The sequence below is a fragment of the Macrobrachium rosenbergii genome, chromosome 6, assembly GCF_040412425.1.
Source record: "Macrobrachium rosenbergii isolate ZJJX-2024 chromosome 6, ASM4041242v1, whole genome shotgun sequence".
Lineage (NCBI taxonomy): Eukaryota > Metazoa > Arthropoda > Malacostraca > Decapoda > Palaemonidae > Macrobrachium > Macrobrachium rosenbergii.
In genome coordinates, this window is record NC_089746.1 from 19,389,427 (window position 1) to 19,533,605 (window position 144,179).

The 144,179-nt window shown below is 36.8% G+C and overlaps 4 protein-coding genes, 1 long non-coding RNA gene and 1 pseudogene across 23 annotated transcripts in view; 4 read left to right on the forward strand and 2 right to left on the reverse strand.

The window, feature by feature from the left end:
* The first annotated feature begins 2,383 nt into the window (after nt 1–2,383).
* Nucleotides 2,384–28,187, forward strand: LOC136839270 (uncharacterized). Of its 3 annotated transcripts, none has more exons than XM_067105069.1 (12): nt 2,399–2,575; nt 5,816–5,983; nt 7,658–7,895; nt 8,711–8,825; nt 9,573–9,656; nt 11,159–11,247; nt 11,443–11,496; nt 12,570–12,749; nt 20,447–20,640; nt 21,088–21,224; nt 23,772–23,896; nt 27,917–28,187. In XM_067105069.1, exons 1-12 carry the CDS (start codon nt 2,457–2,459, stop codon nt 28,109–28,111), a joined length of 1,698 nt encoding a protein of 565 aa, XP_066961170.1. In that variant the 5' UTR covers nt 2,399–2,456; the 3' UTR covers nt 28,112–28,187. The 3 variants fall into 3 exon arrangements, with proteins under 3 accessions (XP_066961171.1, XP_066961170.1, XP_066961172.1); XM_067105071.1 differs by lacking the exon at nt 2,399–2,575 and adding an exon at nt 2,788–2,910; XM_067105070.1 differs by lacking the exon at nt 11,443–11,496 and having other exon boundaries at nt 2,384–2,575.
* LOC136839875 (5S ribosomal RNA) lies at nt 15,249–15,364 on the forward strand (annotated as a pseudogene).
* LOC136839269 (uncharacterized) lies at nt 27,839–69,841 on the reverse strand. The gene is made up of 9 exons (XM_067105068.1): nt 69,492–69,841; nt 40,959–41,166; nt 39,258–39,457; nt 38,404–38,545; nt 36,560–36,714; nt 36,055–36,229; nt 32,842–33,014; nt 32,370–32,525; nt 27,839–30,675 (listed from the first exon to the last, which is right to left on the reverse strand). Exons 1-9 carry the CDS (start codon nt 69,711–69,713, stop codon nt 30,388–30,390), a joined length of 1,719 nt encoding a protein of 572 aa, XP_066961169.1. The 5' UTR covers nt 69,714–69,841; the 3' UTR covers nt 27,839–30,387.
* Nucleotides 69,842–88,730: 18,889 nt separating this feature from the next.
* LOC136839271 (vesicle-trafficking protein SEC22b-like) lies at nt 88,731–115,341 on the forward strand. The gene is made up of 5 exons (XM_067105072.1): nt 88,731–88,919; nt 93,780–93,889; nt 97,426–97,586; nt 110,487–110,633; nt 112,557–115,341. Exons 1-5 carry the CDS (start codon nt 88,845–88,847, stop codon nt 112,703–112,705), a joined length of 642 nt encoding a protein of 213 aa, XP_066961173.1. The 5' UTR covers nt 88,731–88,844; the 3' UTR covers nt 112,706–115,341.
* On the reverse strand, nt 115,228–123,017 carry LOC136839272 (uncharacterized). Its single transcript, XR_010853279.1, has 3 exons — nt 122,880–123,017; nt 115,808–115,901; nt 115,228–115,607 (listed from the first exon to the last, which is right to left on the reverse strand). It is a non-coding gene; the product is annotated as an uncharacterized lncRNA (long non-coding RNA).
* A 2,883-nt stretch (nt 123,018–125,900) lies between these two features.
* LOC136839275 (popeye domain-containing protein 3-like) overlaps nt 125,901–144,179 on the forward strand; it is a 465,954-nt gene continuing 447,675 nt past the window's right edge. For 14 of the 17 annotated variants that reach the window (XR_010853282.1, XR_010853283.1, XR_010853281.1 and 11 more), the window contains exon 1: nt 133,803–134,281. The gene's annotated coding sequence lies outside the window, so the exon portion shown is untranslated. Of the gene's footprint in view, nt 126,176–133,802; nt 134,282–144,179 lie in introns of those variants that run through there. The other 3 variants (XM_067105086.1, XM_067105088.1, XM_067105090.1) reach the window with 2 other exon arrangements.

Here is a 144,179-nt window from a genome sequence, read left to right on the forward strand (position 1 = left end):
TATAGTTACTAATATGGGTCTTTATTTACACCTTTAACTTAACTGTTGAAGATTATGTTTCTGATGACTACAAATTTACAGTGACCGGTAGCACAGTTATTAATGGCGATTTCATTGACCGTAAACCTAGTAAGTGAAGTATGAAAATGATGCAATATTTTTTGCAGTTATTGAATTCTCTGTCTGTGCTAAACGTTACACTTAGCTCTTGTTAAGAGATCTGGAGCAAAGCGGTACATGTCCAGGTCTGAATTCTGGCAGTACCAAAATCGTTATTGCATCGTCGTTTTAAAGACAATAGTACTAAATGATATTTCCGACTTCAATTCTTCTCTTTTTTTAGTACTTGCCAGAAAGCTAGGCATATTTCACATATTTTACTTTGCTATATATGGAATTTGTTCCTCTGTCTGAATGTCACAAAAATCATTCAACAGTTAGTTCCAAATTGTAGTTTTCTCTTCGCTAACTACCTGACATGCCATCGCCAAAGATATTCCGCCTAGCCATCTTACAGCTGATTTTAATTGTTAGTTGCCGGAAAGCTTTGTCTCTGTTGCGGATGTTCATTCTCCCAAGTTGAAGCGAGGCTAGAGGCTATAGCCTAATGTTACCTTGAAGCGGCGCGTTTCTTTGCCTTAACTAACAGAGGCACTATTAATGTTTCTTTTGTTATGTTCAACCATCTTTTACGAGGGTAGACTCTAGAAAAGATTCAAGGTCCGGGATAGTTCTTGATTAAGTGGATTGCCTCGCATTTCATTCTGTCAGGAAGGATAATGCACCCTGAATTATAAATGAATGTACATACCTGTCACATCGAAAAAGACGACAAAGATTAGGAAATGTTACAGTCGCATTGTACTTTTAATACGTCAAGTATTTATGTAACAAACAGTTCCCAGTTTCCGTTTTTGTGATAGTTGTGTATGGAGTTCATTATCCAAAAACTGTTACACACAAACAAAAACTATGGCTACACAAAGCTTTAGCCCGGCATTCTTATCTTCTATGCCCTTTTCGTTTTAGAGGGGATAGCTTTCCAGTTTTCGGCAAGTATTTTGAAATGAGGCTGCTACCATAGATGTCCTTCTAACAGTAACTATGGGCCGCAGCCAGCTATCTAACAGGTACATTATTTGACGATTAGGTCAACAAATGCACAAAGCGATTTAACGGAGCATGTCAAAAGCAGGATTAATAGAGTTCTCTATTAATCCTGGTCAAAAGTCCTCAAATCTCGTCAGAAATACAACTCTAGTCCTCTCGCTGGTGGAATGTACATACATACATACATACATACATACATACATACATACATACATACATACATACACACACACACACACATATATATATATATATATATATATATATATATATATATATATATATATACATATATTATATATATATATATATATTTATATATATATATATATATATATATATATATATATATATATATATATATATATATATATATATATATATATATATTATCGTTTAATATCCAGTTCGCTCTACCTCGGGAATTATACCTAAGGGAAATAATAACTGATAAGTGGTTCGTCAGCTGGCGGACAGCGAGTACCAACGACTTCAGTGACGTTTTAGCTCAAGGTCTAGAAAATGTATTCTCTAGTCTAGAGTCTAGACCTTGCTTTAGATCACTTGACGCAAGGTGACAAGCTACCTATCAATTATAATTCCCCTTCGTTATTATTTCCGAATTAGACCGAATGGGATATTAAGCGACATTAGTAGCTTAATGTTTGTGTATATCAAGTGCCATAGTGATGTGATAAAAATTCATATAATATATATATATATATATATATATATATATATATATATATATATATATATATATATATATATAATTCTAATAGCCACAATGCCCTCTTAACTTCTCGAAAGAGGGCATTGTTAACATATCTCTGGTAAAGAGGGACATTGTTCTATTAGAATTATATATATGTCTATAAAAGTGACCAGTAGATTCTACATATATATATATATATATACGTTAAAAGAAGAAGAAGAAGATATATATATATATATTATATATATATATATATATATATATATATATATATATATATATATATATATATATATATATATATATATATATATATACTGTATATTTGTGCGTGTGCGTGTGTAAATTTATGCTTGTTAATGCATAGCATACAGATGCAGAAACAAAGTGATTTTGTTTGTAAGATCACGGATCTTAAATAGCTTAACGTTTATTTGTTTTTTGCCCCAAACAGTCAGTAATAGTTGGCTTTCTAAAAAATTAGTCCTAAAGGTGAAAACCAGAAGTTAACGATATTTGGCAACCACACGCATATAAAATTTTTGACAGCTAAGAATTTGATGAAGTCACTTGCTAGAATGGTATTTGAATCCGGGGGAAAACCCGGAATGTTTTGGGGAATTTTACCAGCATGGATCGCCCCTCGTCCTCAACAACTGTCAAAACTGAAACCAAGATGCCTATTGTGGTGACAAGTATGAAATCGGGTTATGTTGGCCAGCCAGTTGGTGTAACACACCATTTTACAGCGTAAGTCCATTACAGGATAGTTTAGGATTCAGTTGAGTATCGCAAACTCTTATGACAATCAAGTCTTATGTTATCGTAGCCTGCCTGAAAACAGGGATGAATGCTTACACTTTATCGTTCCTTCTAGCGTACTCACTAAACCCCCAATATGTGACTAATAAGCCGCCTCCGAGTGGAGTGGGAAACCGGGATTTCATAATATGCAGAATGATTTGAGTATAAACGTGTATACCTTCAGTAGGCTAACCAAACCTTCTTAACTTAAGCTTACTTAGGTTGTCGGGCTTTACTTAATTCCTCCCTTGCCTGACTTAACCTGGAACCTGATCCTAAAGGTATGGTAGTAGAATTTTACTCTTAACCACTATAACATTTTGGACTTGAAAATGTAATTTTCTTAAGTTTTAATATGTGCTTTGAACGAAAATATAATTTTCCTATGTTTTAATGTGTGCTTTGAACGTTTCTGGCCTTCGTTTAGTTCAAAAATGAAGAAACCAACTACACCTAACTAAACCTAACCCTAACTTAAGGTACGAGTTCCTTACCATATTAAATGATAGTAGTTTGAAAAAATTCCATAAACTTACCTTAATCTCAATGAGAACTTGACCTATCAGTGGGATCTCAATGAGAACTTGGCCTATCAGTGGGATGAAAGTCCTTGTTGTTCACTTGTTCTGTGTTTTCCCCCACCATTCATGTTTAACCCCACCCAAAAGCCATACTTTCCCACTGTGGTCCCCTGAATTGTAGGATATAAGGGTGGCATTCATTATCTATATAAAAGTAAATATTTGCTAACAAAACCAATTTCAAAACATTCAAAGCACATATTAAAATTCAGGAAAATTATACTTTCAAGCTCAAAATGCAGTAATAGTTTGAAAGTAATACCAGTATTATGGCATCTCACTGGGGTTTGCCTGTTTCCTAGACATATTGGTATTACATTAATTAGTTTAAACAAGCAGTTATGGTTTCAGTAAAAATAAGATTAGAGTTACACATAAAATATCAGTTTTAAAGTGATTGCCATTATAGAAAACCATCAGAGAACTCAATGAAAATAGGTAGAGTGCAGTGTTTCCTAGCTCTTTGGATGAAGAAATGGTACCAGCTGTTCATAAACTTGATTATAGAACAACCACATATGAAAGTGAAATGGAAGTGCCATGAAATAACTACATAACACCACAAACTATGTACAGTATTAAACAAAAAGAATGTTCCAGAATAAATTGTGCAGTGCTCCAGGATAAACTATGCAGTGTTGCACATGTGTAATTAAGCTTTGATGATGTTGGTTGCACAAAGCAGCATAGACAGTAGAGCAGTTAATATAGGCAAATAATAGAGCAACCACTGAATATGATATCACAGCATAAAAAAGTAAGAATGAGTATAAGGGTTTAGCATAGAATAAAAATAACTTAAAGTTTACTGAAACTCTTTAAGATATAATCCATTTCCATAATTAATGACAGAAATGTAAAATGTAGGGCCTAAATATATGCCAAAGCAGGCATGACATAGCACAGTGCAGGCTATAGTCTAGGGTTTTTATTATCATCTTTGCTGATATTTTAGATTATTTTCATAGTGAACTGGTTATAGCAAAGATTGAGGTTAACAGGACTAGATTAAGTAGACTAAAACTTGGGGTAATACTTTGATACTTAAATTTCTTGCCAAGTTCAAGAACTTATTTTTTCCTCTGGTTATCCAGTGTTTTATGCATTTTTAACCATTACTGTAGATGCAAGCTGTTTTGTATATAAACTGTTTCTATATATAATATAATGTGATATTCCAGTGGGAACTGGAGTTTTCAGGCTGAGGAAAAGCCAAATGAGAGTGCATTGAATTAAGCAAGAATAGTTGAAAATGCATAAACCATTAGATATCAGATGGTGCATGTCTAGAATTAGTGTCAGTCTCTATAGTGGCTACAGAAATGTAATCTTTTGTCTTTTGTGTCCCCCAGGGTAGTGTTCATGGTCCATTACTGTTTATTATATGTGCAATATGTGGTTTGACCTTGAAAACAAGCTTTTTGCTTATGCAAATTATTATTCATTTGGCATCAGTCTTGTATCTTGAATACTAAATTTATATAGTGCTGAAATCTCACCAGAGATTTGGCTGAAATTAGTGCGCAGTGCAAGATATGGGGAATAAAAAAACTCAAAGTATGAGTTAAAGTATGAGTTAGCAGGTCTAGGGAATTGAACCCCCCATCCGGATCTTTTCATTAACATTGTTGCCCCAGCTGTTGCTCTAACAGTGTTGCATTCATTCAACTGTCTAGGCATCATTCTTGCTTGCAAATTCACTTTGGAGAATCATATGTGACCTCAACAGACCACTTTCACCTCTTTCTAATTTACATAAATTCCCCACAAGGTGTAGAAGTTCATTCTGCATCTTATTGCAGTTCTATCGTTACTTGTATATCCCATACACATTTAGGAGGGTTTCTAAGCTTACTAAACACCATATATCTGGCACATGATCAGCCTCTACTCCAGATTGCAAGACTGTGTATAGGGTTACAGGAGTAATTTTTTCCCCTGCTCATGTACATTACTGGGCAGATCACACTTCTGGATTGTAATGGAAACACCTCCAGTCAGGTTCCATAAGATAGTCTTCTACATATGGTTCAAGTATCCCACATAAAAAACAAAGTCTTCATACATATGGTGTACAGTAAGTATCTTACATAAAAGACAAAGTTTTATATTCTCGTCAGAACAAATAGCAAAATTTTAAGGTACTGTAGTTTCCATTCTTGTACATACACGAAGTCTTTTATTGTAATTGCACCTCAGCCAACCATGCATAGGCCCTGGTGTTGAAGGAACGTGAGGGATTGTAACTATTGTAATACAGTATAGTATAGTACTTTGCTACAGTTCCAACTATCCTTTCCAGCTGGCGCTGTGAATGCTTGATTTGTTTACACTGAAATAATTAATTATCAACCCTTGGGATTTGCTTTATGAATTTCTTTTGTAGTAAGATTATGAAGCATTCGCTTAGCTTGTTAAGTTCACTTCTTGCACACTAGCTGTGACCTTTACCTCCAGCTAAGAACCAGTTAGCTTTCAGCTATATAGTATTCTCAAACAACTATGGTTTGTATACCATTTAGTTTTTATGATTACATGTATATAATATTCAGTCAAGTAAGCTTTACTTTTCTGTTATGTAATTTTCTCTTTTATTTTTATACAGTGCTGGAATGGAAGTGCAAGGATTGAGTATATCAATAGACGAAGCTGCCAGCGTTTCAACAGACATGGTTGTTTCAGTAGAAGAACAAGCTGAACTTGAAGACACAGATATAAAGGATGTGAAACATGTACCTGACAGAAAGAAAAAATCACGTGTTTATTCACAAAAGTATGTTATCTTTTATCATGTATTAATAGATAGTAAATTATTTGCCTCTTTACTTAATTGTTAAAGCCATGCAAAAATTATGAATTTTAGGTACAGTGTGTATTTCATGTATGATTTTTGTGTTATTGTTTTCACATCTTGGTTTTTCATGGGGTTGACATTTGACTTTTGGTTAGATATAGTTTTGGCTTTAAGTCAGCAGCCGATCATCTTCTAACTTATGTTGTAAATGTCTTGAGGTGATACTTTATTTCTGATATTTTTTGTTGTGGTTTCAATTTCTTTCCAGCTCTGGAATGAATTGATATCCTGCTGGTCCATTAGCAAATTTTCTTTATTACTTCTGCGTGAGATTGATAACCTTGCAGGGTGGATTTGGTCTTTGGAACAAAAATAGTTTGTAGGGATCAAATTCAGAGTATTGCAGTTGGTGAATAATATTTGTCATCTACTTAGCCAAAAAGAGATAGATGAGTGACAGGTGAGCAAGCTGATTTTATTCCTGAACTGCCCTACTTCCTAGATTTGGCTCTGGAAAATACTGTACTGGGAACAATTTATTTACTGTGACAGTACAGGCAGTCGCCGGTTAACGGCAGGGGTTCCATTCCCGGCCGAGCACTGCTAACCAAAAATCAGCGATAATTATGGTAGTTAATGGTGCCAATAAACCGCTTATCGGCACTGATAAACTGCTTACCAACGCTGATTAACCGCTTACCGACGCCGATAAACCACTTACCGACACCAAAAATTGCTTACCGTTGCCGAAAATCTGGTTAACAACATTGTTAGTCAAGCACTGTAAAACTGGATCGTCGTTAACCAATGCCGCCAATAAGCGAGGACTACTTGTTGTACTGTACATGTATTTTGAAGGAGATGAGTCAGATTCATTTTTAACTAAATTAATAACATTTTGTTAAAAGTTGGGTTCATTTTAGACAGACCTTCTAAAGTTTGGATGTGTTCATTTCCATAAAGCATCATCGTAAGTTGTGTATAATTTGAACTCTTAGTCACTTATGAATGGCATTGCATACATTGTACTAGGCATGTACTTTCAGCAGGTGTAAGCAGTGGATCTTTAATTAGTGTACACAGTACTTTTAAAGCCCTTAGGGAAATTTTTACCCATTTACCACTAACAGTTTCAGTTGTTCTATCTTATTATTTTTAGAAATTTTTAAATATTACTAAAAGCTTGTCCATGTGAAGCTGATATTTATCACAAGGGTGAGGCAACTTAACTTGTGTCTATGAAGTATCATGGTCAATGGCATTTAATGGTAGTAATCATACTGTTTTCACTTTAGTCCATGTTGGGTATCATTATATGATATTTATCACAAGGGAGAGGCAACTTAACTTGTGTCTATGAAGTATCATGGTCAATGGCATTTAATGGTAGTAATCATACTGTTTTCACTTTAGTCCATGTTGGGTATCTTCAATAATGATAGGGTCAAGCCTCACTGATAGTAGCTTAATTGCCATACACCATTGTTCTGAAGTGCTGGGCATTTACCAATTCATATCTTATTTAATTTCTCCACTGGTAGTTCGATTTTTACACATCAGATAGATTTTAGAGTTATTCACCACTGGATACTAGATGTGGATATATGTAGAATCTAGGCTCATTTTGTGCTCATTTATTTTTAAATGTTTCAGGTTCCGAAAAAGTTGGAAGGAGCTACCAGAGTTTGAGGGCTGGTTAAGTGAAGGAAATGCCCATGATAAAGCATATTGTGTTGCATGTAACAAGGAATTGGTGGCTGGGAAATCAGAATTGTTGAAACATGCTGGTTCAAAAAGACATAAAAGAAGATATTCTGATATGCAGTCAAACATATCCGATCCAATAGAACTATCTAATACAATTGATGAACCGGGACTATCGCACACACTGGTGAGTATAGAGTGTTGTTTAGTACTTCATGTTTCGTATTTTATCTGTGAAGTGGTTTTTGAAAATTGTGTATTTTACAAGCCCTTATTTCACTCAATGTTGTTTAGGACCAGGGAATGTGAGTCTATCCAGTGGATCCTGCAATTTGTAGATCTGTGTAGGGATATTTTTACTGTTGGAAGATAGTTTTGGCTTGTATTAACATTTGGCTTGTATTGCCGGTTTTTATGTAGATCAAGTGTTTTTATGGTTATTGCTGGGACTCGGATTTCTTGAGTTCATTAAGCTTGGGTATGGTAAGTACAAGTAAGAGGGGTATACTTCTGGTTATAGCCTCATTGTGCTTGGCCACTTTTTGATGTCTTGATTTTACTCTAGTTATTATATTAATATTTAGACATCCTCTGTATTTGAAGTCATTGCTTAGTTTTTGATAACCAGATTTTAGCCATTCTTCTGAGAGACTATCTCATCGAAGCTTGGTGTCTTCAGAAACAGATTAAGGCAGTATTGCACAGCTGAAGTTGTTACAAGAAAAGGGTGACCGTAGGTTGATAGATTATTCCCTCAGCTAAGCTAGGAGCTTGCATACTTCTTTTCTAGACAGTTATTTAAGAATTGCATTACAGCAACCAGAGGAGATTTCATTGTTGACGGTGACCTATTTATGGATGTGATTGCTCCTCCTTTTCAGGGAATAACATTATTTGAAAGTCTAAGGAATCAGAATATCTGTGTAACATTATTACTAATAAAATAGAGAAATTTAATGAGATAGATCAATTGCTTTTATAAATTCTAATCTCCTTTTTCAGAGAATTATTGATTTACGAAGTGACACTGTGACCCGTCCAAGTAAAGCCATGAAAGATGTTATGTATGATGCCTTAGTAGGTGATGATGTGTTTCAGGAAGACCCTACTGTCACTGGTAAGAATGTGTTTGTGTAATGGCATACAAAGTAAAAACCTTAGCTGATAATAATACTATTAACAGTAATAATAATGACAATTATATACTAATATTTGAATCTTCTTGCTGTCTCTATTGTTATGAGGTGTTACATCACAAATGTAGATCATTCATGTCATTTTCAGTACCGCAAATACCATTTTTATCCAATATGCTGGAAAGTGATACGTATAAGCTTCCAAATCAGTTCTCTCATGAGAAATCTTGAGTTTAATCCCCTACTGTGTCAAGTCTTGGGTGTTTTCTACTGATCTGTTTTTGATGTAATCATTCATAAAGAGGACATCAGTGCTTGGATGGTTTATGCCTGTCAGACATTAAGGCATGAGTTTGAAATGAGATGCCTGTATTTTTAAGATGTAAATATAATTTTAAATATTGAAAAAATAAGTGCCCTATTTTTAATGTAAACATTTAAAGTAAAATTAAACATTTTTCAAAATGAAAAAGTAGATTTTAAACATAAATTCTGAAAACCTTTAAAATGTTAGTCATATCTTTTTCATATTCTGGATATGTACAGTACTGTCATTTTTGCATTAGATTGCTGTGATTAAATTACTTTTAATTTACTTACTACTGTTCCCCAGTTTATTAAGATTGAGCAAGGATATTTTTTGTTTGCATATATTAGGTATGTGACAGAGAATATTATCATTTTCTCCATTAGTGTTCTCTAGAAGTAATATTTTCTTCATTTCACAGCTCTTGAAAGGAAAGTTGCAGCTCTGTTAGAAAAGGAAGCAGCTTTGTATGTTCCATCAGGAACTATGGCCAATCTTATCTGTGGTAAGTAAAATAGTTTTACTAAGACAAAGTTTTATATATATGTAAAGGCTTTTTGTAGGCTGATATAGTGGAAGAATAGAATAGCCATTTTAGTTTTACTTTGCAGGACCTGTCTTGATTTACAAGAACCTTTATCTTGTCTGTGAATTTTGAGTTACTGGAGAATTTTCACCAGCTTTCATCAATAAGCACAAAACAATGTAAACAAGCTTTTAACTAACTAGTCTCTATGAACTAAGCCATCCTTTCCTTTTTTCAAAAAGGTTTATCCAGAAAGTTAGGCTTTCTCTTTTCTCTGTGCTGTTCAACAACTGTACCCACCATTAATGAAATGCAATAACACTAATTCACATTCAGTTGACTATAAGGATCCCCCCCATCGTGTATTAATTATTTTTCAGATTTTTGAAATGGACTTTAAAGATAGTATTAAAGTACTGTACATAGGCATGGATAAAATATATACAGTGTCATTTATGGTACTGTTTACCAAAGTATTAATTAAATGTAGGTAAAGCAGAAAGAATATACTGTATTCAGAAATTAAAGTAAATTAATTGAATGAATAAATAATCAGCAACGGTATATTTATATATTCATACTATGTATGTATTTGCAGCCACCCTGGGATACTTTCTACAATCTCCATAATCATGTAGTAGAGTAGCTGCATATGAAAGCTATGCTTTAGATCAAAAGTATTTCATTATACAAACTACTTACATTAGTGTCAAAAATGTAATATTCACAATAAATGACATGTAGTAACAGAAGAATTAATTAAAATCTAAAGTTAAAGCTCATTATCAAAGTACTGTAGGTGGATAATGTAACTCTTTATATTAGTTTAGTCAACTTGTAAAATGTACTATAAATTTACTTGATCTTAGTTAAAAAAATTATATGCTAAACACAGTACTTGTTTTTCTTTTTACTCTAGTCCCTGTATCTAATATTTATGGGGGACTGGAGACCCCAGTGAGAAACTGGTGTTTGGGTATGGGGAAAATCAAAATTGCATGAATTTCACCTGAAAGAATTTTCATTTTTTTGTAGCACAGTATCAACACTTATGGAAAATGAATGATTAAGGAAATGTATTCCATTAATAGTTGAAAATTTGTCCAATAATAAGGGATCTCTTTTCTTTAGTCCCCTTAGGGGGTTAGTGCCACCAGTGCAACTCACGTGGTGCACTTAGGCATTATTTAAAGTTTTTTGAGGTATCTCTTCAGCCCCTAGCTGCAACCCTTTTCATTCCTTTTACTGTACTTCTGTTCATATTTCCATTCTTTCATCTTAGTTTCCACCCTCTCCTAACAAGAGTTTCATAGTGCAACTGCAAATTTTTCTTCCTGTTACACCTTTAAAACCTTTGTATGCTCAATTTCCCTTAAGTTTCAGCGCTTGGCCCTTGGCCTAAATTTCATATTCCTTTTTCATTTCCTCTTTTGTTTAATATTCTAGGTTATGCTATAAATATTTTTCTTATACATTTTCAGTATTAGCTCACTGCTGGGACCGAGGTTCAGAGGTGATAGTTGGGGATGAGAGTCATTTACATCAGTGGGCTCAAGGGGGTATTGCACAGGTGAGCTATTCTTCAAGTGAAAATCTGAGAAAGAGAAAGAAATGAGTCTTTTTCCTCTCTCTTGTTTTTCTGTTCAACATCTGGTAAATTGAGATTGTAATAGATGAACAGCAATAGATTACTAAAAATATATTAATTCACTTGTTAAAATTGATTTATAATAGAAGTACTTTTCAGGAATCCTAACCTTTTCAGCTGACCCGCACAATGAGAACTTCCTTTATCACTCCAGTGCTCGCTTTACCAAATGTGAGGAATACATTGTACATGTGAAAAACAGCTTTTTGACGGCTTGCTTTGCCAGATATTTGAGAAATACATTATATATATGAAACAAAATAGATTTTTATGGGAAAAATAACCAGTTCCTAGTTGCTCACAGCTGACATGGGATTGCTTTTGTTGATACCTTATAATGCTTTAAAAAATATCATATTTATTGCTTTATTAAAAGATATTTTCACATAATCTCCAGAAGTTACCATACAGTTGTAAGTGTACTACTTAATATTACCAGAATTTATACGGGTATAATATAGTGTGTACTTACAGGCTAGGTGGGATACATAGTTTTGCCATCTGCTTTGGCATTGAAAGATTGTAAGTGTTATTTCCTTGTCAATGTCTATTTACCAAAGGACTCCTGTCAACTCTGGCCCCTTGAGTATTAGCGCTTCATTCCTATGCCTCAACCTCTGATATCTCTTTCACAACCTCTGGGACCTTTCATCATCTTGCCTGTGCTCTATGTCCAAGGGGGCAGCTAGTACCTTAGAACTGTGCCCCCTCAAACTTTCATCACATCAGTTGTCAAATGTGTCATAGAGCTTGCTGGCTAGTATATAAAAGGCAACTGTAATGATATTGTACATTATGCTGAGAACTTCTTTAATGTGATTTATCCACTTTTTGCTAGGTACATTATCAGCCAGGAGTGAGGGTTTTGCTGTGTAACAACAGGAAAATGGGACACAGTCCTTTCACTGTTCATTTATTGCTTTTGTTAAACCAGGTTTTTAATTTGTCTGCAAACATATAAAACTTTTGAAGCTCTGGGATTTTTCAGCAATCTACTTCCTATTCTTTGTAATTTAATGTAAGCAAAAGAAGATTCGTAGTTGCCCATGAATTATGTTTAGGAGGAAATCCTGTCTAGTTACACTGTCTACTGAGTAAAAATGCAATTGTATAATATAAAATACAGTACTGAAATTCAGCTAAATATATCTGGTATTTTTTGTAGTAACTCTGTGAACACTAGGATAAAGATAGTTTTGTTATACTATTTTCCTTACCAATATGTCCATAATTTATTCCTTTAGGTTGGGGGCGTTCATCACCGCACAATTAAGAATTTGCCAGATGGAACTTTCTCACTGTCTGAATTGCGAACATTAATTCGAGATAATAACCCATATTTTCCTGTTACTACTCTAGTCTGCATTGAAAATACACATAATATGAAAGGAGGAAAGGCCTTACCTTTAGAATGGCTAGATGAGGTAAGTTTCTTGTAGTAAGCTGATCTGTTTATACTGTATTTCACTTTTTGAGAGTTAATTTAAAGAATTTATATTTTGTTCATGCAACTTACCTGTCAGATATATATATAGCTGTATTCTCCAAGTCCGACAGAATTCCAAAACTTCGCGGCACACGCAGTGGGGGCCAGGTGGTTAATACCCATTCCCGCCGCTGGGAGGCGGGTATCAGGAACCATTCCTATTTTCTATTCAGATTTTCTCTGTCGCCGGTACTGTCAACAACTGTTTTCAGTACCTCCGTCTTTGGATTTCATAAACTCGTTATTTTCCACTTAAGTATTCTATTTGACTTTTGGTTTTTGTCTTTGGATTGTGGATTGGCATACGCTTTTTGTGGAATTTGCTTTTGATTGCTCTTTGGATGATGTCTGGATCTAGTTATGCTAGCTTCAGAGTATGTTGTGTGAATGAGTTTAAGGTGAGGCTACCGAAAGTTTCGGTAGATCCTCACTTTATATGCATGAGGTGTAGGGACAGGTTTGCTTGATAAATGATCTCTTACTTTGCCTCCCACCCTGCTAATTTATTAGTTCAGGATTTCATTCTCGCACTAATAGTGCTCCTTTGCATCTGGAAGATGGCTAACAAAATATTATCTATTGCGAAGGTGGATAGATTGAGCGAGTCAAGCGATAATAAAGAAGAAACAATAGTAACGCTGGGTCAGTCAAAGTGCACGCCGTGAAAACGGACTCGTAAATGCGGACGCTGAAGAGGATATGTCCAATAAAGTTTTCGTAACTATGTTGTTACAACAAAATCAAACACTTATGGAGTTATTAAAGGAAATGTAAGGTTTGTTTTTGGAGATAGTCTACAGAGCAGCGGGACTCGAGTGACGCCGCGTGGGCAATGGCTGCCTCCTAGTAAAAGTAAACAAACGCTTTCGAAGTTCAAAGTAGCACGGTAAACGTTAAAGATGCCATAATTTACTCAGGTCGGTATCAAACATTAGTTTTAGTCAGGGATAACCTACCATAATTTTAGTTAAAACGACGAGAATAGGTTTTATCTCGCCGAGACTGATTTAAATCTACCGGCCTAACGTAGGCGAGCCAAATTCTAGTACTCGTAGGCTAAGCGGGAGTTGAGACTTCCCAAGTAGGTAGCCTGTTTCACAATATATTGACTGGGGGGCCTTTCTGTCAAGCATGCTTCGTCTCCCAGTCGTGCTCACCGCTCGCTGGATCGCCATCGTGACGCTCTGCTGCAGCGTGACGCTCCGCAAGCAGCTATCCTGGACGCTTCTGTAGCTGCTCGTCAGACGCTCCTCGCTGCCGTGCAGGACGCTCGGCTGACCACCAGCGTGACGCTCCGCAAGCAGCTATCCTGGACTCTTCTGTAGCTGCTCGCCAGACGCCGGCTGGACCACTAGCGTGACGCCCGCAAGCAGCTATCCTGGACTCTTCTGTAGCTGCTCGTCAGGGCGCTTCTCTCGCTGCCGCAGGACGCCAGCTGGACCGCCATCGTGACGCCCGCAAGCAGCTATCCTGGGCGCTTCTGTAGCTGCTCGTCAGGACGCTCCTCTCGCTGCCGTGCAGGACGCCAGCTGGACCGCCATCGTGGCGCTCCGCAAGCAGCTATCCTGGACACTTCTGTAGCTGCTCATCAGGACGCTCCTCTGCGCTGCCGTGCAGGACGCCGGATGGACTCTCGGGAGGCGCCTCTTTGGTTGCTCGAAGTGAAGCTTCAGAGCAATCAAAGTCTGCGGGAAGCGTGATCCCATCTGCGTGTTGGACCGCTAGGCCTTCGTTTCTCCATTGAAGAGGGAGAAGTCTCTTGTGAGTCGGAGCCTGCAGTCCTTGAGCAGCCTCCCCCTTCCTCGTCTACGGACTACCAGGTGTTAGCCGGCCTTTCTTAAGGACTTGTTTGGCGACAAGTTTCAAACCCTCGCCACTCTCTCTCCTCCTTCGCAGTTTGCTTCGGCCCTGGACGAGGAGAGCGCCGGGTTTGTCAAGATGACTTCGTCTCTGGCGACGAAGAAGGCCTTCAAGAAGGTTAACACCTGGATGGAGGAAGGAAGACCCAAGGCAAGACTTCTTTTGCCCTGCCTCCGTCCAAGCTGAGCGGCAAGGCAGGTATGTGGTAAGAGACCGGGAGGACGTCGGCTCAAGAGTTCCTTTGTTGTCCCAGGAGACTTCGCTAGCTTGGTCGACGCGCCTAGAAGGTCCCTCCTGTCGGCTGCCAAAGTGTCCTGGACTATGTCGGAGACGGATCACCATTTGAAAGGACTGTTTCGAACCATGGAGGTCTTCATTTTCCTGGACTGGTGTTTGGGGGCTCTAGACGTCAGGATTAGGAGTCCCGACTCGATCTGCCTGGGGGAGCTGTCCAGCGTGTTGAACTGCATGGACAAGGCAGTCAGGGATGGCTCAGAGGAACTGGCTTCCTCTTTTTATGCGGGCCTCTTGAAGAAGAGGGCCTTGTACTGTAACTTTACAGCCTATGGCCCTACCAGCCAACGGCCATACCACGTTGAGCACCGCTTCTCGTGCGATCAGCAAGTTAAGCAACGTTGGGTCTGGTCAGTACTTGGATGGGTGACCGCCTGGGAACACCAGATGCCTTTGGCGTCATACTTTTGCAAAGTCAGTTTCTCCGTCGCAGAGGGCTTTGCTGTTCTCCCCTGTTTTCGAGCCATCTCTTCCCCAGTCCTTGTTCAAGGATCTCTCCTCCAGCTTGAAGGAGGCCACTCAAGACCTCTTGGCCCACTCGTCAAGACGCCCGCAGTCCCTTTGATGTCGTTGTCGGGTCAGACCTCCAGGAAGTAGAAGCCCTTTTGTGGAGGAGCTTCTTCCTCGAGATCTTCTCCCCAAGGTAGAGGTCTTTTCAGAGGCGGAGCCCCGCCTAAACCTTGGGGCAGGAAGTGATTTGCAGGGCCTCCAGACACCTGTAGGAGCCAGGCTTCTTTCGTTTGCGAGAGCCTGGAGAGCAAGAGGGGCAGACACCTGGTCCCTTGAAGTTATCGAGAGAGGATACAAGATCCCCTTTCTCGACTCTCCACTTCTGTGCACGTCGCCCAGGGATCTGTCGTCCTCATTCCATCAAGAGAAGCAACAGATCCTTTTCGAGCTATTAGAGCAAATGCTCAAGCCAGAGCTGTGGAGCAAGTCCTGGAGCTGGACTCCCAGGATTCTACAACCGACTGTTCCTAGTTCGAAGCAGTCGGGAGGATTGAGACCAGTCCTTGATGTCAGTAGACTGAACCGCTTCATGGTGAAGGAGAAGTTCACGATGGAGACGTCCCAGTCTGTTTTAGGAGCATTAAGACCAGGAGATTCGATGGTCGCTCTGGACTTACAGGACGCTTACTTTCACGTTCCCATACATCCCCAGTCGAGGAAGTATTTGAGGTTTGTACTAGGGGACGAGTGTTTCAATGCAGAGCTCTTTGCTTCGGGCTAAGCACAGCTCCCATGATCTTCACGATTATCATGAGAAATCTGGCGAGATGGCTTCACTTGGCGGGTATTCGTATCTCGCTTTACCTGGCCGATTGGCTCATCCGAGCCTCTTCACAGTCAAGGTGTCTGGAGGACCTGAATGCGAATTTAGAGTTGACAAAGTCCCTAGGACTTCTAGTGAACGAAGAAAAGTCCCATCTGATCCCGACGCAGTCCATCGTCTATCTGGGGATTCAGATGGATTCAGTGGCTTTTCAAGCTTTTCCATCCCAGGAACGTCAGTAGCAATGCTTAGAAAAGTCTCATCCTTCCTAGGGAAGGAAATATGCTCGGTGAGGGAATGGACGAGTTTGCTGGGGACCATTTCCTCTCTGGAGAAGTTTGTTTCCTGGGAAGACTTCATCTCAGGCCGCTCCAGTTTTCCTGGCGGAAAACTGAATAGACAAGGAGAATCTAGAGGAGACCCTGAAGATCTCTCCCGTTTTCAAAGATTCACCTGAGGTAGTGGCTCGACCCTCGAGGTTGGCAGAAGGGGTTTCTCTATGCCTTCTGAGCCCCGACCTGGTGTTGTTTTCCCTACGCTCCCAGGGAGGGATGGGGGAGCAACACTAGGAGGGGAGAAAGTGTCAGGCACCTGGAGAGGGTAACAGGTGTCCTGGCACATCAATCTCAAGGAATTAGGGGCGATCCTGCTGGCCCTTCAATCCTTCGAGAGCCAAGTGTCAGGCCGAGTCGTACAAGTAAATTCAGACAACTCCACAGCCCTGGCATACCTCAAGAAACAGGGAGGAACTCGTTCCCGGTCCCTGTTCGCCCTGGCGAAGGAGATCCTGCTTTGGGCCCATGCGCGGGGGATCACGATCCTTGCGAGGTTCGTTGCAGGAGTGGAGAATATCCGCGCGGACCTTCTCGGTCGACAGCGTCAGCTTCTACCGACCGAGTGGACCCTTCACGAGGAAGTATGTCAGGAGCTGTGGAGGTTATGGGGACGTCCCTTGGTAGATCTGCTCAGGCAGCCCCATTTCGAAAGGTACCTCAAAACTTCCCCGCTATGAGTCTAACTGCATTCAGACTATCAGCCAACAACAAGGATCTTCACGATCTCTTGAGATCCTTTGAGACTGTCAAGGTACCTCATTCCAGGACGCCTCCCTGGAACCTGGATGTCGTCCTAAATTTTTTATGTCAAATACCTTCGAGCCTCTTTCTTCGGCGTCTCAAGAATGTGACAAGGAAGGTTTTTTCCTAACTGCTCTGGCTACGGCGAAGAGAGTTAGTGAACTTCAGGCTATCAATAATCATGTAGGTTTTAGAGGCCATAATGCAGTATGTTCTCTAAGCCGTATGTTCTTGCTAAAACGAGAACCCGTCTACCCCTTGGCCCAGGACCTTCGAGATTAAGGGTATGACGGAAATTCTCGGACATGAACCAGAAAGAGTCATGTGTCCTGTCAGGGCTCTCAAATTTTATTTGCAGAAGACTCGGGAAAGTCGAGGTCCTTCGGACAGTCTGTGGTGCTCTGTCAAGAGGCCGGATTTGCCTCTTTCTAAGAATGCACTGGCGTTCTTTTTTAGAAGCACCATTTTAGACGCACTTTCCGACGTTCAAGACAGTGACTTGAGTTTTTTGAAGTTAAGGCTCACGAAGTTAGAGCCATTGCAACCTCGGTGGCTTTCCAGAAGAACATGTCCCTTTGCGATCTTCTGGGTACCACCTTCTGGCGAAGCAATTCGGTGTTCGCTTCACATTACTTGCGGGACGTGAAGACGACATACGAAGACTGCTATTCGCTAGGACCATACGTTTCCGCACTCCAGATCGGCCCCATAACACTTCTAGGCCTGGACCTCTGTCGGACTCCCAGGACCAGGAGAGGGCAAGTCGAAAGCCACAGGAGGGTTACGGGGCTTCCCACCGATCTGGCGTCCCTTTGGCAGGACCTGTTGTCGCTTCTGCAGACACAGTGTTGTGGGCAGGGGAGCGATTCTCATCCTATCCTTTAGAGGTTAGGAAGTATATTTTAATCTTGATTTTGTTTTTTTTACGTCAGATCGGTCCCATAACGCTTCTAGGCCTGGACCTCTGTCGGACTCCCAGGACCAGGGAGAGGGCATGTCGAAAGCCGCAAGAGGGTTACGGAGGCTTCCCCCGATCTGGCGTCCCTTCGGCAGGACCTGTTGACGCCTAGGTCAGGTGGTTGGTCGTTGCTCCTTTGCCCTCACAGTATGGCCTTATGATCTAGTCCCATTGTGGTCACGCCCCGTGGACAGATCATCTAGAACTCACCAGCTATATAGGTCACTACCTTGCTGGAGACTCTAGTAAAGCAGAAGCAGGCTTGGGTGACAGTAATCACGAAGTCAGCTATGCTAACATAGGCCTGGACCTCTGTCGGACTCCTAGGACCAGGGAGAGGGCATGTCGAAAGCTGTAAGTTGGTTACGGGGACTTCCCACCGATCTGGCGTCCCTTCGGCAGTTGATGCTCTCGGTCAGGTGGTTGGTCGTTGCTCCTTTTGCTCTCACAGTATGGTCTTATGATCTAGTCCCATTGTGGTCATGCCCCCGTGGACAGATCATCTAGAACTCACCAGCTATATAGGTCACTACCTTGCTGGAGACTGTAGTAAAGCAGAAGCAGGCTTCGTGACTGTAATCACGAAGTCAGCTATGCTAACAAGTAAGGAACCAAGGCGTCAATCGCCTACATATATTTGTTTCCTAAATCCTATTCTGTCTCTTCCCACCTCCAATGGTGGGATTCAGCTATATATATATCTGACAGGTAAGTTGCATGAACAAAATGATATTTTAATGATAAAATAAAGTTTGTTCATACTTACCTGGCAGATATATATAATCATAGTGCCCACCCTCCTCCCCTCAGGAGACAGTGGCACTAGAAAATCTGAATAGAAAATGGGAATGGTTCTGATACCACCTCCCAGCGGCGGGAATGGGTATTAACCACCTGGCCCCACTGCGTGTGCCGCGAGTTTTGGAATTCTGTCGGACTTCGGAGAATACAGCTATATATATATCTGCCAGGTAAGTATGAACAAACTTTATTTTATCATTAAAATATCATTTTGAGGAGACAATTTATAAATTTTTCAAATTATATAAGTAAGTACGTGTAGATGCAAGAAGGAAGAAAGGCACAAGTCAAGTGATACTCCTTAGTTAGAACTAATTGGATTAATTATTGTTAGATGCATATGCTCATGTTTATATGAGGAAACAACTTGTTACTTTCCAAATGACATATTCTTAGTCTAAGTGGAAAATCTGTTTCTTACATGTCAGTTGTAATTTAGAGGCAGTGGTTAAGAAATCAAATGAGGTTACATATGAAGGAAATTCCCCCATCTTATCTCTCACAGCTCTTTACTTCTTTGTTTTTTATGGGTCTTTTTGCCAGTTTTTCACCATTTCATTTTCGTCACTGTCACTTTGATTCGCCAATAATTTCATATGTTGCACATCCCTCTAATCATGCGTCCATATCTGCACTTCCCTCTTTAATGTGCCATGTTGTTAAGAGTTTCATTTTAAAAACCCTCAAAGAAGGTTAAATTACTAAGAGTATTCATTTTGTTCATATCAAGCTTATATTTCTATGCTGCTAAATGAGTAAGAGGAAATGAAGTGAGAGGGAGAGAGAGAGATTGGCTATTATACCTCCATCATTATAAAAATGTTTATGTTGACAAGGAAAATCAAAGAGATTTTGAAAAGGAGTGGCCATAAAATACTAGGTGTCATGGCCAGAGTATAATAGGAAAATTGTATCACAAATAAGGAGAGATATGGTGTACAGAGACTGAAAAAACAAGATCTCAAAGAGTGAGATGCGTTGGGCACATGATGAGAAAGGATGAGGAACAGTTGGTTAGAAAAGCAGTAGCTCTGAAGAAGAAGGAAAAAATCATGTAGGAAAACCCAGGAAATTATGAAGATAGGAGACTGAGGACTCTAGATTATTGTGTCATTGATATATGTTATGTAAAATATTAACTTATGTTAACTATAAAATGTTTTACTTAATATATGAAAAATTACATGAATTAGCAAATACATAAATAGTATAGCACAGTATATAGTTCTTGGATCTGAAGTTAGTAGTACTAATGAGAACTTTAGTAGAATTTTGATTAAAGGATATATTTTATCAGGGGTACAGTAGGAGGATCTTGTAGATATTATTTCTGATTGGTTGAATGTTAATTATCTCAGCACATTATTTTCCAGTTAGGAGAAATGTGCCATGAGCTAAATCTTCCATTACATGTGGATGGAGCCAGATTGATGAATGCATCGGTAGCTTTGGGAATGAATCCAAGTCGTCTAGTTGCATCATGTGACTCAGTTGCCTTATGCCTTAATAAAGGCCTTGGTGCACCAATGGGTTCCCTTGTAGTTGGAACAAAAGATTTTATTGCAAGGTTAGTCCATTTTCACAACAATGTACTGTATACAGAATTTAGTATGACCATACTTGATCAATTTTAAGTAGAGTGATCAAAGTATTATATTAGATGAGAACATAACTTAGGCTTTAAAACTTTGCATCATTTTGCATTAGAAAAAAGGTAAATTTTTCTCTTTTTTTTTTTTAAGAGAAAGAAATTTTATAAGGCACAAGATTGTAGACTTGAAGCAATAAAACCTTTAGTGAAGCTATTTTCTTCATAGTTTATGTTAATATAGTGGAATCTTGGCGTCATAATAGCTCTTCCGAGCACCTCATATGTATTTTAAATAATTCTACATATTGATTCATTTGAGGAGTATGTTGAGGAATTACTACTTCAAGAAACATGCTGATAAAATAATTATAAAGAAATGTATCATTTTTTTAATCCCACAAAGTTTTCTTTTTCCATCTTCAGGGCATTAAGAATACGGAAAGTATTAGGTGGGGGTTTGCACCAGTGTGGTATGATGGCTGCTGCTGGTATTTTTGCATTAGACCATGTGGTTCCAAGGTTAGCTTGGGACCATAGTCATGCAAGAGCAATTGCACAAAGTAAGTGTGAGTGCTGTATATGGCAGTCCCTGGGTTATAGCAGCTCTGACTTAAGGCATTCTGAACTTACAGCGCTTTTTCAAATATTCATAAAATAAATCAGTTCCGGGTTACGGCTGATGGTTTGAAGTTACGGTGCCATAAGCGAAGTAACTAGGATTCTGAGCAGCGTAGATGTAGGCACTAGTATAACGAGATAAGAAAACCAATTTACGGAGCTGTAGCAACCGGGAGGGTTCACTATAAGAAGGTCCCTCCAGTAAGAAGGGGAGAAAACCAGTTTATTACCAGGGCAAAGCTTAAAAACCTGTTTCTTTCCCCAGGCTTACATAAGACTATCTCTCTCTCTCTCTCATTACAGCGTTTTCCAACTTACGGCACACTGCTGGGAACGGAACCCCCACTGTAACCCGGGGACTGCTTACTGTAGTTTTTTTATATAGAAGGAAATTAAGAATTTTGAAAACAGATTTTATGCCTTGTGAATACAAACCATTGTTGTATAAGAGCCTACTATTTCAGTAGTTTTAGACCAGCAAAAAATCTTCACTAGACAAACCCACTTTCATTCCCTCCAGCTGGGCAAAGATATGTATATCAGTTCAAGAGCAAATTTTACTCACTACAGGAAATTAGAGATTTAGAGGTATATCTTTCCTGAGCATCTATCACTATCAGGAAAAACAAGATCTTTGTAAATTTCAAGTCCCATGTTCTTTAAAGCCAAAAGTAAAAGTGATTTGTATCTGCAAAATAAAATCTGTTTTGAGAACTGTTGATTTTCCCATTACTTGAGTGTAGATTAATTGTCATCAGTGGAAGTAATTTAAGATTGAATGTTTTGATAATTTTCTCTATACAATGGCACCTCAACTCATAGACGGTACAGGTAAAAATGACCCAGTGTTTCAGTCACTGGGTCAGTGGTATATGATAGCGTAAGCCTGACTAGCTTATGACATGTTTCAGAAAGTAAGGATTTTTAAAATTTTTATGTCAAACCAGATACTGTAAATAACAAAACTTAAGTAAGCCATACAAACAAAAATATGGCTGAAATGTTCACTAGATTTTTAATGTGGAAGATACCAATATGTGAGTGCAAAACTATAGCTACTCCCGCTGTTTAAAATCATGAGACAAATGCACACTCACATGCAATGCAATGAGGTGCTTTTGTTATTATTATTATTATTAATCATCATCATTATTATTTTGACTGCATGTATTGTTGAATTCATTACAGTTTGCAAGATCCTCCTCAGAAATTATCATTATTGATACAATCCTAAATAGAACAGAAATTATTGTAAGTTTTTAAAAAAAAGTTGCTACTGCCATAGAATTCAGAACTATTCAGCTTACTTCCCCCTTCCAATAATTGTAACACTCAAAAGATATTGTACATAAGTTTTATTCCACCCACTCCAAGTACGTCATTTCATGTCATTCCTCATTTAAGAAAGCCATAAAAATCTTTCATGAAAATATTTGCATATAGAGAAACATAGGTAGTTAGTAGGAAAGGAGAGATAATAGACAGAGCAACACGGTCCAAAATTGTCTGTAAGACGTTATTTGACACCTCTATCTGATTGTTTTATTATATATTATTGTAACACTGTACTTGAATATTTAACATTAAGTTATACTATATTTGAGTATTTAATATTAAGCTTAAGCCGCAGTCAGTCAGGGATCATGGGTTTAAAAAGAAGTCAATAATTTTTTTATCTTTTTATCTTTACTTTTGTTTTGTAGGTGCATTGTTTATTTTTATTAATACATTCCTATTTTATATGTATAGCAACATTTATATTGAAAATTATACTTTATAGTATATTTATATACATGTTACTCATTGGTAACTAAGAAGTACAGTACAGAACTGTAAATTGGAAATTCCTTCTTATAGAAAAGAATCAAAATGTTCATATGGTTATGTAATCAATGAATTTGTTCCAACACATCTGAAAATGAACTCACATTATAAGACCTACAGATGAAAAATTAATCTGCATGTGAGTGAGTTTGAGAGTCATTATTAAATAATAATTTGGCAAAAGTTTGATAACAGATTCATTCATACAAGAGAAAATGTATCCTAGAGGAAACACACCCAATGAGTAGTTGAACAAAAACACACAGGTACTAAACTAGCTCATCCAAGTCACAGTAGCAAATTACATTAGACGTAAAAGGCAGAAAAACATGCTAAATGTTCCAGGGAGTGGGTTTAGTTACAGAGCAGGGCATAATGGGCCAGTTACCCTGGAAACAAAGAAGCCACCGTACTGGTTTAGGCTGGCAAGCATTGGTCATATTTTTTTCAGCCTCAGTTATGTCTAGAGTGCTTATCAAATTATTCCTTTGAGTAAGAGATATGATTTTTTACAGTGGAAAACATTTTAAAAACTAATACTTCATGATTTTCACAACTACTTGGTTATTCTCTTGAGTAGATTTCCCTTCTGTTTTGACAATTTGTCATTTTTTCATTATTTACAGGTCTGTTTTGACAATTTGTCATTTTTTCATTATTTACAGGTGTGTCAGAGGAACATAGTAGTGCAGTCACTGTAGAGCTCAAAGGTGTCCAGACAAATGTGGTTTTGTTACAGTGTGATAATATTAGAGTTAATGCAAAAAAACTTTGTCAGAGATTGGAAGTAGTAAGTACAAATAAGTGTTTTTAGTTTTGCATCATGAGATTTGTACTTGTATGCATTTTTCTATGAAAATTGTGGCAACTTATGCTGTTCATATAATACACAAGTAATCTTAATAAAATTGGTAGCTTTGTGGAGACAGACATGACATGTAATTTTAATAACAACAATGTCCTACTAACTCTATTTCTTCACACTTTTTTGGATATGCCTGTCACTTCAAAGCTTAAAGATCCAAATAAGTAACGAAGAAAATCTTATGTCTGTAGCAGGATTCAAACCCACATTCAGTATATCAGAACGAAGGTCACATTAACCCACCTGACCAGATGGATAGGTGGGTTAACGTGTCCACGTTCTGATATACTGAATTTGGGTTTGTCAAGGGTGTCTTCATTTTGATCTTTAGGCTTTGTAGGGACAAGTGTATCTAACAAGTGAAGAAATTTAAAAGGTAGTAAGTATTGTGGCTATTACAATTACAATTTCATGTGCCTGGTGCAATAGTGACCAGTAGATTCTGTATATATGACCAATATATTATTATGAATCAGTTTTCTTCCAGACTTTAAGGCTTAAGACTGTTGAGGGGTGAAGCAATTCCTTCCCAGACTTTTATGCTGTTGTTGGACATTATGTCTTAAAACTACCTAAATCTGATTCTCATTAAGTCAAGCTATTTAATTGCTATACCAAATCTAGCTGGGGCTTTTTCATTGTTTTTTCCACTCTGTTTTCCTCTCATTGTCATCATGAATGGTCTTTTGTTGATGAAGTGAGTAAGACAGGGAACATGGTTATAATTATTCTTAGAACATGAAGAGGTTGAATTTGAATGACATGCCTCCTCACCTGTTGAATTAAAGTAGCTTGTGAGATCAGACTTAGTAGTGGAAGAATAAGCCTGTAGAATTATTTGCATGAGCCATAATATGATGGTGCTCTTGGCAGCTTCATATTCAACCAGTAATCACCCCCACAGGAAAAGAACTTTTTCCTCCTGTCATTTATTCGCATAAAATACCATATCTCCTCAACTTGCCGGTTTCTTATGAAGCAAGCATGATTGTTTCCTACAGAAAATACTAGAAATAGTTTGAGTAACTTTCGTATTCTACTTGAATGAAAACCCTGTGGAGATGATGTTTTAAAGTCAGTACAACTTAAAAGCAGTCACTCACAACCTATGGGTTACTCAGCCTACTGCATAAAAACAAACATTACCCTCCCCCTTTGTAAAAAGATTCAGATTTCTTAAGTCTATGCCTCACAGCTCAGACTTTAGGAGAAAGTTGTCTGTGTCTGTTAAAACCCTGGTACATGAGACAAGCCAATGTTCTGCCAGTTCTTAGTGTGTTTTAGCCTGAAAGGATCTGAAGTTCACTTATGTTGCAAGATGGAGTGAAAACCTAATTAGAAAGGTAACTTAAAACTACTAGTGGCAATTTCCAACCAGGAGGCTGTAGACTTTCTGGTGGGACTTCCTTTTGAAAATGTTGGCTTGTCAAATTTAACTCGTAAGTTCTTTGATAAGTACCCTGACTTAAAAAACTGAAGCTAGTCTGATATATATCCTTTAAATACAGACAACTTCCTAGATTTGTGGAGGAACAGTAAGAAACCTACTACTTGGGAACATTGGCTTTGAGCAGAATAACCTTTGCATTGCACAGACCACAGAACAGTTACCCCTTGGATTGATAGAATCCTTTTATGAATTTGCAATAACCTCTGCTGTATGGCCAGAATATCCCCCATGATGAGGCATGAGTTTCTCCCAGAAAGACAGTGATATGAGATGGTCCATGGTCAGGCCCAAGAGTTCTGGAAACCAAGCTATCAGGGTCAAAAAGCATGTATTCACAAGATGCTTGGTTCAGAAGCTCCTAACAAGTTTGGTAGACAGTTGATTAAACAGGCTGCGAAGTTTACAAGAGGGGTTCCCTACAATCTCAAGACCTTGCACACCACTGATTTCCTAGGATGTTTTGTTCTCCAGTCCACTGCTAAATGATACATGGCTGGTGACGATGTTCCTCCCATGTTGCATAAATATGCTGCCTTGGTTGAGTTATCTGACATTATACCCTGGACTTTGCATGTCAGATAGAAAAGGCTTAGACCCAGAAAAACTGCCTTCTCTGCATGTATAAGGACTCTCAGCAGTACCTCCGTATTTTTAGCAACAAGATGGTGTTCCAGTTAAAGGCCCTGTGCTTTGGACTGGCAACCATTCCCCAGGTGTTTTAATTTGGTATTCACTTGTCTCGACTTTGGCCCAGTCGAAGGGTATTCAAATTCTGTGGTATCTTCCTGATTGGTTAGTCCTGGCTTCCTCCAGGGAATGCCTTCTTTGGGACAGGAATCATCTGCAAGCTTATTATCTGAATCAGGGAATTGTTATCAACAGGCAGAAGTCCAAAATCATCCCCAAACATGAGGTAAAAGTGCTATCTAGATATGATTTTTGACATGGTAGCAGTACTAACCTTCCTTGTGGGCTGTCATCTGTGCAGCCTAACAGAGATAGTGTTGTAGTTCTTGTCGCAGCAGGAATAATCTGCTTGGCTGAGCAAGTAGTCCTAGGTCATCTGTCATCCTTGGAGAAGCTTGTACCCCATGAGCAGAATCATCTTCAATCACTTCAGTGGCAACTGAAGCAGCACTGGCCTGCCTTTCAGGATCCACCTTCCTAACTTGTGCCTGAATTGTGAAGAGGGGGAACTTTTTGTGGCCACACAAGAGACATCTCTTAAGGAGAGTTTTGTTGAGTGGTACACAGATCTGCAGACACTCACGGTTGAGGTGCTCCCATGCCCCACCCTTCTGTGTCAACTGCATGTTTGCAGGTACCATGAGGCAGTTCAGTCTTTCCACTTTCACTAGTGGAGATTATCCTGCAAGAGGGAGTTTTTCTTGCAGGCAGCAAGAGATATATTTGGGTACCGCCATTGTTTCTCCATACCTGTATACTGAGGAAAATGGGCCATCATCTGTGATTGGTATGATAGAAAGGGTTAATCTCTGGTCAGAGAATATGTTCATCAGGTCAACAGCCTTATCTCAGGTCTTCAAACTGAAAGGATTGGATCTCTCCACCTTGGTGGAGTTATCCATGTTTATGAGAAACTTCAAGCAGACTTGCCCTCCTTGGGAGCTTCAGCCCCCAGAGAGAAGTATCATTAATGTTGCAGAGCCTTATAATGCCTCCCTATGAGCCTCTGTGAAGTTCCTCAGAAAGAAACTCAGTTCTCTTGCTGAGGCCAAAACCAAGAGAAAGAGTTACATGGCCTGTGTTATCTTGTTTGGCAGGAGGGTAGGGTACCCTCTTCTCTTTTGCCCCAAAGGCCATAGCCAAGATTCAGAACCAATCAGTTCTGGGTGAGAGGTTTGCTAGTTCATCCATTACCTGCCTTTGAGACTGTTGGTGGAGACCCAGATGAAATGCTGTTGTGCCCTGTTCTGAGCCCTCAAGTACTAGAACCACCCACTCCTTTAGGCCTGAAAGTAGGAGACTTTTCATTAGTGCAGGTAGGCATAAGGTGAGGTCTTTAGGAACACTTCTTTCTGGGTATGTGAGGTTATCAGGCAGGCCTGTTATTTCTCTCCGAAGGAGTCTGGCCTCTCTCCTCACTCAAGAGGACACAAAGTCATGGGTGTGGGGCTGTCTCTCACCTTTCAGAAGAACTTGTGTATGTTTCAGGTAACAAGATGGAGGTCTGGTGTAACCAGACCACCTCCATCTCATTCCATCTGAGGGATTTGCCCACAAGTCTCACAATTCATTGACCATTTCAGCTTGCGCTGAATGCACTGAAGGATCCCCCTTTATGAAAGGATCTGGTTTGTATACCTAGGAAAAATACAAATTGCTTATAAAATTTGTAATACAGTATAACAAAAATTTAATTTCATCTGTTAAGAGGTGTCAGGCATATGCATGTATTTTTGGTAAAAATTTTTTATTAGTCATACAAACTAAAACTAATAGTTGAATTATCCTCCTTTGCACTTTTATTACAGGTACCAGAGAGAGAATATGAAGACCTGGGTGAGAAAATAGCTGTCTTAATGATGCCAATTTCAGATTCGGTAGTCCGATTTATGACTCACTGTGATATTAAAAAAGAAGATGTAAAAGCAGTTTGCAAAAAATTGAAGTATGTTATTCAAGAATATGATAATATGATGTATTTAGAATACAAGATTAATGTATGACATTAGTTGTTTTTATATAAAAAATATATAAACTGTTATCTGATTTGGAAGTTTAATTAATAAAAAATACTACACAGTCTTTTTTTCTATAACCATTACTATTATTAGACAGTATAATCAGATCAATGAATTAAAGGTTGCAACTAACAGTAATAGTTCTTAACAAATAAACATGAAAGGTTATTCTTCCTTAAGGTAACGTCACATTTACAAGAAATAACACTGAAAAGATATTTTCTGTACTAGCTGTGTCACATGAATGCTTCCATAGGTATGAAGAAAATAACCAATAAAGAACAATGACAACTGGTACAGTCTCTTGCAATAGGTCACAAGTAGAGCAATATATAATCAAAATACCTTGGTTTCTGTCTTCATATAAAAGGTAAATGACAAAAGATGAATACAAAAATTATGTAATATGCAAATCTCATACAAACGATGTTACCTGTTTTTTTTACTGTACAGTACAGTATGCAGAGTGTCAAGTTGATATTTCAGAGGCCAATTTATTATTTACTGTTACAGCTGTTGCAGTTTATACCCCTTTTCCACTTTGTACTGGAAACTTGCAGTACAAGGTAATTTGTAATATAAACATTACAGTCTGATTTATGTTTAATGTCCAAACTCTATCTCTTCAGTACAATTTACAGTATTGTGATTTTTCTCATCCAATACCTGACACCTTTGATTTCCAATTCTGATAAATGCTTTGAAAAAGATATTACATTACAGAGCAACTAGTTGTGATCTTTAAAACCCATCACTGATAAGCAGTCCTTCACATCAACATTATTCTCCATAGAGTCAATATCATTGGTCTGGATAATCACTTTTTATAACATACTACAGAATTCATAAAATACTTAAAACATAAACGTTGAACACAGTAAAATATTAATTGCATGAAGTTTGTTATAAGAAGATAGTTTAACCAGGCCAGAGCTAAAAGTCATAACTTACAGGGTTCCTCAAAGGGTCTGTTCTAATTAAACACATATATCCTACTGCTTTGGGTATACCGAGAATATAGACAGTGCATCACTGAAAAGGAAATTTAATATTGATTCTTTTCCACAATTCATATGGATAAATTTTATACTCTGTTAAGGTGCTCAATCATCCATCAAGGAATTTTAGTTTTATTGTAAGATGAAACTGTCACTGATTTCAGTTTCATAACAATCCACCTTTTACTCAGTGATGTAATTTGTTAAGATTTCATTTCACTTAATCACATTCTACTTATTGCCAGAAAAATTCTTCCCCTTACTTCAGGGGAAATCTCTCTGTTAGTAACACTTGTTTCAAAGTCAACTGATTTTATGTAATAACACTTGTTTCAAAATTAACTTTTAATGTCCTCTGTATTGTATTACAAAGGAAGATTAATTCCTGGAATGCAAACTGGGGTATAAGCACTGTTTCATGAAAAAGTTAAGTGAATGGTTCTGCCAGTTAAAATACGGCAAGCTGACACTACCCGTATGAAGCAATTGTTAATTATAAGCTACAGATTAATAATTATGAAATAAGAATGCATTGCAGAATGCTGTCAACCTTAACTGTTTTGTAGAACTCTAACTTCATTCTTTTCCACCACTTTCTCAGTCTGAATTGTGTGTTCTTTTCCAAGCATGAAAGGCAAGTGTAACCTATCTAATAACCATTATTTGAAGTAAATTTCAGGAAAATTTGGCAAATTTCCTGATGACTTACCAAGAATTAGTTTATACCTTCAATACTTGAACTGTATATTACAGTAACTTCACTCTAAAAAAGCATTACTGTATATGCAGATAAATAGTACAGTACTGCATAATATATTTTTAAAACAAAAAACCTTAAACTAATATTATACTATTATTTAGACAGCCTTTCAAGTTCCTAAGCCTGAATACATAAAAGATTAATTAAGTATGCCTCCATTTCATTGATCAGAGCTTTAGCTGCCCAAAGTAAAACAGTGTATTACTACTGAAAAAAATGTGTACAGTGTAGAATTATAACTTTCATCCTTGCAAATAATTTTATACCATTTCACATCTAAAAGCATTTATAAAATGCCAGCATACAGTACTGTACATTTAGCTTGAAAAAGAAAAATTTCTAATAATTTTACTTAAAATTCTACTGATTAGTTAGTTTCATCTAGAAACTGTCTTATACTAGCTGGTTTTGCCAATAAAGGCATTTAGTCACTAAAATAATTTGCATTGTAGTGATGCATTGCATGTAAAATAAAATAGCATTAATTAAAATGCTCCTTAAATCTAACCAGATTTCAGTGCTGCTGCTTTCAGTTCACGTCTGAGTATTTTCCCTGTGGCTGATTTTGGGATTTTATCTGTGAAACAAACACCACCTAAAAGCCTTTTGTGAGGAGCAACTTCCTTTGCAACATAGTCTGCAATTTCATCTTGAGTTACATCTGATTCTGGTGATAATACAACATATGCTCTGGGTACTTCCCCAGCTCTCTCATCTGGTAAACCAATGACTGCGACGTCCACTACTGCTGGGTGCCTTCTCAGCAAGTCCTCCAACTCTGCAGGAGCCACCTGTGCAGAGTACAAATAAAATAGAATACTGTATTAAAATTTTTACCAAGAAGTTCAAGGAACACTACAATTTTAATTATGTATGCTACAATTTCACCCATTCCCCATGTCATGCAATCTGTCTTTTTCTGCTTCTTTTTTTAGCTCACCTTAAAATTAAGCATTTTAAATTTAATATCATAATATGAACAAAGTTTGAGTCTTGCACCAACAATTTTCTATAATTTGAACAATTTTATCTCAACGATTCTAGTCAAAGAACCTTATTAAGATAGCCAATATGAAATGATTGGGCTTTTCATATCAAGTTTTTTATTTATTAAAGATAAATTTTGCATTTCTGAAATTTTCTAGATTAAGTGATTAAAAGATTGGGTCTTTTATACCAAGTTTTATATTTTACAGTATTTGTGGTATTAATCACGAAATACATTATTTTTTACTGTAGCTATTAACTAACTCTAGAATACAAAAGTATGTTCTTTTACATAGGACTAATCAATACGGTATTCGGAGACATTCCAAGGGGGAAGAGTATTTATACCTAGTAAGGAAATACCCCAAAATAGTCAATCCATAGATCACAAACTGATAGTCTGGTCCAGCATAAATGCATAGTGGTCCTAGCTAGGCAGGAGTATGAAACAAGAGCCAAGAACCAAAATACTGGTCTGTGGATGCTGTAGAATGTCTTCTTCACATCAACAAAAGCCACCAGAAGGGAATTGTTAAACAATATAAAAGGGATTTTAACAAAGGAAAAATCTATTTCTGGGCTCGACCTGTGTCACCCAGTGAAATGGTTCCATTTAGCACTCATTTCTAGGTATAAGAATTGCTACATATACCAGAGAAAAAGCTGTCTAGAATGCCGGGGTTACCACCCCCGGATCGAACACCTATAATCGGTGTCGGTATACACTAGGGGTGAGCGAATACCACTATCACAGGCCTTCGTCCAATAGATCTCTCTATTCTCAAAGTCCCAAATTGGATGTGCCGTTACAAGTTCTAGAATTCACTAAACACAAAGGTTTTGTGTTCTGTGGAAAATTAGGAATGCTCTACAAGCATGCATGACCAATGAAAAAAAGTTCAGTTAATAACTACAATTCTTTAAAAACATGTTTAGTGCTAGTATAAGAGTTAACATTATGAGAGTAGATTTTCATCTGAAAGATAAGAATGACCCATATAAATCCTCTTAGCAAGCATTTTGCTCTTTTATTTAATACAGGCAGTCCCCAAGTTACGACAGGTCCAGCTTATGACGTTCCGAGGTTATGATGCTTTTCAAATATATTCATGAGAAATTAATACCCGGTTTATGACGCATGTCTCAGGGTTACGACACTTACGACACTGATCCAACAGATGAAATATGGCTCCAAAACAGCAGAATAATAAAATTTGGAGTTTTTTTTTATGAAAAACTCAATAAAAATGCAGTTTACATTGTTTTCAATACACCCAAAGCATTAAAAGTAAGGTTTTCTTAGGAGTTTTGAAGATTTTTGACAATTTTTCGGCTTATGACGCAGCGTAGGAAAGGAACCCCCATCGTAAACCAGGGACTGCCTGTAATTACCAGTACCAGTAATGTGACTAAACATTAGCAGCATTTTCACAAAGAAAACAAAATTAAATAAACCTTTAATCCATTGATGCAAATAAAAGACAAAAAAGAAACCAACCTGCAATCCCTTGACTTTGATAAGTTCCTTCAGTCGATCAACTATATAGACATTCTCATTTTCATCCATCTTTGCTATGTCCCCAGTATGGAGCCAGCCATCCTTATCTATTGTTTCTTGTGTAGCTTTCTCATTTCTGTAGTATCCTTTCATTACCTGTAATATTTATTCATTACACTATCAAACAATTTTCTAAATACAATAAATGCCAATATCTATCAATAATTATTCAGTATTTGTGGATGCCTAAAGAGAAGCTTTTTCTTTTATAATAAAATCAGTGAAAAAAAAGGAAGTAATACAAACTCTCAAATCAATTTACAGAAGCTGATTACTATATACTGCAGTGCCAAATAACAATTACATAATTATACAGTATCATATAAAACTAACAGCATAAATATGAAAATTCTGGATGGAGAGACATCCAATGTTATATGCTAAAAAGTATATACACAAAACATTAACTTACCTGAGGCCCATGTATACAAAGTTCACCCTCAACACCAGGGCCAAGTGTTTCGCCAGTAGAAAGATCTACAATCTTGGCCATGGTATTGGGAATTACTACACCAGTAGATCCTGGCTTGTAAGCCTCCACTGGTGTCATGTGAGTGACAGGAGATGCTTCAGTCATACCATATCCTAAGGATAAAAATGTGAAAATATGAATAAGTTGAAATTTCACAATCACAACGCAATAACTGACATAAGAGTGATTCAATGAGATGGACTTTTTCTGTCTGAAAATATCAACCCTCTCACATCACATCTGTCTCAGAGTAAAGTGATTTCTTATGGACTACTTTTGCTTGATGCTTTTCTTTAACATGTGTAAGTTATTTTTCATGCAAATTGGTGCCTTCTAAAGCTGAATGGTTGTACTTTAACCTTGGGTGATAAAAATTGTAAAACATGAAAAATCCTGTCACCAAGATAAATTCAAGGTTTTCAGAAACTTCTCTCTGTACTATGCTGTTTCTGCCTGAACCCCCATTAGATCCAGATCTTCATCTATCCCCTTTCTCCATTATTTCTTGAGTCTTCTTACATGTCATTGTAGGTTTTTGGACTGATGGTTCCTAGTCCTTTCTCATCACCTGTCCAAACTATTACAATCTTTGAGATCTGTCTCTTTTCCAGCCTCTTCACTAATTCCTCATTCTTAGAGCAATCATCGCACCATAATGTAGCCCTGAATATTAACATGATATAGTTACAAATTTTCAAAATCTCCTTTTTCCTCTGTTAGTGTCCTTGCTTCTGCTGCATATACAGGCCTTATGTGCCCGCCCAATGAAAGTCTTTGCCCTCTATACTAAAGGTACATTTTTATGCATCATTAAGCTAGCTGTTTCCATTTCATCCATGTTGCAGTTAACTCATACTTTTACTGATGTCTCAACTCATGCTGCACAGTCCAGCATGTCCCAGAGGCAACAGAAATATTATACCTCTTTTAAGACTTGCCCATAATCTCACATGTTAAAAAGGAAAAATCATCTATGTATCTCATGAACTTTGCATAGTTGATAAAAAAACCCTATCCACCTAACATCACTGAACTGTACAGACTTTTTATTAAATATTATCCATTAATACTGTGTATTTTATTTCATTCAACCCCAAAACTCATATACATCACATTTGTGGTCTTCAAATGTCCCCAGACAGTGCAAACTTTTGTCTAACTGACTTTTCATCCAAGTCTTTTTCTCATAGTCCTAGTATTTCACTTTCTTTGCTTTTTGCACTGCATTTTTTTAAATTTATATTTTCCTATAGTTATTGCCTCTAAGCACATTGTTTTAGTAAAATTTTTATAATTTCAATTTATTTTAGGATTATGCCAGTGATAATGTTACAAGGTACTGTATTCTTTAATTATAAGGTACCCCAGCTTTAGTTTATTGGGTAACTGTAAGTAACTGGCTTCATGCCTGCCAAGTTAATCATCAAAGTCATCTCACCCAGGGTTTAAGAAAATGACAAGGACTGTGACCATGATCACTATTGCAGTAGGGACAAAAACCATGGTCTTTATCACTGAAGAGACTAAGGGAAGTGTAAATTTTTGTTCAATCCAACATTAGTTTGAAATCTAAGCTATCTACCTTAGGTGTTACCTGTACCAAGCCCTCTTCCTCCTCCAGTTCCAGGATACCGTGACCCTTTGGGTGCCCACCCAAAGGATTCTGGTAGTAGTGCACTTATTCTTCTTAAACAGAACAATAGATTTCTGCCTCTTGAGATGGTGACTGGGCGAGTATATCAGATCATTTTAGCCAAGGCAAAGTCTTCAGTAGAGTTGCCATAACAAGGGGGCAGGGCTCACTGCTTCTCTACAAACTTTTTGTTTCACCAACTGAATCAACTTCTGGTTGTATGTGGCCCACAACTAGCTCATTGCTTTGGTCATATTCTATTTTTCATGGGAAGACGTAATATTCTACTATCTTCTGTCTTCTTTCTCCACTGAGACATCTGTGTTGAGGTTTCCAAAGGACTATGCCATTCAGATCAAGAGATCTCTTGCTCTTTACCTAAGGTAGAATGGCTCCAGTGAATCAGGATAGGAGACTAATTCCAAGCCTGCGATTATTAAGACTCCAACCACTCTTGAAAGGAAGAAAGGGTTAGATTCTTTCAATGATCGAGAAGTTTTTACAACCTTATCTATTCAAGACAAAGCTTCCTTTGCCAGAGCGTTGGACTGGTTGTGTTGTATCTTTGACTTTAAATGACAACAGAAACCTAAGAAGGAAGTGCCTCCAACAGAGACCAGGAACAAACCAACAAAAGCTGGTTCAAACTTACCTTTGCCAACTGGTATTAGGATGAAACTGGAAGAGGAACCAGCAAGGGCTACAACAAGCCCATGACCATACCACATTTCTTCTCTTTACCAGATCACCATCTGGGAAAATCCTACCAGGTACATGGCTGCTCTTTGCAGGAAAATCATCCATTTTCTGCTGCTGAGTTCACAAGCTCATACAAGGTTCATCCCCTCTGCCCTTAGTTTTGATTACTCTCTCACCATCAAAGGCCAATATTTCCAAGGAACTTCGTGTTAGGCTAAGAGGATGATAGTTTCACCCAGTCATGCTTATCTGCAAGAAACTACAGTACGATGATTTTCTTGTCCATTAGCCACCATCTTATGAAGAAGCAGAATACTCACATTTAAAGACAGGAGGGTGTACAACATGCAATAAGTAAAGTCATCTTTAGTGCTGCTTCTTCCTCGAAGTGAGGAATGTACTATCCCAAGGGCAATTCTTCCTCTAGTTGGGATTTGTCTCCAGAAATTCTAGAAATTGTGGAAGACCTATTAGCTTTGTGTACAGCCAAGACTCCAAGAGGCTCCAGGGCCTGGACAGTGAGGGGAAGTTGCAGAAACTGGTTACAGGAAGGGGTGTAGAATGAGATGTCAGACTTCCAAAATCACCACCTCTTAGTTGTGAAGCTGAAAGGAGGGTGGTAATCATTCAACAAACTCAGCCTACTGAACAATCCTTGTGCAGTAGCTATTACTACTTCCTTTATTAGTTATACAAATGTCTGCAACATCTGGGAACATTTGAAAACCATGAATAGGAGCTATACGAGTGACAGGTTTGTATGAATAACTAATACTGTATGAAGAAGCTTATGATATCCAACTGCTTGAAATAACTGTTACCTTCTTGAAAATTCATCCCATCTCCAAACTTCTCGTTAAATTCCTTTACAAGGGCTGGTCCCAGTGGGGCTGCTCCACAGACCAAAGTGTGGACGGATTTTAATAATTCAGGTGTAACCATATCACTATGAATGAGGAAACTGACTATGGGTGGTACAGTATGCAGGATAGTAGTCTGAAATATAGTGTAATATAATTCAATTAGCTTAGAATTAACCATGTATTCATTATGAGGGAACTGTAAATCTATATGCTAAACCTATCTTTACTCTCCTTTGTAATAAACCATTCACTCTATTTCAGGTAAAAAGCACACAATTAACTAGAAAGTTTCAAAAACACCTTAATACCTATCATAAAGCATGATCCACCTTCCATCAGTTTTGTTACCATTTACCTTCCAATCTTGAAGACTACCAAATGAACAATATACAAATAAGTGAATGCAATCTCGTTTCATTTTTATCTTAATTTATCATCATACTAAGATAAAAAATATCCTTACCTTATATCTTTTTATTGTACCAACATAAAGATTTGGTTCAAATGTTGGTACTGTTACCATTTTAGCACCAACATAAAGCGAGAGTCCCATGCAAACAACCATCCCATATATATGAAAGAAAGGAAGAACACCTAATAATACCTCCTGTGTAGACCCTGTAAAAAGAAAAAGAAATTAGAACACTTTGCTCTGTTAAAGCAAAAAGGAAAGTTGATAACACAAATACAGTAACAATGACACATAGGTACTGTATACAGTACCAACACTGCTAGAATGCCAAATGAGGAATATATTGACACTCATTGGCCTCCCCAAAAATCTGAAGAAAACAAAAGCTCAGTCCAGACATTTGATGATGTATAAGTTATTAAATCTGTTGGAAGGTGACATGTACTAAATGGAAAAAGTTATCTTGCCCCAAAAGGAAGTTACTTTTGTTTGCTATTTCCTGAAGTACCAAGAAATTAAAGGTAGCCTGGTAGTGACACAAAACCACAAAAATAAAAAATTTGTCAACACCATAAAGATCTATGATGGGCAGTCCATTAGCTGATTATGCTATAATCAACTGATATCAGAAAACAAAAAAGAATGGCTATGCAATTAACAGAAATTGATTGAAATGTAAATGTAGCTCAAAAACAAGACAATATTCTACATGAGATCAGTGTATAATATTGTATACACTAATGAATGACTTTTGATACACATAAAAGATGTGCTATTACAAATGAATAGTGGGAAATACATAGTTCCATTTGCCGAGAACAGATGAGCATTACTGGTATTTCCTATGCTAGTGTATTTAATACTCAGCACTTGACACCTATGATAGTCATGCATAGAATTACAACTGGTAAAATGATGTATGAAGCTGTATGCTTTGTTCCAATGCATTAACACCAAGGTCATTCCTAAGTTGTATGGTAATAAATTTAGTTTAGTTCTATCAAAAATGGACTTCTGTTTTAGCTGGGTAATTAACTATAAAACTATGAATTTCAGTCAAAGATATGAACCGACTTACTATCAAAGCTATGTTGATACACGTACTATGAATGGTAAATACAATATACTTAATGCACTGTATTCATAAACTAGTACAGGGTAGTTATATAATATAGCTTAATCAGACCAATGAGCTAAAAATCTTGCTCCCATATGAGTTGGAATGAAGCGTATGTTCTTATAAAATTAATAGTTATATAAACTGAAGATGCTGAAGATTCTGAAAAATTGTCTTAACTGGCCTGTGCAGTTTAAGTTTACTTGACCTCATTCATTAACGTATCCTTAATAATAAATTTTGACTTGATGGTAGCCATAGCCAAACTCCTCAATTTTGTCAAAAAGCTAACATTGTACTGTATTTCTGTTTAGAATATAACTGGCATAATCAAGTCTCAAGGGTGCTGAATTCATACAATCAAAGGAGGAATGCACTTAATCTCATCATATGGTTCCTTTCAAATTCATGGTAAGGCCAGTCACAGGAATTTCCATGTACTGTATCTGCAAATTCTTTTCCTCACGACTTGCTATGATAAGTACACAGTAAAAACAATATTAGTTTCAGGGACTAAATCCAACATTTAATATAGAAAAGTAAATGCTTGAACAATGCTCAAGAATACTGTGTCAAATTTTCAAATGCCTTGTACATAAAATCTATAACATTTCCACAAGATAATGAATAACTTTATATAATGGAGTATAAAATACTGCATTAAATATACAGTGGATTTTATGAAATTTCTTTCGAAATTGCAAAAAGAAATTTTTTGCCCGATGGACTTTTAACAAATAAATTATCAACTTCATCAGTAGTAAGAGTACATTCTTACCTGGTCTTATCACATTATAGAATGGATGCAGAATCTGCTGCATATTAGATACCATGTTATGATGAGTGAGCATGACACCTTTTGGAAGTCCTGTGGTACCAGAAGAATAGGGTAAAACAACAATGTCTTCTTTAGGGTCAATCTAAAATAAACAACAAAAGGAAACATTAGTGGAGCACTGAATTGGATGGCTTAAATTTAGTGGACAAAGTCAATATAAATTTAATTACAATCTACTGTAACTAAACAGAAACCTGAGGGAAAGAAAAAATGATTTTGTAGGCTTCTTACAGCCATTTCACAGATCTTCAAATGAGTAAAGGATATTTAATTCCAAGCATGCCTTTAAGGATATACATTGTATTTTGTATACATGGTAAAATATGATTCATTAATAATTGCACATTAACAAATAACACATAAAATCAGTTATAAGTAACAGTATTACCTAAATTACTATTTAAAAATGTCCCTCAAAAAGAACATGCTGTTTATCATGACATTATACAATATATTCTAAATCATCTCATGATAAACATACGCTACTACACTCTGAGGCCCTGAAACCAAGAGCTTAATTGTGAGTCTTGGCAGTTCTATCTTATCTTATCAATAATGTTGGGATGTTAGAAATGACTAAATTATCTAGGAGAACATTTCGAACTAACTTGTATAACATAAGCTTTATTCAGTTTTACAGTAGCTACATTTCCCCAGCATGACTCTTTAAGAAAGGAGAAATGTAAGTGGGAGCATTATGCGCACACTGATACTAAATAAGGACAACACGTTGCTGCTTTGCTACACAGTCTCTTATTGACTAAATGACAAGAAAAACAAACAAAATCCCTTACCTTGACATTGTGTGGGAAGGCAGTGCCATCATCTTTCAACAATTCTTGCAGAGTGGGTAAATCTTCATTGTTTGGTCCATTTGTTATTATGTGTCTTACCCCATCATACTTTTTGCAAGCCTCCTTCACAATGGGTAGGAGCAGCGGGTGTGTTATAACTGCTGAAGCACCCGAGTTCCTCAGTTGCTGAGCAACTTCATCTATCAAGAAAAAAAATGTTTATACGGCTTCTACTTTTATTTTTTTACCTGCTAAATACAGTATACAGTCTAAAAGTAACGTTCATTACGTAATACTAATAGAGTATACAGTCTATAAATAACATTCACTACGTAATGCTGTAATGCATTTGTGTGTGTGCGTGTGTTCAGCTTTAATGTGATACAGAAGCATTTTCAAACTGTAAATAATAACCATGATTATTATAAGTGCAATACTGAAAACAGAACTGTCCTTTGTATCTTGGTCCTGGAATTTGGATGTCATTGTGTTTACTATGTTCTTCCACTTTATGTCTCAAGCGACATGAATTATTCAAGTCTTCATAATCAATCGGGTTCCTTACTGCAGATGAATAATATTAAATATTTTATATTTAACTTTAAAAGTACCTTTCCGCCATCATGATGCTCTGTTAATCCAATCACCTAAAGAGGAAATATTTTTCTTTAAAATAAAGATACATTTCTAGAATAAAAATTACCTGATCACAGAACAGCCACACATTAAGTATATCTTCCACGCTCCACGAGAAGTACTGAGTTTCAACTCAAAAGGCAAAAATTTTTATCCTGATTATAAATTAACTTCAAAAATGAAAAATGACCAAAAGATGACTCAAGTCTGTATGTCCATAATACCTCATATATATTTTTTATTTGTTCAAGCACTGACATCCTTCCACTGCGAATTTTATATGCAATTACCATGTTTTAAGTAATGCAGTACAAAATGGGTCCATTTAATTTTTTATTTGCTTGATAACTTTTATTCACCAAATGTTTTGACCAGAAAATCCACCTTCACAATATCCTACTTCAATTATTTTGATTTTGCCATTTCCTTAAAAATTTTATTAAACATACAGTATCTTATTGTAGTGCATCATACAAATTTATTCTTTGGAGTGCTTAAATAGAATTTCAGGTTATCGGCAGACACTATATCCCTAAGATCACCACCATGTGTTTGAAAAATATCTTACAAGGCTAATAAGTTTTGCTTTTGTACCCCAAACGATAAGCTAAAAGGTCTATCGTTTACATGAAAAATGAAATGACCCAAAGCATGATACTCTGTAAGGTGTGTTATAAATCCCATGCGGGTTTCACACTGAAAAATATATCCCAGAGATTAACTGAACATCAATCATCGCTAAGATGCACACATAAAAATTCTGCCAATTTTGATCATGCTAGCAGCGCCTCCAAAGGTATAAATTGGATTATGTATGAGCGTGTATGTAGTTAAACAAATCAGATGCCTGAAGAAGTTTCAATTAAAATGCCAAAACACACGAACTCATCCCGAGCATCATGAATGCATGCAATATCGGAATGCTAAAAAGAAGTTGGAACTTATTTTGACGAATATTCAAGATACCTTACAATTGAGGCTTAATTTTGAACCAAAACTGACCGCACATTCCATAATTAACTAAATGAGTTTCAAATTCTTGACCCACTGACAAGAGCATCTTACCAGCTGTATAAGTACAGTTGATGGTTGTGTTGACAGCTCCAATGGATGACACGGCGAAGAAGGAGATGGCAAATTCCGGGCAGTTTGGAGAGACGATGGCGACCACATCGCCCTTGGTCACGTCCAGACGCGTCAGGGCACTGCCCAGACGAGTGGCCAGCGCTCGGAACTCGCCGTGCGTGATGCTCTCGTGTGTGATGCCATTGACCTGCAGAAGTCAAAAGTAGCTAAATAAGCATTGTCATTTCAATACTAACAAGTAAAAAATGCGTCGAAGCTTCTTCGGCGCAATATTTTTCTGTACAGCATATAATGCTGTACGAGCCGCGTCCCATGAAACCTTCAGCCATGGCCTGGTGGTGGCCTGTCCTATACTGTTGCCAGACGCACGATCATGGCTAACTTTAACCTTACATAAAATAACTACTGAGGCTAGAGGGCTGCAATTTGGTATGTTTGATGATTGGAGGGTGGGTGATCAACATACAAATTTGCAGCCCTCTAGCCTCATTAGTTTTTAAGATCTGAGGGCGGACAGAAAAGGAGTGGAAAGAATAAGTGCGGACGGGAAAAAAGCACGTTAAAACGAAGAAGAAGAAGGTCAGAGTAAGCCATCTCAATAGTTTTCCTTTACAGAAAAATAAAATTGAGATATATCATAGTGTCAGTATAAAATATAAAATAACGGAGTACTACTATCCTCAATCAACGCCTGCAAATTTTCTCCACAAACATTACAGTGAATATCGTAACGACAGTACATAATGACACTATGATTAACAGCACCGATCACTTTTTGAACCTAATGAATATGAACACTAAAGTCCGTGCTAATTAGCCTATACCACTAAAATATCTCGTTTTCCTACCAATATACAAACTTGAAGAGTACACTTTGTTACATTATCACTCTTTGAGCGTACTGGGCATGCGCATATAGCCTACGCATGTATTAACTCTATCATTTTCCCTCAAGTATATCATGTCCACGACTAAACAATGACTTGCTGCTGCTATCACCTTTCTCCTGAAGTGATGAGCAACGAGTTAAGAAAAAAGTTGTTAATCTCTTCCACCTCATTTCTTTTCCCTTTCTTTTTCTTGAATAAAAGGGCATCTGCTACGGCACGATCAAGAGCCCGTACTGGCATAATGCCAGCTTAATCTACCTACAACCTAACCAAAAATGCGTGACTTAACATTATCAAGTATTATTATCAAGTTTATTTCGTAGTACACATTCTAATTCATAATCACACTCTATTCATGGTTTGAGATGAAAAAAATACATTTCATTCAACACTATCAGCACTAAAATAACCGTCGGTTATCTCACTGCGCACCAGGAGACCTGTTTTAGATAGACGGCCTTATTACTCGGACCAAAGTAGAGAGAACATTACAGAACTTTGCCCAGGCTAGTTGCCTAGTAGTTCTAAGCTTCAAGGTTGAAGGTTCTAAGAGGGCACAACATGAGTAATCTATTTACTTCGTTTTTAATCGCAAATGCATATCTGAACATCCGTTTCTTTCCTTTTCGGGAAAAGTTGTTCTCCTGATAATGGCAAAGTAATTCACAATACTGCATATACTTTATTTTGGACATCAGTAATATTGATCATATATATTACAACTTTATAAAGACTGAAATTTTTCATCCTATATTATTTGAAAGTAAAACTGTGAATAAGTGAGTAACTGTTACAGCAGTATTAGAAAAAAATACTCACACAAATATTAAGCCCTAAATATCAATTAATACCATATATACATACAGTACATATACTGTGCAGAACAGAAACACTAATCTACGCATAAGCATCCATTCACAACAATTCAAACCCCACCAAAAGCAGTGTACAGAGGAGAAAAATGCTTATAGATGAAAACAGTATCAAGAAAGACAAAAAGATATTTATGAAAAAATCATTCAAGAAGGAAAACTGTAAACGAAACTCTTAACAAATAAATTTTTTCTTGTCCAAATAACTTAAAAAGGAATGTCAGTGACAGATAAAGCCTTTCCACTTGACACCAGACGTTACAATCAGCCTCTTAACTGATTAAAATGAATCACTTTCCCAGGGTCATCTTCACTTGATAACACGTCATCTGTCCTGGCACTAAATCTTTGCCTATTTATCTACTCCCTACCGTATTTTTCCTCTGAGCTGTTTCACGAGAATATTAGATATCATCATACTGCCCATCAACAAGGTCCAAAGGATGAAAGCTAATGAACTTTTGACAGGGCTGGCTACTTATAGTGGCCACTTTTGACGTCACACACTAATCCCCAAGGCTCACATCCAACCTACAGTATATGTGTGTATACATCATATATAAATATATACATACACATTATATATATATATATATATATATATATATATATATATATATATATAAATATATATATATATATATATATATATATATATATATATATATACATTATATATATATATATATATATATATATATATATATATATATATATATATATATATATATATATATATATATATATATATATATATATATATATATATATATATATATATATATATATATATATATAAATATATATATATATATATATATATATATATATATATATATATATATATTATATAGCATCAGCCTAGCGTTGACGCTTAGAACAAGAGGATAATTTTGATCCTCGACCCCACGTGACTCATTCATCATTATCTTAAGGTACAAGTAGACCCAATATTTGACAACTTGTAGCTATACTATCTAAAGGAAGGGTAAATTTTCACCTAAGCTTCGTTAGGCATAACAAGCACAGAAAGGCACAATCGAGTAGCTAAAATAGCCAAGGTCTAAAGACCCTGAAAAGAGCTATCTACATTGGTATCTGTCAGAAGCTTGGCCCGAGTGCCAACAGGTATTTGCAGAAATAAACGGCCTTCGAATATCTTGAGGAAAAGGCTAGCAATACGTAACGCCTGCGACGCCTCTAAGAGTGACATTACTAGCCCCGATTATGCACGGTGATGGCAGAAGGGGTGGTTCCCAACGTCGTTAAGCCTTATTATGGATCTCCTGTCCTCTTATCCTGGGTGTGAACTACACTTCAACAGTCTCTGTTAGAGTCTGAAGGATAAAATGGCCTTCAGGGACTGCGAAACACTGGGTAAATGGACAGGTTCCTAACTGGGCTGTTGTGTTTGGCATAACATTCCTACGCCTAAATGCCTATACTATCTTAAATGACGCAATCGCAAACATCGGCCTGATCAAGGACACCAATCTTAGAACTGTCATGGGACAGCGATCCTCTGGTATATATCTCTCTCTCTGCTAGCGTGGGCTATCAAATTCATCCACCAAAATTTCTCTTGAAACCACTAGTGTACAGACGACTATATACATATACATACATACGCACACACAATATATATATATATATATATATGTGTGTGTGCGTGTGTGAGTTGTGTGTGGTTCTGTCTGCGTGCGTGTGTGTGTGTTCTCAGACTAAGTTTCTGCAGTGAGCTACGTAAGGAAAAACTCGTTGCAATGAACAAGCAGCAAGTGGAGCCTCAAAAGAGTATTTGAGGCCAACCTCGAATATCAAAACTGACAAATGTCAAGGAGGTTACCAGTAAATTTTTCCATGACTTCCTCTACACGTCAAAGACCATCATGTGGGACCACTTCAAGAGTATCCTGGGGAGTTGTTTGGTTGGTTGATCTTGATTACTCTGGTTTATGCAAGCACGGATGTGAAAGTGTTTGTATGCCTGCTGTGGACCTCCTGGCTTATCAACCAACAAGGACGACCTCTGGGGGTGTAACCCAGATCTTTGAGGCTGATTAAAATTCACAAAGCAGCCACGTGATCACTGATATGATGTATACTGTCCTATTATCTCCATTTCCTTTATTTAACTTCCCCTTTTCTGTAAAGTGTACCTTGAATTCACTTTGTATCATAACTATCAAGCTCTACTAGCCTTTATTTACGATCTAAAACAAAATTTTAATAAATATGCGTTTAATGACAGTAATTCATTATTCATATATTTTTAAGGAGAAAATTCAGGAAATAGGCCTTTGATACATAAAAAAAACTATCTACATGACCCCAGACACTTGTCCCAAACAAAGTAGGAAAAGTACAGGACGAACACATGAGCATAAGCGCGCACACGGAAAGATAAAATATATATCTACTTATCCCCTTACGTTCGTAGGAAAATAATGGACATGAAGAGAAATAAACTCAGTTTACTTATCCACCACGGGCATATTACAAAAGAAGAAGAAGAAGAAGAAGAGAGAGAGAGAGAGAATGTCAATTTACCTATCACCCGCGGTCGTAGGCAACGTACTAAATCATATGCCCATTGCCCAAGGTCATAGGAAAAGTACTAAACGCACCCACCCACCTAACCGTACAAGCAAGCACAGAGGCCGGGACAATGTCTACTTGTTCCCCACTATCATGTGGTGAGAGAGAGAGAGATAATCTACTTATCTCCCCAATCTGGAGAGAAGGAGAGAGATCTACTTATCTCCCTGGGCTAGAAAATGGGAAAAGTACTGCAGAGAGAGAGAGAGAGAGAGAGAGAGAGAGAGAGACTGCACCTCTACTTATCTCCCTGAGCCAAGGAGTAGGAAAAGTACTGTTGGCCCTATATGGCAGGAATGTGCCTGAGGTATCCCCTCCTTGGTGGTGGAACAAGTTCACTATCTATCGCCAGACATCTCCACGGCCAAGGGTCAATAGCCCTAATATGGGGAATGTCCCAAAAGTAACTCGACTTGATAAACGACTCTCTCTCTCTCTCTCTCTCTCTCTCTCTCTCTCTCTCTCTCTCTCTCTCTCTCTCTCTCTCTCTGAAAACAGACGTTTAGCTTCACATCCTTTCACGAGTTTTTCCAATAATATTCAGTTTCGATAAAAACTAATGACTTTGATTGAACATGGCAAAGACTTAAATTTTAATATGGAACATAACCTATGAAGTCTAAAGATGAGCTGTTTCTAACTATAACTAAAAAAGACAATCGTTCATTAATATCAAAATGACTGCATTTTCTTATACATGACAAGAGTTTGTAAGTCGTTGGAAGCGTGACTTTTTAAATGACAAAAACAAATGATTAACGTAGTATCCAAACCATATTCATTGTGTTTTATTTCACAGAACAATTTTGTAAACGGTTAACGAACTTTCATAAGTAAAAGGCTATTAAAGTGTGCAATATTTAATGAAAGGAAAATCAAAGTAACCAGATGACTCAACACTATTACTTTGATAGTTAAATTTTAAATAACACTCCACAATGGTGCGCCTTTCATTGTAACATTTTGTCGTTCTCACGCTTTCACAATAAAGGTGCATCTCTTAATGCTCTCCTATCCATTTCATTTAAGTTATTATCATTATTATTATTATTCGCGTAAAACAAAGACTACAAGCCATTACTATGAAAAGCACCTTCTACTGAACACTGTCACAATGTAAACAGAATATAAAATTCTCTCTCGAATGGAAGGATTGGACAAAGGACTCGGTTTGACAACAATCTTTCCTGCTCCTCAGGTTCTACCAGCATTTTCTGAAGTTTACAAACCGTTGTTAATTTTTAATCTGCACATATTCTACGGTTCAAAATAATGGAAAATGAAAGTTCTTTTCAGGACACGTGCAGCAGTTACTGCCTCTGATTCAGTTCGATGGGCTAGCGTCTGCTTATTTAAGGAATGAATAGGCCTTGGTTGTCAAAATCAAAAGGAATTCTAATTTAAAAAGGAGGACGAAGAAAATAAACTCAAAAAGAAAAAATAAGAAAAAAATATTACTTTAAGTATTTATCGTCCTTTAAGACAGATTCATATGATAGCAACCTAGAGACAACATGGAACATACACCTATCACATCCCTTCAATATTCTCTTTTGATACGGCGAAGCAATGAAACATGATGACGAAAGGATCCATAATTCATAATGCACACGAGAAGAGGAAAGTTGGGCATAACGACCTGCACTGGAACTATTTGGTTATTCAGCACAGCATAGGAAAATTTCTCACGCATTCCTACAGAAACACATGAAGTTGCCGTCTTTTAGACTGCGTAGACGTGGACTTCAGCTTTATAAAGGATATTCCCCTTCAAGAGACTAGCATCTTTGCTTCAAGACTTGAACTTCAAAAATCTCTAATAGGGGCTTTGTAAAATATTTTTATCTCACTAAGAGCAGTGTCTCACCCTAGGCGTAATCTCTTTCGTTAACAGTAACACATCGTCTTTAGGAAATGTGTTCTCTCTCATTAACAGCAGCACTTCGGCTTTAAGACTAGTGTTATTTCTCATTAAGTTTACCCTGGCACCTTTAGGAATGCGTACTCTTTCATGAAGTGCAGAACCACGGCTTTATGTTATGCGTTTCATTGCATAGGAACCAGAACCTAAGCTGTTTGTCATGGTTTCTCTCTTCTAACTATCATCTTAATAGATGTGGCTTCTCTCTCATTAGCATGAATACCTCAGCTTTGTACAATGTAACTTTAATACTGGGTTCTTCATTGGAAGGGTGGGTAGAGCTCTCGGCTAGCACGCTGTTGGCCCAGCGTTCGACTCTCCGACCGGCCAATGAAGAATTAGGGGAATTTATTTCTGGTGATAGAAATTCATTTCTCGTCATAATGTGGTTCGGATTCCACAATAAGCACTAGGTCCCGTTGCTAGGTAACCAGTTGGTTCTTACCCACGTAAAATAAATCTAATCCTTCGGGCCAGCCCTAGGAGAGCTGTTAAACAGCTCAGTGGTCTGGTTAAACTAAGGTATACAGTACTTAACTTTTTTTCAAACTAATAACGCCTTTGCTAATGGAATTAAAATGCTCTCATTTGCAATTTAATAAATGTGATTTTCCCTATCATTGGTGCTAACGTCTCTCCCTTCCTTATGAAATCTCTCTCTCTCATTAGGACTAGCATCCAGCCTTCATAAAATTTAGGCTCTCGGGAAGACTAATATCCGAGATTCATCAGATTTTACTATACTCTAATGCTACGAAAAAGTACCTAGCAGTAATAACACCCGTGCCACTAAAATGTGGCAAATATCTGAAGGAAGGATTTCAAATGACGTCCTCTTGCAAAGTGATAACGAATATATGCATCTTAAATATGCCACTGACTAATCTGTTTGCCTGGGGGCAATAAACTCTCACTATTGCCACGTTGAGCACACTGTTTTTTAACCACAGCGGCGTCGACCAACGTTGGTCCAGAGAGAGAGAGAGAGAGAGAGAGAGAGAGAGAGAGAGAGAGAGAGAATTTCTCTTACCCCTTAGTACAAACAGAAACGTACTGGTTTAAATATAAAGATCAATGAGCAGTACCCGTACATTGCGGGTTAACACAAACACAATATGATTGAATCTAAATAAAATTACAAACGAGTTTGTGTTGATTAAAGTTACACATGTTCTCAAAGTATAACCCAATTGGCAGACACACCCGCACACACACACCCAGACTGTGCGCAGACTTACATTACACAATCACCCACAAGAGTAAACTCAACTGTGGACTAAGAGCGCAAAAGCTTGTCAGACCTCGCTCGCTCGCGCATGCAGCCCAGTCCTTGATCTAATTTCGCCCACTGCATACCCTAATGCTCTCCGCCGATTAATCTACTACTACTACCACCCATGACCCACCTTTAAACAAAATAAAGATAAACAAACACGTTCTTCTCCTCGTTACCTTTCCCTTTTGCCTTTCATGTCTTTCGTAAACTACCTAAAGCTTGAGGAAAATACCAAATATCTTCGTTAGCATTAAAGAGCGGTACGTGACGGCAACACTTACACGGACGGGCTTACTGAGGCGCAGAGTAGAACTTTAGCACAGTTGGTGATGGTGGTGCATTCCTCCCTCGATAAAACCTTAAGGTTTAATATGCTAACGTTTTTGTCTGATTTATCCATTTATAGGTTTGGGCAAACTAGAGTCGCAAACTAAGTTTGGTTATCGAATCAAGAGATGAATAATCTGGGTTCAAAAAGGAAATATATCTTAATATGATTTTTTCAATGAAAATTCTCTCATTCATGCAAACTTTCTACCTACTTTCAAACTAAGTGTCCAAAAGGTTAATGAAAAAGTTACTATATATAATTATACATTCTTGATAGGGCACGACGTTGTACGAAGTGCATAAATAATTATGTGCAACTGTATCTTAGATGCATTACTGGTAACAATATACGGTAATTAGAAACATAATTATGACCTGGTTGTACCTTGCGTCACGAAAGGGAAGGACAACAAGGCAGCTAGTGACTACCGATAAATATCACCGTGATCATGAATAATCCCCATTGTTATGAACATAGTGAAGTGAAAGCTCTCTTATCCATTACGATTTCAATGAAAAAAAAAACAAATTAAGCCTAAAAAAGAAGAACTTTAAGAAAAATATTTATAGCTTGTAAATACCTTTCTATGCGTTTTGTGACTCATCCACATTTAGTTCCAGTAAAATAAAAAGGTAAAAAAACGAGACCAAAACCAGTAGCAAGACATACTAGATGTGGACAAATATGTGCTGTCTTATTCAAACGATCAGTTTGAATTTGTTCAGCCTCGATACAGATGAGCAGAGTAATTATAAAGCAGAGGACGCAGATACAAGAAATATAAATTCATTTCTGTTTAGCATAAGATACACTTATGCTGCACACAGATGAACACTTGCTCGTCTCCAGGTTATCATCAATAATATTAATAGGTGTGTTTATTCATGTATGGAAGTTAGCTTTAGAAAATGTTTCACTTTTTGATATCAAAAACGAAGTATCAGATTTTCTATGGCCAATGAAGAAGGATGAATAAAGGCACATTTGATTTCTGCACCTCATTCGTAACATGCTCATAAAATGTTGTTGTCAAGCAATAAGTACACGTCAATCATATTTTAACTTAATCTACAACCAGCTCACTCCCTCTCTCTCTCTCCTCACACACACACACATATATATATATATATATATATATATATATATATATATATATATATATATATATATATATATATATATATATATATATATATATATATATATATATATATATATATACATACATATATATATATATATATAATATACATACATACATACACAGTATATACATATATACTTTATTATATACTAAAAGACAGAGCCAATGAGCCTAATAAAACTTAATCAAATCCATTCACAGAACAAAATTCACAATCCTCTCAATCTAAAGATCAAGAGTAAAAATTTCACATAAGGAAAAAAATTAATATCTCAAAAAGATAACAAACAAACAAAAAACATGAGATGTAGACCACCCTCTCCAACATTTCATAAAAAATAAACAGTCTGACGCAATCATGATGATGGGGCACAATGGAACTTCACTTTTGTTATGCCTTTGTTAACTTGCAAGGAGCGTCAGTATTGCTGCACTGTCTCCATAAGCGTAATATATAAATATTTTGGGCTATAAACACACACACACACACATATATATATATATATATATATATATATATATATATATATATATATATATATATATATAGTGTATATATATATATATATATATATATGTATATATATATATATATATATATATATATATATATATATATATATATATATATGTATATATATATTATATATATATACGTATATATACATACATACATACATATATATAGTGTGTGTAAGCACAGGATTTATTAAGATATGTGTATTTATAAATGAATAAGCATAGTACTATGAGAGAGAGAGAGAGAGAGAGAGAGAGAGAGAGAGAGAGAGAGAGAGAGAGATGCGTTGAGAAGTCTGTTAAAAAAAATACCGCAACTCTGAAATATTACCTTATGTTATCAAAACGATTTTTTAGCAAATGTTTCATGTAAAAAAACAAAAAGTAAATATGCACGTATCTTCAGGAGTCCCTGGCTTGAACTGGGATTCCCAAGGCTGCAGTCCCACTACGTCCTGCAAAAAATTCCGTTCCCTAGATAGGACTTTTTCCTACATGCAAAATCAACATGGCGGTTAAGGTAAGTATTGAAAGGAAGCATTTAGGCAACATGTCATTTCTATTGATATTCAAAGCTATAAGGCAATTCAAGGCTAAAGGCAATACAAGCCATTACAACACATGACAACGAAACAGAGCTCATAATAAACATGTTTCACCTTGGTCTCATGCGACAACTCATGCAATCTAACGAATTTCCCTATTATTCCATGCAAAAGACAGACTACACTACTGGGTAACAAAGAGACACAGGAAGCCAAAAGTGTGCGTGCTTACGTGTGATCAAAGTTTGGCTAGAATGAAGATCGCCACCTCCACCGCGAGTTTGCGCACCTCATGTATCCAAATCATATACTCGCAATTGCAAAGTAATCAGACTATATTCTAATATTAGAAAACAATGACATATAAATATATCGATATTAAAAACAATGAAAACGCAAACAACACCAAATAATAAATTCCAAAAAAAAAAAAACATTCAAATGGTCCTGAAGTAGATGAGTTAGCCAGTACAATAAATCTCACAAACATCAATTTCTCGGGAAACGCTTCATTAAACAGTTTCTGATACGGCAAATAAGGAATCACATCACTGACTACTATATCTTCCAAAGAAATCACACACACACACACACACAGAATGCTACATTAAGCCGAGCTTATGCCTGTACGGTTCTTCCTCTTCAAAGCGACTTGACAATGCATTTTCTAGCAACATAACATACGATCGGGTTCAGTTGTTGTTTAACACCTCAGAAGTTAGTCTAGGTTCTTCTGGATTTTCTCTTTTACATCTTTTGACAAAATAGAAAAACACAGAGAGAGAGAGAGAGAGAGGAATATTCATGGCCCTTCCGTTTTAAGCCAGCGCAGAGAGTGGGACAGCTTCCACTGGCCGGCCCGTTAAGTTAGCATTTGTTCCCGCCAAGTTATAACCTCATGAGATACCAGAACTCGGCGTCACTTCTGAGGATCTACATAACACAGCATTTCCAGCACAAGGTTCTTCATCAGCAATGCGTGTGTGTGTGAAGTAGTGCCCAGCACAACAGCAAGTGTATAACCATATATTTCTTTCCTATTATGCAGAGTTGCCATGTTACCACACCCTCCAATCAATTAGCCTAGCTTTTCATAGTCTTTTGGTGGAAAATCACCATTTCGTGTAGCTAACTGTATGTAAATCTATATGCTCTATTTTAGAGACGGGAAATAGGGGCACTGAACAAAATTTAACAACGGTAGTACACATATACATACTATACATATAATGAAGTAGATGTTCATGCAGGTGGCACAAAAGAAAAATAACAGTTATATTACGAAAGGTCTGGGCTCTCCCGTAAAAGGAACACACACATATGGCTGGCATTCCTAAACAATACTTTATTCAATACCTTTATCATTCATTACATAAGTGTATGCGTAGGGTCGTCATGCCATCACTTTACCGATTATGTTTTATTCCTGAAGCGTTCTCTGGGCATTATGCCAACAAGTATTCCAAAACTAATTTAATGTTTCTGTGATTGTAAGACTTGACATCCTAGTGAAAAATAAATTCATGATAACTGCATAAAAATGCATCAATGTATACTATAAGAGCAGACAATGTCAAACTTGGTACTGTATATACAGTACATAGACGTCAGTTCATTGATGATATTCTTGCACGAATACGAATACGCACACACACACACACACATACACACACTGATAAACAATAAATTTTTAACTGTACATGGGTCTTAAAAGTTATTCCTGGTGAAAAGACCTGACACAGCTGTTGCGATCAAGGTGGTGCTACGTCATCAGACGTAAAGTGCAACGTGGAGATGTTGCCAACGCAGAGAGCGGACATTTAGTTTCAAAATTCAACACTCATAATCACTGGCAATTACGACTTGAAATAAAAATATTTAGGAATCTGTTGACACCACCTTCGTATTTAGGTTCTTCCTACTAATATTTAGGTTCTTCCTATATATATATATATATAGAGAGAGAGAGAGAGAGAGAGAGAGAGAGAGAGAGAGAGAGAGAGAGAGAGAGAGAGAGAGAGAGAGAGAGAGGAGAGAGAGAGAATGATGGGAAATAAAAAAATAATCAGGGACTCTCATGATGGAATACTAGCCACTAAGTATTTTTTTTTATTTCCTTACAGGCTGCTCGTACGAACAAGAGCCTGTACTGTCACAAAAGCAGCTTAAACTAACAACAACAATGATAAATTCCTTTCGCTATACTTCTTCATTACTCGTCTGGTCTTTTTTAATCTTGTATAGTCCAATGTAACTCAACAATCATACATAAGAAAACTGTAATGTGCAAATAATAAAAAAAAAAAGCCATTTGGCTCAATTCAAATACTTCAAATAAATACACCTGTTCGGTAATATCCACGACTCACAAATATTAAATAAATATAATTATAAATATATGGTGGTTCCTACATGCAGAAAAGGAAATAGCGAAAAAAAAAAAAAAAAAACTCATGGACTCTATGCAACCGATAGATATTTTCTGTTATGCTTCGATGGCAATTCGATAACGTGCTACACAATCTCACATCTCTTTTTATCCTTCTCTTTTCGTTCTTTTTACTTGTTCATTAGACCATCCTTAAGCCGCCAAGGTGACATTGAACAACCTTCAAGCAAAATTTAAATTCGCTGGTCCCTGTCTTTGGCTTCAAGCAAAATTTTATATTATAATTTATACAATTTTTATTTCTAGCATCAAGTTACTGATGCTTACTAACCCACTGCTTTATGCAAATAATAATAATAATAATAATAATAATAATAATAATAATAATAATAATAATAATAATAATAATAATAATAATAATAATTAATAAGCCGTCTTTTCAGGTATAATTCTTCTTTTCCCAATCCCTTACCTTTTGACATATTTCATAGCCAAATAACTGGTTCCTTTCAGTCTAAAATTCATATCAATGCATCATCAAAATTCCTGCTATTATTCTGTCTTTAAATCAGTTTTCAAATCATACATTCACGAATTCGATCTACTTTTAAACCTTCAGTAAACTTAATTTACCTCTAAAAGTGGCTGCTCAAATGTAAGAAATTTGGTTTATGTGTTTTTTACGAACTAATATAGCGAACATTAACATGCTTTGCACGTTAATTATATCTCAGTCACATATGTCAAAGACTAGCTCACTTCTAAAAATTCACTATTAATATGAAATGAAGTCGAACCACACAAAAAATAAGTAAATAAAATATCGAAAAGAAACTAGAAACCAAAAAGATATATATTTACCTTGTGAGGAATAAATGGTTATAAATATCCATAAACAAACAATGACTGAACATAAGGAACATTTATTTCTAATTGACAAAAAAAAAAAAAGCAAAACAAATGTAAAGAATTGTTACTGTATACAAACTTCAATGAAATGTGGAACACACCTGTCAATGAATGTCAAGCTTGAAAGTCATGCCAGGGTCAAAAGCCAAGGTGTGTTATCTCATTTGTCAACCAACTTCCTCCTCTATGCAAAATTACGATATGGTTGAAAATGGGCAGTGACGGAGCAAGTTGCTGGGTACAAAGGGTTCAAAATGACAGCCTTACACGTGGTTCCGAAAGCCGTCTGATAGGTCTCTCCAAATGCTGGGACCTTGACTAATCTGATCAACAGATCAGCCAAAGGGCAATGGGTGTCATTGCAACAACGTTCGATGCTGTCGACCCAAGCTGTACAAGGGATTATGCAGACAAGCAAAATTTTTTGCAACCTCAATAAGGAAAACTTTGAATCGAATTAGTGCCTCTTAAATAAAAAAAAATGCATAGGTTCTTTAAATTAATAGGCACATCATGTATATTTGGATATTAATATTCATAAGACTGGATTGAAAACAAAAATTGAACATACTTGGTTAAAAAGATTTACTTTAGCTTCTACCAAACATGTTTTACGTAAGGATTTCGTGTAATAATAATAATAATAATAATAATAATAATAATAATAATAATAAAAAATACTGCAAACCCTAAGGAACAGAGTAACGTAACGCGGAAACTGAACAAATCCGAATCTACTGACGCTTCCGAGTAACAATGAACAGCTTTTTAAAAGGCTCCTTCGTACGGTACGCCTCTAGGCAAGGACACTATTTTCTTAGTGTGATGTTGACATTGCACCGACCTCAAGATTTTTTTTAACCTCCCGTCATTTCTGTAATCGACTGATTTATGAAAAATTCACTGTATAACTAACACGGTGGCTCGCAGGATAACATATCCGTGTGAAACGAACAAATGAAGTCTCTTAAGTAACCCCTCGGGTTGCACAAGAAGTAAATTTTGCATTAAAGTGAACTATACCTGACAATATTAAGTAAACAAATCAGTACGTCCTTCCGATATAGTTCTACACGATAGCCACATCTTAATTACTGACAATATTAAGTTAATAAATCTATCAGACTTAATTCAGCAAGGGAGCCATGAGTTAACAAGAGAAATCAACAAATATCTGCCTTGCACTAGAAGGGAAGACGGAGGGGTCAATGTCCTCCAAATGCAATGCGAATGTAACAAAGACAGTCCTCATTAAATGAAAGAAGGGGACGACTTTTATCGTCACTAACTTTCCTACAACACAACAAAAACATAATGAGAGCAATTTTAGAGCTTCTACTAATGCAGCCTCATTACCGAAATTACATCCAAGGAGAAAAGAAATTTGGCATACAAAGGCTATTGTAAATGGCAAGCTAATATTGGAAATTTTCTACTATATCAAATACGTTAACTTGCATCCTAAAACCTAAGGTTCTACGTTATAACGGCACTTGTACTATACGTGCTCCTCTGTAACTAAAGAAATGGAATCTTCATATTCAATTTCCATGTTCAGTAAATAAAATTTTACAGCTTAAAAAATTTCAAATGTTGTTGGACAAGCAGAGGGATATTATTAACAGAAAGATGACACATAAACACCCATGATGTATGAGATTAGCATACTGTAAATCCTAGCTGCAAGTTCCTGAGAGAGAGAGAGAGAGAGAGAGAGAGAGAGTGTGTGTGTGTGTGTGTGTTTCTTCTGCCCGAAGACGACCCGACTCTCAACTGTACAAGAGTAGAAAGCTACTGGCGTCGTGATGTCTCATTCAGTCAATGAAAATGAGTTATAAAGAATGAGGTCGAGTTAACTGAACGACTCTGATAGCACGAAGTGACCAACGTTATTCATGGGGTATGGTTTTTCATCTGCATTTTGATCACGACAGAGTTTCCCCAAGCGAGACGTTTACACAATCACGTAGTTGCCAACGAAAGGAGGTTCGGTGACCTCAAATGCAGCATCACAACTGCTAGAAGGCGCTGGCTTTTCGTTAACAAGGGCGACTGACTTTCGTTTCCATGTCGGGGCTTCGCGGTAGGTTTACTTACAAGCGAAGGATGTCATGTATCATAGTAGGCTATTCTTACCAGGATGAAATTCAGTGACATATATACATTATCTATACATAAGCACAGAGACTTAAAACACACACACACACATATATATATATAATATATATATATATATATATATATATATATATATATATATATATATATATATATATATATATATATATATATATACTATATATATATATATATATATATATATATATATATATATATATACAGTATATATATACATATACACATATATTTATATATATAGTATATATATATATATATATATATATATATATATATATATATATATATATATATATATATATATATATATATATATATATATATATATATATATATATATATATATATATATATATAATATATATACATATATACAGTATATACATACATATATATACATTTATATATACAGTATATATGTATATGTATATATATATATATATATATATATATATATATATATATATATATATATATATATATATATAAAACTTCTGTCCCTGGACTAGAGACAATATAAAATATAGTGCATATGACTATGGGGAAAATGAAACCAGGGAGCGCAAGACTGTTCACTCTTACGAAAAGCATTTTCCAAAATACTGCAAACATTGAAAAAATAAAGAATTATATACCCGTTTTAGTACATACACAGGTCATTACATTTGACGTAGCTCTCCAGGTAAAACGAACACCTGTCTGAGATTAGCTCAGGTAGCCTACTGGATAAACAAAGGAGAGGCAAGTAACATTAAGATGAGCAGCAGCACTGTTTAATAAAATCCCTTGCATGAATTGTGATTCAGTTTATTTGGGCCGGACAAGAAAGGAATTAAATGTCACAATAAATCAGCATAAATATTCAGTTAGAAATGGTTAAAAGACTATTAGCTCTTTTTGTGCACCTAAGGGAAAAAAAATCACATTAAATTGATTAGCCTCAAACTTAAAAATATCTTGTACACAAATCCTTTAGGATCTGCATGAAGACAACTATAACAAATGAAAATAAAATTCATATAAGCACTTGTCTATATGCGTTTCACCCCATTCTGACCGAGATGTTTGTGAAGATTTAAAATAGGAAGTAACTAATCTCTGTAATCCTTGTTAATGTCTTTGTCTCTCCTTGGTTTATCCAGTACCTGAGTTAATCCTAGACAGCTGTTCCTCACCTGGAGAGCTACCCAAAACAAAATGGCCTTTATATGCATTGAAATGGTTATGCGCTTCTTTCATCCTGATTCTTGTTTGTACACTGTACGTAATGTGCTTGAAAGTGGCCACACACGCATATATATATGTATATATATACAGTATATATGTATATGACGTATACATGTGTGTGGATATATATACAGAAAATAAATAACTATTCTTTCTATTTATTTTTTCATCTTTTTATATATATTTTATATATATAAAAGTATATAACAAATACATATATATTAAAACAACCAAACATATATATGATATATATAATCACATTTGTTGAGCATTAGACAGTTTAAAAAAAATAAAGATATATACAAAGGTAATAGGTCCTGACAGGTTTTTGATTTTATTTCCATGCAACAATATATATATAATAATATATATATTGGTATGTGTGTTATGTGTAAAACACTGTAATAAATCAGTCAATGCCCTCTTAATTTTTCCCCGTGATAACATTCTTCGTTTTTAAATGCTTGTCGGATACGCTCGTCACTACAAAGCCTTGGATCAAAGTGCAAGGAATATGAAGCAATAATGAAGTCTTGTATCGGAAAACGAACCAGCATCCCATGATCACAACGAGGTCACGTTGCGATTACGGACAAGGAAATTGTTCATAACATTAATGTACAATCACGTAAACAATAAATAACTGCAAAAATGGAATCTGAATAGTAATCAAATGTCTTGAAAAGCCATTCCTGCCGAACCACCCAGGTAAAGTTTAAGTGCTAATGCATTTAATACATTATGGTATTATTAGAAGAACTCCGATTATTATTTCCCAACAGCACAGCAATTAAAAAAAATCAGTAAGACCAAGCGAAATATACTCGGACTCTGTTTCTTTAGAAAACGAAGTACAGTAAATGACAGATCTCAGGTAAAGTCATAAACAAAAGATTAACCTCGAGAGTGAGATTTAAAAGGATAAACAGATCTACCAGTACAGTACTCTTTTCCCGGTCACACCCTAGCGATCTTAGTGTTTGAAAGACTTTGAACGCTTCTATCATAGCCACCGAGAGAGATCTATCCCCTTTCGGAAGGGTGCGGCACCCAGAGGGGTACAATCTTCCAGTTCTTAGCTACTCTCTGGGGATGAGGATGGTAGCCATATGACCCTTCACTTGATCCCAGCTTAGGATCTGGATGGGGGCAGGCCAGGATCAAACAAACAAACAAACAAACAACGGATCTTGAGCTGTGAATACGAAGCCAGTGCTTATAGCTACGGCTCCCTTATCTGTTTGCCTGTGTTTAGGTACAAAGTACAAAATTGTTTCTCAGTTTACAGGAAATTTTAAGGAAGTAGGTCAGTCAAGGAAACATTGGAACTGGAGTATAAAATTTAAGCCAAAGGCCAAGCGCTGGGACCTATGAAGTCATTCAGCACTAAAAGAGAAACTGACAGTAAAAAGGTCTGAAAGGTGTAAGAGGAGGAAAACCTCGCAGTTGCACTATGAAATAATTATTAGGAGAGGGTGAACAGTGAGAGGGAAGAAAGAGAATATGAACGGAGGTACAGTAAAAGAAATTCAAGGGGTTGCAGCCAGGGGCCGAGGGGACACTGCAAATGACATAACATTAATACAATCACGTAAACAGTGCACCGCAAAAATGAGATGCACTGTCTTGAAAAGCCATTCCCTACCAGGGATACATGGCCATTCTACACTACAGTGTATAGTCTCATCGCCATTTCGCTTTCGGTCTTCAAGTTTTGGTTTTCTAGTATATGTTCCTATTCCTGTCAATGATGAATATACGTTGCAAGTACACACACATATATACTCACACATATCTATGTATGTGTCACATACACTGTAATAAACCACAAATATCGTTTAATACCCAATTCATTATACCTCGGGAGTATCACTCACCCAAGAGGAATTATCAGTGCTTCGTCACCAGTGAGTGACGAAGCAATTACCAATTATAATTCCCCTTGGGTGTGTGTTATTCCCGACGTATAATAAACTGGATATTAAACAATATCTGTCACATTAATATCTAAGAAAATATATATATATATATATATATAATATATATATATATATATATATATATATATATATATAACCTACATGCAGCACCCAAAATGGTGCATAAGGTCATGGAAGAATACACGCCACGAATGTTTGACTGTGGTGGGTGTCTAGCTGACTCCATGAGGTAGCACGGACACAAGCTTTAGAATGTTCTACCTGAGAAACGTTTCTGTCACTCCACAGGAACTCCTGTCTACTCTGGAGAAGTGAACATAATCCCACACACACACATTATACATATATATATATATATATATATAAATATATATATATATATATATATATATATATATATATATATATATATAATATATATATATATATAATAATATATATATATAATATATATATATATAATAATATATATATAATATATATATATATATATATATATATATATATATATATATATATATATATATATATATATATATATATATATATATATATATATATATATATAAAATGTGTGTAAGGTCATGGAAGAATACACGCGAATGTTTGTGTGTGGGTGTCTAGCTGAGACTGTGAGGTAACCACTCCAATAAATATCGAGCCATTCACCATTCATTCAATGTAATCTTTTATACGACCTATAGGATAAAGCCTTGCCATCCCCAAGGTCCAAAGAAATTTCTTTGGACCTTGGCTATCCCGAAATTCAACTTGCTTAGTTACCATTCATTCAATTAATCATACCAAATATTCTCTCTCCCAAGGTCTCTCTCTCTCTTTGGACTTCTCTCTCTTCTCTCTCTCTCTCTCTCTCTCTCTCTCTCTCTCACGGATACACATATACCTGCACCCAAAAAAGCTAACACACAAGTAAACATATCAGTTAACCTACAATATGATCAGAACCCACATATGGTTTTAAGAAACAATACCTCATAACATCTTTGAGAGTTACCGAAACACGCCCTATAGTTGGTAGCCATCGATTTGGAGGTCGTGCACGCTATATTAAGACCACTATTGATCTATCATGATAATTTTTCAAGCATCTGAAGGCAACAGCGTCCCTTGAATCGATAATGCGGAACGCCCCAAGCACGCAAGGTAGCAAAATTGGGGTATAATGAACATCTAAGGAAACAGATTGGAGCCTTGGGTTTGCAAAACTATTACTATTCAGAAGATGAACAATGTTCATATGGAACAAGCCCACAGGCAATTACAGAGTGAAGAGATCTCACTTATTAAGAAAAAATAAATTAATAAATACATAAAATGTATTAAAATGCAAGGAGAATAGCATTAGGTAGTAATGCACGGCATCTTCGCTTGAACTTTTTGAAGTTTGAAACGCGCTAATTTCTAGGATCGTTGTTTTAAATATTTCGGTAGTTATAAGATTACGATATTTTTCCCATTTGCATTCTGCTGTTGTATAATTTTTGAAAAAGTCACATTGTTGTTATTGATAGCAATTAAAAAAAATGAAATTTTTTATTTTCTGATGAAGGGACGTGAGCTGAAGAATTGTTGCTGTTATACTATGTAAAAAAAAAAAAAAAAAAAAAACTACACAAAAAAGGCTATTTTTGTCTCCCGATTCATTGGTATGAATACAATGACGGCTTCCACTAAGAGGCTGTGGGTCCCGAGAAAAACAAGATAGGAGTCACAGTACGACATACAGCTTCTTAACAATTTCTCCTTACACTCAGGCAACTCTTCATTGGTAGTACTGTTTCCATTCACCGCCACGTTGCATGCAATATTCACGTTGTACTTCCATGAAATTAGGACCTATTTAAGACCCTTTGTTCTAAACTTCTATTACTACACCACTCCAGCACTTCGGCATTTTACAGCGTTATAATCTGCTTATCATTCATAGATTTAATGCGACAAGGCCAAGCAGATTAAACACACTGATTCTCCTCTTTATATTTCCATTCTTTTTTAACGTATCTTCGTTTTGCATATGAATTTCTTTCAGTTTCAATCTTTTGCCTCAACACATCCATATCATTTTACCCTCCCAACACTTGTTTTTAACATGTCAAGTTCCACCTCTCTCCAGAATGATCACAAGCATGTTAAACAAAAAGAATGAATGTAAAAGCTTTAATGATTTTATACAGAGAGAGAGAGAGAGAGAGAGAGAGAGAGAGAGAGAGAGAGAGAGAGAGAGAGAGAGAGAGACGAAACTCGCCTTACGTGTAACTTTACTTTTGGGTACATAATTTACGCTCTTCAAATGAAACGATCCAAGGCTTTGAATATAAAAAACGTGAGCTCTGCGAGTTTTTCTTCGATCGATTTTACTACTTTCGTGAAGGTCTTTAATATGAAATACCTGTATCTGTCAGAGCATCATTTAAAAATACTGCAAGACACTATTAAGTCTGTAAAGTTTTTAGCAGAATCTGTTGTTCACTGGTGTCCACCAGTACGTTAGTAATGCGCAGACATGCAAATGTGTTGTAGTGCTGTCTGGTATCACTGCAGCCATGTTCTATAGTTTACAATAAATCGATGAGATGAGACCTCTTATAGACTGGCGCATTTCTTTCAAACTTTAAGTTCTCAATGAGGTTAATATATGTAATTAGGTTGAGACCATAAATTGGTAGCAGCAGAGAAGATATGCAACTGTTTTATTTTGTCCGGTGCACCTGCGAGTAGTCTTATTTACTGCTCAATATATCGATGGGATGAGGTCCCATATAGATTGATGCATATCTTTTAAAGTATTTTAAGTTTTTATGCAAGTTGATTATTGTAATTATGCTGAAACAAGCCTTATGAAAGGTGATGCCACATTTACAAAAACTGAAATACCTACGCACATTTTTTCTCAAGTAAAACATCAACAATATCCGAAATGAGGGTTATCTACTGAGCTGGCGTTTGGTACTCAGTGTTCCCTGGGCGACGTCGATTCAAGTCTATCCACTCCAAGCACATCATGGCTTCTACAAACAAGAGAATTTACTGGTATATATAATTGCTCCTCGTAAATCTAGTTTAACTCGTAAAATGTGAAAGTCCTTTGATAACAAATGATTAAGACCGCTATCTAAAAATTGTAAACGAATGAATTATGTCTTGCATTACTGTTGATAACAATATTACATATCTAAAACGAGGATATAAATGTCATCATGCACTAAAACTTTTAATTTTAATGAACATCATATACGACGGGTTTGGGAATGACATGCAAATTTGCGGTTATGACATTTCATAAGTATGAAAATATTTATAGTAATATTTCTGTCCCTCATTCGCCCTCCCCTTGCCAAGAACTATATAAATATTTGCACCTCCGATGCTCCTTAAATCATGCTAAAAGATAATTTTCCTTTAACTTTTTCCTATTCTTCATAATGTTTCCGACGTATGGTTCTAATATAACAATATATATTGTAGTCTCTTGCTCCTATTCTTTAACTTAGCTTTTTACAGCCTTCATCAGAGTTAGCACCGTCGTAAGGTTACTTATTTTTCCTATGCAATCCTTGCCTTTCACATCAACAAGACAAAATCTATTGGCTCAGCGCAGCAGAGTCCATATCGTTTATCATCCTGAAGCCCTGTGGAGTAGCTTGGACTACTTGGGCCACTAAACATGACCCCCTTCTTAAACAGGAGTATCTGTTCCTCTCTATTCGTGCAGCTGGGCACATTTAGCTACCAGGATTCGCATGAAGACCATAAAGCTATTGTTCACAAACGCTGGGTTGTGTCAACTTCTGTGTCACAACTTCCGGTCCTTTGTTGTAAACTGCCTTCGTTTTAAAGTACCTTACTTGAAGGTAGACTAAAGCGCATTTTCGTTTCGGACCCTAAATCACGTACCAATCTTCTTCTGATAAATGACACTGTTACAGGGTTTCAGTTGCACAGTGGAAACACAAAAGTGGCGAGGGAGAGGTAGAAGTACGGGTAAGGGGCGGAGGGACTATGGGTTGCAGTTATTTTGTGATTGGGCATACCTTAACTTCTTTAGTTGGCTTATATTTTGTTTTTCTTGTATCCTGTTTCGGTCTCCTGCTGCAATGTCAACACAAGTGGGCATTCTACTGTGCGGTAGGCTTGCTTGCCTTTTGGGTTGGTCATTATGATTGTTGTAGATTAAAATTAAAAGTAATAATATTACTGTGGATTGTGGGATAGCGAGCTGAAGGGTTTGGCGACTGAAATATAATTGTTTAAAGTGCAGCTACAAGGCAGAAGGGAGGATGTTGCCAATGAATAACAGGAGTTCTGAGACAGTGAGCAAAGTTCCAAGTAAATGCTAAAAATATACGTTCATGTGCAAAGAGATGATAAAATTAAAGCTGCATAGGAAGTGATATTGTATGAAGAAAAAGTCGATAAAGTATTTCTACTGTATATCAACTGCAAAAAGATTAAATGAACGTAGGGCCGAATAATGAGAAGAGGCATGTTAATATAAAATTTCTAAGAATGGATGTGCAAGTGACTGTGAAGGATGCAAGCAAGGATGTACAGTAAAGAAAGGTAAGAGGAAAGGAAATGCCTCAGCTGATGAATCATTAGCGAAACGCTGTATGTTGGAAGATAATACAATTAGGTTGCTAAATGGTGTGCACAGGGTAATGCACATCATGAAGAGAGAATGATTTCATGTGAACGTATGCGAGGATTATGAGCCCCTTGGCATCAAGGGAACGGTGACAAGGGAGAAAGTACAAATTTTGAATCTGAAATACAGTACACCTGGGAACTTGTAGTGAACGGTTTTGACTGAATAAGTTAAACAGATGACAGGTGCCCTTATAAGGGAAGAATATTTGTACTTGAATAACTGTAAGATGAAAGTGCAAATGTGAGAAAGCTGAGAGTAAAATGGCATTATACGGTTAGCATACATGAACCTATAGAAGTTTATAACAAAATCAATAGCGATATGATAATCACATCATTGTTGATATGTGATAGTACAGATAAACAGCAGACTGGTGGAAAGGGATATGGTGTGTGTATAAAGAGTATGCGTGATGAAAATATTAACATTATGGATAAGAAGGTAAAGTGAAGCTAAGAATGGGTGAAACATAAGGGGTAAGCAAAAGCTGTCTGCCAGAGAGGTGCAATGAGGTAAAAACATTCCAGAGATATTAGTTGGAATATTCACAGGTAATACTGAACCAAATCATCTTAATGGACGCACAGTATGGTTGCTAAATGTTAAAAACATGTGTAAGAGGTTACAGTGAAATGAATGTGTTGTGACAGGGGACTGGAATTTTGAAAGAAGTTCAGATACAAAACGAAAAGCGAAAGCTTAGCATACGCGTAAAAATGAAGCAGTATGTTAAGTATAAGTTGCCCTTTCGCTTCAAATCATTGAAAGATAAACCGATTAAAACGACGTAAAATGCCGAAGTGCATTTTATGGTCTTAAATAGGTCTTAACTACAAGGAAGTACAACAGGCATAACGCATGCTACAAAGCGGTGAATGGCGCAGTTTACTGAATGGAAATAGAAATACTACCGATGAAGAGTTGCTCGAGTATGAAGCAACTGTCAAGAAACTAGATATAACAACTACCATCTTGTTTTTCTCCGGACTCACAGCCTGTAAGTGGAAGCCGTCATTGTATTCAAACCAACAAAGACACATGAGACAAATTTAGCCTTTTCGTGTAGTTTTTCTTTTAGAGCACATAACAGCAGACAATTCTTCTGCTCCTGATCCCTTCATCAGAAAAATCATTTTCTTTACTTGCTAACAAAAACAATGTGACTTTTTCAAAAGTTATACAACCGCAGAATGCAAAAATGAACGTCAGCAGAATTTAAAGAATAAAATGCACGAAATCTTCCTTGTATTCTCTACCTACCTGGGCATCTTTGTACCCAGCGTCCTAAAGATTACGATTTCACAACGATGCAGACATGTGGAAAATATAAACAACACGCTATTAAGAAACCGGACGCTATGAGGAATTCTTGATGCAACAATCTATATCAGTATGCTGGAAGCTATGTAAAGATATTTGCGCTAAAAAGGGCACGCCTATTTCATTTATTTTCAGCTTACGCTCTGGATATTACGTTGGCAAAACACAACATTCTACTACGTGTTTTTTTTCTTCTTCCTTTTGGTGCGGAATGGAGAGGGGTATTTTGCGAGCGAGCGCGTGTCTGTTTGTAGGCAACGTAAAATTTTCAGCGGATTTATGCTTGAATGCGTTGGCCCACATACTTACAAAGTCCTTTCCTACTTCTGGGACTGATAACTATTATTCCTCAATAACGTCAATAAAATTGCCCCAAGCCATGTTCATGTGACACCATCGTCAGTATGCATCCCATGTAGGTGCTTGGAAATTAAGAACCCGTGAAAGGTTTACTTTTTTTTATACAGCCTACATGAAGTATATCACAATCATACACAGTGAATCAACAACTGCATCAATGATAACATTATAAGATAATGAAACAATCTAGATAAACTATTACGGCGTTGTCAGTCCCGCAGACTGGAATACGCAAACAGATGCGTGGCAGCAATATACTGATGTAAATGGCACAAACCGAGGTGAAGCATTCTTTGTGCATACACACACAGATATAGATACTGTGATACGCAAAAACATGGGCATCGGGTTTACTCTACATGTATTACAGTAAACACTGTGTGTGTGTGTGTGTGTGTGTGTGTGTGTGTGTGTGTGTGTGTGTGAGAGAGAGAGAGAGAGAGAGAGAGAGAGAGAGAGAGAATATTGCTGAAGAATGTGATCTAGTACCACATCCTTGCATAGCGTTGTCTTCTACCGAGTAGGACGACCACTGAAAACCCAAAGTAAAAAATTAAACGTTCGATCAATATATCCAATAAATGGAAGAATTCGACATCAATCATACAGACTTAAAGGCTGGAACTCTATAATGCAACAATGACAAATTCAATACATAACAACGGAATGAAAACTTAACTAAACAGACTCGACAACTGTGTTGGTTTCCTGTAAGTGATGCTCTTTTGTTCAGCATCATCAGTCTTTTTTACGTTCTCTGCGATAAAATAAAAAGTTTCACGGAAATTCTTCGGTTATTATAAGTTCAACTTTTTCAGCACTTATTCTGCACAGAGCAAATGTGTAATAACGACAAAAATTGACTATATGCCTAAAACAAATAGTTCTAACCTGTGCTATAGCTGCTACATAGCTTATTCTTGTAATACAGACAGTACCCTAGCTCTAGGCCGTGACCGCTTGGAAATACTAAATGTTTACTCAAAAAGCCGGAAACTGGTGAGATTCGGTCAAGATGCCTGTAGTACGTTTATATATAACGAAATAAATACTAAAAGGTGGGATAAAATCACGCAGCATGATATCGCGAGAGCATTTTCCCGCGTACCGTGTTATGCGCGCTTGCGCACAGACTAAAGGACGTGAGCGATCAATAATCAATGCCCTTAGAGGAATGAATGAGTCCTCCACTTCACGATCGTTTAATAAGAATTTATTCAATGAACGCTCCTAAATCTTGGCTAAGGTTAATCACACTTCCAGCTATGAGAGAGAGAGAGAGAGAGAGAGAGAGAGAGAGAGAGAGAGAGAGAGAGAGAGAGAGAGAGCTGCAGATCAGTTCCACATATCTTTTGGAGGCCATCCCGACGTGAATTTGGACATTATATATGTGAATAGGAACTGGATGTAAAGTGCTAGATCGAATTAGAATTGCGCCCTCTATAGAGGTGGCTGAATAATCGGTGGTATAGCGTCTTGGCACGTACGCCGGGACATTCAGGAATTTGACTGATTTTTATATCCATTACATGCACTAACTAATTAGTGCTGGTTGACGTGCAACGTAGCAGACAATTCTGTTAGAGGCTGTCAGTGAGAATCAAGAAACAAGAACAATCTCGGCTAGACGATGGAATAATTGTAGGTTGGAGTAATGGGCATCTAAGCTAACACACACACACAAAGTGAGAGAGAGAGATTTTTAATTGCAGCTGCCAAATTCCAAGATTAGTTTGCGTCAAAATTCCATTATACTGAAGGCCAACTCGATAAAATGAATGAGAAGGTTTTGTACAAGAAACTGTTTGGTTGTACGCTTACTCTTGATACAACCATCGACTCTCACGTCCTATCACTTACTGTTACATTATCATATACAGCAGGTTATGTGAAAAAGTTGATATAAAATTCCATATAATTTAAAGAGCTACAACAAGTATATGAGCAATTGCTACAGTGAATGTTAATTTTACCAAAAAATGTGTGAAAGCACTGGAGCTTGAGTCCGTTATTTCAGAATTCCAATTATAGCTTATATTATTGTTTGGATCTTTTTTTACTGAGACCATGGACAACAACCTCCCTCCCCCCTTATATAGTAAAAATAACATCACTGCGCAAGGCCTCTTTGAAATAATTGATTAATAGCGGTGAAGACGGGCGAAGAAAGTATGTCCACTGTTGTTAGGCAACGGTGAACACCCAGGAAAACCTGTTGTGGTTGGTAGGTGATGCTTAGCATTAGAGATGAGTTTGTAAGTGGGTCCTGGTTTGCCCTAACTTGATAATCACCATCCCGGAGATGCTGGTGATGTAAGTCTTGTTTACAGTAATGTAACTTCAAGTTTAGAGCCTTATAAGAAACTCTGAGCTAACTCCCAACATTTAAGCGTTTCTTTAAAAGCAGGAGCCGGTGGGACGGGCAACCTTATGACCACTCCTGGCACAAGATAGAAGAAAGCAAGGAAGAAAAGGAAAAAGAGTTAAGAAGTTTAACCACGAAAGAATCGTTATACTGTATCTTCAAGGGAGAAAAACTAGGCCTATAAGATTCAGTTAAAGAAGAAACAGAAAGATAATCCAAAAGTTTGGTTGTAGAGAGAAAGTCACTGATCCGTGTAAATCTTTAAAGGATTACCGATTTCTCACGAGTAAATATGGGAGAGGTGGGCTCATGGAATAAGATTTCAAGAGTAAATATCGAGCGGTGGGCTGACGGAATAGGCTAGTTTATTCTCCGAACAATACTGGAGACCTTATTTATCCCTGTAAAAATATTTAACTCAAGTTATATCTGCTCTCTCATGACGAATGTATATGTTAACCATTAAAAGAAACAGTACACCCGGAACACCTTTCAGATGAGTAAATTACACCATTAAGCAACTTCCACATGAATAACACGCATAAGCAGCCAAAGGCATAAATGAAAACTACGTACAGCAGGCACAAAAACTGCCTACATCTGAGATGAAACCGCGAAATTCTCTTACACGATAGAAACAAGAGGACCATAGGTACTGCTTGCAAATAAAATCTTCAATAATAAAATGTCAGTAAACATCTACATAAAACCTCTGTTTCCCTTTGATACATGACCATCAAGCCCCTATGTCATCGGATCCTTAAATAGGATATACGGCAATAAATATTTAAGTATGCTTATCTGAAGAAACATTTAGGAATCGTACACAGGACACAAGGCCGATTTGATTATAGTGAGTGGAACGAGTCCCGATTAGTACTATAGATTTTACAAAGAATGCACGAAGGAAAACAGTCAATGTCAAGGTATTCACTACCTACACTCGATCTATGCAAGGCTGTGTTCGCCATATTTCCCTTAATTTTCACTATCCCTTTCCATATATTTTGTCCCTTCATAAACACTGCCATGGATGGCTAACTACATTTTTCAAAAATCAATTAATACTAGACCTAAACTGGTTACAAATTTACTTACAAACGCCGTTTTATCGGCAAAAGATTCCTGAGCTTCGAAAACGTATTTGGTGAAGGGTATTGTAGGAATGTCAACGGTAAATGGTGCTTTCATGATCCATTTTTCATTTGGATCGGAACTCATAAACCTGACATGTTTTCGGAAGGCACTACTGGATCGATGAACATTGTGATGGACTAACTGACGGAGGACGACGCCGGCGAGGGTACGGAAACCATCCATTCCCTTCACTAGTCTGACAGACACTGTTGAGCCGTCCGACCGTTCGTCCTCCGCAACACTCCACACTTCCACTCGGCGAAATTTGGGTTCGTTCGTTCGCCTCCCTCAGGGAGAAGCTTTCGTCTAGTGAATCAGTGTTGCCATGGCCATAGCGGCCCTCGGGAAATAATTTGTGGCCTGGTTGGCTTGGCCCAGTGGCCCAGTCAGCTCTCTCTCTCTTTCTCTCTCATAAGCAAAATAAAAACTTTAAAATTCTTTGATTATCTATCATTAATTTGGGTTGTGGATGCTGGTAACATCAAAACTTGCCATATAGCAATCGCTGACATATTGCCTCACTATAGTTGATACAAGACTTTCCCCCATCCTACAGAAGTCGCTGACGTTTCTAGTCGCACAATAGTTGCTAGAAGACTTTCCCTCGTGAAATGAATACTTCATTCAGATTTCTATACATTTACTTTGTTTAAAGTTTTTTTATTTCACTTTTATTAACTCAGTTTTTTCCCTTGTTTCAGTTTTCTGTAAAAGAAAACTATTGGGCCGGCTTTGTCTGTCCGTCCACCCTCAGGTCTTAAAACTACTGAGGCTACAGGTCTGCAAATTGGTATGTTGATCATCCACCCTCCAATCATCAAACATACCAAACTGCAGCCCTCTAGCTTTAAAGTTAACCATAATCGTAGTTTTTATCTTTTTTTTACTTGAGGTTAACAGCTTAACTGGCCCGATAATCGGTTACTTCAACGGGACCTGGTGGAATCCGAACCACATTATAGCGAGAAATGAATATAGGTACCAACACAGGCCACCACTGGACCGAGGCTGTTTCATCGGCCGCGGCTAAGAGTTTCATGGGCCGTGGCTGAAAGTTTCATAGGGCATTATGCGCTGTGCAGAAAACTCGATTGCACCGAAGAAACTTTGGCACATTTTTTACTCGTTTTCTTCTGTGTTCACTGTTTTCACCTTTAATGAAATGTAATTATTTTGTGCTTCTTAAGCATTTGCATTTATAATTATAGTATGTGCGTTTTACCAAATTTTTTTTCTCGGATAACTGTATTGTAACTTGCTTTTCCCTTGATTACAAACGAGTGGAGATGAGAAAAATCTCGTCAGAATCCTCCCATCGTAAAGAAAGAAAACGAAAGTAGCAAAGATGTGTAGGTAGTTATAGACAAGGTCTAGACCAAGGTTATAAGTAACGTGTATTTCAGCACGAATCCCCTTATCAGGCTTGTAGTAGTACCAGCACGATACTTCGACATAACTATCCTTCATGAGATAAAATGTCGTGTCAAGCAAGCACTTGGGTCAGCTCATCGATATGAGTTGGTTTATCGATACAAGGTGGCGCAAACAAAACTAGTTTGAGAATTATTATAAATATCAAAGTTTATCGGGAGAATGGGCCTTAAATCTTTATGGAAAGTATTATTTGGGCTCACTGGATATTTAAGACAAATCCGCAATTACCTGAAAATTACAACCCTATTTATCTACCTATCTCTCTATCTATCCTATATATATATATATATATATATATATATATATATATATATATATATATATAATATATATATATATAATAACAAAGATTGCCTTCTGGTTCTCCCAAGTCTTTTAGGATGATGTTAGTTCTGCCCCTTTCAACCACTGCTAAAAAGATCCTCCATTTCCACCAATAGTGTCATTATTGACCATTTACCCTTTTTTCTGAGTTGATCCCGCTGAGTCTCGCAATTATAGCATCGGGGATGGAAACTAAAGAAAAAACGGCAGTGTTTGCAGGAGGAGAAAACAAATCTTATGTAAACATAAGTAATTGTGAGGGTCAATTAAAACAAGGAAAACTTGCAACTACCGCATCCGCCTAACTACCAGGTACTTATTCACTGCTTAAGCCTATAAGGGAAGCACGGTTGTGTGTGCCCATCCACCACACAGCTCCAAGGAGTCCAGTGTGAATCTTCTAGCTACGTAGGCAAGAATGCAACAAAGTGGACCGATGAAAGTGACATTAATTCAAATTACGATTGCAACCATAACAAATGGTGGCTGAAAACACCAACTATCGTCATAAATTAGTATTACCAACTGCCTCACTCTGGACACGCAATCTTTAGGCTAAGCGATTTTGGTTTATGGCTGGAATGCGTGAAACCTCGCGGTCACGTTGCCCATTATCTCTCTCTAATGACTCACTGCTTAATCTTCAGTTTTAGACAATGTCCGCATCATTATCAAAATTGTTTATAAAGAAAATCATTGCACTACCAACAGCATGGCTACAACAAGTCAGTCAGTATTTGTTGAAATGTATTCCCGTTGACTGAAGCCTGATTTGTATCGTCAATTATCTGTGGTTGTATTTTGATGGGAGAAATATATTCTAGCCGAATTCGGCTTATTTCAGCCTCATTTATTCGAGATTTATTATCGATAAAAATTAACCGGCATTATCATCACTGATAACATTCTTTCCCAACACCGTCAATACCATCCTTAATCTATTGCATTAACTATTGTTCACGACAGTCAATATCTTTGACAGTTATCAGTATTGCCCTCACACTTTATTTGTATTGGTGCCGCTTTATTTCATAGTTGATTAAATGAATAGATAAATAAATATGTATGCAAATTGTTAATGTCGGGTCATTTCCTGTACAGGGGGTGGCTCCACAGAAAAAACGGCACAATGGTCACTGCTGCATTCATGCTTTAATTTCTGAATCGAGGTGGAACACCGTACGCAATACTTCGCTCTATGCCTACACAGGAGGCTCATCAGCATTGCACTGAAAACCTCTACACACACAGTCATTCGGCTCTATTTTTCACAGACTTTCCTGCTCCCTATGTATCTAGTCCTATGAATCTACCCTTATAATTCTAGGTCTTCCTCTCATCCTTCTCCCAAAACTGCTCTGAAATTTACATTTTTTTCGCAAACTTATTGTGGTCCATTCTCTCTAGATGACTGATCCATCTCATAATAGTCTAATCCATCCTTTCACCTACATTATCATTCTTATTACTTCTTCTAAGTATTCCAACCTTTTCAGTTACTTTTATGCGATATACACTACGCAACAGTTAATTTCAATAGATTCAACGTTTTTTCTATCATTTGTATTCATTATCCATACTTCACTTCCATAAAAAGAGAGTTGGTTCAGTCCCATCGTGGCTTCCATAGTCTCTTCCCCTGCTTCCTTATTTTACCTTTTCTTTGACTTACCTATTCTCTCCCCTACAATCATCCATTACAGTTACATACTTCCAAAATGCTAATGTACATCAACGATTTCTAATCTTACACCACACATGTCAATTAACATTTCTTCAGCTTCAAGGCTTCCTTTTGCCCTACTTTACTCTAGCTCATATTTATTCTTAATTTCCCCAGTCTTGCAGACAATTCAAACACTTCTACTACTTGCTGCAGTTTTGCTCTGCTATCCCCATCATATATGCAAACACTAACCATTCCGCTCTCATTCACAACTAATTTTCTTATTTCACAACTAGATACTGACATCTAGACTTCCTTCTCGAACGTTTTGCATCACACCCATTATGGCATGGAGTAGCCACGATTAGATCAACTTTTTGTCTCAGGGCCATTTTCATACCAAACCAGTCATTCCCCTGCCTACATTTCACATACTATGTATATATATATATATATATATATATATATATATATATATATATATATATATATAGCTCATTTGCATTGTTATATATTTATATTGTTACTTTAAATTATACCGTTCTTATATATAGTAGAATTTATTGTTACTATAAAATTAACGAACCAGTGAATGTTGCATAAATATGACAGTTTATAAATATCATGTCAAATTTTTTTGCGTTAAATTTCCCTAAATGGCAATTTAACTATTCCTTTAACCCCGCAGTCAACAGTGATTATCAGTATTCATTCAATTCCTAGAACTAAAATTAAAATATTATTGCTTTCATTATGTATAATCACGTTATTGCCTACTGACACAACATCTGTTGTCAGGTCTTGAATCTAACAGATATCGATCTAGACAGTGACAAATGCCACGTCACTGATAATCTTGTGCGATTTATGAGGAGGTGAGGTAATCATTCACTTGTAATCATAATCTCATTCCAGAGTTCAGAATATGATTTTTCATGTTTCAATGTGTACTTTGGTCATTTTTGACATTCCAGTAACAAACTAAGCTTTTAGAGAAACTGTACCCCAACGCCCCCCTCCCCGTTCTGTCCTACAATTACAGGGAACCACAGTGAAATACAAAGATGTATTTAACCTAGGGTACTAGTCTCTTACCTCGGCGGGGGGCCTTCATCCCTATTGGTTCTAATCACCTGACCTAAATTTGGGCACTAAACTGAAATGGATAACAGGGTTGCAGCCTAACCTAATGAGGGGCATAGGGCCTTTTTCCTGGCGGGGGACGGGGGCTTCAACCAACCTGGACCCATCCCCCCACTGACACAACCTAGGACACCATGCCCTAATTTACTAAGGGCTTGGTGTCAACTTGAAAAACGATCAATGACCCTTGTTTAATCAGTATCGTATCTTGCAGAAGTAGACTACCTAGGGATCGTGATGTCATCCTCCTCCCCACCGATAAACCATTTTCCCACTGTGGTTCCCCTTGGTGTGGGACATAAGGGGGTCCAAGTATCTTTAAACTACGCATTTGCTGCCGAAATTAAATTAAGAAACTTCACAACACATACCATAAAAAATGGGCAGAAAATAATACAAGGAACAAGAGTTCCACGCCCACACCAATGGAAGTATGACCAAACACTGATACCAGTTTTTTCAACCAATGAATAAATTTCCAACTCCCACTTAGCCTAGTTGGTGAAATTCAGAATAAAGGAACTAATCAGGTTTCAGCAGTATCCACGTACCCACAATCATTATCTAAATTGCAGTGGCAAAAAAATATAAATTAAAATAAAATAAAATAATCCGATCAGGAGCCCCAGTCGCGTCGAAACATTGCATTCGGGTCGTCGAAACATCAAAATGGGCAATTACATTTGTTGGAAATAATAATATCTAAACATAACGGTACATAAACATAACGTCTTACATTGTTTTGATGTTACGGCCGATGACTTAGAAAACGACCAGGACCGAAACATCAAGTAGGTATAGGTTTTCGTGATAGATTGTAGTATGTTTTTCGTATTAGCCATATCAAGGACTCTTAAGGTCACAGCAAAAAAAAAAAACTCCAATATCGAGGTTTATATGATTAAAGTAATGCTACCGAAAGACAAAGCATTAGTAATTAGTGAGCAGAGCTAAGAAAAACAAAACGGCTCTGAAATGTTGTTCAACTGAATATAGCCATTTGTATATAATTAAGACAACGAACCTACAATATAGCAAACAGCTGTTCATGAATCAAAGAAATAACTTGATGATGTTACTGTTAGATTAAGCCAGCATGGGTTGCTGCCTTTTACAGGAGTCAGAAGAACCATTAAGCTTCCTAAGTAACCAGGCTAACCTTACTACGGACAGACACATACAGTTTTAATTGGTACTGTGAATGTATATGAACCCAAAGCCCAAAATACAAACTCACTTACATAACAGAAACTTGACCACACTTTCAAAAGCCTACTTACCTAAGCTCAGCTCCTCAGTGCAAGGCGATTGTAAGTCTCAGTAAGTTCACTTCCTTACTAGTGCACAATCAAATAATCCCGTGAAGATTAACTGTGCCTGGGCCCTGCTGACCCAACAACGAGTTTTGTCCTGGAACAAGTTGGCCGTCAAGAGGAGTGGAGCTAGAAGGGGAGAGCCTTCGATTCTCATCAAGTCTGAGAACGGTGTTGTTGGACATTATTGAGGATTCCTTTCAAGCATTACCCCTGATTAATACTACTTTTTTTTTTTTTTTTGAACACTCAAGTGGAGTTTCTTTCGTAAACAACTTCTGTCGACGAGCAGCTAACTGTTAACTTTTAAAAGGTGCTAACGGTTATTGCCCCTCGTCTTAATGTCCATTGTCCAGACCTGGTCTATTTTAATACTCAGAGTTAATATTAATGCGATCAATTTACTTTAATGGATTAAAATTAATCTTTGAAGTTTCTGCACCATACGGTGAGTGATAGAAATTCTCTTAGAAATTCCAGCTGTTACAAGAATGCATCTTTTAGAAACAATACATAAACACAATACGGACATACGTCCTTGTCTCCTTGATAAGTTTCCTATTTCTTCCATGGGTTTCAGTTGGAATAGACGAAGTCAAAAGTTCGTTAGATGTTCGTAAGTCATCATCATCTTTGTAATTGCTCTCATCCGATCTAAAGGGCTGACTCTTTTGATTTGCAAGTAATGCCTATAATTTTCTTGAATAACTGGCTCTTGAGTGTCGTCAGGAAATGGCAGCCACAGAGGTGTGTCTCATTTCCTCCTGTATGGCTGTAAGTTTTCGCTCCTTTTTAGTTTGGCAACTCCCTAGATTTTGTGGGTGCCGTTCTCTATAATTTCTGGTTGCATCTTGGCTCCATTAACCTGTATTTATTTATTCCAAATGCATATTTAGTACTGAATCTTTGCTTTCTTGGCCAGTGAAGCTGGATTTTGATATCTTAATGAAACTGTTTTCACAGGAAATGACTTCCTTTAAAACATGATTATCAGAATCGGTGTGCAACATTCAAACCGCTAATTTCTAGTCATCCGTTTTACGTGGATTTTTTTCCCTCGAAACAAGTGGACTAAGGCGCGAAAATATGCCTGCATATATGAGAGACAAGTCCAGCAGAATACACGTAGAGTGAAATAAAAAAAACATGAAACTTGTTTTACATTGTTTTCAAAACCGAGTAATTGCTGTTTCACAAAGTAAACTTACATACCTCGGCTGTCATTGATTTAACTGGACCAGGGTTCAAAAGTATGTCTGAATTATATGAGTGGCGGGTTCAGCAGAACACAGTTAAAGTTAAATGAGAAAAAATGAAATTCATTTTACATTATCTTCAAACCTGAACAGTTGCTGTTTCGCAAAGCGTAAGTACAGTACATACCTGATAGTCATTGATTTTATCTCTTTGAAAGAAATATATTAGAAATATGTTATCCACAAAAACAAAACTGGTTGGGTGAGTCACTGGTCTGGCAGTGCCTTGCATTGTATAATGTTCTGTCAGAAGAGATTTGTAGATAAAATCATTGAAATCGAAGATTCACACTTGGACAGTTTTTTTTTTTTTTTTTTTTTTTATTCTTGGTTATGTTTGGTGTACTGATCACGAAGGTTCTCGTCACGCTACTTTTTTTTATTTTTTCAAAAGATTGTAGGCTTTAGCCACATGATAAATGTTGGTCTCTGTCTGTATGACAATAGTACCATTTCTACTTATTCATGATTAATTATTCCCTGAAGCAGATTATTGGCAAAAATTGATTTAATTAGATTGGAAGGATGCAATCTGATGTTAATTCGACCACAGAGAGACAGAGTCATGACTGTATGATTTTGTTATGAGTGTGATACTAAAATTTACATGAAAGTAATTCAAAAATACATGGTATTCACATCTCCTGAACTTTTTCCTCTTCAATGGGGAAAAAATAAGGATGTGGAATTCGGACTCTTGATTTTTTGCTGTTTTGCACCAACTCTGCTCCACCGTTCCATTTTGTTTCACGTGTGAATGTGGATGAACTCATCGAGTTTGATTTGGTTTATGCTTCTACTTTTTGTTTGATAAAAGAAATATAACATGCATGTGTGGAGCTCCTGCAAAAATAAATAGATAATTTAAATTCTTAATTATGCAACAAGGCATGTAATCACTTCTAAACTAACTGAAACAAAGTCTGGTAAGAAAGGGTTGAAGTGAATCTTGAGAAAATGCCCAACCAGAGATAGAATCAAATCCTCCCAAGTCATTGCAAGTTCCGTTTGACAGAACTTGAAGCAATCCAGCCTCAACTGCTTCGAGTGAGTTTGAGAACGTCACGATACTCTGCATAGGAAAAATAGTTCTGCTTCAGAGCGCCATCTCGCGACTTACCGAGGCACAGATGTCTGCAGAGTTGAATATACCAGCGCGTATTGCTTGCTTGCAAATGTCTGTAGGTTTGAAAAACATCTGTGGCGTTTGTAGGTTTACATCAGTCAGCGTAATGCATGTTTAGGAGTGTTTTTAGGTTTTGAGTAATGCGTAATTTGTCTTAATATTCTCATATCTGGTGTCATATATGTTATGAATGTATGCAGTTTATTGCAGATTTGCATAAATTTTGGTTTTGTAAGGGTACAGCTGGATATATGTGTTTTGTATATCTGTAAACGTCTGCATGTTTGAATAAATCACCACATGGCATGTTTGCTTGCATATGTCTTTAGGACACTTTTGCATTGCATGTCTCCAATGCTTGTGTAACTGGTACAATTTCTATTGCATGTTTACAACAGTTTTCAGATCAAAAGATTACTTTTTTATTTACAAATGAAAATGTGTAGTTTACGTTTATAAATATCTCTGAATAAATCCGCGTATCTCATGTTTATGAGTATCTGTGGATTTTAAGACATAATACATGTTTAAAAACACTTGTTTGTTTGGTGTAATTTGCAGCTTTAAGTAAATCTGTGTATTGCATGTTTAAAAATATTTGGAGATATACCGAAATTTGTTTACCACATGTCAGCAAATGGTAACAGTTTAGAGAAATTTGAGAGTTGCACATTTGCAAATGTTTGTAGAATCAGTACAACCTTTGTTTTGCACGTTTACACATAAATTTCAAGCTGCACTGGTAACTTTTTTAAGGGTACTTTGTTGGCGAACATGGGGACTGCTATTTTCCTCCCTGCAAATGCATTGAACAGTCTCGATTTGGCTTGTACCTAAAATAATCTTAAGTTTTTGAGTTAACTGCATCCATGGACGAGCATTTTACCACCACTACTTCCTTGAGGAGTTTCATGTGCGTGGTCGTACATGATAACACACTGAACTCTTGAATGAAGTCCAGTATTATGATAACTATCCGCTCAGACCTTTGTTCCCGGAGCAATGTGAAGCAACTCATGTATATCTCTGGACCTTGTAACAACTAATCCTTCTCTATTTACTCGGACAAAAGGCTTAAAGAGAGATAGGGGGAGGTAGGAGAGGGGAACGTTATCTGATGACCGATGAATGCTATCACTCCGGCGGGATGAGGATTATCTTGTTTAGGCCTTTCGATTTTTAATCTACACTAATAGGACATTACGCAGTTTGACGGAGCACTGATCACTCACTTCTGCCTTCTGTGTGTGTGTGTGTGTGTGTGTGTGTGTATATATATATATATATATATATATATATATATATATATATATATATTATATATATATATATTCTTCTTCGTTTTAACGTGCTTTTTCCCATTTTCTATATGGGGGGTAAGCACGATGCCTTTCTTTACGAAGGACTTTGATTTGGCGTTGGGGGTAGGCTCTCGGCTTATCCTGCCTGACATCGAATAGACCCTGTAACGATGTGTACGTGTATCGTGCCAATCCCCAGCCCTTTCTCCCAAGCAGCGAGGAGAACTGGGCGGGTAGGTCGACAGTTCGAGACGTGTGAGGTGTCTGTTGTTTTTAGAAGATGTTGGAGTGGCTTTGTTTATGTGTGTATTAGTCTGTAACACCCATTTGCTTTTCAGCAAACCTATCCGTTGATTACATACGTAATCCCGGGTGTCTACACCAGGGGTTTTCAACCTCTGCTGTGGCACGCCAAGGGTCAGTTAGGGGCACGCTCTCCCACGAGTGTTAGGGTTAGGCCTGGCCGGAACTGACTGCATAGCCACAGGTAAATAATTATCAACAATTTTCTTTATTTTGATGGAATTCTTTGTGTTTACAATATTGTTGGTTATGTCAGGAGAGTTGTGTACTTACTTCCCTTCAGTACAGTACTTGCAAACATACACAATGGAATGTTTTTCTGCTTTTGTTTTGTTTTTTACTTTATACAAAGTGATGGGGGTACATTACTGACATTAAAAATACCCAAAATGGTACGTGGGGAGAAAAAGGTTGAAAACCCCTGGTCTACACGGATAGCAAAGTGTCCGCCTTCACTGACCAGTCGGCTGCGGATCTGAACCCGCGCCACGGACCTCTACGAAGTCCTAGGCCTCTGCTCTACCGACTGAGCCACCGAGGCTCTTCTCTCTCTCTCTCTCTCTATATATATATATATATGAACTTTATTACTTACACAATTAGTATAATTAATAACAGGTCCTCATTTAAACTGGATTCTACGGATACCAGATGATGAGGACAGTTAGTCCTAGAAAGTTTGTAATTTTTCTTGTATGAATAACTCTGCTAGATACCATCCAGTTTAAGTGAGGTCCTGTTATTATATATATATATATATATATATATATATATATATATATATATATATATATATATATATATATATTGTGACGAAGTGTCCAGTGTCTGTTCTTCAAATCAAACCCTGATATCTAAGTGCTTGTCCCGGAGTCTAAGGCACCATTTATATATGGGGAAATGGTCCAGTCTAGTGCACCATTTATATATGGTACCCCGGAGTGTCCAGTGTCTGTTCTTTAAATCAAACGTGGGATCTAAGTGCTTGATATTTGATTACCAAACTTACCATTTATTCAACAATTATAGTTACCTCACAAAAGCCAGACACCTGAACTCTCATCACACATAAAAGACGACTGATTTCTCTAAAGGCAACAGTGATCCCTTATAAAACTTATCAATCATGAAAGAAAGCAGATAAAGTTCGTTAAACAGGTGTGAGGTAAAATCTAAGGGCATCACTCCATTAACATTATAAAGTTCAAGTATTTCTATTTATTTCATTTCCTGGTTCGAGCTCACTTCAATTACTTGAAGGAAAACATCTCACTTACCACTCTATCTCTAATTCAAATCAAAATTACTGGTGGGTCAATGAATGAAACTCTGACATAATATTTTAAATACAAAAATTTATTTCTAAATTCAAAGATTATACATGACATTTAACAGTCTCAGGGAAATTATTATTATTTGATCAATTGGATTAAATCTGAATTAATCATCAGTCAAAATTAAATCAGAAATTAATTTATTAATTCATAAAAAATTATTCAAGAAAGATTTAAATTGTTAAATAACAAAACTTGATTGAAAGGAAATATACTGTAAGTAAATTAATTCCCACGTATTAAACAAAATAAGGCAAATAAATCAATCATATAAAAATGTGGATACAAAAGACACAGAAATATACTCTGCAAAAGATTAAATATCAAAAAATGTAAAGCAAAAATTAAGGCAACAGCAAACACATCACATATATGTATAAAAGAAAAATTCTTCAAAAGATAAAGCATAAAACATATAACACGAAAAAATATTAAAAAAGTGAAAAGGTATCTTTACATATAACCACTGCAGATATTATTTTCAGTGCACTGAAACCCAATAATTATTTTACAATACCTTGGTACCAAATTGCTTCGTGTTTTTAATCAGGCGCCGTTACACACACACTTAATAAAATACACTGTTCAGATAACTCAGACACATTTACTAAGGAATTAAACAGTTAAAGGATATGAGTGACCATCGTCTATCTAAATATCAATTACATTAAAACGGGACATTCGTAATCCCGAGAGCGAGCGAGCGAGCGAGCGAGAGAGAGAGAGAGAGAGAGAGAGAGAGAGAGAGACGCGGAGCGGAAAAACGCAGCTCCTTTCCACAACGCTTTTTGGTCTCTGAGTGTCGACTCCTCTGTATGGGCGTCTATCTACGTGGTAGGTCTAACCACAGTGTTTTGATCGAGTCCCAATGGAATGCATTACTTCAGCAGTTTTGAAAATACACGAACAACGACTGCCCTGTCCCTTCTCTCTCTACACACCTACCATGCTCTCTCAGCTCAACGCATACGTCGTCCTCTCAAACCATATAGCGTTTAACCACTAACTTTACGCTAACTCTTTTACGGCATACGCATATCTGAAACAAAATCATACAGTACACAACAACACACAAATACATACGAGGAGATTACTGTATTATGAAAACCACAGCATAAGACTATATATATCTTCAATCCTCAACGGTCTAGTGCTTCGTTCTACAGAGGCATAGTAGATTGTTTTCCGGAGGAGCAGAGAGAGAGAGAGAAAGAGAGGCAGAGACAGAGACTTGGGTAATAAATATCTTTGACTGATCCCGCCCTCACCTGCTGTTGAAGAAAATAAAGTGCTTGTACAAAGCACTGATTGTTGCGTAAACAGATAATCGACCCGGGCGTTCCCATGACTTATCGAAAAAGCTGATGAAATTCTTATTGCACCTTAATCACTTACTTTTAATGCCAGAAATACTTAGTGGCACTGTCAGTTAGTTTTATTTATTAAAGCCACTTAAAACTTTGTAAGTTGATATATATTAAGAAATTTAACTAAATCAGTGTTAAGACCCATCACAATGATTCCTCTTCCGCTAAGGCGAATTTTTTTATTTATAAGTTAATTACCCATCAAGAAAAGCATGAGACGTATTTTATGCATAAAGCAAGTTAATGAAAGTGTGATGAAAATCCGAAGCTATATTTCACAATGAGAGAGAAAGAGAGATCAGAAAGGAGGAAGAGCAAGAGAGGGAGAGAGAGATCTGGAGGGAGAGAGAGAGAGAGAGAGAGAGAGAGCGGGAACCGAGGCCTCTGTTCTTGCTCTCAAAGGTAAAAATACTCGTAATTACTGCGGTTTTTTTTTTTTACTGCACTTTGGACAAACATCCGCTGTTGTCAAACTTTTTTTATACATCATTCGAGTGCCGACTGCCGGCGACCGGGTGAGATTTTTATCTTCAGGTTGAAGTACCTGCGTCAGGATGATGATGTAACCCGTTCAAATGTGAGGCTTGATAATGAAAGCTGTGATTACTTGCAGTCACTCCTATTCTCTTACAGGTATATTTTAAAACATGGAAGAGTATGCTTTATATATATATATATATATATATATATATATATATATATATATATATATATATATATATATATATATATAATATATATATATATATATATATATATATATATATATATAATGTTTTATATTCTTATTTTCATATATATATATATATATATATATATATATATATATATATATATATATGTGTGTGTGTGTGTGTGTGTGTGTTCTGTGTGAGCTACTAGGATGGGAGAGGAAAGTTTCATTACAAGCCGAGCTACTAGTATTGAAGAATATTTTCATTGCAGGATTAGTTGTTAGGATGTAGAAAGAGAGTTTATTCACGAGATGAGGCGTAAGGGTGGAGGAGGAAAATTCCTCATAATAAGAGCTTTCGCAGGGAGAAAAGATCACTTCATAAGGTGAGCTGTTAGGATGCAAAAAAAATCTTAAGGTGGGCTGTTTGGATGACTCAAAAAATCTCAATTAGAAAACCCGCTAGGAATAGAGAAAATAGTTTCATTAAAAGACGAGTTGTTAGGATGGAGGAGAAAAGTTTCATTACAAGACGAGCTGTTAGAATAAATAAATAAATACAAAATAAATAAATAAATAAATAAAAGTTTCATTAGGACAAAGAAGAAAGTTTAGTTGTATGACAATCTGTTAGGATGGAGAGAAAATGCTACTTTGTAAGACAATCTGTTTAGATGGAGAAAAAATCACTTCAGGACGGGCTATTAGGCTCTCTCTCTCTCTCTCTCTCTCTCTCTCTCTCTCTCTCTTGTTGGTCTCTCTCTCTCTCTCTCTCTCTCTCTCTCTCTCTCTCTCAGAGTTGTTGAGATGGATTATATATGGTGCAGTATAAGGCGAGCTTTCAGGATGAAGATAGAACTTTAATTGTAAGACGACCTTTTGTGATAGGAAAATTTTCATTATATGAGGGACTGCTGGAATAGAAAAAGTTTCATTATATGACGGCAGTTGAGATGTAAAAAAGAATAGTTCCTCTTAAAGACGAGCTGTTGGGTTAAAGAAAGAACTGTTTTTGTTATAAGAAGAGTTATTTACTTTCTCTGCAGTCTTAGTAATATCCACTGTAACCTTCTGTGGATCTTATGACCTGGAACACTAGTATCCAGTAATATAAAAGCTAAGCTTTCTTACATTGCCAAATGTGGCCAATAAGCAGGGAAATTAATGAAAGAGACTAGGTGCATTTCCAAGATATAGATATTATTATTATTATTATTATTATTACATTCAGAGGGTGAACCCTATTCGAATGGATCAAGCCCACAGGGGCCATTGACTTGAAATTCAAGCTTCCAAAGAATATGGTGTTCATTAGAAAGACGTAACAGAAGGTAACTGGATATACAGAAGGAAGAGATCACTCGGTAAAAAGAAAAAAAAATAGAGAACAGATCAAAAGAAGGGGTTTGGAAAGAACCAATTATTGTAAGAAAATTCCGCAAACAGTAACTCCCATTGTAGTCAACATCATGTGCACTCTAGATCGTTGCCATTTTAGTCGCTTTTCACTAGTACAAACAAGGAAATTCTCTAAGAAATACAAGACTCCTCTTTTTTTTTTTTTTTTTTTACACCTTTCCCATGTAGCACAAACAACAACAGAACTGGAACACACACATAACCACTTCCTTCCACGTGAATTGTCGGCTTGTTTCTATAAAGGACTTTCCGTACCCAGTGCAACAGCAAAGTCACTTTGACATGTGGCCGCCGGCAAGGTACGCCCTTGAAGCTCTAGGAAAAAAGGAACTGCGCGTCCTTCACGTTGCGGAAGAACAGAAATGTGTTTTTGTCAAGCTGTACGTCTAAATGACAGTTAAATCATTTAGAAAAACGTGGTCTGGCAACAGTTATAACATGGGGCAGAGAATCAAGTTGATAAAATGACTTTCATGCCCAACTGGACAGAATATTGCTGGTCGTAAGTGAAGTCCGTTCCTTTGAGTAGGTCTGCTTGAACTTACCCTTTCAAAGGGATTCCCTAACAACAAACAGGTTTAAAAAAAAATAAATTGTGAATTATTATTGAAAAAAAGTTTAACCAGACCACTGAGCTATCAGCTCTCATAGGACTGGCCCGAAGGATTTGGATGAAATGACAGGTCTAGGCTAGAAGCCTAGCACTGGGACCAAATAGGTCATTTGTGAAAACTGCAGTTGTTTGTGATGGCTTGATCTTAAGGAGATGAGAGGGTTAAGGTGAGGGGCCAAAATTTCTGAGGAATTGTTATAATTTTTTATTTTTGAATGTAAATTAACAGAAAACCAGTTATGTTGTGCAGTTCAGGCCTGGAGAAAAAAGAAATGAGTGGTGGAAATTCCGAACATTTGAAGACAGAGGTATTCAAGAGAATGGCTTAGCTGTAATGCAATGGAGTGCAATTCATCGTGATTAGGAGAAAAGTTGCTCTGAAGAGTTATCTTGTGAAACGTTTTTATTACTGAAGGTCAAATCATATGACACAAGTTTTGGACGTGAACTTGTTTCAGCCTGCAGTTATAATGACACATGGTTAGTTTGTTTATATCTATTTAGTTAATGTTGATTCATGTACTTATTTTTGGTGAACTGTATATTTTCAATCTGAATGTGATCATCTGCAAAGCGCGTTGAGTGCTTGCATTTCGGTTGCTCAGTTTTGGCACCAAGTAAAACTTTCCTATAAATAAGTCATAAATAGTAAACTCTGTTCATCTCTACTAAAAATGCCATCACTGTCCTTGCTTTCGTCGTATAACAGTCAGATACATTTCTGTGACTTTAGGTGTCAGGAATATGTACACATCTTTAACAGAGATTTATTCCTGGTGTCCTGTTTGCGGCGTTATCTTCTTTTATGTATACTGATTCTTATCTACAATCGCCTTAGCACTAAATGCTTTTATTTCCCATTGATTAACAACGTCAGGCAGGTGTCTTTCAGCACTCATTATCTCGTTTCATTCACATTATGCGCATTTTTCCTGATTGCAACAGGCGATAAACATCATCATTATGAACATTCTGATGAGCTTAATTCCGGTCTTCAGCATGACAGCTCTTAAATCATATATTGCTTTTTATGTTTTGCTGCTTACATGATTCCTTATCACGCTTCCAGTTCGATGCTGTTTGGAATGTGTAGTAATTCAGCAAACTTTTCAGTATTACGGATAATTTTTTATTTTATTTTAGATCAATCAAAAAAGCTTTTCAACTATTGCGAAAACTGGTTTTGGGAAAAAAACTTTCATATCAGTTCGTACATGTTTGTCAGAAGTTTATTTAAAGTTCTGATGCTCTCTTTACTTCTCTCTCTCTCTCTCTCTCTCTCTCTCTCTCTCTCTCTCTCTCTCTCTCTCTCTCTCTTACCAGTTTACGCATCAAGTTCCTTTTACTATTTCCATGTTCACCACTTTAACCTGTCCTTATCGTTGTCAACCTCATTAATTATCTAATTGTTAAGTTTTTATATCCAGTTTGTTTTTCTTCTCTTCCTTACTTTTTGAAGTACTGCAGGAAACGTTTAGCTTTTGGTGATGACGGTCCCCAGTCTACGTTAATAACTGAGAGCATTGATCAATGACATAACTAACATGCTCCTTACACGTCCTTACGATTCTTAAACGCAAAAATAGTTTGTGGTCAGATGTCCTCAGGTGCCATGAGACAGCTAATGAGCTCTCTCTAAAAGAAAATTAATTCCACATGAGAGATCAATGCTCCGTCAAAATACACAAAATTATATCTTAATTAAAAAATGTCAGGGACTCGTCACTCTGCCGAAGAGCAACAGTTAAACAGATGTTCATCGGATTAAACGTGATCTCTCTCTGTTTTACCGTTATGATGATAAAAATAAATACACCTTCAAGCCCCATCGTGACTACGCTTTGAAAGCAAGATGAAAGTTTGAAAGCTTAGTGGAGAACACTGACATTTTAATTTATAACTACGTATGGTATGTAAACCAGGTACAGTAACAAATACTTGTCTCAGACATGTGGATTTTCCTAAAGCAAGGACTAATACAAATGACTCCTTATTCCAACAGAATAAAAATCCTGATCAACATAGTGTGTTAGTTTTTGCGCGCGCACACACACACACACATATATATATATATATATATATATATATATATATATATATATATATATATATATATATATATGTATATATATATATTTAATTATGCATTATACATATATGCGTGTCTATGTATGCCAAACGAAGGCAGTTCCTTATAAACCAGACTAGAAAAAAAGGCGCTAAAACTTGCCATTATTTGTAATTTAGGAAATCGGGAACTCAAAAGACGATAAAAATAAATAGTTTGTTGCATATCGAAGCAATGTGCGTTAATTAAAGGGTAGGAGCTCACAATGGAAATTAATGCATATGCACTGAACAGACAGAATGTCAAGTAAATGGCTCGCAATTTTAGAAGTTTCAGCCATGGAAACGTTCAGTGTTAAAGTGAAAGACACGCACGTCTCGGTAAATTTATAAACCTCTCAGAGTGCTTCAAGTTTTTCTTTCAAAATGAGCTCTTGAGCATGAGTCCAAGAAGAAACAATATACCTGCACGGGAAATTCAGATCCTGCCTTCCTCAGATTAGAAATAACACTGACATTCAGCAAAGGCTGGACTAAACACAAACTGATAGTGAATGCAAGTTCCGAGATTGTTTTCTCATGACTCATCAATGAAAGCAATGGCGACAACATTCTAACTCGTTTGCGTTGCAGTGATATGCTATTGCAGTAAATGAACCTTCAATTACATTTGTTAAAAAAGGGTTATTTCCTGTGCTTTCCTTGACTGCACATCTTAATATCACTAATGAATCTGTTTTCTTAAATATACATAGATGAAAGATGCGGAGGGGTGAAAAGCTAACATTTGTACTACTGATTTTAATTTTTACTTTAAACTGATGCACATCGTGTTCCATTTTTTTTTTCCGCACGCCGGTGCTGCCTGGCGGAAGTCAAAACAAAAATTTTCTTCTTGGACAAAGAATAAACAAAAGTAGGCCTTATCATAAATTGAGAAGGGAAATCATGAAGCAAAGGATGCTTGTTGATGTAGAAAACCCGTCTTCATATGCTAATGATTTCTCAAAATGTTATTTCACCTAGAATCACATTCTCATGCCGCAAAAACAAATCCCATGTGCATTAGACACTTCATAACGAATTACAAGACTTGAATCATACCGTCCATTATAATCACGTCAAAACTATAATCACAAATATTTCATTGTTGCTTAAGAATGTGTTAGCAAACATGAGCAGAGCAACAATGTAAATATTTGTCATTTATTCAAATATTTTCCTTTTTAATAATGACTGAATCTTGAACTTAGTATCCCTAATAACTTTTTCAGTCACCTGAGGCATGTCTCAGCCATGGCAGCATTAAATAGAAACGAGAATAAAAAGATTTATTGACTGTCGTACTCACGCAAGCAGGTACAAACAATATGAAAAGCTTCAACAAAACAATTGAAAATACCAATACCGTGTTGGGTTTATGTCACGTCTTCCCATTCCAGGTTACTCATTTTAAATACCAATGCTGAGTTGTCAAATGGTTGGTGTTCGGAAGCTTTAAAAGAACTATTCTAATCTAATTGATTCATGAATTTAAAAAGTATGCCCATTATTATTACATATATATTAAAATATAATGTTATAACAATAATAGATTACTCTCTAAAGTTGTAATGACATATTTCTCAGATCAAAATCAACTTTAGGGTTATGGAACGAACACAATCGGATGTGTTTACAACACATCACCATTGCTCTATATATCCTGGTTATGTAATGGAGATTCTTATGATTGATAAAAAATAAGAAAAATTGGGATAGAATAAATACCATTAAAATATTTATAATTAAATTTGATATTTAAAGAAATTTAAAAATTGGCGCACAAATTAGAGTTAAGAAATACGGAAATAATAGAAGATCGAGCTCCAGGTTTAGCGATGTTGCGAATCGTAATTATGTAGAGAATTGTCAGCTGTCTCTAAAGAAAGTTACATCTTATTTTAGGTTGAATAACAGTTTTATACCTCTCAACATGGTTTTAATGATTATGATAGCTCGTGCAAGTGATGGTCTGCCCTTAGCAGCATCATTACAGGAAGATGAACAGGTTAGTAGAGTGTATTAAGTTCCGAATGTTTCATACCCCTTTAAGATCGAGCCAGCCAAGGCACTTTTAAGATAGCCTTACGAATGACACTTGGGTAGGCTAGGTAGTAATGTTGCCCAAGTCGATCATATATATATATATATATATATATATATATATATATATATATATATATATATATATATATATATATATTAATATATATTAGGATCATCAAATTATTAGTTTTACCCAACATAATCAGCCATAACCTAACTTAGTCAGGCCAACCGTACCCAACGTTGGATACCTAGGCTACGGCAACCACCCTTACCGGGTCTAGGTTATTCCTGGCTTGTAATCGGATCTGATAGGTTAACTGGGTGAACACAGAGCATACCTGCTGTTGGGGAACACAAGCAACTTAAGGCTGTGTGATTGGGGAATAAAAGTCATTTTAATTATAAGACATAAATAGCTGACAGCTGTGTGAATTTTTCTGATCGGGAGACAGAGGCCTTGTCACAAGCTGAGCATTTTTTGAGCATTAATTATCCTCTTTTCTCTGTTCTGTAAAGTTCCTTAAAGCTTTGAACCATTATTGTCAACTGTATTCAGTGGTATTTCTAAGTAATAGCGCCGCATAGACTATATGGAACGGTTCCATGAATACGGAAGTCAATAGGGAACCGTATGTTCAAGAAGGGATTGGCTAAGGAAATCTATTATAAAAGGAACCATACTAACTTAACATACCCTAACGTAACCCCTAGTAGGCCGTGTTACTTAGTGATTTCTTATACACCCCCCCCCCGGTAAAGGAAACCACTTTTTACCAAAAGTTCCCCTATAGCACGGCACATGAGTGATAGCATTCCAAGATGACCAGCATACAAAAACATAATCAGTTCTGAGGTTAATTACAGGTTAATTACAATTGACTGACAAAAATTTTGCAAATATAAAATATTTCTTCAATATTTTATGATTCATGTACTGGTCACTTATTCTTGGATATTTAAAATTTATCAATAACACTTTTTGGTCTAATCCACTTAGTCTTCAAAACCCCAACCTTACCCAAGATTTTAGTCCTCTAATTAAGATAGTTTATTTTCAGCTGATAGGTAAGAAACTGTTCTTGTAACACATACATTAGAGAGGAGGAAAAAATGATTCTAAATATCTAATGAATGAGATAGAGTGAGAGATACCCTACTATGGGAGAGGGGAGGTTTATTGAAAGCTTTCATTCGAGTTAAAACAGTTACTGAATTTGTTTACTATTTCAATGAGATTAGGTCAGTCACAGGGAATGTACAGAAAACTAAACTGATAAATAGTAATTGTGTGCAGAATAATTGAAGCAGGCGGATATCCAGTATTTACAATAAGAGCCCATACGTTTGGCAGTATTGCATCTTTAGACAATCCATGAACCCTGCTGACTGAAAGCTTTTATGCTCCTGCATTTACTTCAGAGATTATGCAGTTATTTTTTTCATAAAAATATATAATTTTCATGTGCTCGATTAACGCTAAAAATGTGTGGCTTACATTATGAGAAGTTTTCAAATGTAAATATGAGGTTGAAATGAGAGGATTTATGGGGGTCCATTGCTCCTCATTGTTGCAAATTAACCAATCATGAGAGTTGAATCAATAGGGTATAGCTTTTTACCCCCCTAGTGCTAGTTATCATACAGTGGCAGCAGTGCTACTTCCTTCATATGTGTGCTGTCAGTCTACTATGTGAGCTATACTGGGCTAGAACTGGCGAAGACATCTATCCCTTATGTAACTAATTTTGAGTATGATTTAAGTATTTCCATTTGTGACTTGGTACAATTAAGTTGTATGAATTAATTTTTAAGATATTGTTTTATCTAACATTTCTTTAGTGAAAGCTTTGGAAAATTTTAGTTATTTTTTGTACGAGAGTGAATTCAGGAAGGCCAAGTGGACACCCAAGGGGGTTAAGTCCTTAGTCTGGTAGGCTGCTGCACCTTCTGACAAGTGAGGTTGGGTTAGGATTTAACCTTTGGCTGGGTACATTTGATAATTCAGATGCATTTTGATATTAATGGTTATTATCTATCATGAATCTTTTCATTCAGTTCTAGTGTAGGTAAGGTGTATTAACTTTAAAGGCTATTTGTGTCCAGCTTATACACTATATTGCCCACAAATATTCGTATTGTACTTGGGGAGAGTTACAGCTTGGCTGAAAATTCAGTCTCCATATGGCACTGGTAAAGGTTACTTTACAACCTTTAATCAGATGCAAATGTAAAATAGGTTTATTTCTGATAATTTTAATATTATTTAGACCATTTTGACATTCACTATTCTCAATAGGAAATGGTTTATTTCATTGGGGAATTAGAAATAACTTAGTTAATACAAGACTGTATCCACACCTAACCTTCCTTTGTCTAACCTAATCTAGGATGCCAAGTCTTACTTGACCAGGAACCATTTAGTGAAATCCAGGGATGCATCCATTTTTTTTTAATACACTTAACCCAACCTATTCTAACCTAGGCCAGAGGGTCCTTCCTGGCTTAGGGGGCGTGGCCTTTGGCATCATTGGACTGCCCCTCCCCAGTTAACTTGATATTGGGAGCAATATATCATAAGGAAACGGCAATTGCGAGCAGTATATCATAAGGAAACAGCAATTGCTTGCTTACATACATGATAATTTGATGCCCTCTTTTTTTCCTCCCCGCAGAGCTTACCTGACCCTGAAACCATGATTTCTTAGAGTGGTCTCCCATTATTGTTAGACTTACGAGCTTTTAAGGGGTTAACCATTTCTAGGGTACTGTAAATACTGTACTTGTCATGTCTGGCATTTGAAGTAACTTCTTAAGTAATCTTTATTCTAAGAACCTCCATGGAACGTTTATTTCATATTTGAAATCACCTGCCTTTAGAAAAAGAAGGCTAACCAATTGTATTCAGCATGGACCTATCCAAAGACAGAAATGTTTTGTCTAGATACACAATTTTTGACTCTCCTAACATGTTTAACTGAAGTGTTGCAACATGTATGTAAAAATTATATTGAAAGAAAATTACTAATGAATTAGATAATAACAACTGGTAATTCATCATAGATCTACTAAGTAAATATAATTGGTCTGTGGAAGCTGCCACAGTTAATATTTGCTTTAGCCGTTGTTATGGTGATCATCATTATATGGCACTTTCTTAAGGCCCAATTTGGTCCTATAATTCTTCACCTCTCAGAGACAACTGTGGAAGAGAAAAAAAGTTTTGTAAGGTTTTCTCTTCTCAAGTCTCTAGAGAACGGGAAGTTTTGCAAGGTTTTAACTTCCCAAGCCTATAGTGATGTGCGTAAAATGGCTCAAGTGTTTATTCTTTCTTCAGAGTTGTTTAGGAGGTGACAAGGTTGAAGAGGCCCTATTTTGATCTACAGTGAACAGCCCAAGTACCCTTGATGATTAGTATCCTTGATTTTTTACTTTGGTATCTGTATGCTATAGTGAAGTTGGCTGGCTCCATTTTCTACTTTTGGTTGCTGACTTTCATGAAGTCTTGCATTTGGTGCATTTACAGAAACTCTAACTATGGCAGGGTGATTTCTCTGTTTATTGTAGGCAAATTGGTTTGATTGCCTGGGAACAAACAACTGTTAATACATCATTGAAGATGAAGAATGTGCTTACATTTTGTCATTTATTATTCAGATGTTTTAGAGTCAGTTTTTCAAAATATGGCTGTCTATTTACCTAGGTGAGGACAGCTGAAGATTTGTTAGTGTCTTGTAGACTGGTTTTATCAACTTCATTCTGGATTAAAAAATTATCGTCCTCTTAGCCTGGCGAAGTCTAAAATGATGGTTCATAGAAGATTTTACTAAAGATCTTGCAGAATTTGTCAATGGGTCATTTGGCATTGAATTTTGTTGGATTTCTCTTCATTGTGCTTTGTGAGAGTGCTACTTGAACAAACTTGAAAAGAGGGATGGAAGTGGCTTCAAGTACTCTAACCAGCAAAAGAACCAAAGGAACTAGTGCTTGGTTTGTAAGGATTGTTCAGCAATCTATGCACATTTTCCATCCCTCGTGAATTAATGACAGCAATTATGTTCAGTGTGCATAATGGTAACTCAGATACATCATTGATCTGTATAAGGAAGAGGAGCAGATCATGTTAAAGGATGTTTTTGGGTTGTGAATTGTCTTTTTAGGGATTCACCCCCATAGGGGGTTAGTGCCATCAGTGCACCTCAAGCGGTGCACTGTGGGCACCACTACAGGTTCTTTGCAGCGTCCATTCAGCCCCTAGCTGCAACCCCTTTCATTCCTTTTACTGTACCTCCATTCATATTCTCATTCTTCCATCGTACTTTCCACCCTCTCCTAACTATTTTTTCATAGTGCAACTGCGAGGTTTTTTCTCCTGTTACACCTTTCAAACCTTTCTACTCTCAATTTCCCTTTTAGTGCTGAATAAACCTCATAGGTCCCAGCACTTAGCCTTTGGCCTAAATCTTACATTCCAATTTTTAGGGATTCACAGTCACATCTCCTGACTCAAAATGCAGCAAGAGAATAGTAATCAATATTTGATTTACATCATCTCAAGTGATTAGGGAACTAGACTTCACGAAATGTTTGTAATTCTGTGGTGTTTGAATGAGCTAATGATAACTTTTATTCTTTCAGAAAATCAATCTATATTTCAAAATTTATTGTAGTCAGTCTGTGAAGTCTCATGACTTGAAATGTCTTTCCCAATGATCTGTGCACTCTCACGTTGAAAGTGTGTATGCTTATGGTTTGTGAAAAAACTTGTATTTTTATATTTATGATATTTCCTATATTTATGAAGTTCACTTATATTTTTCAGAGTGGAAGAGGTTTACTGGATTATCAGAACCAGGCCAAAATGTTATTTAAAAAATTAACACCCAATAGTCCAACCAAATGTTCAATTGAGACTGGGCCATATGTCTTCCAGTAAGTATTACACACGCTTTCATGTTTGGAAAATTTCTTTCTCCTATTTTTATGCTTCTCTCTCTCTCTCTCTCTCTCTCTCTCTCTCTCTCTCTCTCTCTCTCTCTCTCTCTCTCTCTCTCTCTCTCTCTCTCTCTCTCTCTCTCTCTCTGTTTACCATACTTTGTAATATGTAACTGTATAACTTGAGAAAAGTTATTTAAGAAGGGAAGTAATTTAACTTTGAGAAAGGTTATTTAAGACAAGTAATACAGTAGTAATTTTATTTAACTTTATGAAAATATTATTAATTTGGGAACCGAAACCGTAGCACAACTATTATTATTATGTGTTAGTATTGTTGCAATAAATAGGTGAATAATCCCATATTGTTATTGGTGTGGAAGCTGATAAAAGCAAAATGTACAGAATATGAATTGAGAGGTTGAAAATAGACAGTATGGTAGGGGAAACAGTAAATAGAAGTAATTTTGTAATAAATTACAAAACTCAATATGGAAAAGGATGATGTAGAAAATTAAGGTTACATTTTCAAAATCCTACCATTTGCAAGCTAAAGTGCTTTGAGGTAGGAATCTGAAAATAGAAAAATTGAAAGGAAGGAAATACTATACATGATTTTAAATGGCCAGTACTGTACTGTAATTAATTTTTCAAATACACGAACTCAACATTAAGCCAGGGGAAAATACATAGACCACTAAAGAACAGTACAGGTTGTACCTGGATTACAGAGAGGGCTCCGTTCCAGCGGCCTGCCGTAAGTTGAAAATTGCCGTAACCCGGAACATTGTAAGAAAAATTCATAAAAATGAGAGAGAGAGAGACATTTATGTAAGCCTGGGGAAAGAAACAGGTTGTAAGCTTTGCACTGGTAATAAACCGGTTTTCTACCCTCTTTATAGTAGGCACTTCCTCATAGTGAACCCTCCCAGGGGCTACAGCTCCCTAAACTGGTTTTCTGACCTTGTCAAAGTGCCGGTGAGTTACGGTGCTTACGGCGCCATAATCCGGATTTTGGAGCCATAATCCTAGTTGCGGCACCCAATTTTTTTATGAATACACTTGAAAAAGCGCCGTAAGTACAGAATGTTGTAGGTCAAGACAGCTGTAACCCGGGGACTACCTGTATTGGCAAGGGATGACTGATGGAGCTAAACCTCTCTTAACAGTAGAGGATATGGTAAACTGTATTTTATTATAGAGGGACTTAAAAGGAAATTGAATTATGCCAATGAAGTGTAACGTAGGCAAAAACGATTATTATATAGTGAATTTATTAGAAAATTGGTTAAGAGGTAAGTGGTTAGACAGTGCAAACTTTGAAAATCGAGCTTTCAGTAGTGCTACTGTAGGTAGAACTTGAAAATATTGTTTGCATTAATTAAAAAACTAGGTTCTTATATGGAACTAGACATCAAACATACAAGTATCATAGATTTCATAGCATTTATCTTGAAAATAAGTATGGTACAGTCAGTATTAAAAAGATTATAAAATTAGGAACTTATAAATGTACAGTACTGCACTGTACAGTACTTTATAAAATTTTCTGGCACTGTGATAGCAAGCCTGCTCTGAGAAAACATTGTGAGCCAGATATGACTCCTGGAGTCCGTAGATCCAAAACAGTAGCAAAGATGTTAGCTTGGGATGTTGCTTTTCTTACACAGGTATAGTATAACCCAAGAAGACCACAAATGATTAAGACTTCTATGCTGTAGTGTTGGGTTATCCTCATCTTCTGAATCTTGTTATTTTGGTAGTTTGGTTTTTATCTTAATTTCTTGGTATTTCAAGTTGTCACTCCTACGACTCAGAGATTATTTAGCAGAAAATTTTTGGGTGATTGAAATTATCAATATTCATCTATAGTTTAGGGTATGTGGTGAGCAGTCCAATCTAAATTAAATTGCATCATTCTCCATGTCCACTTTTTCTTGATCTGCTATGGCTGGGGTAGGATAAAAGAGTTAGGGTCAGCTGAGGGCACCTGCCATTGCCATGCTGTACACAGATGAAGAGAACTGATCAATGATGCTGAGTCATGCAAGAGTATGAAATTCATGTCGGTTTCTTGGTTTCATGATTAGAGTCCCTGTTCTCTGACTTCATAGCCGTTGTGACATATCTCATATCATAGCCGTTGTGACATATCTCATATTCCCTGAAGTACAGATCTTTGTTTACCCTTGCCCTCTTCAGAAAGAAATACAGGCATCGAACCATAAGGTTTGGTGACAGTCTAGCATATTTACAGCAGAACCTTTTCTCTGTAGACTTCAGAATGGAGGCCAAAAACATACTGATGAATCATGGAAGACTCGGTATATGTTGTAAACGCTTGAAAATAAATAATAGTATGTTTAGAAGTTTTAATGAATATTTGGATCATTAAATTTAAACTAAGTTGTCTTATAAACCCTCGGTTAAGATTTTGGGCTTTCCCAAAATTTGTCAGTGAAAAACACATTTGACAGAATATGGGTATAGTGATATTATTGTATTGCTTGCTGTGAAAATGGTGGTTTTGTTATTTTGAAGGTACCGTCTGGTGGAACATGCTTTCTTCAACACATTATCTGCCACTCTTAGATCAAAAGGCTCTTGGATATCTAAAATGTGTAATGTGGAATAAATGAAAAACAACTAAAATAAAAAGTTAAAATGATACATTGAAGTCTCCTGAAAAGATTTCCTAGATGACATCATTTGATATCATCAGAAGCTCAGGTTTGGAATAGGGTGACAGAATGTAAAAGGGTTGAGCTTAAAATATTAGTGTTTAAACACTTAAAAATTATCAGGAAACTAGCAGAAAAGCTGAAAGCTGCATGGTTTGTCTTGTTACAAAAAATTTAAATCTGGTGCTACTTTTATCGAAATAAATTTTGGTGTCTACAACACACAGGTGCCAAATGAGAAAAAAATTAATTTTTAGAAAGAATTAGGCCTAAGTAGACTGAAGTACCATATCTAGTTATAATCTGTTGGTAATTATGACCAGCCGTAGCCTGAACATATAGTTCTAAGGCAGTGACAATCTTGTTGAAATGAGTTAAGATCCAGCACTGCATCAAATTCTTGTCCTTGTATTAACACCTACAGGTAAATGAGGGGCCCCCTCTTCCTTTGCATAATCAGAGTTTGCTCATGAGCTTTTGGTAATTTTATATTATGTTTTGAGATATACAAACCAGTTTAGAGAGCTACCTTTCAGCCCCTTATAAACTCTGAATGTAAAATTGCTAAAGTGGTTAATTTTCATGACAAGCAGTACCACCATTGTAATATGTGTTACCCTGTACCACAAGGTACCTAGTCTTCCTTGTGATTTTTGTTCTTTTTTTAGTCTTGAAGGATTGGTTGTACATGCTTGGTGGATATGTAAAACAAGGTTTTGTGGTGTTTGACTAAGTAGGAATTTCATTGTATTTTGAAGTTGCTTTTGTATTGCTTGCATAATATTTTCTGTAGATGTTTGAGGAAAATTTTTCATTTTAAGCCTTTAGTTTTAAATCTTTTTTTCTTTCCAGTTATGTTATTGATTCTGGTGTTTGCCACTTAGTCCTTTGTGAGAGAGGATACAGCAAAAAAACTGCTTTCACATTCGTAGAAGAAATGGCTGCTGAATTTAGTTCACAGTATGGCAGAAGAGTTGATCAAGTTGCTAGACCTTATTCCTTTATTGAATTTGGTAAGTGACCCAGTAAATTATATGCATGTCATTCTTTTATTTATTTCTCAGTCATTATTTTATGTATGCTGTTAAGTGGCGTTGTATACTGTGCCATTTTTATGACAGATCTGAAGTTGGAAGCAAGTTGAGTAAAATCCTGCTTTGTTTAGAGAAATATATTAAAATAATGCAACAGATTCAAGACCAGCTGACACTCCTCATCAGGTTTAACACAGTAAGGTTGAGTACAGTGAGCAACAAGAGTGTAAAGAAAAAGGCACAATAAAAGAAGGTGGATTTGGATATTGGGACTGAGACTGGAAATTATCCATTCACTGTTTTAACTGTAATCTCATGATTTGGTGCTTGAATAACAGAATACAGTATAGCAAACAAGTTTATAATATAAATTTTCAAAAAATTTATTATTTGGATACTTACCTACTATTAAAGTTAGCTTACATCTCCGTGCTGATAGGCGAGTCAGCATTCAAACAAAAGATCGAATGGCTGCCTGGATGACTGTCTAGTTCACCTGTTGTCCACCAGGTGTGTTTTGAATGTTTAAGCTCTTGTCAGAATTCTCCTTGACAGCCCACTAAGTTGTGGGGAGGCTAGGTGGGGTCTACTTTTAACAGTAGGTAAGTATCCTAATAATAAATATTATTATGAAAATTTATATTATTTGGGATGAATCTTACCTACTGTTAAAGTTAGATTATTCCCATGTTGAGAAGAGGATGATGGGTAGTGCAGCTAGACCAAATCTGCTCAGCCATTCAAGCTAAAGGTTTCTTGCATGAAACCCAAAACATTCTTACCTGATCTGGAATCCTTTCTGGATCTTACTGAGCAGCTTTTTGGAGAAAACTGCCTCAATTCAGCTAAAATGAAACAGAAGCAGGGTGAGGGGACCCCTGTGCCTGGGTTGAAAACCCTATAAAATGACAGTCACTAAAAATAAATACCTTTACGATATAAAGGTATGTTCCTATACAATATATGTACCGTCATGCTCCCCAAAATCCTAAAACCTGGGATTTAAAACAAAGAGCCTAAAAGATTGCTCTTTCCTCGGTTCAGGAAAACACTTGACCCGCTACTACTAGTGGACTACGGGCTTTACTGTTTCAAACATGATTCTGCATACTTAAGGTACTGAACAGCAAAACCAAATTGCACTACTTCTGTGCCGCATTAAACCCATCCTCATGCAACAATTTGTCATCAAGCTAAATGAGGTAGCAACAGCTCTCTTGTTATGAATATTTACCTTCAATAAAGGTAAATGGAATGGAGCTAGTTCTCATGCATTATCCCCATCAGATACGCACAGAGAACCTCATGTTCTTTGACAAAGACATTCTAGGTTTCTAAAACCAAAAAACAGAAGGTTAACTTGCCCTTCCAGGCTTAACCTTTGACAGAGACATCAAGGTTTTCTAAAACCACAAAACGAAATGTTAACTTTGCCTTCGCCAGGCTTAACCTTTGACAAAGACATTCTAGGTTTCTAAAACTACAAAATAAAAGGTTAACATTGCCTCTTCCAGGCTTAACCCTTAACAAGGACATCTGCATTTTCTAAAATCACAAAACAAAAGGTTAATTTGCCTCCTCCAGGCTTCACCTTTGACACAGACATCTAGGTTTTCTAAAACCACAAAACAAAATGTTAACTTTGCCTTCTCCAGGCTTAACCTTTGACTAAGACATTCTAGGTTTCTAAAATCACAAAATAAAAGGTTAACCCTTTCATATCTGTATAGTTATCACATCACTGAGGGCACATGAGCCCCGATGTGTCTGGGAGCGCTCGACAGTGCGAAAAAATAATTATTTCGAAAATTCAGCAAAAATAGAAATTTTATGCCAACAACGTTCATTTTGCTGTCCTTTTTTTCTAAATGTTTATATTTTATGGTGGAATAGTCAGAATAAGAGTCCCAGCCCTCTAAATACAAAAAAGTGTGAGTTATTTCACGAAAAAAAAAATCTTATTTTTATATTTTCGTTCGTAACCCAAAAACTATGAATGTCAGGCGAATGAATTATTTTTTATGAGAAAGCGAACAAAATTCTCTAAATATCGACATATAAAAGAATGGAAAACGAATAAGTCCAGCTGGTTAAAAATTGATAGAAAAAGGGCAAGAAACAGAGCGCTCTGCCCGGCGTATGGTGAGAATTATCGCTAGAAAAAGTTTTTTTGAAGAGCCCTATCTTGGTTATTTTTCATAGAAATTACTTTGTAAATATACGAAAATGTAGAGGAAAAGTTGAAGAATAATGTGAGTCAAGAAAAATGGCTTTGGTAACGGCAACAGTTTCATTTTGACGTTATAAATTGATTGAAACGAAAAAATGTTACCGTTGTCAACATTATCGTTCGTAGCTCAAAAGCTATAACAGTTAGGCGAATGGATTATTTTTTATGAGAAAGCCAACAAAATTCTCTAAATATTGATATATAAAACAATGAAAAACGAATAAGTCCAGTTGGTGAAAAAATTGATAGAAAAGAGGGTAAGAAACAGAGCGATTTGCCCGGCGTATGGTGAGAATTATCGCTAGAAAAAAGTTTTTTTTGAAGAGCCCGATCTCGGTTATTTTTCAAAGAAATTACTTTGTAAACATACGAAAATGTAGAGGAAAAGTTGTAGAATAAAGGGAGAGTCAAGAAAAATGGCTTTGGTAACGGCAACAGTTTCATTTTGACGTTATAAATTGATTGAAACGAAAAAAAATGTTACCGTTGTCAACATTATCGTTCGTAGCTCAAAAGCTATAACAGTTAGGCGAATGAATAATTTTTTATGAGAAAGCCAATAAAATTCCTAAATATTGACATATAAAACAATGGAAAACGAATAAGTCCAGTTGGTGAAAAAAATTGATAGAAAAGAGGGTGAGAAACAGAGCGCTCTGCCCGGCCTATGGTGAAAATTATCGCTAGAAAAATTGTTTTTTTGAAGAGCCCTATCTCGGTTATTTTTCATAGAAATTACTTTGTAAATATACGAAAAAGTAGAGGAAAAGTTGAAGAATAAAGGGAAAGTCAAGAAAAATGGCTTTGGTAACGGCAACAATTTCATTTTGACGTTATAAATTGATCGAAACGAAAAAAAGTTACCGTTGTCAACATTATTGTTCGTAGCTCAAAAACTATAACAGTTAGGTGAATGAATTATTTTTTTATGAGAAAGCCAAGAAAATTCTCTAAATATCGACATATAAAACAATGAAAAACGAATAAGTCCAGTTGGTGAAAAATTGATAGAAAAGTGGGTAAGAAACAGAGCGCGCCGCCAGGCATACGGTGAGAATTATCGCTAGACATTTTTTTTTGAAGAGCCCTACCTCGGATTTTTTCATAGAAATTACTTTGTAAATATACAAAAATGTAGAGGAAAGGTTGAGGAATAAAATGAGAGTCAAGAAAAATGGCTTTGGTAACAGCAACAGTTTCATTTTGACATTATAAGCTGTTCGAAACGAAAAAAAAAAGTTACCGTTGTCAACATTATGATTCGTAGCTCAAAAGCTATAACAGTTAGGTGAATGAATTATTTTTTATGAGAAAGCCAACAAAATTCTCTAAATATCGATATATATGATAATGAAAAATGAGATTCAGAGCCCTGCCTAAAATCCAGACGTCTCTTATGTGATGCACTAACGAATTTCCGCTAGTTTTACCGTAAAAACTTTGCGAAAGCATGTTGGAAACTGTTCTCGATTGACGTCGCTGTATGTAAACAGCCACACGTGTTTACCCAACCTCGTACGCATGGTCTCTGACAGAAGTGTGGCCTGCCAGGCCTGCATGGGTGCGATCAGCTGATGTCATTGTGAGAATTTTACTACGCCATGGATTTGCGATGCACAGTAGAGGAACTAAAAATTTATAGAAAATAGAGGATACCAAACAGAGTGTTTCCAATAATGTAATCCTACATTTTATAAAAAAATGTAAGATACGAGAGAGAAACGTGGGTAGGATCAGCTGATTTCATTGTGAGAAATTTACTATGCCAGGGAATTGCGCATGGGCAGTATAGGGACTGCTTGCCTGGCGTATCGATGCCTGAGTTACACGGTCCAAGGTATGCTTAGCCTATGGAAACCACCAACTGTCCGAAAATAAACAAAATTTACCCTACCACACGCATTTAAAAATGTCGGTAAATTTTACGTAAAATTACGTCAGTCAGAAAAGAAGGGGGGTAGGGGGTTGTTGCGTAATATGACGTCAATTGGACAGGAAAGGGTTAACTTCTTTCAGGCTTAACCTTTGACGCGGATGTTCCAGGTTCGAAAATCACAAAATAAAAGGACAACTGCCTCTTCAGGCTAATCCTATCTAAGTAAGTTTTAATTACCCCAACATGACAGAGAATTGTTTCCTCTTCTTCCCCACCAGAGATTAAATGGAATTCTTATAGTTCTCTGAAAACTTAGCCTTAACCTCCTTCTCAGCTATAATGCAAATACTGTAGATAAGATAGCATTCCCTTACAACAGCCTTAAGGAGAGTGCTTGCAATAAATTTACTCTTTGTAACTGTTGATAGTGCTAAATAAAAGAAGCTTTCGTTGTAAATAATTCACTGGAACTCATTTAGAGGCTCAAAAGAATCTGCACATAAACTTTTGACTTGCTGTCTAAATCAGAAAGAGATTGATACAGTGCTAAGTTGAAGGAGCTTCCATCTCAACTGATTTCAAAACCTTAAGGTGCTGATTATCAGCCAGATCTAATAGCACGTGACACAATACTAAGGAAAGTATGGAACGATAACCTTGAAAGTGAACAGCAAAAAGTCTTACTATATCCAAGAGAACAGGGAAACTTTGATGTCTACAAGGTTCCAGGTGCTGAAAATTCCTATGGAAAAGACCCTGAGTAATACAGAAACTGCTGCCTCTTAGCTTCTGACACAAGGCCACGGTAGTTCTCCACTTGAGTAAAGATGGAACCTATGATACCTTTGAAAATCTCCTACTGGGAGGAGACAGTCAAGCATGTCTAAGTGTTTAAGTGTGAGATGCAGAAGTTTGTGGAAGAGCATGAAATTCTGTAGTATGAGTCGATTTCCCCCTAATGGAAGACTAAGAGATACATCAACCAAGAGAGCTAAAAGTTCGAAAATCATTTACTCTGAGGCTACTAGGGCTCTACAGGAGTCATTGAGCAATTCTTGAACATGAAATTGCTCAGTTCCTTAGAGTACATAGAGGGGAAAGGCCTATGAGTCAGAATCAGGCCAAACTCAGAGACATCATTGCTCAAGCCTGAGGACCTCAAAGAAGTAGCAATTGACTGGTTGTACCTGTTCATCTGCATGCTAATAAGTCTACATTTGAGTGCTCCTCAAATCCCACAGCAACTGTCGAACTTGCGGATGTAATGGCCACTCTGTAGGTAGTTTTGTTCTTTTGAATCCCCAGTTGCTAAAAAACACTTTCCTTCCAGAGAATGGATTATCAAACCAATATCATGTTCATTTCACTCAAAGAAGCAATCCTTCCACTATGACTTTATTTCTGACCAGGGATAAAGCTGCTAGGCATCTTCAATGGTTTTCCCTCTGTCCTGACATCTAGTAAGCTTTACCAGGCGTAGTGTTGACCCTTCTGTGTTGTATGTAAGTGTAATGACACTAGAAAAATTCTTGTTTGTTGTTACACAACAGAGGGGAAAAAACAGAACCGGGAAATAAGTTTAAGAATAAAATGGTCAACTCTTGGTTTCAGTGTCCCTCATACAGAACCTGGTGACAGTGATGGTCCTGCATTGCTTAAAAGTTTAATGAACATTAGCTGTAAGTTGTAACCTTTTATGCTGAGACTATTGTAATTGAGCCTGATATAGTGACAAAATCCCCATTGAGGCCATGCTTCTTAACAAAGAAAGCCCTTACCACTTAGGAAGCTTCCTTCAGGGGTAAAATTCTTCAAGAAGCAAGTTAACCCTTAAACGCCTGTTGGACGTAGCAAACGTCGACTAAAATTGTCTGTTGAATGCCGAGTGGACGTAGCAAACGTCGACTACAAAAAATTTCAACCTTCGGTCAACTTTGACTCGACCGAAATGGTCGAAAAATGCAATTGTAAGCTAAAACTCTTACATTCTAGTAATATTCAATCATGTACCTTCATTTTGCAACAAATTGGAAGTCTCTAGCACAATATTTTGATTTATGGTGAATTTTTGAAAAAAACTTTTTTCTTATGCCCGTGCGGTAACTCGGCTGAAAATTTCAGAAATTCTTTCGTCATTTTGTCGTCATTTTTGCACTGTTCTATATTAGCTGTTACATAAAGTTTTATATATGAAAATGTGCGCAATTTCATGTACAATACAACAGAAAATAACTCATGGTTGTAGCTTTTATCAGTTTTCAAATATTTTCATATAAATCACGATAACTGCCAAAATTTCAACCTTCGGTCAACTTTGACTCGACCGAAATGGTAAAAAAACGCAATTGTAAACTAAAACTCTTACATTCTAGTAATATTCAATCATTTATCTTCATTTTGCAACCAATTGGAAGTCTCTAGCACAATATTTCGATTTATGGTGAATTTTTGAAAAAAACTTTTTCCTTACGTCCGCGCCAGAAATTCTTTCGTCACGTTGTCGTAATGTTTGCACTGTTTTATATTAGTCGTTACATAAAGTTTTATATATGGAAATGTGCGCAATTTCATGTAGAATACAACAGAAAGTAACTCATGGTTGTAGCTTTTATCAGTTTTGAAATATTTTCATATAAATCACGATAACTGCCAAAATTTCAAGCTTTGGTCAACTTTAACTCGACCGAAATGGTAAAAAAATGCAATTGTAAGCTAAAACTCTTACATTCTAGTAATATTCAATCGTTTACCTTCATTTTTCAATAAATTGGAAGTCTCTAGCACAATATTTCGATTTATGGTGAATTTTTAAAAAAAACATTTTCCTTACGTCTGCGCAGTAACTCGGCCGAACATCTCAGAAATTCTTTCGTCTCGTTGTCGTAATAATTGCACCGTTTTATATTAGTCGTTACATAAAGTTTTATATATGAAAATGTGCGCAATTTCATTTAAAATACAACAAAAAATAACTCATGGTTGTAGCTTTTATCAGTTTTGAAATATTTTCATATAAATCACGATAAATAGAAAAAATTCGACTTTCGGTCAACTTTAACTCGACCGAAATGGTCGAAAACTGCAATTGTAAGCTAAAACACTTACAGTCTAGTAATATTCAATCAATTAGCTTCATTTTTCAACAAACGGGAAGTCTCTAGCACAATATTTCAATTTATGGTGAATTTTTGAAAAAAAAAATATTTTTACGTCCGCGCATTACGAATTCATGCATCATTTTGTGATAATATTTTCTCTGTGTTGCTTTGATCGTTTTAAAATTTGTTATATACCAAAATCATTGCAGTTAAGTGTACAATACAACTAAAAAAAATTAAGTCATTAGCTTTAACCGTTTTGCTTACAGCGTGATTTGTATACAATTTTATACGAGTTTTTTTTTCGCTGTCATATATTCCAATATATATATATGATAATGATATTTTTTTTCATTTCTGATGGTTGCATACTAAACTTCAGGCAATGACAAAAAAAGGAGCCAAAATGAACTCTTAATCTTAAAAACTAAGCGTGCTGTGATTTTTGAAAAAACTTTTTCCGCTTCGGTGCTAACTCACCGAACGCCGCTGGCATACGGGAGACGTTTTTGTAAATAGGGCTTCGGCGTTAAAGGGTTAATATTTGTCTTCTGACAGACAAACCTGCAAAATCAAGTATCAACCCCACATCACTAGATAAGAATGAGGAGTTAAGGGAGTCAACTGAAAATCATATTGCACAGACTGAGCTAGGTGAAGCAACAGATCCTTGGCCTTCGGCATACTGTCAGTAGTTGGCCATCTTGAACCAGTTGACTCCGAAGAAAAGATTTCTTGCTCCTAAATATCGACCTCATCCACCAATGGGCAACAAATTCCTTATGAATACTTATAGAGGAGCTGTACAAATGCCCAAACAAAGTGCCTTGAACACCAATACCCCATCTGTAAATACACCTCAAAGGAGCTTGGGTGATTGACGATGTACAGGTATGGGAAAAATGTCTCCTACACGTCCACCATAACATCTGGTGGTGTTTTTGGAAAATCACTAAAACCATGCTGGAAAACAAAAAGCATGGGGACAGACACTTACGTTTCAGTTTCAGTGTGTCCAAGACTGGTCACCAATCTCCAGTTGCCTAAGGAGCTAGGAAACAGTCAAGAGGTAAAATCCAAGTGAATTACTGCATGGTCCAATTCTCTCTCTCTAATTTACAACCTCCTACTAAAGAAAGAGAGACTTCTGCTGGAGAAGACAAAGGAACAGCTATTGGAGACAAAACCTGTGGAGGGGGACCTAAAAGGACTCATAACCTCCTTCACTGCCTCCACCACATAAGGTTCTGCTCCTAAGCCTCTCCAAGCATGCCAGGAGGCTTGCAATTGGCCATCTACCAGAACCTGAGGGCTGAATTTATCCCTGAAAGGTGTAAAATAAGACTTGCACCAATATATACTCCTGTATTGCCTTAATCTGTGCAGCATAAGCCTTGAATACAGATAGAAGCATGAGTTTTCTCATTTCTACCAAACTGTGTTAGTATAAGCATGAGAACATTAGCCTGTAGCATCAGAAATGAGTTAAAAACTAACACTCTTCCTCGCTAAATTCCCTCTGGTGCCAAAAATCCTTAAAGCCTGCTTCACAAACTCCCTGGGTTGGTGCCAGAATCACACTAAGGTGGTGCCTCAACCTCTCTAAGCTGATGCAGAGAAGAGGCAATATGCTGAGCAAAAGTTCAATAAAAGATAAAAACTGAGACTCCGTTTCAGCATGTCCAAAGCTCTTGTCAGTCTTAAGTTCGTCTCTTCACAGGAAAGAGAAAAGAAAACCAAACCTTCTACCGAAGACAGTTTAAGCGTCTGTATCGCAAGAGTCAGTGCTCCGCAACTTCCTAAAAAGCCAGAGGTCAAGCCCCAGCAATCTAAAGGGAGCTTTGTGGGCCTAAGTTTGAGAAACCTTACGAAATGCGCTCTACTTGAAGAAGAAAGGTTGGGTGCTCTTTCTCCAAATACCTGAAGTGCGCTAAAATACAGGAGACAACCGAGACCTATTCTCTATGTGGTTGCTTTCCTCAAATAAATGAGGGTACAGCGAAGTGCAGTTCTCCAGAAAATGCCAGTCAAACCGAAGGAGATTCTCCGATTCAGACTCTTCTCCCACCAGAAGGTAGACAGGAAAACGCTTTGTTGAAGACAGGAAAAAGCAATTGAAGTGACTCAGCTGAGTGAAAGAAAACGAGGTGCCAAAAGAAAATGGGAAAGTTGGGAGGTGAGGGGAGAGGAGTTACAACGACCCTCCTGCCTTGTCTGAAAGCGAGTCCACAGACTTAAGAGCATTCCCATTCGACACATCCTTAGAAAACTATGTAGCTAAAATAATATCTATCTTGGAAGATTAACGTTTACCAACAATCTTTCGTCTAACACATAACATGAGACTATGAATGGTTCCCTGGCAGCGGACTTCTTCAGAATCCAACTGTCGCAGGGCAGTCGTAGGCTCGGGCTACAGATGGGTGAGGGCATTGGCACCTTACCTCTTATGAGGGAAACGTGAAAATGATCGCCCAATGTGGGACCCAGACTGGCTCGCTAACCAATTCAGTTAAACCTTGTATTGACCAAAATAAGGTTTGCGTCCTGTTTTAAATTCTCAGTACGCTTTTCCTGAACCGAAAGGGGAGTGGAAGGTAAAGCTAAAGAGGAAGCCTCAGTACTAACTAAAGCATTAGCAAAGGAAAAGTCTAGACTGAGTACGGATAACTACAGAAGAAGGACCTGGAGAAGGGGGAAGAAATGACAGGTTATGATAACCTGACCTAATTGCTTCGCAATCTAACTCCTTCCCTTCTCTGCTTGCACTAACGAACTTGAGCAGAAAGTCCTTCAAAAATCCCTACTTCCTCACATCTATTCTGAAGATCACACTTAAAACCGTAGCAGCCACCGTAAACAGTGTGTATCTCCTAAAAACTCAAAATCCTACTAATGCAGCAATCATACCTACAGAACCTGACATTCTTAGCCTTTATTCCAGTGGAGGCATCCTATGAAAAATAAATGTACAGTACCCTGATAGCAGAAAAAGCCATGAAATACCAACAAGCATTTATACCCAATGGCGGCAAGGAGAATTCTGATGAGCTTAAACATTCGAAGCACACCTGGTGGAGAGCAGGTGAACTAGTGTCATCTGGGCAGCCATTTGATCTTTTGTTTGAATGCCAACTTGCCTATCGGCACGTAGATGTAAGCTGACTTTAACAGCAGGTAAGATTCATCCCAAATAATTTCTATTAAGTTAAAATTAGGGACTGACTTATAAAGCTGCTTTTTCTGTTTTTGTGTTAATTACACTGGTCTTTAATATTTAAGAGATCTGCTTTAGCTTTCCATTTTGTGTAAATTACTGGTTTTAAATATTTTCCTTTTTCATAGTGAACATTTTAGTGTCAGTGTTTATAGGTGCGAAGAAAGTTAATTGTAATGTGGGGTCCAATTCTTGTGTTTCCACTATCACTGTATCACCAGGAATCCAGACTTTGTGGCTAAAGCAAAGAGACCAACACCTTCTGTAAATAGAGACTTCTGTAGATAAGATAGTTTGTATCTTATTCTTGGCTAGTAATATTCTGAAAGAGAGGGACTTATCTTGGGGGCTTGTCAAAGATGCTTGCGGCTTCAGGTTTTGAAAGTATTAGAGTGATGGACATTAGGGATCATCACTTTTTACCCATTTCCTTGGTAAAAGAGACAGGCTAGATGCAGCAACCAGTATCACAACAACTTCCTGATCAAGATGGTTGCCTGATAATAGGGATAAAAGAGAATATCATGAGTCTCTTGCTACTTCATGTTCCAGGGAGAGGCAAGCTTATAGGTTTTCTAGGACCCGGTCAGGAAATTCTGTCTTAACTCCCTGACCAGTCCAAACACACCTAGAATAAATTCCTTGCCTTTTTGTCCACATAGAGATAGTAGAATTTCCAATAAGAAGTCTCCCTTTGGAGGACATAGATGAAGGTGAACTTTGCTACTCATGATATGGCCTGTCTAGCAGAGGTTGGTCTCCAGAGACTTTGGACACAGTGGCAAGTTTTGGGTGCAGACTCATGGGCGATTGAAACCATAAAAGGAGGATAATGATTGCCATTTCTCTAGACAAGCCCTACTTTCACATCGAAACCAGTCCAGTATGAGATGTACTTTCATAAAAATTCTTGGCTCAACAAAGAGGTAAGGCCAGTGATGTTAAAATGGACTAAAATGATTGTTTCAGATTCTTGCCCATGCTTTTAAAGCCAACTATTTGTAATCCTTAAGGGCTTAGGGGTGTTGGAGACTCACCATCAAGTTTAACAATCTAAACTGAATTTTACTGCTTATACCCTTTCTCATGGAAGTGGTCACTAGGGAAGGAAGAACTCTAATCATCAGTGGACCTGAAAGGGTCCTATTTTCAGGTCCCCATGCACAGGTCTTCCAGGATATTCCCTCAGTTCTCCTGGTAGGGCAGATCTTACTGATTTAGCACACTTTGCGCACTTTGGGCTGGCCGTAGTTCCACAAACGTGTACTTGAGAATTGGCTCCAGTGGGAGTTTTTGCTCACAGGTTGGTCATTAAGCCATTGAGATACTTGAATGACTGACAGATAATGGCAGCATCAAAAAAAACTTGGGCAGAATCTGGTCCTGATTGTCAGTTGGGACAAATTAGATTTGGTTCCAGGATAGCAAATGACTTACTTGGATTTATATTAGGACAAGAGATTGTTTACAGTTCATCAAAGTGGGGACATGATCTGTAGATTACTATCACCATTACAAGGTGTCTCCAAGACCCAGTTGCTTCTAATAAAACTGGCAGAAGGTGCTGGGCCATCTCAAATCATTGTACAATATTCTCTCACAGATGATATAGGATAAGGTCCTTGCAGCTTTATCTAAAGAACTCAATAAGTTAGAGGTGCCCAAGAACACCATCTCTTTTTGGATGAGGCAAGGTATCTAATTGCTTTTGTAATGTACTTGGCAGCAGTATTTGGAGACTGATTTTGAATGTGTAGAAACTATGTCTTTAACAAGGTTACAGTCCTTCCCATGACCCCTCGTAAGTGGTGCACCTTCTGGTTTTCACATTCCTTCACTCATGGGTTAATGGCTCCAAAAGCCAATGTATTCATTCTTGACTTGATAAGAGGCCATCTCTCAAAAATAGCTACTCAGGTACTGTAAAGTACTGTGTTTGTGGTATGTCAGGTACAGTTTTTGAAACTGAGATTTTTGGTACAAACCCATTATTTTACTTACACGGCCATAGGTGATGACCATTTTTTATGACGAAGAAGCTTTGGTGCTAGTTGTATAGTTGTATCTACCTAGAGTTTGTCTGGGGAGTTGCTGACTGCAAAATTGGGCTATATGTTAAGGAAGTAATGGGGCTTGTACCATAGAAGTAAATTTTGTTTTGGAAATTAACTAAATAAGGTAATCTTGTATGGTAATCTGGGTTGAATTTTTAATTTCCTTTTTTTTACATTAGGAGTTGCCATTTAGGGTTAGGTTTAAGTGGTAAAAAACTTACTTATGAACTGGGTTAGTATTGTTTTTTGGTTGCACCATTTTTAATATTGTGGCAGTAGGGTTTCAGGTAGCTGGTGTGGATGTCTTTTTCAAATAAGTTTCTATCCTGGCATTATGAAGTCTTATTTACAGTATACAGTATACTAATACTTATGTTTTTCAAGTAGTGTGCTTTTTCCCTCAGACACATATATCCAGAAACTAAGGCGTCAGTACAGTGACCAGCGAGGAAGGCGGCACTTACACCAGTTAAGAGAAGATTTGAATGATGTTCAGAGAATTATGATGGATAATATTGACGATGTTTTGCAGAGAGGAGCAGCCCTTTCAGGTATGAAACGATAGCAGATCAAATGTGTGATTTTTATCTTTAAGTATCTTAGCAAGGAGTTTTTTCTGTGTATTAACCTGAGGAACTATTAGTCAGAAAAGTTGTAGATATGGAAAGACCAGTTCGAAACCCCAAGAAATCATGGAAAAAGGCAAAGAAGAACTAGACTGGATTGGAATCCAGTTAGGAAGTGTACAAGACAGAAGAGAGTGGATAGAATTAATTTTATTTCTTGATCCCAGAAAGGGAAAATCTGATGTAAAATCGTTATGATTATGATAAAAGCCTGTATAACTTATGCAAGTATAAATACTTAAATTTTATAGTATTACCACTTACAGGGAAAACACTAACCAGAATTTATGGAGATAATTGTTTGTTACCATCAGTGTTGTAGATTGAGTTTAATATAGTACCTATGAAAGGATGAAAACTTGCAGCACATTTTTTTGTTTTCTGCACACACATGAACAGATTGTGTTAACAATAATGGGTTAATAAAGGGATTTTGACAAAGGAAAAATCTATTTCTGGGCTCGACCTGTGTCACCCAGTGAAATGGTTCCAATAGCACTCGGCACACCCAAATCTGGGACTTTGAGAATAGAGAGGTCTATTGGACGAAGACCTGTGATAGTGGAGTCCACTCACCCCTAGTGCATACCGACACCGTTATGGTGAGCGATCCGGGGGTAGTAACCCCGGCATTATGGATAGCTTTTTTCTCTGGTATATTTAGCAATAGTTATACCTAGAAATGAGTGTTATTGGAACCATTTCACTGGGTGACACAGGTCTTCCCTCAGAAATAGATTTTTCCTTTGTCAAAATCCCTTTATTAACCCATTATTGTTAACACAATCTGTTCATGTGTGTGCAGAAATTCTAGAGCTGCTCCAGTCCTTGGAAGAAGCCAAAAAGAAGAGCCTTCTGGCTCAAATGGATAATCTCAGGGGCCTACAATAGTGCTTTTAGAAAGAAGATTCTCAGGTCAGGGTTCAGCACCATGAAATCTGAGCTCTTTTTGCATCCTTACTTTTTAAAAGAAATTGAGATAACTTTTATCACCAGGCACTTTGGGGTGCAAAACTAGTTTTGTTACTTTTTATCAAGAGATGGTGCTTTCGAGTTTTAGGATTCCTGTACCTTAGGCCCCATAGTCGGGGTATGTCAGAGTCACCGTTGCTACACTTTGTAGTAAGGGTATGTAAGCATTTTTAATTGTTAAACAGACATACAATTGCAAGATCTGTATTAAAAGCATTACAGTGGAAAAAGCTTGTTGTTCGTCATTAAAAGCTGTTTTGTCAGGTCTTTCACCTTGGTAGTTGGTCATAGATCAAGAGATAATTTGGGAGAACAAGTACTTCTTTCATAGTGTAAGGAAGAATGATAGAAGAATCACAATCACTTATACATTATCTATAGATCTTCCAACATTATAGGTATTAGTGTTCATTGATACATCAAGAGTGGGCAGGGGAGCTTGTTTCTTGGATATACAAAAAGTTGGAGGAGGAATCGAGAGGAATTGTAGGGAAAGTGTCATTCTGCACGCTTGAATTAAGGGAGTGTTTTTCAGATTTTGTTCTATCAAATTTCTGGTGGCACATAAAAATAGACAAAGCAATAAATGAACTTGCCTACATGATGAGAGTCCTCTTAAGGGGTTCTAGAATATTTTTCTCAAGAGAATCTAGTTCCCATGCTTGTTATTGGCAAGAGGTTTTGAAATTTACATATATTGTCTGTTGTCCAGAAGGATGTTATGCTATGCATCTAGTGTAGAGGGAGAAGACAGGAGAAAGTATAAGAGAAGGGGAAATAAAAATTGTGAAGGGTGGATAAACTCATGTTTTCACATTTTTTTACCTTATTCTTGTATGTTTTATGCTTTTTAAAATGTGAATATTTGGTTTTCAGATTTGGAGAATAAGGCTTCTGGATTGTCCATGATGTCTAAAAAATATCACAAAGATGCGCAGTACCTGAATATGCGTTCAACTTATGCAAAAATTGCTGCCGGAGCAGTAGTCACCTTGGTATTCTTTGTTTATTTCTTTATCTTTTAGTCTCTTTTAGGAATGTAATTGGTAGCTATAATAAATTTGTAAAAAACAGCCTTGTTGAAATGTTTTTTCATACATTTTCCACTGTTAAAGAAACATTCAGTGAAACACTGCATATTTATTAAGTGTTTATATAAATAAAGAAGTCTTTGATAATCATGAGGGGAGATTTAAGATTTTTTGTTTGAATGTGCTGTACAGTATTTGTTGTTTGATAGATTATATATGTTTAAAAATGTTTTAAAAAGACATTGATATATAGGTGTCCCTCATAAAAAGAGCTACTTGTTCAAAGAAGTTATTTGATTATTTCCCATTATTTTTTACTGTCGTAAATGCAGAAAATTAGAAGTTATATCAAACTTTTTTTTAAGGAAGCTTGTATGTGTTCTTGGGAATCAGTTGTATTTGGGAATTTTATTAGTTTATCTCATGTAGCTTTTGGTTAACAGTATTTTGGGACAGCTTTGTGGTTTTGAAATATCAGTCTTAAAGCAATGAATATGGTGCAAAATTTGGAAAGAAACCCTGTCACAGATTCTAGCACTGCTTTTCCTGAATAACTTTTGCTAAAAACGTACAGTACATATTAAAAAACTGAATTTGTATATCCTACTCTGTCATGAAGCCTCCATTTAATTCAGTCAGATACCATGACAAATATGTGGATGTTGTCTGTGGGAAGTTTTGTTATGTGTAGAAATAATTTATGATTGTGACTATTTGCATTGTTTACATAAAAAATATATTAATTCATTGTATGTCAGACATACAACCTTAGGATTTTAGTCTCCATAAGTGTCTTTGAATGGAGATTTGTTGATAGCTGGGAATTTTTTTTAGAGAAACTCAATATTTGATCACTTCGTGAAAGGACAGTACCTTTGTTGAGGATAGGAGCCACGTTAGCATTAGTCCATTTGATACCAAAGAACGTACTTACTCTGTAAAGTAAGACTGTCTGAATGCCTAGGTGAAGGAAATGTAGGTAAAAGTTTGTTGCTCCCCTTTGATAGATTCAAGGTACTGTTGGGATTCACCCCCAAAAATTTTTTGCATTATAAAGGAAATATCAAGTGTTTGCTTGTGGAATGTAGATATGTTGAGTCTGTTTTGTAAAGATTCAAAATATCAACTATATGATTTTATGTCACAATGATGATCAGTTCACTGGTAATTATTTTCTAGGAAAAAAGAAACAAGTAAGATCATATATTTCTTCATTTTTTTTCTATTACTGAAGGCTTATTCTATTTATTTTCTAATTACCTATACAAATGGTTTGGTCTGGAATTTGAGCTGAGAGGTAGGCAGATGGAGAAGAAGTATAATTGTTATTTAATTACTGTTTATACATTGCCTTGCAGCTTGTGATTCATAGGTTTTGTATAGTAAACTCCGATAATCAATGTATTGGTTAATGGTTTATATTTAACATTCTAGATTCCAAATATTAACTAGACTCTTCCATACTCAAAGTATTTATTACTGTGTGCTGAATATTTTAACCATTTCTTTTTCATAACATCTCCATTTAAAATGTATCGAACCTTATTTCATGCTCTTCTACTGGCCCTACTATAAGCACTCATAAACTGCTGAAAAGAATGATGGTCGTAAGAGTAAAATTACCTATTTTTTCATGTATTTCATTAAAACATGATGGCTTCTGTAACTTAACCTGCAGAATTTTAGTATGTCCATCAGTAAAGTTACATGAATTTTTTCATTGATTCTAAAAGTTATTTTTGGCAAAGTTTTTCATTGTTGAGTAGTTTAACCAGACCACTGTTTTCAGATAAGGAACACAAGACCTTTCTTGCTATATACTTTGTTAATCTTCCTTTTTTTGTGTACAGTATAGAGAGTGGATTCAGAATTCCTTGTGCTCCCAATATGTCCTTGTCCACTTACTGTGAGCTGTCAGTACATTATTTAAAAGAGTGGTTAAAAGGTAAGCATAATTTTGTAAGTAAAATATTCTGAATATTTTTTTTTATTCAGTACTGTTAATGAATGCTCCAGTCTGAAAATGTACCTCCTTAGGTGATGTTTTTCAAACATTAAGAAGTATAAGGTACTTGTAGGAAATGATTGAATTTTAGGTCTTTTGTGTTCATGTTCTGAAATATATAATACGGTAGAAGGACTTTGCAAATAGAAAAAACAGTACAGTATTTTGTAGTTCCTGAAACTCTAAGAATGGGATAAGTGAATGCTGTTTTGGGCTTCTTACTCCCTTGCTGTTACATAGTGTTTTGTGTGACTAACATAGCCTTTACTTGTTCTATTTAATTATTGTATATATTCTTTTGTTACCATTTTTCAAACTGCATATTCTGAAATAAAATGGTGGCTGGAATATCATCCAGTATACATTATTATGCTTGTTTGGTGCATATAGAAATATAGGATATTGAAAACCAAGCAGTATGAAAATATATTAAAAAGGTAATTTTACACATTATGCATCTATATACTGTATCATCTTTTTCCCATTTCTTTTAGGATCTAAAACTATTGGATCTTTTGTCTTGTTTATTTTTATACATTGTGGAAGTTTAGATTTTACATCGTAAATGATATCTTAGGGTCATTTGGTACTTTGATAAAAGCCTTGAATAAATTCACACAAGATGTTTCTGTAGTATTATTTTGTAGAGAAAAAGGAAAATTCTGGGGCGCCATGTCCCGTTGGATCATAAGGAAGTCCTTGATATTGTCGATTAAAAGTTGATGAATGAAAATAAGCAGGCTGTGCTGGGTAGTAGGCTGGCTTCATTGCCCTAAACTGTCGATTCTTCCTGGTATTTCTGTTATTTTTTGGCAGCCGGAATTGTACTCCAGCTTGTGCATAAACTAATGAGATAGTTAATGCAAGGCACACCAGCAGTTGAATTATTCTCTAGAGAGGACAGAAATTGGAGTAATGTTAAATTTGATATGAAAAACTATGTACCAATATGTACAATAAAGACTCTCTCTCTCTCTCTCTCTCTCTCTCTCTCTCTCTCTCTCTCTCTCTCTCTCTCTCTCTCTCTCTCTCTCTCTCTCTCTCTCAATGTGGTTGCTTTCATAAAAGTAATTCTGAACTGTTCTACTTACCCGCAAAAACATTATGAATTTTGGTGGTATGGAATTCTTGAATTAAGTTAAAAGTGTTATTCTTGAACGGTCAGCACTGAAGCTTTTGTTTTATCTGCAAGTAAGCCATAAATGTGAATTAAGATTAGAATTGATTTCTAGCTAACACTCATATGTACTGTATCACTTTACAGAAAATTTTACGCCCATTTATACATTGGAAAAAGCCTGAACTCGTTAACAATCCATTTGAAGTAAGCTAATGGTTCAATGGTTCTAATTCTCCCTTAATTGATAATCTGTTATATTTTCAGACAGAGTAATATGATTTATTTGACTGATCGCTATGTCTATTTCTACATCTGATACTGTATATTGACAAATCATCAGCATAATCAATAATAAAGTTCTTCAGTCACAGTTATAACTTTTAAGAAATTTATGAACATGATAGAAACTGAAATAGTTCTAGCTGTTTCCAATATCATTGTAGTTACTAGTAAATATACATTCATTCCATAAAGCATTTAATACAAGAGCACTTGTGTATACGGTAATTATATGCTCTGTGATCGATCTCCTAAACAGTGTTATCAAAATGCAATACTGTACATCATTACATGTTTAAGAAAAAAAAAACTGATTTCTTCTTATGACAGTGACAGACTGAAAATTTGTGATTTAGGATTCTTAAAGAATTTTATTTTGCAAAATAAATAATTGACTAGTGCCTCTAGTGGTGTTAACATTCAATTATCTGTTTCTTTTTCTCTCAGGCAGATCATCACAGCTGACCCTCTGTTCCCTCTTCATACTTCTGGTTCTTGTAGGGACTGGCTTCTCCACTTTTCTAGAACCTTGAGGTGTCCATGCAACAGTATGTCTTACATTGAGGAACATTTCCAAGCCAATGCTACTAGTCAGTTGTCTATCTTTTGTCTATATACGGATCATTTATGATTTTTCTTACATGTAATGTTATTATGAATCTGATCTTACCAAATGATGCATAGTATTCTTTACAATGCTTTATTTTCAAAACTAAAACGAAGAAATTGTTTCACTATCATACCAAGATTCAATCCCACACTCATTTTGAAGTATATATGGTAAATACATCTTGCTTTGCAATATAAGTCTGGTTGATACCCACACTTTGCTAAGCATACCCATAGCCTGATTTGCTTTGTTCAGTCTTTTACCATATACTGTACTGTACTCATTTTCTAAAGACCCATCATTTCTAATAACTTCCAAAATACCTCAATGGGACATTACTGATTGGCTGACTTATGTTTTTCCTTCTACTGCAGCATTTTCTACTCTCACACCCTCTGATCTGATGTAGCATCACTGATTTGCTAACACCATTCAGATTTTTATATTTGGTCTACTTCTACACTGATAGATATGAAGTAGACCATAAAAAAAATATAGAACTGCCATGTTGGTAACATCAGTGGTTACTAGAGTGTGTAGTTTTTTCTTTAGTATAAAGTTGCTGACTTGGTCACAGCTTGCAAGTTGTTCTTCTGTATCTTGGTTAATAATGCTGTCTTTTTCCTGTACACAGGATTTTTACAGTGCTATTTTTTAAATTTTTTATGTCAACTTTCGATATGTTATTAAGCAAACTGTATCATTTATCTGCTTAATTAATTGTAAATTCATGAGTCAGTTTTATCTGTATATAATTTTACTCATATTGTTCTGTTGCCTTTCAGTTTATTTTTCACATCATGACTCTCTATGCAAATTTGGAAATTACCATAAAAAATGGACTTTTGGCTTGCTTTTCATTGAGTTATATTTTTATACTTTCTGGTCTTTTTATGTAAATAATTAATTTTTTTTTTTTTTTTTTTTTTTTTATCTTGTCAAATATAATTTTTATACTGTATTTGTCTTAAAGAGGTTGAGGGTCCAAGAGGGATTTGGTGTTGGTGAAGAGAGGTTCAAAGAAGTGTGATGGATGTCATAACTTGCATGCACACCATGCATACAAGCTCAGTGGAGCTATTCATTTATAGCAGTAAAAGCTTGTTATTTGCTGATAATTTTTCAGTGAAGCTGATTTTTCTTCTTGGTAGAGAACTCAGGAAAGGTTCGTGTCTTTTCTTGCAATTGCTTTCCAAAAAGCCTATGTTCATACTCTGTTAAGACTTACAGACGCCTCTATGTATATGAATGCAGTGAACTTTTTCTAAACTGTTGTTGTTTGGCCCTGTAATTAATGGATTTTCTTTATCAGGTAATAAAAACACTGCATCCTAAAAAGAAGCAGTTCAGAGGTAAGAGATGTGTGCAGTACAGTTGAACAATATAATGTCCTATGACTTTTATTTTTGAATCTGATTCATTTTTTCACCTAGTTGCTTAGCCATGTCCAAACCAACTGTTGTGCAGTTTTTGGTAACCTAACAATCTGTTCCTGCTAGCTGTAGATGATCTTTATTTGCACTTCTTGAACAGATAAAAGATTAAGTATTGTTTGCATTGGTATACTTTCATGTTGTCCTCAAAGTACAGTACTCTTTTATTTAAAGACAAGTCTCTTAACCTTGCCCCTAGTTGATGCTTGTTCTTTTTAAGCCACTGGGTGTTTTTGCCTTGTTGCTAGACAGGTTGCTTTTTCACAACCTGCTGAAGTGTTTATCTTTGTCTTTCTCTGTGTTAATGATCCTTGTTGAATTGATTTGAGTTTATGATAATTAGTCTCTCTCTCTCTCTCTCTCTCTCTCTCTCTCTCTCTCTCTCTCTCTCTCTCTCTCTCTCTCTCTCTCTCTCTCTCTCAAGCAGTTAGCTATCCATATATCACAAAAATGGAGATGATAACATATAAGTTAGTGAGTAAATAAATGAAACCCCAAATAAATTGCATATACTGTACTAGGCAAATTCATGCACCATTAGACTATAGTGTTTTGTACAGGTCGTTTCTTTGGGGTTCACGAACCTGAAGATATAATGGAATGAGCACACTGACTCTCAATAGTAACAAGCTCGTATACTATATCTTTTTTTCACTGTCAGAGTGCCTTCGTAGGGGGATAGTACCATCAGTGTCCCACAGGTAGGCATTGCCAAAGGGTGTTTGCAGAGTCCCTTTGGCCCAAAGCTCCACATGCTTTTCTCACTTTACCTCCAACCCTGCCTTTTCTAGATCTCTTGATCTTTCTGTCCAACAACTCAAACTCTTGCCAATTTCTTAAGTGCTGAGTGGCTGAAGGTGCCCCAGTACTTGGCTGAATACCCTAAATTTCGTAATTTAATTCAACTTAGACAGAGTACTTTACTTTTATCTTTTTACCTTCTTGTTCCTCTTCCATAACAGTCAATATCTTGGTAAGAGACAGGAAAGCAGGTAAGACAGAAGAATTTAAAAAGCTCATTTCTCCAACCTCAGTCAGATTTGAATTGTCATCTTTAAGTTAAGACACAAAAATTGATACATGTTTCAGAAGCCTTACTATGAACTGTATGTCGTTAAAGACTATTTTCATTTCATATGGTTTCTTATTACTTATAGACTCGAATGGAGCCTCCTTACTGCATTACCCCATAGGGGGTAGTGCCATCAGTGTATCTCATGCGGTGCAATGTAGGCATTACTTAAGGTTCTTTGCAGTGTCCCTTCAGCCCCTAGCTGCAACTGCTTTCATTCCTTTCACTGTGCCTCCGTTCATATTCTCTTTCTTCCATCTTACTGTCCACCCTCTCCTAACAATTAATTCATAGTGAAACTGCAAGGTTTTCCTCCCGTTACACCTATCAAACCTTTTCACTGTCAATTTCCGTTTCAGCGCTGAATAGCCTTAGTTGCCCCAGTGCTTGGCATGTATGCTTAAAATCTACAAATCAATCAGCCTTACTGCATTAAAAGATATCTGGGTGTGTAGCAAGGTACATACACAGATTTTAGTCATGCGGCCTCCAGGCTAAATTCACGAAATATGGGTAAACTGCCACTCTGATTATTTCAAGTACTTTCACTTGGCAGTAATACATACTCCTTCGCAAACCATTCCAGTCGTGTGACAACGGTGGTGTGTCGAAGAGAATAATGCTCTACTAGCAACTTCAACAAGAAAAGTGGTCCCTACTAATGCTGATCCTGTTCAAGATTCTGGGCACAAAGATGTGGACACAAACATCATAAGTCATTCTGCACAGGTTAAAATAAGTCCCAGCAGATGGTCTTCACTTTTAAAAACAACTGTATGCCGGGAGAATGTATAAAGAAGAACATTTAGTTGGTTAAATTTAAAGTTGCAACATTACTTCGTTGTTTAAATTAAGAATTTTATTAAGATCGAGGCATGCTAAGTAAATCGATATATTTTTGTTAGAAACTGATGGCCAGTTTAGAGAAAACATTTTAACATCCTAATATAAACCTACACTATATTTCAGAGGTTTATCCTGAGTGTACTTGAACAGATTCATTGGTATCTTTGGAAAGTTAGCAAAATTTTCAAGGCTTAAATTCATCCTCACAAAATTATATATTTTGTCATTATGTTTATGATTATTCACAAAATACATGAACACTTTCACGACCGCTAGCCATGTTTCAACTCCTTGTGTTGGCTCTGAATGAGACTATGTCAAAAGGGTTTTGCAGGGTTGACTGTATCTACGACTTAAAATTGAAATCCTGTAAATCTGTCATTTAAACACAATTATACGCTAACCAAAGATAGGCAGTCAATGTATGGTACTATATTTTCCTTTTCATTTTCACTGACTCTATGCAGCCTCAAGGGTGCCCCTGCCTCATAATTATGAGTTATATAATAATTGGTGGGTGAGCGCACGCTACCATTTGTGGTAGTAGGCCATCTCAGGGCTACATATAGTTGCCTCACCATTGTTCTTGAAACTTCATCGGTGCCTTTAAACCCTGTCCTTCCGTATTATTATTATTATTATTATTATTATTATTATTATTATTATTAGCAGACCTTAAGTCTGATTTCTTTCGCTTGGCTGTAGCCTGCACTGACACCACGCTATCTGTTATCATCTATCTACCTTTATCAGCTAATTATGAATTTATCTACTGTTAATCTAATTATTATTTTATTCTCATGTTATTTTCGTATACTGACAGTCTGTTAATGCCTTTAAGATTAAAAAAAAATAATGTGCACATTCCGAACAATAATAAAAATTAAATTACCTTTTGCAAAATAGTCACGGTGGCATGATATAGTTTAGACATAAAGACCCTGAGTAGCTCATAATTATAGTGATTAACTCGTAGTGTCAATTAATTGCCTCAAATATACCTGATATATGCACCACACCTGATCAAGCCAATATTGCCTAGGGCGTTGTCTACACACTGAAGTACTTCAGGGTTATTTACTAATGACTTTCTAGTGTCAGAGACAGGTAAACGTAAAGGTTTAGTATATTGTGAGTAAAAAGACTCCCATTAAGTTAATGAAGGTACTCATTTCTGTATGTAGTATAGCCTATGTATGTATTCAAATATCACTCAAAACCACAGGTGACCAATTTCAACTTTATTTCTAAGCCCACTACAGGCGAAATAATGACAGATTTGGTGTAGGCTCTGACCGGTTTCGATTATATTTCTTAGCCATTCGTCAATGGCTTAGAAATGGAGTCGTAACTGGTCAGTACGTACACACACTCCCTTATTATTTCACCCCTGATCTTGAGTGATATGTAAATCATGTGTCAGAGTGATTATAATCATATTCAGATGTGTATCTACAAGAGTGCATATGTTTTGAAAGAATTTAGTCTCCTATTAGGCATGTGATAAAACTCGTTCGTCTTTGTTGCATATCACTTGCTTCGAAATCTCCCTTTGCCATCTAATAGGCCTTTGGTAAAAATAGTGTGTGTGTGTAAATCTCACACACACACACACACACACACACACACACACACACACACACACACACACAACACATCAAAGCACTTGTCCAGAAAGCTCCCAATTCCCAAAGTATTTGTAAATCCGAGAAGATATAACTGCCATATAGCTGACCCTCTCTTGAACAGCGTTAAAATAACAGGGGAGACAAAAGGATTAGTTGTTGGCATTAAGCTTGCTGTACGTGGGTTTGTTATGCGAAGTGTATTTTGTTATTGAGAAGTGGCTTTTAAATATGTTACATAATGAAAATATAGCTATGTTGAGTTAATTATTCAGCTTGAATAACATTGCCTCGCTTGATCACTATTTCTGGCCCCTATGCTTTTGCCTAGTTCTAAACCACACTGATTAATTCATCCCATACCAATTAAGGGAGAGCGTCTCTCTCTCTCTCTCTCTCTCTCTCTCTCTGTCTCTGTCTCTCTCTCTCTCTCTCTCTCTCTCTCTCTCTCTCTCTCTCTCTCTCTTCAGTTCTACAAAAAGCATAACCTAAGTTCATCACGAAACTCTCAGATTTCCTTATCTCTATTGTCAGTCTTTCAGAAAGCATTTATGGCTTCATTAAATTTTCATTACCGAAAGCCGACTCTAGTGACGTCCGGACAATTTTACGTCAAGTAACCAATTCAGTATTAAGAAACGCAGCCAGTATTCATCATTCTGGTGGCATCTACGTCCAAGGTCACCTGAAGGGTTCTGCCAGGCAAAGCCGTCCGTATGCACTGGAAGATTTATCCTTTTTGTAAAAATCTCACAATTAGGACATGGAGCCTTCATCCAAGTAACCTGATCCGCGAGTACGCAAGATGATGAAGGGCCATTTGTTTTCATTAACTTGTAATTTCTTCATAAGGAGTAATTATCACACTGAGAAGGCCTTGTTTTCTCATTAATTTCGACTACATGTACACTGCATTAATTTTCTTTGCCAGTAACAATGCAGCACACACACCACGGTTCCACAAATTAGGTAATGTAATTTGTCACTAAATTGTGTTTACAAATATCACACTTAAGTTTGATTCTATCAGTACTGTCGAAAAAAAACAATCGCCAAAATACATTTCCAGGAATTTCACGTGATAAAAAAAAATTAAATAAAAAATTATATAGAAGACTTTTCTTGAATTTGCACGAGTTCTTAAAACAAGAAAGCAGCAGTATTGCCATACTCCTTACTTGGACGTGTGGACCCAGTCGACTGGCTGACAGCACAGGCTTTGGCAGCCTAGATAATATGAACATCGGCTCGGTTACGAAGGCCATCCTTCAGGAACCGCCCCAATAGAGGTACCCGTTTTCCTTGAACTTAGAAGGGACGATTTATATATACACCAGAATGACATCAGTTAATTTTTCATCATTTTCCTTTGCACAAAAATGAGGGTACTCTGGGAAACTTCCAGTGAACGTTCCAAGGCATCTTGTGTACGTCACTCCAAAATGAGCTACAAGACCGGAATAATAATTATTTTTATAAGTTGCGGTACCGTCCTGTGTTCATTTCGGGGTTAGATCAGTCCATTGACCACCAAATGACATTTAATAACTATGTCAAGATAGTTGATACTGACGCCGGTGGAACTACTGTAGGTGTATATGCAAGCATAATTTTGTTCTTCATTAGCCATACGTTAAAACACGATCGCACACACGAGCAAAAAACCATGAGTGAATGCATTTCCCAGAAGTCTTTTCGTAACTAGACCTACTTAAGGGCTATTCTCTAGAGCAAGAGGTGTTGCGGGCATGACTTAATATAAACAGACTTAATCTAACAACAACAGCATTACGTAGACTTTCTTGAAAATAGTGATTCAAGATGTTGACTGTTTACTTGTTGCACATCATACAGTAGATCAGAGAGTACGTATTCCTAATATAGTCTGACTACATTCTGTTCACGGCCAGTAATTAATTTTCAGTGATAGTCCTGAATTTCACGTTAGTTTGTCAAATTTATACGTGCACTTCCCTTCAAAAATAACACCAGTCCTTGTGATTGGAATGTCCGGTACGCTTGTTTGTCATTTGTTTAACAACAGCGAGGGCTGAATGTGCATAGTAAGTCTTGAACATGACAAGAATTATTTGGAGAGATTTGTAATCTGGGTAAGTGCATTACGTTCATATGTTTTCATCTTTTTTATTAGGTCTTTATTATCGAGCTAGTTTGCTTTATTCTGCATTTTTGTACTTTTGTGCATTTAGATTTATTTTATTTCATTCCTTATAGTCGTTTATTTAAACCTCTAGTAATGGTCATACACCTTCGATTTCATTTCAAAATGCTAAGTCTATATATACGCGTGCAAGCGTGAATGTAAGATTACGTATGCATGTATGCGTTAGCGTGTCCTCCTCCACCGTTCAACCACGGCAGCCTTCTCGTCGGAACATCATCAGAATTCTGTATGATCATCGAATCTAATTAGTAGGATGACAAGGGCTGGTCAGTACCTTCAAGCTCAAGTGGTTAACCCTCATCTTAACCTTGGGAAGCTGCCGTGGTGGCAAGACGGTGTCTTTCGCGCACGAGCGCGCGTACACACACACACACACACACACACACACACACACACACACACACACCCGGGGGCTGGGGGGAGGAGGGAGGCAGTTACTGATCTATAGTTTTTGGAACAACTTGGCTCAACTCTTTTTTTAAACATTTTACTACATATTATATACAGTGATTAAGTCCAATTAAAAAAGCTGATTTTCTTTTCCTCCAGAAAATTCCTGATAACCATTACCGTATTTTGCGCATTTTCGGCGTGGGCTTCTTTAGTAGCTTACTGTGATAGTTGGTATACTTCTGCAATCCATTTACTAGGATTTCAATTTCAAGGTCACTTTCATAATATGTCCACAAGATTTAAAAAAGAGCCTATTTTGGTAGATATTCAGGGGCATATTCAACGAAAAACATTGAATGCGAATATCAAATCTTTTAAGACCAAGGCTTATCCTTAGCTTCACCAACAGTGTATCTAGTACCAATATTTTTTTTTCCAAACGAAACTAAATTAACCTTAACGAAACTGGTCAAAAGAGGAAATCATGCCCTTTCAGTCACAGTGTTAACATATACATAAAAAAACATATAGTATAGAATTGGGTGTAATTCTCAATAAATTGCTAACAAAACATACGAAACATACCTTTACAATGATGGTGCCAGGATTAGTACTCTCTTAATCCTGGATGGTGCAATAATGATTAACCAACTACAGGTAATTTTGTTTACGTACTACAAGCCAATCGGGAGCAAGAATGGCAAGCTCAAGCACAATGAATTTGAACAACAGAAGACAATAATGTTCTTAATGTGATTGTGAATCATGTCTAAAACAGTCCCATTTACCTTTAATAAATATTTTTATACGAATGATTGCAGTATCGCCTACCTTTTCAAGGAGCGTCACAGGGATTCTTGTGACAGAAAATGCAAGGTGAACAGTTAGGTCCCATTGGAGGACAGACTTCACCAATTTCTTTTTGAGTAACCGCTTCTGGTCGACATTTACCCCAAAAGGATACTGAATCTTTAACAGGGGAGCGGATGTTTGGTGTCTTGTGATGCTCTTGAGTGGGCTTCGAGTTTGGAAGTCTAAAAATATAGCAGTCATCCATCCATAAAGAAAACAATATGGATTTATCGTTGCTAAATAGCACGCCCATTTAAGGTGAAATCATGCTTGCTTGATCGCTTATCAAAGTGACAGGGTTGGCTTCTATGAAAACCTCAACTGCCCCAGGAAAAGCTGACCATATGGGGTACTGTTGGTAATAATATTATAGTCCATTTAGTTTTTTTTATATACGGAGAATCCTATGATGTGGAACACCATTGCATGCATGTATCCATCTATTTATTACGTCATATACTTATTACAACGGGTGGATGAAAATAATCATTATCCATATATCGTTGTTATATAATAGCTACAGTAGGCTACTGATACTGTACAAAATTACTCACATTTTGTAAGAAATCTGATTTGCACTAAGATATATCTTTTTACACTATGGTAAAATGGATTAACAGTCAGATAAATGAAATCTGGAATAAAAAGAGATGAATCAGAAATTCATGATATATTCACCACACTATATACAGTAAATATGGTAAAACTGGCAATTTTCGAGAAACAGTACTAAGAAGTTTTCACCTGATTCTGATCATCTAATGAAGATAAACGCAGAACAACTTCGTCGCTTGGCAGTAACGGAACGATTTTGGTCCTAATGTTTGTTATCATGACTGTGGTTAAACAGAAGTTTCAAGGGAATTATTCATGTCGAGATTTTGTCATGCTTTGAGTTGCTTGAATTGTACAAATTTTGTGAAGTATCTTCTTGATTTTAAAGTGAATTCACCAGTGACCAAAGTTTGAATATCCTAGGCCTAGGGTTAATGCCGTTCGGGGCCTCGTGAAGCAGAGTTTACAGAAGCACAACTCCTCTCATACGTAAGTATTCAAGTAAAGCATTAATGATTTTTTAAATTTTGGAATTAATTTTCTTAGGCCGTGAAAAATAGCTTAAACTTTTATCAAAAATAGATTTCCCGTAGGCTAGGTTACGCTAGCCTAAGTCAAGCTGTGTTCACCTTTTTCGGTAAAACGTCAGTTTACGATGTAGTTTAGGTGAACTTTAAGTTTGTTTCTGACGAAAATGGTTGGTTTACTTATTTCTGTTATACGATAGTGTAAATCCAGCTTTTGTTGAAGGAAGAAAATTACAGTAGGCCTGATAAATCTGTTGCATCCAGATTTAACTAAACCTAGAGTCTCACGCCCTTCATGACTCAACTGGGAACTTTGTCCCTCTTGGCCTCAGTTTAACATGATCAAGAGCACAATAAACGGTAGAGTAAAATACAGAGATGTATCCTATCCTAACCTAACTTGGGGTTTTGGGTTCTTGCTGACTGTGCTGTCTTTAACCCCCAAACTTTAGTTGACCTATGGCCTCATAAAATGCAGAGGATAAGTGTTTGCATACATATGGTTACATAGATGTCATCTTTATCACTAATGAAACATATCATGGTTAGACTGTATGTCATACCCTTTATTACTATCCCCAGAGGGTATTGGCAGCCCATGCTCCTTCCTCCTAATTTTGTAATTTCTATATGTGACCCCCATTACGTTTACTCACAGGGAGGTCTTATTAAGTAAAGCAAATAGGCCTGTGAGGTATCAGAAAACTTTTTTATATATATTTTTATTTGATATTTAAAATCTCACCCCAATCATCCACTGTTTTAAGAACCTATACAGGACTTCAGATATGGTGTTTTTTCCAGAATGCTGTATATAATAAGTTAGTTACGATCAAGCAAGCCATGTGCTGACATGGGTTCTTATTCCTAGAGCATTGAGAGTGAAAATTCAACAGAGCAAAGTTTCTCTTAAAAGATTCCTTATAATATCTTTCGAAAGTCACGTTGTGGTCCATCAGTAAAAAGATGTTAGTCTAAAATGGTGTGGCTATGATTGAAGGGTCCAAATAATCTATGAAATTGACACATTGTATTGGACAAAATATAGATGGAGGGATGATTCTGCCTCGTAATGAGATATTCTGTCTTTGGGGAGACTTGAGTGGAAATGATGAATACCTAGAATGATGTCTTCACTGTACATAGCGGAGGTTCCTTTTCCACAGCTTGGCCTCTTTTAATGGCACTTTTGAACTAGAGAGTAATTTTTTGACATATACTGTATAGTGAGCATAGGTGTGGTAGGTACCTGTTTGAAATATTCGTTCCTTCAGTATGGTCTTATGTGTTTAAAATTTCAAAGTTTGTCCAGATTATCCGAGGGCAGGGCTCATAGAAGAATAAAATTGTGGACAGCAATGTTATACTTTCAAAATGGGGCGGTATAATAATGATATTAATAAAAATGGTAATAGTAAATTTTGTAATTGTGGAAAAAAAAAAGCCATTACCATTGCCATTACTCCTGTTGCAACAAAAGGAGGACCTATATTGATAGTAAATGCTGAGCTCCTCAGTAGGGGCTACAGGGAAGTTTATCTGAACCTGTTCGTCACACCACATTATAACTGATATAAGCATATATGAAATAAAGGTTTATTTCATACATGCTTATACAGTCTCTATTACCAAGCAGATAATCACCTGCATCAGTGCTGTATGTCAGCTACATTTTAAGTAGTAGGCAAAGGCCACTGGTGTTACTTCCATTGTGCTATTCAGTAGGTAGGAACCTTGAGGATTAGTTTGGTGCAATGGATGAATATCCTTTTTTTTTTTTTTATTCTAGATGTTTACTGTATTAGGTTCGTTTATCAGGTCATAGCGGCTGACTTTTGGAAACCCAGAGCCTATAGATTTTTTTTAAGAGTTTGGTTGGTAGTCACCATGGTTTCCTCTCTTCACAGTTTAATCGTAATGAGCTGTATTTACCAAGAACAAATAATTAGAAAACAAAAGGGATAGAAGTTCTTGTTATTTTAACCTTTTTACTTTAGAACGAATGTAATTAGGCACATTTAATTTTTATTTTAGTTTCAAACCCGGTTGCTGAAGGACAAAATGCTTGTGTTCAAATATCAGTCAAGTTGGAATTGGCAGCATGTTTATGCATTTTCTCGAGAACTGACAAATATATGAAAGTCTCATTTTGTGAGATTAGCAGTACCTAAAGTTCAAGTCCATTGATTATGTACAGGATACTACCTCGAGATTCTTCATTCTTTTTTTTTAATTTCCTAAAATCTAGTGTAGAAGCATGCAAACTTATAAACTCAACTCTGCCAATTTTTCATTGACAATTCTAGACTCACGCACTGTCGTTTTAGGTCAGACATTTGAAATATGACCAAACCAGGAAATTGGAATTCCCTTTACAAACCTGATTCAGTTTAGATAACGTCACTATAATTTCAGGTTAACAGTCGGGAAACTGATATACATAAGGACGTCGTTTAGTTGGGAGATAATTTATACAAAGTTCCAAGCCTTTTGATTTAGGAATTAACACAATCGTTTTTATTGCGCCACAATATTGAAATCTGCATCCCATTCTTTCATTGTGAGGACCGCAGTACAAAAGAATTACCTTTATTGTTCGAAATTTCATTTTGTTATGGATAAATCATTAATGTAATTTTGTTTTGGCAGACTGGATTTCATTTTCTCTCTTTTTGAAACAGTTTGAATGACGAGGTTCTATTTTTTCTGGATCTCGCATACTTGCCTACATCTGGTTGTGTATACTCTGCATAAACACAGGCTGTACGCACGTCCACTGAATACGTCTAGCATGTAAACGTGACTGTCTCGTGTAGTCTCGTACTCGACATATTCTTAAGTTTCCATCCTTTTCCCCAAGCGAGAGTCTCAACTTTCCTCAACGCATCTAAATTAGATTTGCATCATTGCATTAGGCTCCCTATGATCACTGGAGAGTACATGATGTGATTTTTTAAAACTTAAATCACTCGTACCTGTTGGAAATGTTTGAAGGACGTGAACACATGGTACGTTGATTTTTTCATCGTATTTTGGAGGAAATTCGTCCATGGAATATTCCTGGAAGACCTTTATCGATTTTGTAATTGGATTCCATTCGACTTCAAAACGTCGATGTGTCAGTCGGCTCGAGGTCTCTTGTCAATATTTTAGCTGGTACCGAAATAGTTGAGCATTTGGGAAACTTGCATTTTATATATATTATATATATATATATGTGTGTGTGTGCGTGTGCGCGCGCGCGTGTGTGACTCGTTACATACGGAATTACAGATACCTTTAATACTTTACATATGTTCAGAAAGGTATGGCGTACGTGTGATTTTCGCTTCACGAACAAAACAACATTAAAAACGTGTTCCTCGTAGGGGAGTTGCGGCGGTAGAGCACCTCATGCTGTGCACCGTAGGCATTATACTTAAGGTTCTTTGCAGCATGCCTGCAGCCCTAGCTGCAACCCCCTTTCGTTCCTTTTACTGTACCTCCTTTCATATTCTCTTTCTTCCATCTTACTTTCCACCGTCTCCTAACAATTGATTCATAGTGCAACTGCAAGGTTTTCCTACTTTTACACCTTTCAGACCTTTTACTGTCAATTTCCGTTCCAGCTCTGAATGACCTTGTAGGTCCCAGTGCTTGGTCTTTTCCCTAAATTCTAGATTCAATTCATTTCAAATTCTCCATCCTAGAATCATGGGAATTTTGGGAAGTATCCTTTGGAACGCCTGTGACATCAAGAAACTCCTTATGATAAGTGAATATTACTGAGAAAATTTCTCAGGTTAGAGTTTAACATGATTTTGTACAAACACACACACACATATACACAGTATATTATATATATTATATATATATATTTGTGTGTGTAGGTGTATGTGTACGAACGTATAAAGTCTCGAAAACTCCAATTAAAGAAATTTTCTCAGTAATATTCACTGATTATGAGGAGTTTCTTGATAGCCAAGGCATTTCAAAGAATATTTCCCAATACTCCCACCACTCTGCAGGAAGGAGAGTAACGTCCTATTCATAGAAATGTCAGTATGACGAGCTGAGGTAATTATGTTTGTGTTTTCTGCAGACACGTTTTCGGTGTTTTTAATGATGTGAAGCATATGACGTACCTGTTTGCGGATGTCTAAAGTATGGAAAGTATTTTTATGTCCATATATATTGATATTATGTGTATGTGCATATATATATATATATATATATATATATATATATATATATAATATATATTTAATATATGTCTCTCTCTCTCTCTCTCTCTCTCTCTCTCTCTCTCTCTCTCTCTCTCTCTCTCTCTCTCTCTCTCTCTCTCTCTCTATATATATATATATATATATATATATATATATATATATATATATATATCACTGTCTAAAAAGGCCCAAGTTCAGAAACCTGGCTTGGGTAGTTGCTCGTATCATTTATAATAGCTAATTTGATATTAGCAATAAGAAATAACAGAAAATTTTAGGAAGAGTAATTAAATTGGTCCCTAATGGATGTGGCATAGCTTGTGTTTCAGATAATTTTGCCCATTTAGTCCATGAATTCCGTGTTACATCATCATCATCGCCTCCCTCGCTGAGCGACGCAGATATATTTCATTCTCTTTCACTTCCACAAATCTCCACTCATTTCAGGACTCCTGTCTCATCGATCACATACTATTATCCCCCTAGGTGGTGCGAAGGACATATTCAAGCCATCTCCACCTCCCCGTCATCATTATATCCTGTATATATGGGGCTCTGTTGGTATATACTAGTAGGGAAATATTTGTGAATATACGTATACATACATACATACATACATACATAAATATGTATGTGTATGTATGTATGTATATATATATATATATATATATATATATATATATATATATATATATATATATATATATATATATATATATATATATATATGCCTATATTATGTATTTCCACGTTCTTTCGTCTACAGCTGCCTTCAAGATAAACCATTGGAGGGGTGGGTAGAGCTCTCGGCTAGCACGCTGTTGGCCCAGCGGTCGACTCTCCGACCGGCCAATGAAGAATTAGAGGAATTTATTTCTGGTGATAGAAATTAATTTCTCGTCATAATGTGGTTCGGATTCCACAATAAGCTGTAGGTCCCGTTGCTAGGTAACCAGTTGGTTCTTAGCCACGTAAAATAAATCTAGTACTTCGGGCCAGCCCTAGGAGAGCTGTTAATCAGCTCAGTGGTCTGGTTAAACTAAGATATACTTAACTTTTTTCAAGATAAACCACCTATGCAGAGAACCACAGTATCAGTGTTTCATATGCATACACAAGACATAGAAGCGTTGTGTTGACCCCCGCTCTACAAACTCAGTGTTGTGGAATCCAGGAAGTCAGAGCAGTAAAAGATAATATGGAAGGTGGAAGAACCGAAGCGATCTATTGATATAGGCATTTGGTAATAAATGTGACGGATGATTATGGGATGAGAAGAGAGGTCATTCACAGAATAGATGAAGCTGGGAAGGTAGCAGCGTGTATGGTAAAGCTTGAATGTTAAGAGAGATTGTTGAGCCATTTCTCCTTTATGTAAATAAGGTTTGGCTGTCGAGTGCACGTAAAAGGAAGAAGGTTAAAGCCGTTGAGATGGTTTGTTTGCGTTTCACGTAAATTGGTAATGATTGTAAGGTTGAGGAATATGTTGATACAAGGCAGTGGTAAGAAGGGCAGTACAAGTGAAGAGATAGATCAGAATGTTGCAGATGGTTTGGTTACAAGCTGAACAATGAAGGACGATTTGGCAGTGAATAAATAGTATAATACGAAAGCGTTGGAAGGAAGAAAGGAAGGAAAACCTACATAATGATGAACAGAGGGAGCTGAAGTGGTATTGGAACCAAATTGCCACAATATCTGGGAGTGGAAGCAACTTGGGAGTGTTCATTGCACTACTGATGAGTGTTCTGTGTAGGCGTGGGGTAACTCATGTTAATATTTTTACTCATGTATTCTCATTGATTCTGCAGGTAAGAGATGAATGTGGCAGTGACTTGTATTGAGTTCTTTTTCTTTCTGGAGCTAACCCCAATTAGGGGAAATGGCTTGCTCACTCTCCAGTAGCCTATTGCAGAACATGGGTTTACAGAATTTACTGTAGGAATATCATATTTATTTATTTATTATTTATTTGATGAATTTAACATGGAGAACTTAAAGATTTTGATTTTTAAATGGAGAATTTTAAAGTAATTATTTTTGAAATAATTATTTTAGGAATTAGAGAGTAGAGCTTTTGAGAGAGAGAGAGAGAGAGAGAGAGAGAGAGAGAGAGAGAGAGAATAGTAATAGTTTTGAGTAAATTTACTACTTCACAATGCCATCCTAGAATACTATAGTGTCCTAGTTTTTTTTTACGTATCATTGGACTTTATTCTATTGTATGTAGGAAGTGGAATATGAATAGTAAAGGAAATGAGTTTTCATTTGTGGAATTGCTCCATTGTCATCGCTTTTTCACAAACCATAACTGATTTGCATTCATTATATACAAGATCTAATATATTAGTTATCCACGGATTCACAGTTAGTGGTATTTAGTATTCATGTTTGTTTCGAGTCCTTTGTGGACCAGTCTCTTGAACGCTCTCTCTCTCTCTCTCTCTCTCTCTCTGCAGTCACCCCTTCAAGCGGAGATCTATTCATGATAGGTCTTTTCCTTCCTTTGTTGCTTTTCTATTCCGGAAGAGCTTTGGAAAAGTTGCAATACGAAGATGGTACTCAAAAGGGAGGAGAGTTTATTTTGGGCAACTCCTCGTTTCATCTGGGATCGTGTGCACACTCGTCCGTGTGTATTGTTGCACGTTCCTCTTACAGTATCAATATCTCCTTTGCCGCGTCAGAGATGAAGAAAATTCTACATCGCTACTTCTTGTGATCATGCTTTCCCCTCTGCGTGTTGTTGTGCACGGTGTGTATCCGTCTATCTATCTATCTGTCTGTCTGTCTGTCTATCTATCTATCTATCTACAGTATATCTACCTGTTCCACCACCCGAGGGGAAACCGAGCGACAGGTGTCCGCTAGAAAATGGTATGATCGCCGCCTCCTATCAAACACCAATATTGATCCGGGCGGTGTATAGATCGATACCTAATTAGATAAACACTGTACTTACGAATTTCCTTCTTTCTTTACATTTTCTTAATTTCGATGTGCTTTCGGTTTGGCGCATTGAGGAAGCATTTCCGGGACTCGGATTTAAAGCAGAGTCTACCGGTTGTATGGACATCTGGCAGCCGATTTTCAAACTGGAACGAGTGGAGGAACGGATGGGAGGAGGGAGAGGAGGAGGAGGAGTAGGCTGCAGTCATGACAGGGGATTTTGTCAGAGCCTATGGACTTGCGGTGATGGTAATGTTCATAGATTTGACGTCCGAGTCCCGGGATGTCTGCAGAAGGGGTCGTCGCCATCCCTTGTTATCGGCTTTGGCGTCGTCCATGTATCGCAATACAAGATTCAGCACTTGGCTGAAAGGGGTCTGAAGGAAGAGGATGAGAAGGGGAGGGGATGCGGGGGGTCATGGAGAGATGGAGTGTCTGGCAGGGTGCGCAGATCTTGGGTCGTGTGCGCCGGCCACTTCATAGATTTTTTGTCTCTTGTCATTGCTCTTTATCTTTCGCCCTTGGAAATATGGTTCTCGTTGACGGAGCTCTGACCGTCCGCGAATGCGCCGGTCCGCATGCAAAGGCACCATCCGTTTTGCATCGGATCGTCCTCGGAAATCTACTGTAAAAGGACCGGTCTATGGGCTGTTGTGGGTGGTGGTGCTAGGGTTGGTGTAGGGCTGTCGGGCCAGCCAGCGGCGCCTACTGAGGCCAGCAGGAGCAGCAGCAGCAGCAGCAGCAGCCACCACCACCGCCGCCTCCGTTACTGGCGAGGGCCGAGGGAGGCGAAACCGCCGACACGAGCAGGACGGCAGTGCAGTGTGTGTTGTGTGCGAGTGTACATCGCTGAGTTTTTGTTGCGTGACCCCACTTCGCTAAGCACTGACACTAAACCCTCAAAGGCCCGCCCGCCGGTAAGTGATTCTGGGTTGACTTTGTCTTTGACACCGTCAAGTTTTCTGGGCTGGAATATTTATTTTGCTCTGTCTGTACGGACTGGCTGTCGTTTAGAACACAGTTTTTCATTTAAAACCCTTAGGTGACAATGCCATCGAAGCACATTGTTTCCCCCGTTCCACAAAAGAGAATGTAAATCACAGTGATTACCATCAGTGCCTTTCGAGTGACGCTGGGTCACCTCAGTCATTCTTCCTCTTCTTTTTCTTCTCCTCCCTCGCACTCTCTCTTCTCTCCCTCTCCCTCCCTCCCTCCTCTCACTTTTTCCCCTTTTCCTTTCATCTGAATTGTTTTCCCACTGTGTCTTCTACTGTTGATTCGCTCAATCGAGTTGCATTCAGTTTTCATTAGGACTTTCTTCCCACGACAAGTTGGTCGTCCTTATGATTTGAAAATCATATGTGCAATTTTATTACCTTCTCTTCCAGTGGTGTACGTCAGTTGTGACAAGTCTTTCCGTTTTGACTTTATACACCTGTAGGTCTCTGTTGCAGCTTTGTTGAATAGGTTTAGTCGGCTATGTTACTTCTGTCTTCCAACTTGTTGCCTTTTGTTGGTTTTGTGGCTCCTCTTCATGTTACTTTTCAGTGCGTTCGACCCCGTTTTTGTTAGTGAGTAGGCCTGTGGAACGATATTTGTGGCTTACATATATATATATATATATATATATATATATATATATATATATATATATATATATATATATATATATATATATATATATATATATATATATATATACTGTATATATATATATATATATTATATATATAATGCAGTATATAGCCTATATATATTTTTTTGTGTGTCTCTGTATGTCTGTCTGTCCGTGTTTACGTACTGTTGTAAAGACCATTTTTATGAAATAGTTGTGCATTTATTCTTTCGTTAATATTAAGAAATGAGACATGCTCATACGCAAATTAACACGCATACACAACACTACGTTTGTGAGTGTGTCTTAACGATTAACTTTGCTGGTGGTTGTTAATTGCGGGCCAGGCCGTTATTTGTGCAAGAAATTGACGTGTTGCTTGAAATCCCTTCCTTCGCTGAAGACTTAACTGGACCTGCTAGAATGAGCCTGCAGTAAATAAATATTACAAAACCTGCCTTTCGTATACCCACTTTTTATGTCTGTATCTGATTTGGTTTCTCCGTTCTTTACTGTAAAAATAAAGAAAAATAATTGAAATAGAACATAATTGCTCTTGCCTAAGGTTGGCAGTTACCAACCACAACTGAAGCCGCATACTGTGACCGAATAACTAACTGAACTTTGGACTGTAATGATGCGTATTTATTTACTCTTTCTGCACATTTTTTACATTATTTCCGGAACAGACATCAATTATAGGTCTGAGTAGCTTTCCCAAACCGGTCTATGTAGCGTAACCATCCCTTCGCATGGGCTGTGTTTGCGTGTGGGTAGACACTTTCCCTAAAAGGGCGATAACTATGACAGCATTCTCATCCCACGCATCACGAGGTCACAATGGGGCGTTCGTATAGAACGTGTTACACCGCCCCCCACCCCGCACCCCATCTCTTCGTACCGGCTAATCTGCACCCGTAGCTTGTTTAGCCCCGTCAGACTCGTCGTCGGTGACAGTGGCCATACTTGTTGTAATGCCAGTGTATTATAGTATTAAGTAAGTCAGTCAAACGTTCTATTTCCTAATCTTATTGGGTTAACGCTAAATGTCTATACTAAATGACATTCATTATCTGTTGTTGATCTTGCTCCGGGCTTCGTGGAAAGGGCTTAAAGGAGCGGGTCACGGAGATTAGGAGTCTACGGTAGGCCTAAAATTGGGTATGTGGAAACTGCAATATTAAAATATATCCTCAATACATAAGCGGTTGCTGTTTCTGAAAAGCCCTTAGTCTGTAGTGATCATCATCATCATCATGTTTAATAATGATCAAAGTTTAATGTAGAAGTTCATCTTCACCTTCATCCTTAACAGTGACATTTGCCTAGCGTGTCCGTAATTTATTTCACCACTGAAGACCAAAGTAAAGTTGCCATATATGAGGATCTTCCTTTTCCACATCCTTGTACCCTCCCACCACCATCACTGTTATTTTCCTCTCTCATCTCGGCCATATACAGTTTGGTGTAAGAGGTTACTTCGACGACGTGTGTGTGTGATGCTCAACGAAGACCGTTTCTTTCAGGAAAACAGAGAAGGCAGAGGAAAAAAAAGTGAGAAAGAATAACTATAAGTAGTGTTCTGAGGAATAAATCTTTGGAAGATTTGAGTAATTATGTTAAATAAAAAATCAGGAGGATGTTCCTGATAATGGTATATATATAAGGAAAACGTTCTACAAAAATGAAAATGAAAAAGTTTATATTTTTGTTGGGAATTGGTCAAGGTAATAAAATAGAGCGATATGTTGTGAATGGTACACATTGAAGATAATATGAAGCTTGCCACGAAGAGCAGTTAAAAAACGCGCACCCGGGACCACAAATATAAAATCGCTCATCCGATTGACAACTCCATCAATGAAGATTAAAATCGGCATCGGTTATTTGACAGCTTGTTTGACTTACGTATCCGATGTCACGATCATGTCACGATAAGCAAGGTAATGATCCTCCCGCATGTGGGTTATTGAGTTTGTGAACGCCAGATGTCAACAAGCTGCAGATCACGGCCAGATAAATCGTGTAATTCGCAACGAATGTGTCAACTGTTGCACGTTAATTTTCATCGAACATTAGACTTGATAATGACGTGCGGAATACGGTAGTAATTTACGCTGTGAATGTGAACTGAGAACTGATGGAGATTGTGTCAGTGCGCAGAATAAGTTGTTTGCTTATAAAACATGCAGATTTAACTTCTACGAATGGAAAATTTGTTGTAAAGGAAGTGTTTTATTAATATTATCACCTTAGTTTCTGTATATTTTTAACTTGTGATTATTTTTTATTACTACTTCAACTTTCATTGTTATTGTTTGAATTTGCATATTTTTTTGATTATTATTACGTGTGTGTCGTTACGAAATAGCTTTTAAGTATTGTAAGAGTTGTCATGTTTGTGGCTTGAAGTTACGTAACATGACAAATTACAGGGGCATATCCGAGGAGAATTACATTGAGAAAGTGTGGGACCATGTTTTAAAATCTTCCCCGCCTTGTAATTGTATCTTGAGTACCCGGTAATACTACAATGGCGTGCAACTTGGTAAACGTTGTCATGTACATGAAGCACCGTGTACACGAATCTCTTTAAATGAAAGTGAAACTTGTCGTGCTTGTAGGATCCAAGACATGGTAGTAAATGTTGTCAGTGATAATGACAGATTACTAATGAATGCGAATTGTAATTAGTAGTAAATGTTGTTAGTAACGACAACAGATTACTAATGAATGCGAAGTGTAATTAGTTGGCTCATTATAGAATTTTGGGGGTTAATTGAGATGAGACTTTGACATGCTGTAACTGATGAATTGATTTGTTTCTGTTATGAACTTATGACGACAACTCACAAACGATTGATACGTGAGCAGATGAAGAATACAAAGAAGGTATCTGATCACCGCCAGTGACACAACAACAAACAGAAAATAGGTAAAAACAGACTGTCGAACCCATAGTAGTGCGCAGTGTGTAGGCTGAATTTTTGAAACGTAAGTATTCGTAATCTACTTTATTGTAACTAAGAAAAATAACATGATCCCTGTGTGCCTCTTCGCTCACGTGAACCGCTTTGTTAAATGAACGTGCCTTGTTTTCACCATTTTCTCCTAAAAGTGGGCGTGGCCCTTTATTACACAATTGAACCTCTTTTTTCACGAGTATTTTTTTTATGTCATGAAAATGACCCAGGATATACTATATATATATATATATATATATATATATATATATATATATATATATATATATATATATATATAAACAGTATATATATATATAGTATATATATAATGTGTGTATGTGTTTGTGTTTATAAGAAAGTATGTATGTTCGTGCTTTTGCCCAAAATCAAACCGGAAACTAGCAAAGGGACGATACGACCTCTATGAGCAACTTTATCTAGGATGTTTCCCAAAACGAGGACCTCTGTCCGTAACCAGAAGAACGACAGTATTTATTTAACAAGTTTTATTGATCTATTCTTCGAATTGCCTGTATCAGCATTTACAGTAGAAGTGAATTAGGTAAAGTAAACGATGTGAGAAGTTTTACAGACATAAAACAAACATACGGACAGGTAGGCACTTTACAATCACACCGACTTCGGACAAACTTTGACCAGAAAAGCTCGCTTGAGCCTTTGGCTCAGACGAGCTTATAAAAAGCTGCTAGACTAAATGTTGGCCTGTGCTCAAGAAAGTAGCACAATTGCTTATGAAACTCCCCTGGCTCACTATCGGCGCGAAAATCATCCTCAATATAGATCGATTAGTGTTGAGGGCAGGGTCTTGTACTTGCGCATTTTTTGTAGGGTTTAACTTTATTAAAGTATAAATTCGGTGTCTTCAAGTTAGATTACTGGTATAGTAAATTCATGGTTATGAGGAAATGGTCCTTTATCATAAACACACACACACACACACACACACACACACACACACACACACACACACACACACACACACACTCAAGGCGATCGTCTAACACTGTATCGAAACCAAAGACCCAGGTTCGAATCCTGACGCAGGTACAGTTATCAATTGTAATTCGCCTTGCAAACAGTTGTAATTCCCCCTTAGGTGTCAGTTATTCCCAAGGAATTTTTTTATATATGTGTTGTATATATATACACACAATACATATAATTATATATATATATATATATATATATATATATATATATATATATATATATATATATATATATATATATATATGTATGTATGTATGTGTGTATGCCTACGTTATATATATATTTTCGTATGTATGTAACTGCAATGTTTACCATACGATTGTGGCTTTTAGTTAAACATGAAGGAATGACTGGAAGTGCTGTAACGTAAGAGCTGCATATCCGTGGCTGTTAGCATTCTTAGAGCGTAACAATAAACTCATTAGAAGTACACATTCGCTCACATAAGGCATCTTGTAATAAATGAAGGAAGGCTTTATTTGGACTTGTATGGCACAGACTTCGTATTGTCTGAGTGAAAAGAAACATTCTCACTAGAGATAGAGAATATGGTGAGAAACCTGTGCCAGTAAAGAGCAGTGGAAGGGAAGGTTTGTCGAAGGAAGCTATGTTAATCACAGTTGTTTTCCCTGGCGACAAATAGTGACTCATTTATCTGTTTACTCTCGTTCATTAACTCAAATATTGATTCGCTTTTGTGTGTTTACTCTGATTCTGTAGCTCATTAACTTAAATAGTGATTCGTTTTTGTCTCTTTACTCGAATTCTCTAGTTCATTAACTCAAATAGCATTCGTTTTTGTCTTTTTACTCGAGATACCTCGTTAAGTAACTTGAATAGTGATTCGTTTTTGTCATTTTACTCGAGTTCTCTCGCTCATTACTCGAATAGCGATTCGTTTTTTGTTTTTTCCCTCGATTTTTCTCGTTCATTAACTCAAATATGGATTCATTTTTGGTTTTTACTCAAGTTCTCTAATTCAGTAACTGAGTGGTTCGTTTTTATCTATTTTCTCGAGTTTTTTCGTTCATTAACTGAAACAGGGATTCGTTTTTGTATTTTACTCGAGTTCTCTCGTTCTTCACTCAAATAGTGATTCATTTGACTTTTTCATCGAGTTCTCTCGTGCGTTACTCGAATAGCGGTTCTTCGTTTTTGTATTTTCCGTCGGGTTCTCTCGTTCATTAACTTCAATAGGGATTTTTTTTTTTACTCAAGTTCTGTCGTTCATTAATTCATAGTTGTTGCAGCTTAAGGTAATTCCTAATGAATCACCACTCGTTTTGTACCAGTTTCCGTCCGAAAGTTCGAGCCATCCATCGTAACTTGGCGTGATGAGTGTGGCTACCAAAAAAAAAAAAAAAAAATGAGAGTGTGAGAGATTAGGTAAACTAATTAACAGGTTTTTCTGACGAAGTTTTTCGTGGTTGTGTAGGCCTATCAGAGAGAGAGAGAGAGAGAGAGAGAGAGAGAGAGAAATGCTGATTGTGCTAGTGTACATATGTCGAAAACTTTATAGTACTTAGCCGTGTCCCAGGCCTGTCTTTTCCCGCTAGATGAGAGTTCACTGACATTCTTACGTAATATAAATGAACCAATTTTACTTTGAGGTTTTACCTCGAGCCAAAATTGATCTCTGGAGGATGAACAAATTGAATTCCTCAGTATGAAATAATGAGAAGAAATGATGTCTTAAGACGAAACGGGTAACTGACAGAGCTTTGGAGGAGGCTTTTAATTCTGTTTTACTGCGGGTCTTCCCTGTCTTTATTCATATGTATAGTACGATTGTCTCGTTTGAGGAAACTTTTTAATGTTTAAATTTTATGCGATTTGTGTAAGATGTTATCTGTTGAGAGTTTTGTGTTCTGTAGAATGAGTGTGGTCATTGAATACAATGTTCTATTTAATATTTACCTAAATGATCTAACTTGGTTCTTCCATGTTTAAAAATAAGAGCTTTGGATAATTTTTAAAATAAGTTTTTAAGAAGGTATTGTTAGAATATTGTCAGTTACCGTATGGAATCAATGTTAATGATTGTTGCTTTCTATTTTATCGTATTTTTGTATCCCAGGCATAACTTAAGTTTGGGATGCGTATTGTTGATGCTTTCGAATTATGCTTTGTCGTATTTGCAGCCATGATTCAAGTTTTGAATGCTCTGTTTTTTACGTCCTCGAATTTGACCTTGTTGCATTTGCCAGAATTTTAGTTCTTTACTCTTGTGCAAGTGCACAGCAAACTGGGAACTTGACATCTTGTAATAGGCTGTCTAATGTTGTCGCACGTTCTTATAACGCTCTGCACCGTATGTTGGGTAGTGCCGTCAGTGCACCTCACGTCGTGCACTGTAGGCATTACTTAAGGTTCTTTGCAGCGTCTCTTCGTTCCCCAGCTGCAACCCCTTTCATTCCTTTTACTGCACCTCCGTTCATATTCTCTCTCTTCCATCTTGCTTTCCATCCTCTCTTAACAATTGTTTCACAGTGCAACTGCGAGGTTTTCCTCCTGTTACACCAGTCAGACTTTTTACTCTCAATTTCCCTTTCAACGCTGAATAACTGCATGGGACCAAGCGTTTGGCCATTGGCCATTCCATTCCATTCCATTCCATTCCATTCATTACAATGCTTATGTTATGATATTCAACTCATATATCTTAAAATACTTTTTGGTTTTTAATTTGATGATAATGACCGTTATATGGTTACAGTAATCACTGTCGAGATGGCAAAAATTACCAGGTTAAACCTTCGTGCAGAACATTTTTTATAAATTAAAATTTTCCTTTAAATAATAGATCCAACTGCCGTCTTGTAATGATAGTTGTGACTTAGAGCTAATTAATGCTTTGAATGAGTTGCATGATAGGAGGAAAGGGTATATGGGCCTGTGAGGGGTACAATGGTGACAAGTTTGCAGTAATCATACGCATCCCTTGACATAGATTCGCTATCTCATTTATGTAAACAATTGTTTATTATTGTTTTTCTTGTTATTTTTCGCTGTTTAGTGTTTTTATATTGGAATAAAATATATTTTCCAATGAGCGGAAATTTGGGAAAATTACTTGATAGTTTGCTCGTTTTAAAGGCCAGTTCATGTCGGGTGGCTAATTTCAGTTATTATGCAACAGTCTCCATCCCTGTAGTGTTGTATAAACCCCTTAACATGCACCTTGGTATTGATCCCTCTCTAGCCGGTATGCTTAAAAAAAATGGGTTGGGTTTCCTTTTGATATCCGTATAAATCTTACTAGATAGCTACTGTACATCCGAGGGAGACCATAGACAATAAATACGAGATCAATCTTGTTTAAACCGATTGCAGAGATGTTTTAACTTGTGAGCCAAAACTGCTTCTTTAAAATTTAAACGTTAAAGACTGTGTACGAATGTTAGCGTTGGGTGTTAGAATGTACGACGTGGAGATGGTGCAGGTGTTGCTGTAGAGTTTTGTTCCCCATAATTGGAAGTGAAGTGAATGTTAGCCTTAATTGACCTCTGGAATAAATCCTTCAAGTGGCTTAGTCATTGGCGTATGAGGCTGAACTCTGCAAAGTCATGACTGTCTATGAGCTGATGTCTTAAAGTACTTTTACTCCATGATTTACTGTACGACTTGTGCTAGTCTGCTTGTAGGTTTCAGTGTTGGACAGCAGTCTGTACTGCCTTCAAGTGTAAAAATTAATTTTTGCAGCCAGTTAACAAAAGCATATCTGAATATGTTAGAAAACTTGGTTTTGTTCTGGGAATTTCCTGTATCTGTAAAGATGATGGTACTTATGTCACCATCTTCATAATTTTTTTTAAAATATTGTTATTGAGCTTTTTGTTAGCACCGTCGCGGGATCTTTTTATCTTGGAGCAAGTGTTGTTAACTTCCTACTCTCAATCTTTGGTAATTATGAATCATAACACTGTCTGAAGATGGTAATTATGAATCATAACACTGTCTGAAGATGACGTACTTAGCAAGTATTTATTAATTCATGTCATTAGCGCTTGTAGGTCTATAGTATCCCCTTTTTGTTGAGACGCCACGATTTCGTATTTCCCAGGAGCACATAAAGGCCTTCCATTCTTTTCATATGGGACTGTGGAACCATATTTCTGACACTCCTAAGTATGATGATGCTCGTAAGTTTATGAGAGGCTTTAATGCTGCTGTAAAGGCCCCAGGAATGCCAGATGATTTCAGAAGAGGTCTAGGCCGATGGCAGTTTAATTTCCAGTTTCGAGACAAAAAAGCAGTCATGATTAAAGATATTCGGTGTTATATGAAGGGGAGAAGTACAGAGCTTATGTGGATGATTGAGTTTTTTAAATGTAAGTCCTGATGGAGTGTTCAAGAAATCTCAGTGAAAATGAGATAAGGATATTCTCTCTCTCTCTCTCTCTCTCTCTCTCTCTCTCTCTCTCTCTCTCTCTCTCTCTCTCTCTCTCTCTCTCCACACTAGTTAGAAAGATTCTTTTTCAAGTGGATTAAAGTTCGAGAAATGTATTTCCCAGGGAGGAGGGGAAAAAAAAAAGAGAGAGGAAAACATCGTTAGGCTTATCGGGGATAGGGAGGATAGAGTGGGGCAAAGCCCCCTGATCTGATAATGATGATATGATAGTGATGAAATTTCCCGCGGGAGGGCGGGGGTGGGGGGGGTTGCTAACGGGACGGCAGGCAGGCAGGGAGGCTCTCCTCCCTTAGTCTCTGTCTTTTGTCTAAGGATCGCAGAACCGAAGATCTCTTAACTTTTTAAAAGCTGCAACGGGAAAGTTTGACAAAGTTGTCGCTAGATGGCAGCAGGCGCAAAAGCATCTCTCTCTCTCTCTCTCTCTCTCTCTCTCTCTCTCTCTCTCTCTCTCTCTCCGGCTGGTTAGGGATCGCTAACGGGACCGATGCGACGGTGGATGTTTTATGCAAGTAGAGACCGAATTAATGGCATTATTCAGTTGGTGTTGTGCCAGACGCCCAGTGCTTCTACAATGATGTCTGATATTGCCGCTGTGGAAGCTACGGGAAAATAGTACTTACCGTGTACTCATACACGAACAGACACATATATATACATGTATATATATATTATGTATGTACAGTATGTATTTAATGCATGTGTGTACATAAATATAGAGCGGATGCAGAGTAGGGAGAAAGGGATAGGCATGAGAATTCATAACCTTTCCTAGTAACACTGAATATCCCTGTCTCCGTACTGTGCATACTACC

Coding starts and splice junctions, on each gene's coding strand:
- LOC136839270 (XM_067105069.1), top strand. CDS start 2,457: ATGGATCGCCCCTCGTCCTCAACAACTGTCAAAACTGAAACCAAGATG. Junction 2,576..5,815: donor GTAACACACCATTTTACAGC/GTAAGTCCATTA, acceptor ATTTTTATACAG/TGCTGGAATGGAAGTGCAAG. Junction 7,896..8,710: donor CGGGACTATCGCACACACTG/GTGAGTATAGAG, acceptor CTCCTTTTTCAG/AGAATTATTGATTTACGAAG.
- LOC136839269 (XM_067105068.1), bottom strand. CDS start 69,713: ATGGATGGTTTCCGTACCCTCGCCGGCGTCGTCCTCCGTCAGTTAGTC. Junction 36,715..38,403: donor CTATAATGTGATAAGACCAG/GTAAGAATGTAC, acceptor TTCTTTTTACAG/GGTCTACACAGGAGGTATTA. Junction 36,230..36,559: donor GTACAATAAAAAGATATAAG/GTAAGGATATTT, acceptor ACTATATTTCAG/ACTACTATCCTGCATACTGT.
- LOC136839271 (XM_067105072.1), top strand. CDS start 88,845: ATGGTTTTAATGATTATGATAGCTCGTGCAAGTGATGGTCTGCCCTTA. Junction 88,920..93,779: donor CATTACAGGAAGATGAACAG/GTTAGTAGAGTG, acceptor TATATTTTTCAG/AGTGGAAGAGGTTTACTGGA. Junction 110,634..112,556: donor GAGAGGAGCAGCCCTTTCAG/GTATGAAACGAT, acceptor TTTGGTTTTCAG/ATTTGGAGAATAAGGCTTCT.